Here is a 122,500-nt window from a genome sequence, read left to right on the forward strand (position 1 = left end):
TAGTTAGCTCTGTCCATAAGAACTTTACTTCTTGTTAGTTTTATTTTAAGTGCTTTTAATGTTGAACATAATGATCACAAAAGTAAGGTTTAGTTTACATTATAATGGGCTATGATCTCTCTCGCCTGCTGTGTGTGTGTGTGTGTGTGTGTGTGTGTGCGCGCACGCATATGTGTGTCTGGTCTTGTTATTGTGTGTGTGAGTGTGACCAACTGTCCCCAAAAATATATGAAAACATGAATATTTTAATATTAATGGGATAATCGACTGGGGTTCCCTTGAGGGAGGGAACTTACATATATGGTTGGGGTTTAGATTTAGGTGTGGGTACAGCATTACTATATCTATGGTCAATGAAAATACCTCACAAAGGTAGTAACAAGAGACGATGTACATGAGAGAGAGAAAGAAAGAGAGAGAGAGAGAGAAAGTGATGTGTGTGTGTGTGTGTGTGTGTGTGTGTGTGTGTGTGTGTGTGTGTGTGTATGCATGTGCACGCTGATACCATCATATGCTCATATGGCTGAGGTCAGGGATTTTTATATGTGTAGATTCTTCACAAGCGTAGAGTCGTCTGGCATTCCACACACGAAGCTCACAGCTTGTGCTGTCTGTCAGTTTGCTGATAAAACGTCGGTGCTGTTAGAGCCGTCATAGGAGGACACATCTGACCTTGCATCAGCTAGTGATTACAAAACAATCTTTGTGTCACTTTATAATAATAACTAGAACAATAAGCATCGTTACATATTCATAATAGAATGATAATAGAACTGGCTCTATACTGTATACTGTATGGTTTACCTGAACAATAAGAGTAATCAATGGCAGATGTCAAACTATATACTAAAAGCCATTCGAATTATTTTGTCCTATGCATTTACAAAATATTAGTGTCGTGTTTGAAAAAAAATACTATGAATTGAAAGGTATCCTCTGTTTAAATATTGTATTTCTATTTCTATTTTGCTTTGGACACTCAAAAAATACTGGCTTCAGTTCGTCATTCTAACGATTATATGTCAGGCAAGTTCATGCAGCAATTAGCGTTCCAAATGATGACTGGGGTTGATAGGAGGCCTATTTGTGAATGTGTGTTTAATCTGCTTGTTTCTCTTATCGGTGGGGAGTGGGGCTATTCACTCACCTCCTAACTTGCACCCACAGCCACCTCGTTAGGCACCTCTCTCTGTTATCCACATTTTAGAGTTGCGTGATCCGGCTGTCGTCATGCACGGTTGGAGAGTCACCCTCTATCCTGTTTGTCACTGGTTAGATTTGGACGGCGAGACCACCACTGGCGATATCTGATTTTACTGGGCCATCCCCAGTGCAGCAGCCACACTGGTAACAGTGTTGTGTGTGTTGTGTGTGTGTGGTGTGTGTGTGTGTGTGTGTGTGTGTGTGTGTGTGTGTGTGTGTGTGTGTGTGTGTGTGTGTGTGTGTGTGTGTGTGTGTGTGTGTGTGTGTGTGAGTGTGTGTGTGTGTGATGTGCTGTGAAGCTCTCAGGCCGCAGTGGCCGGAGTCTTTACACACATCTGTAAACAAGTCCAGCAGCCGGCCTGTGCGAGGAACTGAACACTGATACAGGACTGGAGAACAACTAACTGAACACTGATACAGGACTGGAGAACAACTAACTGAACACTGATACAGGACTGGAGAACAACTAACTGCACACTGATACAGGACTGGAGAACAGCTAACTGAACACTGATACAGGACTGGAGAACAACTAACTGCACACTGATACAGGACTGGAGAACAACTAACTGAACACTAATACAGGACTGGAGAACAACTAACTGAACACTGATACAGGACTGGAGAACAACTAACTGAACACTGATACAGGACTGGAGAACAGCTAACTGAACACTGATACAGGACTGGAGAACAACTAACTGCACACTGATACAGGACTGGAGAACAGCTAACTGAACACTGATACAGGACTGGAGAACAACTAACTGCACACTGATACAGGACTGGAGAACAGCTAACTGAACACTGATACAGGACTGGAGAACAACTAACTGCACACTGATACAGGACTGGAGAACAGCTAACTGAACACTGATACAGGACTGGAGAACAACTAACTGAACACTGATACAGGGCTGGAGAACAACTAATTGAACACTAATACAGGGCTGAAGAACAGCTAATTGAACACTGATACAGGACTGGAGAACAACTAACTGAACACTGATACAGGACTGGAGAACAGCTAACTGAACACTGATACAGGACTGGAGAACAACTAACTGAACACTGATACAGGACTGGGGAACAACTAATTGAACACTAATACAGGGCTGAAGAACAGCTAATTGAACACTGATACAGGACTGGAGAACAACTAACTGAACACTGATACAGGACTGGAGAACAACTAACTGCACACTGATACAGGGCTGGAGAACAACTAATTGAACACTAATACAGGACTGGAGAACAGCTAACTGAACACTGATACAGGACTGGAGAACAACTAACTGAACACTAATACAGGGCACAAGAACAGCTAACTGAACACTGATACAGGACTGGAGAACAGCTAACTGAACACTGATACAGGACTGGAGAACAACTAACTGCACACTGATACAGGACTGGAGAACAGCTAACTGAACACTAATACAGGGCACAAGAACAGCTAACTGAACACTGATACAGGACTGGAGAACAACTAACTGAACACTGATACAGGACTGGAGAACAGCTAACTGAACACTGATACAGGACTGGAGAACAACTAACTGCACACTGATACAGGACTGGAGAACAACTAACTGAACACTGATACAGGGCTGGAGAACAACTAACTGAACACTGATACAGGGCTGGAAAACAACTAACTGAACACTGATACAGGGCTGGAGAACAACTAACTGAACACTGATACAGGGCTGGAGAACAGCTAACTCAACACTGATACAGGGCTGGAGAACAACTAACTGCACACTGATACAGGACTGGAGAACAGCTAACTGAACACTGATACAGGACTGGAGAACAGCTAACTGAACACTGATACAGGGCTGGAGAACAACTAACTGCACACTGATACAGGACTGGAGAACAGCTAACTGAACACTGATACAGGGCTGGAGAACAACTAACTGCACACTGATACAGGACTGGATAACAGCTAACTGAACACTGATACAGGGCTGGAGAGTAGATAACTGATCAATGATGAAGGGCTGGAGAACAGATAACTGGAGAACAGATCACTGATTACTGCTGGTGTACAGCTAATGAACGACTGGTAAAGGGCAGAATAAATAAATGTTTAAGTTGGAGGCACATTACAGTGTGAGCTGCCTAATTGTTTGCAATGTTACAGAGAATATAGTCAAGCTGTACTACTGTATGTTATCATTATGAATGTTTATATATTACAATGATTGCAGAATAGATTGTAATAGCATTAAATTCTTTAGGATCTTTATTATTTTCCATATAATTATTTTGATGTAGAATATGTTGCCTTTTACTAGAATATTACAGAATGCTTTTTTGATGTTGATGGCAGAGTGTCAGACTTGAGAGGATTAATACAAGCTTCATAAATGAAATGAGACGATATCCTCAGACATTTAGAAAAATCTTTTCAGAGCCCTGAAACATGTTTTCAATAAGTATTAATATGACAGTTGATACTGTTGACTGCAGTGAACCTTTTGTGTTCATTACGTGACTATTTGTTACGTTTAGAGAGCTTACTTAGGATACATAACATGCCACTAATGTTTGTATTGCTTTTTAACTATTAGCCCGTTTCTAATTTTGTGATTTCTAACTATAACTACATTTTCAGAAAAAAATTTTTTTATACTATTTAAACTTATTAGTATAGAAAATATTTAAATTATTTCTGCAGAAGTAATAAAAGGCTCTTGTGATAACTACTGTTAAAGTACTGTTGTATCTGTTGTACTGTATTGTTCTTGAACTTCTCATTTTGGACTTTTCAGTATTATGTGTGTTCCAGTAGATCCTCAGTACAGTTTCAGTATTATACAGTGTGTTCCAGTAGATCAGTTTCAGTATTATCCTGTGTGTTCCAGGGGAGCCTCGGTATAGTTTCAGTATTATCAGTGTGTTCCTGTGGAGCCTCAGTATAGTTTCAGTATTATCTGTGTGTTCCTGTGGAGCCTCAGTATAGTTTCAGTATTTTCCTGTGTGTTCTTTGGAATTCCTCGTTAGGCCTTTATTTTATGTTGGTCATATTCTGCATTTCACCTCTGCTACTAGAACAGAGGTATGTGGGAACTTAACCCATGTGGACCAGCTGACCACAAATTACATGTGTTCATGCTTCCAGTATTCCATATTACCAGAGACAGGCTGTAGCATCGCACTGCTACAGTGAGAGCTGAGACAGGAAACATAACCCAGCGAGTTATACCACATCTGTTTAAAACAGAGAATCCATTAATTACTATTGTTTACTATTCCTCTGATGGACGTGCAAATTTTGTGATGTTGACTTGTGTATGTGTAGTAAAGAGCAAGTTAGCTCTGTGGAGATTAACTGCTGGGACAAAGCAGTCTAATTTTAACTTTAACCACACATACACAGAAACTATGAGGTACTAAACAGAGCTGAGGTGATGTGTAAATAAGGTGCACTTTTTCTTATAATTTTTTTATTGTTTAAAGACTCAAATCCCAAACTGTGATCCTGTATTATAGAAATGTGCACTAGGTATTATGTGATATTCTAATCTGCAAGTGTGCAAGAAGAAAATACAGATAAACAGTGATGAATCTGTTAGAACGAGAGTGGTGTCTGTCTCCAAATGACTACATAGGGATAACCAGATTCTCATCTCACAAGCATCTTGGACAGGAAATGTCTGTGGGTGTATCTATCGTGCATCTGCGTGTGTGTGGTAGGATGCAGCATGTGGCATCCAAGTAAGTAAGTGTGGTGTGGTGTGTGTGTGTGTGCTGTGTGAGTGCGTGCTGTGCGTGCTTGCGTGTGTGTGTGTGTGTGCGCGCCTCCACAGTTGTGCATAAGAGAAGCTTCTGTGTAGCTAAATGTGGACACCCAAAGAATCCTTCTCTTTTGAAGTCAGGTCAAATGTTGTTCAAAGTGCACATGTGCCGATGGATGTACCCTTGAGTGGTGTGTGTGTGTGTGTGTGTGTGTGTGTGTGTGTGTGTGTGTGTCTGTGTGTGTGTGTCTGTGTGTGTGTGTGTGTGTCTGTAGGGTGTGTGTGTCTGTCTCTGTGTGTGTGTGTGTGTGTGTGTGTGTGTGTGTGTGTGTGTGTGTGTGTCTGTAGGGTGTGTGTGTGTGTGAGTGTGTGTGTGTGTGTGTGTGTGTGTGTGTGTGTGTGTGTGTGTGTGTGTGTGTGATAAGGAGAGGGAGATAAGGAGAGAGAGGTGGAGCTAGGTGGTGTATGAGGGCCCTGAGGGTGAAGCCCAGGTGTGCTGAAGCCTTTGCTTTCATTAGGCATGTGATTATTATTCAGAGATAAATAGATACATATGGAAATGGTAGAACTCTGCTCCCTTTCTCTCTCTCTCTCTCTCTCTCTCTCTCTCTCTCTCTCTCTCTCTCTCACACACACACACACACACACACTCACACACACACACACACACACACACACACACACACACACACACACACACACACACACACACACACAGTCTCGGCTTTGTATCCCCTGATCTGTCTGAACATTCATGACTCCTCTTAATGACCATAATTGTGTCCCACTATCTCTTTCCCTCTCTTTCTCTCCAGCTCTGTCTGTCTTTCTCCCTCTCTCACATGAATACACACGCACACACACACACACACACACACACACACACACACACACACACACACACACACACACACACACATAGTAATGCGGCATCTTCTAAGCTTACAAAAATCCCATGTCAGCATCTTCCTTTAACCCTGCCATTCACACAAATTATTGGCTTGCAGGTCGTGGAGCAGTAGTTCAAACAATGTTTAGCAGTATGCAGACAGACACATGCACACATTTTCTCTCTCTCTCTCTCTCTCTCTCTCTCTCTCTCTCCCTCTCTCCCTCCCTCCCTCCCCTCACTGGCCTACTGTAGGATGCAGTGTGTTTGGGCTTTTGTAAGTAGGGCAGTATGAAGGAGAGACAGGGTTACGTAAAGAGTTGAAGAGGGACACAGGTTAATGTATAGACAGAAACTGAGAAAGGAAATATAAGAGAATGGAGTGAGAATTATATAAGGAGCTGAAGAAAATGGACCCACTGGGTTATATAAACTGAAAATGTCCTCGAAGCCGTCCAGTATCCACAGACACACGACACAGAATCAGTGAAACAGATTTTGTTTTGTACACAGTAAGGACATTCTCAAGTATTGAGCGTCACATCGACCGTGTTTGTCTTCTCCAACAGGTATTACTACAACAAGAGGATCCTGCATAAAACTAAAGGAAAACGCTTTACCTACAAGTTCAACTTCAACAAGCTGGTTCTCGTCAACTACCCCTTCATAGACATGGGGTCATCAGGTACAGGCCGTTCCGTTCTCCGCCACACACACTCACACACACACACACACACTGCCTGCACACTGTCTTTTAACCTCCCACACAAACATTACGGCACGCACGTGTGTGAGCCTACTCATTGTGTTCCTACTCCCACGCCGGTGACATGCGCACACACACACACAACCTACTGCTTTTCCATCTCTCTCTCTCTCTCTCTCTCTCTCTCTCTCTCTCTCTCTCTTTCTCTCTCTTTATCTCTCTCTCTCTTTTTCTCTTTCTATCGCTCTCTTTCTCTCTCTCTCTCTCTTTCTCTCTTTTTTCTCTTTCTATCGCTCTTTCTTTCTCTCTCTCTCTCTCTCTCTCTCTTTAAACATTCCTATCTTTCTCTCATCCTCCTTTCATCTCTCCCTCCCTCTCTCCCTCCCCAGGAGTGGGTGTACCCCAGAGCGCCCCCCCAGTACCCACGGGGGCCGTGACTCATTTCCGCTTCCCCCCCTCCACCCCGTCGGAGGTTCTGTCCCCCAGTGCGGAGGAGCTGCGCAGCCCGGGGGTGTTCGCCGGCGTGGGGCGCCGTCTGGCCCGCGGCTCCGTCTCCGACTGCAGCGACGGCACCTCCGTCAACTCCGAGGTGGACGAGGGGGGCGGTGGCGAGGAGCGAGCCCCGGAGAGGGGCTACCGCGCCGCCCCGCACCCCCGCCCGCCCCACGACGGCATGTTCCGCATGTACGCCGGGGGCGGAGCCCCGAGAGGCCACCGCCCACCGGACGCGGCGGCCCACCGGGTCCACCCGGAGCCGCTGTCGCCCTTCCCCGTGTCGCCCCTGCCCGGGGCGGGAGGCTCCGCCCTGCTGGCCCCGCCTCTCTCGCCGGCGCTGTCCATGACGCCGGGCTCCCACCTGCCCTACACGCCGTCGCCCAGCCTGTCGCCCATGCCGGGCTCCATCTTCTCCTTCAACCCCGAGGACATGCAGCGCTACCTGCAGGCCCACACGCAGAGCGTCTACAACTACCACCTCAGCCCGCGGGCCTTCTTCCACTACCCCAACATCGTGGTCCCGCAGCCCCACCGGCCCGACAAGGCCCTCCCCGGGGTCTCGGCCGCCGCCGAACGGCCCTCCGTGCTCGCCCACCAGGCCCCCGGCCACTCCCACCCTCACCCGGTCGCCGCCCACCCCCTCCCCCTGCCCGACGAGCCCCACCCCTCGCCCTTCAAGTTCAAGCTGCAGCCGCCACCCCCGGGCCGCCGGCAACAGCGGGAGGCGCAGGGGAGGCAGGGCTCGCTCTCCTCCGGCTCCTCGCTGTCGTTCGGCAGCGAGCTGACCTCGGGCGGAGGGGGCGCGGGCCTCCTCTCCACCTCCTCGTCCAGCGGCTCCGTCAGCAGCGTCGGCCTGCCCAAGATCAAGGTACTGACCGCAGCGACGCTCGTCCTTAACGAACGTCTTTATCCGTAAACGTTGACGCACGAACACGGTCTGCTCCGCTGTGTCTTTAACCTCCACCTTTACCGCGCAGGTGGAGCCCATCTCCGACATCGAATCGGAAGAGGAGGTGGAGGTCACCGACATCAGCGACGAGGACGCGGACGAGCGCGACGAAGAGACCGACCCCTTCGCCTCCCACCGCCTCTACCGCCACCACCACCACCTCCACCACCACCACCTCCACCACCACCCTCACATCTTCAGGCGGCAGTCCAACGGCACGGTGGCCCCCACCCTCCCCTACGACGATCTGGAGGAGGACGTCTTCAAAGCCCCCGCCCCGCCCTCGCTCTTCGGCCCGCCCGCGTCCTCGCCCCGCGCCAGCCCCGTGGTGAAGACCGAGCCCGGCACGCCCCCGGCTCTGGGCGGCCCGGTCCCCGGCCCGGCCTCCGCCGGGGCCCAGTGCATCCCCCTGAAGCTGCGCTTCAAGCGGCGCTGGGACCAGGAGCAGCACACGGAGGAGGAGGACAAGAAGGTGCGGGGGGGGGAGGAGAGGGAGGGGCAGCGGGCGGAGGGGGGCGGCACCCCCCCTCACGGCCAGCGCAAGATCAGCACCGAGCTGCACCGCGCCACCGCCCAGCTGTCCCTGGAGAACAAGGACTGCTGACGTCCACGGCCGGAGCTCCGCCCCCCCCCCCCCCCCCCCCCCCCCCCCCCCGGGAACGAGGGACGCCACGCCCACGAGACTCCAGACACTCGTGTAAGAGAAGGATGACACTGACGGAGGAACACACACCAGCTCTCGTGTCCGGCACGCACACCTATACAGCAGCCCGGAGCTGAAGACTGACTAGTGCCTCCACCCTCCTCCACCACCACCACCTCTGGACATGCTTCTACCAGCATACACGTTGCTACATCTAATGATGACCATAACTCGGGAAGGAACGACACACACACACACACACACACACACACACACACAAACACACAAACATTGACCCTCAGGAGTCTTTGACCTTTGTGAAAGGGATTTTTATTCAGTGAAGTGCCTGCAGGCGAATCCGTCCACCCCCCCAGAACCCCCCCAGCGCGGAGGCAGAGACGGAGCCGCTTGTGCACGTACGTCGTCAGACGGGCCAGCGCTCACACCAGAGACACCGCACTTCACACAGACTGGTGGAGATGCTCTATAAGCTGTGCTATAGATACACATAACCAGCCTGGCCAAATCCCTCAGGGATCCTACACACACACACACACACACACACACACACACACACACACACACACACACACGGATAATCCCCAGCTGTCACCTGTATGAAGCTTGACCTGGAAATAGAAGTGTTCAGAATGCTTCTTATGTTGATTTATAACCATGATCATTGTTCTGTGATCATTTTGGGAAAACAAGCCCAGATTGTTGCGTGTGTGTGTGTGTGTGTGTGTGTGTGTGTGTGTGTGTGTGTGTGTGTGTGTGTGTGTGTGTGTGTGTGTGTGTGTGTGTGTGTGTAAGTGATCCTTCTGTATGCAGGTTCTCAGGATTTCTCTTCTCTTTATCTAAACCAGTTCACCTCTCCCTCCCTCCTTCTCTTTTCCTCACACTTTCTAACTCTCTTTCTGTGCCTCTCTTCCCCCCCCCCCCCTCTATGGGACCACATCTGATACTGTTGTATTTAATCCTTGTATTGTCCTGAAAGAACTCAGGCCCACAGTTCAAGAGCCCCGCCCCCTCACCCCCTTCATGGGTAAGCGAAGGCGGAGCTTCACATCCGAACACGCCCTGTGTGGACGTCTCCACTCCGCTCGCCATGCAGCCCAATTGGGTCGTGACCTCTGCTCTCTGATTCCTCCTCCTGACCAGGGTGCCCCCCCCCCCCGACACACACACTTCAAGCTATTAACGGCATAAGGTGCTAGTGGTTTGGACCCAGCGCAGGGTGAGGCGTTACTGCCACGAGGCCTTGAAGCGTGTAGGTGTCGTTACTGCGGTGAGAAGCCATGTTTAAAAGGAACACAGTGTGCTTTCGCCCTGTTGGTGTAAACAGTTGCGCAGCAGTGACTAAACACCGGGCAGCGTGAGGCTAGACGTCCTTGCTCCGCCCATCCAAGCACACTAAATTGGAAGTCCACGCCCACCCCGCCATGCCCCGCCCCACGCCACGCCCGCCCCTCCCGGCTGCACTAGGGCCCAAGGCTTCATGTTGATGGGCAAACTTTCATCACCAGCATGGCAGATCTCGTAATCCTGGGAAGTGTAGATTCATACGTCCTACACACTAACTGTAATATAGCAGTATGAGGCCAGAATTGAACCAGTCACTGCCTCTCTGCATGTTGAGAGGAAAGGATGGAGATACACTCTAACTATCCTGTTATATTTACAGGACTGTGGTTGATGGCTATATATATATCGTAAGCTGCAATTGTGAATCTATAGCATTAAATAATATTATAATATGAAATAATGAATCTGTTTCGAAAGAGACTTTGATTTGAAAGGACCGGAGCCTTTTCTTGGCTCGTGTATTTGTGGTAGGAAGATGTTTTTTATATGTGTGTATGACAAAGAAACGGGGTCAAAGAGCGAAAGACAAAATCATACAGAACATTCTAGAAGGACGCAGAAGCAGATCTCTGAACCTCATCTGATGCAAGTTCTTTCAACCTCTATGCTCTTCTACATGTCAGCTGTGTGTGTCTGTGTGTGTGTGTGTGTTTGCCTGTTTGTTCCCCTACAAACAGCTTAAAATTCTGTGTTGTGGGCTTCACGAAGGAGAGAACACTCAAGCACAATGTTGGATTAGAGACTCGGTCAGGGGGCCAATCAGGTCTAGGGGAGAGGGTGGAGTTTGTACCCCACCTGCAGGAAGAGGAAGTCGAGCAATGTCACAGATCCTATTGGGCATATTGTTCACACTGTACAGTATTTAAATGTTAACGGAACTGGCAACCTCGATGGCGACACTTCTCACGCCCTCTGTCCTTCCCACCTTTCGTGTACTCGTGTATGTAACAGATAGTTGCCTTACTCCCTCTTCAACCAATCAGCTTCTCCATTGACATTTATCCCACCCAGGAGCCGCACCCACTTTTCTGACCAGCCGAATGATGATTCGCTAGCGCATCGGTTTCTCACTGGGACTGAGGGGTGGGGCTCTGCACAGGCTGATGGTTTTGAAGGAGTAAGACCTCACTGACAGGCTGTTGGGCCAGGGGGGTGGGGGCAGCACCTTCATGTCTCCATAACGTCATAACGTATGTTCCTTCTGATGTCAAAGTTGCTGGTTATCATAATTATCATTATTGACCTTTTTTTTAGTGGTGAAATTTTTTTCCTCATGTTGTAGTCATAAGTTCGTCACTGAAAAGATCCGTTCGAGAGTCTCCCTCCCATTATCCCGACCACGTGTTATAAATGTAACATTTAAAATGTTTTACCTTTGTAAGATAACTAAAAACTGTAATTATATTTCAGGCTGTTATCATGGAGACAGACGCTATTGGAGGTGGGGGGGGCAGGATGTGCATTCGATTTTAACTCCAGTCACTTCATGTTATTGTTATTTTGTAATGTTACTCTTCTTTTGAGCTCCTGCATTTCTTTTTCATTTGTGGGATTACTTAATTTGAAAATGAACTGTACTGCTTTACTGTGTACTAGTCTCTATCTGTACCTTTCTTCTCTCTTCATGTCTGTGGTTTCACAACTCATAATGACAGGTTGAGTTTTAATAACAATGTAACGTTTTATTATTCTTTCGTTCATTTTTTTGTGTTTTAAACGTAATCAGGGTTAATTAAACTGGTTAATACCACCTGAGCAACCTGTTTCTTGTGGCTTTTTGAAACATGTGTCTTGTGTTTTGTTGTTTGTTTGTTTGTTTGTGTGTGTGCGCACGAGTGCGTCTGCTTCCGTGGAGTTCACAGCACCGCCACATTACACACCGACGCCGCTTCCCTCGGCTCTCACGTTCAGCGCGAGGTTTTCCTTGAAATGTGTCGTGTCTGTGCTCAGCTGCTCGGGGCCGTCCACCACATCCGCCCCGTGGACCCACACTGCACCCTGCACGAGCGGGGCAGGGGCGGAGCAGCTGGCGGCCAGGTGCACGCTGCCTTCACACTTAAGTGCATACAGAAGGGCAGGAAGTGGAGGAGAAACAGGAAGTGGAATAGAGGCAGACAGACCGGATGAAAGGAAAAAGGACGATACGAGGACAATGAATTATAGAAAAGAAAAAGGAATTGACCGAAGGAATTTGACACCTTCCCGTCGTTAACTTCTTTATAATGACCTATTATCTCCCCCTGGTGTTTGTATAGAGGGACTGCAGGCAGGGAGTCAGTATATTCAGTAGGTCACTAACTAGAAAAACAATGTTTATTTTACCATTTTGAAATGTATTCATGGAACATTAATTTTTGTATTATAAATTAGTAGATTATTATTATCATTGCTATATTGATTGTGCACTCAGAGCACATGCAACCATAACACGTGTTTGTAAGTGGATGTATCAGCTTCCTAAGTGCAGACACACATGTAATGTAATGCAGTCAACAAAGTGGCATCACTTCAACTCAAGCTTCCCTGCACAACCTGCTCACACCGACATGTCAGGTGCCACAGAGCCAGATTAATCAGTATAACCATTCACACTGGATTAATCCTGATTAAACCGACTGCTCCGGTTCTGTTGTGCATGATCTCCGCCAGTTTTTTTCTCACCATTTTCCCTCTCCCTCCTTTCGCCTCATTACTTGTCTGTCATCTCTCCCCCCCCCCCCCCCCCCCCTTCATTTGTCAGTCCTGTCACTGTCTGTCTTTTTAGGAGGTGGTAAAGCTGGTCAGATGCCCCAGTGTTCCCTGCGGTGGGGGGACGGATCCGTGACAGGTCAGTGACATGACACTGCTTTGCTGAAAGAGAGGGGCTGTTGTCATAGTGAGGGTCAGGTCAAAGGGCGAGACCCCAGCAAGGAGGTGGTGCTAATGTGGTATTTCATTGAGGTGTCACAATAGGCTGAATCACTCTCTACTATTTCACGGTAGTGAGAACTTTCTGGAACCTCTCACTTTTCTCCTCATTTCTCTCCTTTGTTGTTGTTTGAAATAAGCAAAACCCTTTGGAACTTGAACGAGGAGATGAAGAACCGGCACTAAATGCAACAGTGATGACTCAAAACCTTTCAAAATGCTGCTGGTTATAAACTACCAAGGTGAACTTCAGGAAGAAATTTTCTCTCACAGGGCTTCACAGTTTCTAGAAAACAACGCATACATGCAGAACAAAGTCCTGTGACACTCTCTCCACTATCACTCCCAGTTGTATGGGACTTTTTGACCTTCACCTTCAGATTGGTTTTCTCAGCATGTGGATGCTAATTTAAGAAAGAAATTGCTTCATTTCACTATCACTAAATGAGAGTTCTTGCGTCGTTTATTAAAATATTGAACATCCCTTGTGTACAATGTCATATGCAACCACCAGGTGGCGCCTACGATCAACCCTGATGGTGCGTGACAGTCTACAACAGATTATGTAACGGTTACTATGTAACTTTGAGAAAGTGCTTCATATGTTTACGCGGTGCATGTGCGTCTGTGTAAGAATATGTATGTTACAGTAAGTGTATGTGGGTTATATGCTATGTGCCATGCATTCTCTAAACACTTTTTTGTCAAAAATATACTTTAAAGTATTACAAGTTCTCATAAGGTAATTTCAGATATTGCACTTTCTTGTCATATTGCAGAATATCATGGGACTTCTCTTATATGACGGTATTTTATCGCTCAATAGCCGGTAGCATTGTACTATTTGTCAAGCACGGGGTTAAACAAGTACGCCAAGCCACGCCCCTACCATCCAGCTGGTGGCAACATGCATGATGACTTCACCGCTGCGCATGGTCATTGGCTCTCGGACGTGGACCATCTCGCCAATCGTAGGTCGACAAGATGACGTCAACAAAAAGGCCAGTTAAGCTTGCATAGAAGAGGCGGGGCAAAGCAATGCCGACGTCAGAGACAACTGAAGTACGCGCTGTGATTGGCTGTTGGATTCGAGGCGAGGGTCTGTTGCTGAGAGAAAAGAGAGCAAAACTAGAAAAAAATGAGAGCAAGGAGGAGAAAGAAAGTCGACTGATTTCGGTGTCTCTACTCTCAGAACTATATTAGTTTTAGAAACACGGGCAGGCTACACGGTTTGGGACGGGTTATTTTTCCCTTTCACTGCATTCCCTTTCGCACTCTGCACTTACAAAACTCACTGGTATTAAATTGATTAGCAGAAAAGTATCGTGCTAATGTAGAACTGTACACTTTAAAGACGGGTCTTTATCCCAGTACAAGGGACCCAGAGTTTGGTACTGTCTGGGCATGGTGTGCTGCGCTGTCGGCTGGGGTAAACATGCCCCGTTATTAAGGAGAGGAGGCTCGTGTAGTCTCATTGGCTAACGCTACTTCAGCCCCTCCCAAGTACCCGCCTACACTCTGTTCCTATGGTTCCCAGAGCTCTAATTGGATACTGTAAACTTCTTGAGAGAAGGCCGGCTGAAATTTCTATTTGCTTATACTGTATGTCAATAATGTCTACTTTGACAACTTGGCCCGCCCTCTAGTTTGTCCGTCGATGCCTATAGGCTACTGTATCTGTCTGCGAGCTCTGATTGGTCAGGCGAGCCAGCTGTTAGTGGTTCATTCACCATTTTGTGACTGTAGTGGAAAAGGGACGCGGATAGTTTTTTAATCCCTATCTGAGTTCCTGTGGGGGAGAAAGAGATGTTTAAGGCTGAACCACAAAGTTAAATCCCCGATAGACAAGATCCATGGACGGCCGTTGGATGCTACAAATACCCGCACAAGACACCTCGGCTGCAGTTTGCACCGTAAATCTTTCGGTTGCCACCTATTTCTGTATTTGGGTGAGTTGTGATGACTAAAAAAGCAAACTAACTCTCGATATGTCGTTTATTACCGGTTATCGGTCCTACCGAGCGAGCGTGTGAACGAAAGGGGAAGGAAAACACCTCACCAAATATCATGGAAGGGAAAAAAGAGCAGAGGAGGGGGGTGGGGATGCAGTTTAAACTTTGTTAAATGTTTAACGCCGGTATTACACGCAAGTTTTGGGGTTATCGGTTTGATGGACGTTTCTCTCCTTCACTGTCATACGTCCTGTGCAACTTGTGACATGCGTGTAGATACTGCACGTTGGCTGCCCGAGCTGGGAGCACTACGCGGTTTTACCCTCGACTCGGGTCGCCTACACTATTACTATGCATAAACGCAATGGCGCCAACCGCTAATGAATGATGCCTAACGCACTTACTTTACTGTCACCGTCACACTTCTCACCTCATACTCCGCCACGGTGCCTGACATCATTTGCAACTTTACTACGTGCACGCCGTGTCGAGTACAAATCCGCCGGGAACTGTTTTTGTGCAAACTAAATCAAGTTTTTTTTTTTTAATCGATTGGAGTAGCTGGTTTCACATATTTAAAGATTTTCCTAATTCTCTCACAAGGTCTTTCCACCGGAGACGCGACGGTCTGTACGTTGAACGGTCATGGATGTCCCCAGACACACAGCACTGACATTGTGAGGCTCGAGTACTACGACGGTTTCGTGCGCGATCTGACGGTTCAGTTGTTGATATAAAATGTCTTGCTGTTAATGTAGGTGGAATAATCCCTTTTCTATCAGTAGAAACAGCTAAACAGCAGATGACCTCAAAGGTCTTCTTAAAGTAGCATTTTTCAAATACTTTTAATAGAAAAGTATTACTCAGTAATATTCATGCATCTTACTGGGGCTGTCAGTATGCATTTCATGCATTTCCCCTTAAATTTCTCCTTTATCATTAAAAAATATATATTTCCCAGGTTGTCATGTAAATATGCTCTCTGAAATTCATGCATTCTGCAGTTATTAGTGCCTCCGTGATGATGGCTTGCTCTGCTTGCATTAAGAGGCAATGAGAAGTGCTTTTTTCATCAGGTGCAGTTTTTCACTCCGTGCTGCTTCACTAATGGAAGGGGGCCCCTGTCCTTTTAGCCCTGTGAACCTTCCTGGGTGGGTGAGATTAAAGAACCAATACGTGTCCATCTCTCCGACGGCCGCTGTTGAGTCATGGTGGTCGGGAGAGGCGTCGTGGAACGTGCAGGTGGCACTGCTGCTCAGCTACGTCACACTCGGTCCACACAGCCTCGGCGTCTGTCCACACTCCTCCATGGGTGACGCTTGCTTCAAGGAGGAAACAAAATTGCAGCGCGCTAAAAGCGCTCAGGAGGCTCCCCGGGAGGCTGTGCGGCTTCAGAGAGGGGGCGCAGAGATGCGCCCACAACATCAGACGTTCGGCCCCTGCCCGTGGCATACGCTTCTCCGCTCTGCCTGAATGTTTTTGCACCCTTGGCTTTTTTTGTCGTTGTTGTTGTACATACGTGAAAGCATCGGTACCCCGGTGGCCCGTTTTTAGTCTACCATCGGGGGGGGGGGGGGAGCGATGGGCATTGTGCAGAGGAGTGGAAGGGCAGAGTGTTGGCGAGGGGGTTTTGGGCCTTGGTGCGACGCTCCGTCACCGCTGCTGGTGCAGACCAGTGTCCTGCTGACTGCCCAAACGTGGGCTCGGCGACTGCAGTGTGTCTCGCTGCCCAGCACCGCTGCACGTCCGCTACACACACTCAGCCCAGCATCGGTTCGGATGTTGTGTAACACAGGGTGGAGTGTCTGTGATTTTTTTATGATCAAATGTCCCCGTGTTTTTAAGGTGTGTGTGTGTGTGTGTGTGTGTGTGAGATGGTGCAGTCAGGCAGTGCCAGAGCACTCGTTCTACGGCTCAGTGCTCTGGCACTGTAGATGGTTGGCACGGTGGTATCACAGTTCTGTGAACATCTTCATATGTCGGTTTGGACCATCCAAGTGTTTGTGAAACGTTTTAGTAAGAACAATCTTTAAACGCAGTGTGTGTGTGTGTGTGTGTGTGTGTGTGTGTGAGAGAGAGAGAGAGAGAGTGTGGGAGAGAGAGAGAGAGTGGGAGGGATGCATTACTGCTGCATGATGCGCTATCACTATCCTTCTCTGAGAGAGTTATGAAAAGTTTAGTGATATTAGGCCTGTTTGTCCCAATAAAAAGCCTCTCATGTCCAATACCAGCACACTAACATGTACTAACATGTTTATTAAACAGCATTTATAACTTTTTACCATTCTCCTTAATACATATTATTCATTGACTACTGAGAATTATTCAATAACTACAAACTAATAGAGCAGGGACTTAGATTGAGGAATGAGTTTTGATCCACTGGCAAGTTATTGGAGTTTAAAAAACTTGTTTTACTAATCTTCATCCTGAATAAACAGTATGTTGTTTTTAGATGTTTGTTTATTTTTGTTGATTTATTTGTTTGTTTTTTGTGGGGGGGAGGGGGGGCTAGTGAGCTTGGTTACTGAGAAGAGCTAGTTAGCTCTGTCCATAAGAACTTTACTTCTTGTTAGTTTTATTTTAAGTGCTTTTAATGTTGAACATAATGATCACAAAAGTAAGGTTTAGTTTACATTATAATGGGCTATGATCTCTCTCGCCTGCTGTGTGTGTGTGTGTGTGTGTGTGTGTGTGCGCGCACGCATATGTGTGTCTGGTCTTGTTATTGTGTGTGTGAGTGTGACCAACTGTCCCCAAAAATATATGAAAACATGAATATTTTAATATTAATGGGATAATCGACTGGGGTTCCCTTGAGGGAGGGAACTTACATATATGGTTGGGGTTTAGATTTAGGTGTGGGTACAGCATTACTATATCTATGGTCAATGAAAATACCTCACAAAGGTAGTAACAAGAGACGATGTACATGAGAGAGAGAAAGAAAGAGAGAGAGAGAGAGAAAGTGATGTGTGTGTGTGTGTGTGTGTGTGTGTGTGTGTGTGTGTGTGTGTGTGTATGCATGTGCACGCTGATACCATCATATGCTCATATGGCTGAGGTCAGGGATTTTTATATGTGTAGATTCTTCACAAGCGTAGAGTCGTCTGGCATTCCACACACGAAGCTCACAGCTTGTGCTGTCTGTCAGTTTGCTGATAAAACGTCGGTGCTGTTAGAGCCGTCATAGGAGGACACATCTGACCTTGCATCAGCTAGTGATTACAAAACAATCTTTGTGTCACTTTATAATAATAACTAGAACAATAAGCATCGTTACATATTCATAATAGAATGATAATAGAACTGGCTCTATACTGTATACTGTATGGTTTACCTGAACAATAAGAGTAATCAATGGCAGATGTCAAACTATATACTAAAAGCCATTCGAATTATTTTGTCCTATGCATTTACAAAATATTAGTGTCGTGTTTGAAAAAAATACTATGAATTGAAAGGTATCCTCTGTTTAAATATTGTATTTCTATTTCTATTTTGCTTTGGACACTCAAAAAATACTGGCTTCAGTTCGTCATTCTAACGATTATATGTCAGGCAAGTTCATGCAGCAATTAGCGTTCCAAATGATGACTGGGGTTGATAGGAGGCCTATTTGTGAATGTGTGTTTAATCTGCTTGTTTCTCTTATCGGTGGGGAGTGGGGCTATTCACTCACCTCCTAACTTGCACCCACAGCCACCTCGTTAGGCACCTCTCTCTGTTATCCACATTTTAGAGTTGCGTGATCCGGCTGTCGTCATGCACGGTTGGAGAGTCACCCTCTATCCTGTTTGTCACTGGTTAGATTTGGACGGCGAGACCACCACTGGCGATATCTGATTTTACTGGGCCATCCCCAGTGCAGCAGCCACACTGGTAACAGTGTTGTGTGTGTTGTGTGTGTGTGGTGTGTGTGTGTGTGTGTGTGTGTGTGTGTGTGTGTGTGTGTGTGTGTGTGTGTGTGTGTGTGTGTGTGTGTGTGTGTGTGTGTGTGTGTGTGTGTGAGTGTGTGTGTGTGTGATGTGCTGTGAAGCTCTCAGGCCGCAGTGGCCGGAGTCTTTACACACATCTGTAAACAAGTCCAGCAGCCGGCCTGTGCGAGGAACTGAACACTGATACAGGACTGGAGAACAACTAACTGAACACTGATACAGGACTGGAGAACAACTAACTGAACACTGATACAGGACTGGAGAACAACTAACTGCACACTGATACAGGACTGGAGAACAGCTAACTGAACACTGATACAGGACTGGAGAACAACTAACTGCACACTGATACAGGACTGGAGAACAACTAACTGAACACTAATACAGGACTGGAGAACAACTAACTGAACACTGATACAGGACTGGAGAACAACTAACTGAACACTGATACAGGACTGGAGAACAGCTAACTGAACACTGATACAGGACTGGAGAACAACTAACTGCACACTGATACAGGACTGGAGAACAGCTAACTGAACACTGATACAGGACTGGAGAACAACTAACTGCACACTGATACAGGACTGGAGAACAGCTAACTGAACACTGATACAGGACTGGAGAACAACTAACTGCACACTGATACAGGACTGGAGAACAGCTAACTGAACACTGATACAGGACTGGAGAACAACTAACTGAACACTGATACAGGGCTGGAGAACAACTAATTGAACACTAATACAGGGCTGAAGAACAGCTAATTGAACACTGATACAGGACTGGAGAACAACTAACTGAACACTGATACAGGACTGGAGAACAGCTAACTGAACACTGATACAGGACTGGAGAACAACTAACTGAACACTGATACAGGACTGGGGAACAACTAATTGAACACTAATACAGGGCTGAAGAACAGCTAATTGAACACTGATACAGGACTGGAGAACAACTAACTGAACACTGATACAGGACTGGAGAACAACTAACTGCACACTGATACAGGGCTGGAGAACAACTAATTGAACACTAATACAGGACTGGAGAACAGCTAACTGAACACTGATACAGGACTGGAGAACAACTAACTGAACACTAATACAGGGCACAAGAACAGCTAACTGAACACTGATACAGGACTGGAGAACAGCTAACTGAACACTGATACAGGACTGGAGAACAACTAACTGCACACTGATACAGGACTGGAGAACAGCTAACTGAACACTAATACAGGGCACAAGAACAGCTAACTGAACACTGATACAGGACTGGAGAACAACTAACTGAACACTGATACAGGACTGGAGAACAGCTAACTGAACACTGATACAGGACTGGAGAACAACTAACTGCACACTGATACAGGACTGGAGAACAACTAACTGAACACTGATACAGGGCTGGAGAACAACTAACTGAACACTGATACAGGGCTGGAAAACAACTAACTGAACACTGATACAGGGCTGGAGAACAACTAACTGAACACTGATACAGGGCTGGAGAACAGCTAACTCAACACTGATACAGGGCTGGAGAACAACTAACTGCACACTGATACAGGACTGGAGAACAGCTAACTGAACACTGATACAGGACTGGAGAACAGCTAACTGAACACTGATACAGGGCTGGAGAACAACTAACTGCACACTGATACAGGACTGGAGAACAGCTAACTGAACACTGATACAGGGCTGGAGAACAACTAACTGCACACTGATACAGGACTGGATAACAGCTAACTGAACACTGATACAGGGCTGGAGAGTAGATAACTGATCAATGATGAAGGGCTGGAGAACAGATAACTGGAGAACAGATCACTGATTACTGCTGGTGTACAGCTAATGAACGACTGGTAAAGGGCAGAATAAATAAATGTTTAAGTTGGAGGCACATTACAGTGTGAGCTGCCTAATTGTTTGCAATGTTACAGAGAATATAGTCAAGCTGTACTACTGTATGTTATCATTATGAATGTTTATATATTACAATGATTGCAGAATAGATTGTAATAGCATTAAATTCTTTAGGATCTTTATTATTTTCCATATAATTATTTTGATGTAGAATATGTTGCCTTTTACTAGAATATTACAGAATGCTTTTTTGATGTTGATGGCAGAGTGTCAGACTTGAGAGGATTAATACAAGCTTCATAAATGAAATGAGACGATATCCTCAGACATTTAGAAAAATCTTTTCAGAGCCCTGAAACATGTTTTCAATAAGTATTAATATGACAGTTGATACTGTTGACTGCAGTGAACCTTTTGTGTTCATTACGTGACTATTTGTTACGTTTAGAGAGCTTACTTAGGATACATAACATGCCACTAATGTTTGTATTGCTTTTTAACTATTAGCCCGTTTCTAATTTTGTGATTTCTAACTATAACTACATTTTCAGAAAAAAATTTTTTTATACTATTTAAACTTATTAGTATAGAAAATATTTAAATTATTTCTGCAGAAGTAATAAAAGGCTCTTGTGATAACTACTGTTAAAGTACTGTTGTATCTGTTGTACTGTATTGTTCTTGAACTTCTCATTTTGGACTTTTCAGTATTATGTGTGTTCCAGTAGATCCTCAGTACAGTTTCAGTATTATACAGTGTGTTCCAGTAGATCAGTTTCAGTATTATCCTGTGTGTTCCAGGGGAGCCTCGGTATAGTTTCAGTATTATCAGTGTGTTCCTGTGGAGCCTCAGTATAGTTTCAGTATTATCTGTGTGTTCCTGTGGAGCCTCAGTATAGTTTCAGTATTTTCCTGTGTGTTCTTTGGAATTCCTCGTTAGGCCTTTATTTTATGTTGGTCATATTCTGCATTTCACCTCTGCTACTAGAACAGAGGTATGTGGGAACTTAACCCATGTGGACCAGCTGACCACAAATTACATGTGTTCATGCTTCCAGTATTCCATATTACCAGAGACAGGCTGTAGCATCGCACTGCTACAGTGAGAGCTGAGACAGGAAACATAACCCAGCGAGTTATACCACATCTGTTTAAAACAGAGAATCCATTAATTACTATTGTTTACTATTCCTCTGATGGACGTGCAAATTTTGTGATGTTGACTTGTGTATGTGTAGTAAAGAGCAAGTTAGCTCTGTGGAGATTAACTGCTGGGACAAAGCAGTCTAATTTTAACTTTAACCACACATACACAGAAACTATGAGGTACTAAACAGAGCTGAGGTGATGTGTAAATAAGGTGCACTTTTTCTTATAATTTTTTTATTGTTTAAAGACTCAAATCCCAAACTGTGATCCTGTATTATAGAAATGTGCACTAGGTATTATGTGATATTCTAATCTGCAAGTGTGCAAGAAGAAAATACAGATAAACAGTGATGAATCTGTTAGAACGAGAGTGGTGTCTGTCTCCAAATGACTACATAGGGATAACCAGATTCTCATCTCACAAGCATCTTGGACAGGAAATGTTGTGGGTGTATCTGTATGTGCATATGCGTGTGTTTCTGGGTTGGTATTCTAGTAAATGTGAGGACTTTCCAAGCTTCCCATTTTTCACAATTTTTGGGAGGCTGTTTGCCAGCTATGTTTTTGCCGATAAGGGTGTGTGTGTGTGTGTGTGTGTGTGTGTGTGTGTGTGTGTGTGTGTGTGTGTGTGAGAGCGAGAGAGAGTGAGAGAAACAGAGGAAGAATATAAGTGAGAATTTCCATTTGTGCAATACATGCAATGTTGAATTATGAACATACATGTTTTTGTCTGTCTGTAATTTATGACACAAAATTGACATTTGTATTCATAAAGTCAACTTGATAAAAGACTAGGAAAAACAGGAACTTTGAGTGTCATTTTTAATAAACCCCAGTTCAATGTACACTCCTACAAAGCAATTCGTTATTTAGGGTTGGAGAACAGCTAGTCACTAGTTAGTGATCTAAAAAGAATGATCAGATGTGTCTTCTGACCAATATTAACACCCACATGTATGGCTGAATGTGTATTCTCTGAAATCTTCATATTTTCATACTGATCTGGCTAGGAGTTGTGTATATTGTAATATAAATTATCTAAACTATATCTGCCCTTGAGCCTTGTTGTTGCATTCCTTTGTTTTCGCAGTTCATGACCTTCCTAACGAGGTGTTAACCTCAGAGAGGTCTTGCAGATTCTCTAGAGATTTGCAGTGTCAAAGAATGTTCTCAGATGGACCAGAATTCCCTGAAAAGTCCAGCAGGCCAATAAGCCAACAAAACAAAAGCTGAACATATAACAACATAATTGAATGTTAATTTACTTAATGGAATGTCATAACATTTACTATAGTGTATTGACTTGACTGCTTTAATGCCTTCAAATGTTCTGACATGCAATGAAAAGTGATGATACGTAATTAATAGGAAACATGTGAAATTGATAATGTTATTACTGGTCAGACAGAGTAACAGTAATCAGAGCTGATTTGAACCTCATTATTTGTCAATAATTGTGACAGTAAACAGTGATTTTTGTGTATGGATCATTTGGGTAAAGACAGGAATCCATTTGCATGTGGTGGTGTTGTACTCATTTGCATGTGGACTGTGGTCTGCATTATTTGTCAGTGTTATCATTAAAATAATGTGTCCCGTACCCCAAGGTCATAGCAGTCTTTTTGTGTTGTTTGTTGCATTTTATTTAAAAATAGGATGCTAATTGTTTGTTGATTGTTAGGGTATTTCAGCACAGTAACCTGCTAACTAAAGCCCTATCCGGACGGGATTAGTTTTTCAGGGGGACGTCTGTGAAAAATATTTCACCCTTGTACTCAGTGATAAAACTCTTGCATCCGGACAGCAATTGAAAAAACAGGAGGACCCGTGAGTTTTTGGCTTTCTCGGTCACATGACATCGCCTTGTCACGTGATAGCATGTTTAATAATGTCACACTGCCAACTCTGATGATTCCTTTTTAACTTTTAACTTTACTACTGTTCAGTTCAGCATTTAAGATCTCCGTTTAAGTTAAGCTATTTTGTTAAACCAATACAGAAAACACATTATAAAAAATCGCTAATTAATGTAAATAGCTAAATAAATCCGTTAAATAAAATAAAATAAATCCATTAAAAAATCCAGTAAATCCATTTTCGCTCGCCGCTGTCTTTACGTGGATCTCCGTGAAAACGCGCGCCCAACGTGTAACTACGGTGCGTGGCAGTGGACATATAGCTGTTTTATTAAACGCGAGGTGATGTCTGCATGTATAAACTCAGACATGTGCATCCGGACGGGACTAAAATTACCAGACGACCACGGAGTACAGCGAAAAACAGTAGGTAATTCCGCCTGTAATTTTCTCTGAGGACGTCTGAGAAAAACACGGACATGCTCGTTCCGGACGGGATTAAAATCACAGAGGACCCCCCGTAAAAGAGAAAATTACCCCAGGACCCCCTGAGAAACTAATCCCGTCCGGATAGGGCTTTTGATGACATTTTCCTAAGAGGTTGGGTATCCACTCCTAGTCAGATTGGTCACGCATACAAAACCATCTGGATGTAAAGCTTTATTGTTATAAAGTTATAAGTAACTTAAGTGAGTCTTTATTGTGTGAGTTCTATTGTAAGATCTTCTGACCTCTAAAGCAAGCTAAAAATAAATGAAAACACCTAGTTGATGTTTATAGTCTTTTTATCTTCTACCACTGTCTGTTAGTTCATGCACTGTAAACATTCTACAGCTAGTCGAATCTAGTTCCTTTAAGCTATCTCGGATTGAAGATCCACTGTCAACCTGCCTGTTTTAAAAATAAATGCTCAGATTTGTTTTCTTCTTCTTCTTACAGCAATTAGAAACATCAAGAAAACAACCCTGAATGAGCCAACCAAAGAACAAGAAGGATAGACGTGTGACGGACCCATAGCAGAAAGAAGAGAAATCAACAAACTGAAAAGGCAAATAACGTAAAACATGAGACCTCCCAAGAAACAGAGAGGACGCTCTTCTTTGTCCACTCGGGCAAAAAGTGGGAGAAAGCGAGGGGACAAACATAGCAAGCTGTCCCAGGTCACACCTGCTACTGTGTCATCCCGCAAACATTCTCCATCCAAGGTTGACAGCTCTGAAGGGGAAAACGCTAGTAGAAATACCACTCCAATTAGGGAGGGGCTAAAGGACCAGATGAAAGGACTGTCTGTGCAGGTAGACCATGCTGAGCAGGTTGTTGTCAGGGTCAATAAAATGGCTAGCCCTAAAAACACTAGCTCAATCATACACAACAATCCCATGCACAACATGTCGAACAGTACAGCTAGTACTCACACAGTCAATACAGCAAGCAACACAAACATGGCAGTCAACACCTCAAACAAAAGCAATTCAGTCAGCACCAACCACAGTCCCACCACACCCTCCAGTCGAAAAACAGCTACCTTCAAAGCCAGAGTACCCAAGAAAAAGTATATGTATGAACATGGAGTTGTCAGTACCTCTCCAATTAGTCTAACCCCTGTGCCTTTACCTGCACATATCAACCACCTCAGTACACTTTGTAACCCCATTTCTACCACCATCCACTCCATAGTCAGTAGGGCTACAATAAATAAAGAAGATAGTGTTATGTCTGCTAATATAAATAGTAAAGGATTAGCAGGCAGTGAGGAAAGCACAGAACCCTCAAAACTGAATTGCACATCTAAGAGAGATCTTGTCAAAGATGACGTGTCATCCGAAGGTGGCAAGGTGATAGCACAAGTGGTATCAGATGCACATGGATATGGCACCCCAAGTTCAGTTCGTTCATCATCCACAGACACAGCCAGTGAACTCTCTCCAGATGTGGAGGTGCTGGAGCCCTCTAATGTGCACCAAAATATAGGGTTTCCCTCAAGTATACCAAGGTGTGCACCAACAAAGACCTCTACCATGTCTCCACACCTCACTTCTGTCAACCATAAAATTAAGCAAGAAGGCTTTTCAGGAATAGCTGAAGCACTGGCTAAAGGACTTAAGAATCAGCGAGTGCTAGCTCGACATCGACGAACAAAAAACAGGGCAGAGGGAGAAGAGCCAGTCAAGGAGTGTATGTTCATCTGCGGTGTAGTGCGAGGAGCTACTAAAGAGCAGTTAAATGTGGGGCTGCAGATCAATGGGGAGGAGGCCCAGATTTTGTTCCCATTCCATACATTGGTAAGCCACCCACACCAAACCATTGACCTCATCTTAGACGCCCCTCCACCAGGAAATGATCCTGTGGATGTTGGGACGCGCGTTTGTGTGCCTTATGGAGAAGATAAGGGGAAGGTGTGGTACAGGGAAGGAGTAGTGTCTCAGGTAGAGGCCAATGATGCTGTTGCTTGCCCCTACAGAGTGCTATTGCAGGAAGAGCAGAATGACAAGGTGGCAGAATCCAACGGAGAAGAAGGGCAGCTGAGAACTGGCATTCAGGCTGTGTGGGTCTCTCGACAGAATTTGCGTCTTCTTGTCCCACCTTGGGAAGGGGACGTGCAAGAGGGGGAACGGGAAAGAGGGAGAGAAGAAAGAGAAAGGAGGGAAGACATAGAGGTGGAGAGAGAGATATGCCAGCTTAGTAGGGGAATGGCTTTTGGAAGTACAGGGCCGCCTCAGAAGAATACTGAGTTCTCAGTCCCTGATGTTGGAAGTCAGCAATACGAGAGCACACCATCCCCTTCACCTACGTCTTCACCTACACTTAGGACGGCAAACAGTGTACTGAGTATAGCAAGTGGAAGAGAGAGCCAGCGACCTGGGGAAACAAACAGAGAAAGAGAAAGACCAAGAGAAAGAGAGAGAGAGCGGAAGCAACTGCAGACTCCAGAGGTTGACTTGGAGGTTCTGCGGCTCAACCTGGCACCTCTCCGTGATGTTGAAGGGTCTTTAGTTTCAGGGGCAACCAAAGCAGTTGGAGCCAACCAGCACAGACAGATCCTGTCCAAGCCTCCTGCGTGCTCTGGCACCATCTCAATGGTGCGAGGTCTCTCTGGCACGTCCCTGGGTACCCACTTGACTGGTCCACCCTCAGGTAGCCCTCAGCCGCCTCCATCTCCAGCTTTTGTGTGCTCCGATGGAGTTGTCTTGCACCCTCACCCTTCGACTGTCCCTCCTTCACCCAGCTCAAGAGGTTCCCTTACCCCACTGGACAAGACACCTACTCCCTCACAGGCTTCTACTCCCATTCCTGGAAGTTCGTCTTCCTCTCCGGCTTCCTCCTCACGTTCACGGACTCCACTTTCTGCTGCTCAGCAGAAGTATAAAAAAGGTGATGTGGTCTGTACGCCCAATGGCATCCGGAAGAAATTCAATGGAAAGCAGTGGCGCCGCTTGTGTTCAAAGGATGGCTGCATGAAAGAGTCTCAGCGTAGAGGATACTGCTCCAGACACCTTTCCATGCGCACAAAAGAGTTGGAGGGAGCAGGTGGAGAGAGGGAGCACAGGACGGGAGGAGGGGGTAGTAGCTCGGGGACCGTAACCCCTTCGGATTTGCGAGGTCGAGCTAGCAGCGAGTTTGACTGGGAGGAGACATCACGGGACAGCAGCGAGACTAGCAGTCGAGGAACTGACTCACGACCACGTCTCGTTCTTCCTTCGTTGCTGCCGCAGGATTTTTCTCGCTTTGACTTTGACGAATGTGAGGCTGCTACCATGCTTGTGTCTTTGGGGAGCTCACGGTCAGGGACACCCTCATTTTCACCTATATCAAATCAGTCACCTTTCTCCCCTGCCCCCTCTCCATCCCCTTCTCCGCTCTTTGGTTTCCGTCCTGCCAATTTCAGTCCTATTACGACTCTGACAGTCCTGCCTCCTCGCCGCCATCGACACACTAGTGGCACCAGCACTGGCACCTCCAAACTTAGCACCTCAGTGGCAGAGAAAGAGCGGGAGAGACTAGTTCCAGGCATTGTTCCATCATTCCACACCAGTCTGACATTCACTGTACCTGTAAGCCCCAACAAACGTAAACCAGATGCCCCAGCAGTCCCACCTCCTGTGATACAGGACTGCACCAAACATGAACTGGAGCAGAACAGAGGAGAGCCTTCAACAGGCACTCCATGTCAAGCACTTTCTTCTCAGATGACAACATTCCCTCACTGCCAAAGGCCTCCTTCATCCACAGCTTCTTCCCCTCCTCCATCTCCTTTGTCCTTGGAGTCAGGTTTACAACGGGCAGTCTCTCAGCAATCACTGTGCGACTCTCCTTTGATTATTCGAAATCCCGAGGTTTCTCTAGCAAAATTTACAGAACGTCCACTGGCTAGAGTTATTCATGAGGAGGGAGCCATCTCCAAAGATGGCAGCCAATCTGGTGCTCTGACTGGTCCAGGATTACAGGTGCCTGTTCCAATTAATGCAGCTGCCTCCACCAATGGGGCTGTCTTACTGCACAGCCCTTCATCGACTCTTGTTCTGGTGTCTTCCATTTCTTCCCTTCCAAACCCTGACCCTGCAGGCCTCACCACCCAGTCCAGCCCTGCCTTGGCCTGTATATCAGTTCCCAGCTCTGCCCCTGCGTCTGCTTCCTTTGGTTCAGGTGGAGGCGGGAAGGATAAGGGAAGAATAACAACATTACAGCAACCAGTTCCATGTCACCCTGCCCCTACGGCATTGTTACCGCTTATACTTCCAGCAGAGAGCCTGCATCCCGTGCCATGCAAAGACATCATCATGGGACGACCCGGAACTGGTAAGAATTTTAAGTAGAAAGCTTTACAACTGTTCATGTCTCCATCCTTTCACTGTGTGGTCCAATGCGTTAGTATTTAGTGTTCAATGAAGATATTCTCAGTTATGCTTAAAATTAAATATGTAATTTGTGTAATCCTGGTTTAAATTTCTACACTTGAACATGTTTGGCACCACATTCATAGTGTCATCAGGTGCCCACACAGCAAGAATTTATATTTTTCGTATTAATAGGTAATTTTTAGAATTATTCATTTTTGATTTCCTGCACAGTTGTGAGTACAACATTTTTAAAAATATTTTTTAAATGTTTAAAGAGTGAGGTATTGGTTTCTGACAATATGTACATATTTACCTAGTAACTGTATACTGCTTGAGCTGTGTGGGTGTATGTAGTAAGACAAATATGGCAGAGTAAATGCACAGTACAAGTAGGTGTACATTATAAGGAGGTCTTAGTCCACCACCCTGAAATAAATACATTCAACACCTCAGCATTGACAGCATTGACAGTGCTGGATCACCCTAAATACAACAGAACTAATTATTGTTGTGTTCTTGTATGCAGTCACAGGATATTTTCTACAAGGGAATTTTTTAGAAATTCAGATACTGTGTGACACAATGAAATTGTGTTTTAATAGTGCACAAATTATTATACTAGTGATTGCATGCAGGATTTCAGTATATTTACTCTACATTTTATAAACATTGAAAGCTGAAATTAATATGGAAAGGAACAGTAATTAAATGTGGTTCATTTCACTACTGGCAATTACTTAATTTCACAACTGGAAGAAGCAAATTATGCCTGGTTGTATGGACATATTGGACCATTTATTAATCTAATCCATAGTACTTTTGCAATCTGAAATTTTTAAATGTTGCTTTCATAAAATTAACATCAACTGCCAAATACTTCATTACCTTATTATTCTCTTCTCCCCGCCCACACCATGTTGTGTGTGTGTGTGTGTGTGTGTGTGTGTGTGTGTGTGTGTGTGTGTGCGTGTGTGTGTGTGTGTGTGTGTGTGTGTGTGTGTGTGTGTGTGTGTGGCCCTAAAATGCCCATTTCACCATCGGGCACAAATATAACAGTCAGTATTCTGATTTTTATGATCATGGTGCTCTTTGACTAATGAGCCATAACTGCTCTTTGCCCCTTCTGGCCACTGGATTTGACCAGCGGATAGCTTATGGAGCAGCCTTGCAAATCTTTTAATTGTTTTAGGCATGGACTGAAAATTGTCTCTCCTGTTGACTGTAACCATAAAAATGAAACATCAAACTCAAAAAAACAAGTTAATGTTGCTGTAAATAGAAGGATATTTCAGAGAGCATTACAGTATTCTGACAGGTTTTCTGCTGATTCACTGACACCTTACAAATGTTAGACTATTAAAAGTGTACCTTTTCTTTCAGAAGCTAAATCACAATGTGATAATTAGTCAACATTTTCTAATAACAGGCTATGGTTTCTATTCTTTTTTTCATATATAACATTGTGCAAGTCTTTCTTGAGAATCAAACCATAAGAATACAATAAAATAAAAAAAAGAGTCAGATAAGAGTTGAGAGGTAATCTCATGCTACACTGTGGTATAAATTTAGGAAGGACATGACATAACATTTTTAGTTCACATTTATTTATGTAATATTATTAAGAATTTTTTAGTCAGAGTTGAATATTTTCCAAAAGCTGCACACATTTTCTTATCTTGTGTTTGCTGTCGACTGTCTTAGTTAGTTTAAAATCTAATTTCTGTGATTTCTGTTTTCTTAAAAAAGGTTTTTAAGATTGTTAAAAGAATGAACTATGAACTGGTTGTTCTGGTTGGTGTGTGTGTGTGTGTGTGTGTGTGTGTGTGTGTGTGTGTGTGTGTGTGTGTGTGTGTGTGTGTGTGTGTGTGTGTGTGTGTGTGTGTGTAAGAGAACGTGTGAAGTGTCTAGGAACATTTCAGTGCCGTTGCTTTTATGCTGTCCTGACATTGGTAGAGTAACTGGAGATGTGTAACTACTGATTGTACATGCTTAGTCATACAGCCATGATGCATTTGCATTCTGTTGCAGTCAGTGTGAGTTTAATTTCAGTACTTCAGTAATATGTGTGAATATGTGTGTGTGGAGCCTATGATTGGTCATTGTGTGTGTGTGTGTGTGTGTGTGTGTGTGTGTGTGTGTGTGTGTGTGTGTGTGTGTGTGTGTGTGTGAAACACAGTAAAAAATGTAGAAATGCATCTCTCATCCTCCAGCCCCCCAGTGTCTAACAAATGTGGAGGCAGGAACAACTGAGGTCAGAGAAGCAAATACAGTACATTGAGAACTAAATCTCATACAACATGAATGAATGAATACAGATACCTGTTGTTGTTATTGTTGATGATGTTTTTGCTATTGCTGCATTTGTTAATTAGTGTGTTTTACAGTTTTAGTTTAGTCTGTGTGTACCTACTTGCACCCATGAAAAATGTTGTGGATATTAGTGGATCCATGGCTGTGAGATACTGTGTGTATTGTGGATATTAGTACATCATGTGAGGCTGTGAGGTACTCTGTGAGGTACTCTGTGAGATGTTCTGTGAGGTAGCACTCTTTCTGTGAGATACTCTGTGAGGTTCTCTGTGAGATGGCACTATTTCTGTGTGAAACTTCTGTGATATACTCTGTGAGATGGCACTATCTCTGTCAGGTACTCTGTGAGGTGCTGTGTGAGATGGCACTATTTTTGTTAGGTACGCTGTGAGGTACTCTGTCAGGTGCTCTGTGAGATGGCACTATTTCTGTGAAATTCTCCATGAGGTACTCTGGGATGGCACTATTTCTGTAAGGTACTCTGTCAGGTGCTCTGTGAGATGGCACTATTTTTGTTAGGTACTCTGTGAGATGGCACTATTTCTATGAGGTATTCTGTGAGATGGCACCATTTCTGTGAGGTACTCTGTCAGATTACACTATTTTTTGAGGTACTCTGTGAGATGGCACTATTTTTGTGAGGTACACTGTCCTTTTGGGCTTTACCAGCCTGCTTACATCTGGCTGCTTGACTCAATACAATTTTGAAAATGCAAGAAGTTATTAGAAAAATGCTAAAATTTTATCCTGAATACATGATTGAATTTTGCATGACCATGCATGCCTTTTAAAAATTAGAATGTTTGTAAGACATAGAGAGAAAGAGTTAAGGCAAGAGAGTCTAAAATTCTTTGTCGAGAAAGGTGTGTGTGTGTGTGTGTATGTGTGTGTGTGTGTGTGTGTGTGTGTGTGTGTGTGTGTGTGTGTGTGTGTGTGTGTGTGCGTGCGTGTGTGCACGTGAAGTTCTCTATGAACACATGCATGTGTGTGTGTGAGTGTGTGTGCGTGTGTGTGCGTGCGTGCGTGTGTGCGCGTGCGTGTGTGTGTGTGTGTGTGTGTGTGTGTGTGTGTGTCACATGAGAGAAAAGTAAAGGGGATGTGAGAGGCTGTTTGGGCTGGAGAGAGTGAGACAGATCTCATTTGTGAGAAGCAGTTTGGACTGGAGAGAGTGAGACAGATCTCATTTGTGAGAGGCAGTTTGGGCTGGAGAGAGTGAGACAGATCTCATTTGTGAGAGGCAGTTTGGACTGGAGAGAGTGAGACATCTCATTTGTGAGAGGCAGTTTGGGCTGGAGAGAGTGAGACAGATCTCATTTGTGAGAGGCAGTTTGGGCTGGAGAGAGTGAGACAGATCTCATTTGTGAGAGGCAGTTTGAGCTAGAGAGAGTGAGACAGATCTCATTTGTGAGAGGCAGTTTGAGCTGGAGAGAGTGAGACAGATCTCATTTGTGAGAGGCAGTTTGAGCTGGAGAGTGAGACAGATGTCATTTGTGAGAGGCAGTTTGGGCTGGAGAGAGTGAGATAGATCTCATTTGTGAGAGGCAGTTTGAGCTGGAGAGAGTGAGACATCTCATTTGTGAGAGGCAGTTTGAGCTGGAGAGTGAGACAGATGTCATTTGTGAGAGGCAGTTTTAGCTGGAGAGAATGAGACAGATCTCATTTGTGAGAGGCAGTTTGGGCTGGAGAGAGTGAGACAGATCTCATTTGTGAGAGGCAGTTTGGGCTGGAGAGAGTGAGATAGATCTCATTTGTGAGAGGCAGTTTGAGCTGGAGAGAGTGAGACATCTCATTTGTGAGAGGCAGTTTGAGCTGGAGAGAGTGAGACAGATCTCATTTGTGAGAGGCAGTTTGGGCTGGAGAGAGTGAGATAGATCTCATTTGTGAGAGGCAGTTTGAGCTGGAGAGAGTGAGACAGATCTCATTTTCATTCCAGGGGTTTGTGCTGTACGTATGCAGCATGTTACAGACACTAAATGTTGGAAGTCTTCAGTTCATTTTCAAGTTCTCTGTGTTACCATGGCAGCAATGCAAAACATTGTAATGAACCCCTGCGGAAAAAGAATAAATATATGAGAACACAAACTATGATGCGATTGCACACACACACACACACACACACACACACACACACACACACACACACACACACACACACACACACACACACACACACACACATTTATGTTCACTAATCATTCAGAGACTCAAGAGTGAATCTACATGTTTTTGACACAGTAAGTTGCATTTATAATGTTGTGTATGGTGATTGCATGAATGTACCATGATTCAGGCGCATCACAGCCAGAATATCCAGGACGGGTCAGTCCTTCATGTACACATGAACCTGCCCCTAGGTTAGTGCACAGAACAGGCCACAACTGTCCTGTTGTTCACAGCGTGCTTATTATAGCATTCCACCCACCTACTACAAAACTGAATATGAAGCAGCTTTTTTGTGTCAGTCACATATGCATTAGTGTTGTATTGTCTTACATTAACATGCAGAGAGATTCATTTTAACTGTGATACATTTTCCACTATAGGAAAATGGAAGATTATGAATAATATCACTCATAAACCCTGAATAGATTTAAATATTTAAATTTTGTAAATGACGCACACATGAGCCTCATCATAAACAAAACCCTCACACATCTCTGTGTGTAACATATCCATTCAAATTTGTGTGAGTAATTTGCACGTTATCTTTAAAATCGACAGAATTAGCAGGGCACATATGTCAAATCTAATAAGTGTTCATCTGCGCAAGTGTGTTTGAGTTTTGTACAGTCATTAATTGATGAGAGGCATATTTCTTGGCCAGAGAGAACCGTGAGAACCACCTGTCCCCTTCGCTCAGCTTTTTTGTTCATCTCATCATTTTCACCCGCTCCTGTCTTCCCCTCTGCATCCCTTCATCTCTCTGTCATTTTACTCCTACTGTGTCTTTGGCGCCCACCTCCCACCCCCAAACTCCCCACCTTCCCCCCAAATCCCTCCTCCCACCCCCTGTGCTGCAGTGCAGAAGCCTCCAATTCTTCTGTACCATGTTCCCTGAGCATTCCTGGGAATTTCGCTGTTCCCTTTTACATAACGGTACAACAAGGCTTCCCAATAAGACAAACATCAGAGCGTAAACACAGGAGCGTTAGATACTCACCACGTACTGATGTCCCCTGCACACCTCAGTCACATAAGATCCTTAGTCAGCGGGAGTGCCCTAATGGGATTTATTTGGTCCTGTGCTCAAATATACACTTTAAAACTTGACCTCTAGCTTTAACCAAACAGGCATTTTTTCCTCTGGTTTTAAATTAAATATAGGATTTTGAGTTTTAGTTTTTTATTTTTAACTCCTTTGGTATTTATCTGATCTCCTCTATCCTTATCTGTCGTGCCCTTGTGCCTGAATCTCTGCATTTTTTTTTACATTCCAGTGCTGCCACCCAGTGGATAAAATTTGCTATTACACATTCAATCCCCCCACCCCTCCTCAAGTCTACAGCTCACCTTTTCGTGGTGTGTCCTCTCTGCATCAGCTTGCCCTACACACCCACCCCCTCCCCTGCCCAAAACTGGTTCTCACTGAGAATTGACACTGTAATCTGGGTCCTAGGAGCAGTCTTAACATTGCAGTTTTAAAATTGCATGCTTTACATACAGAAGGTGTTTGTGGAGTTGTGGGACCCATATACATGCTTCACTAAGGAATTTGTTATTTACTTGTCATGCACTTATTACGCTGTACAGCTCTTATAAGATTATGGTCTTTTTTCCCCAATAAACTTCACTTCAAAGTCACTTAGTGGAGGTCAAGTGACTTTATCAGTGCCTATAAAACTGTTGCCATAGAAACAGCAAATGAGTATCAGAGATTAAGGTTTAATTATAAAAGATTATTTATTAGATGAAACAGTGGCTTGAGAACGGAGAGAATTTAGTGAGCATTGCCCTTTTTTATATATCTCACATCTCACATGCCTGTGCTGTTTTTCAGCACACAGTAGGATAACAAGCTGTTATCAATACATAAAGAAGATGTAACACTTTTTGCACTTTGCTGTAATGTTATTTTCAAGGAACATTAAGCTTTCTGTCACACTTTTGTCTTTTTCTCCAGCACTGAAACGGTTAAGAACTTGTTTACTACAGTCACAGCCTGAGCAGGCGGTGCTACGCCTGACCTGATTGGCTGTAGCCCAGAGCTCCATGAGAGCTCACTGGCGTAGAGAAGGTTATCCCCTCCCACCACTGTGATAGCTTATTATTGACAATTGTTAAAAGGGAACACATAATTTTTGGTGTTGGTTTCAGTACAGATGGTGTATCCGTGTAGTCGTTTGCATTCTGTGAGGTCAATTAGTTTGTGTACTCTGAAGCCTTGATGGTAGACATCTTTCTTCTCTCTCTTCAATCCAGTGAGAAGGGTGCTGTTTTCACAACTTGTGTCCCCCCCCCACTCCTCTCCTCTTCACAGAATGACTCTTGTTCTATTTTTACTTCCCTGACTCGCGCTCTTTCCCCGTCACACACGTTTTTTCTCTTTCTCAGCCTTCGACTACCTCTGCTTTTGTGACCACAGCTCTGGGTTTTTGTTTCTAGGGTTTTGATACTAATTTTTGTACATTAAGCTTCACCTCAGTGTGAGGGTGAGGCAGAAAGTGTTATACTTGGGGTCAGAAAGCTGTGTGGAAAATGGCGTCATAATCCTGGCAATGTACACACACACACACAAAAACGTGCAAACATACACAAAGACACACACAAAAACACACACACTCCCACACTCCTCCCACAGTGTGACTGTGATGGTACAGAGTGATACTGGGCATGAAGCCAATGCCCCATTGCCCTCTCCAAATAACTTGGTTGTTCAACAATCCTATACGCAACACACACTATACTACACTACACACCCAGTACACTACACACACACATACATACACACACACACACCCAGTACATGCTTTTATCATGCATAGCACATTCTGGCTTTACTGATAACAGAGTTTTAGGCCAGTAACCTGAGCCAAGTGACATCATTATTAGCTTGGCCGGTGAATACAGACACTCTCCCGACATACAGATTTAGCATAGCTGCCTCACACAACAGTGTTACAGTAGCTTCCAATTACAGACATGCTGAAAATTCACTTCTATTATGGACAACCGAGCAGTTGTCTGGCTGGTGGAGCTATATCGATATGACTTATGTCATAACATTCTTTCAAAATCTGCCCGTCTTTCATTTCATTTCTCAGACAAGGGCTTGGCAACCCCTCAGACAGGGAGCATTTTGGCCACTGTGTTCTCGTTACCCTAAACGAGTGTCAGGTTTATGACAACACTGATCTGTTAATATTTGGATGTCATGCATAAGCAAACATTGTGAAGCTCCTGGATGTAGAAACAGTTTGAAAACAGGCACAATGAATCTGAAAATTTTAGATAGATAGATAGATAGATAGATAGATAGATAGATAGATAGATAGATAGATAGATAGATAGAATCCCCCTTTTAATGACAGTGATTCTCTGGATGTTATGGTGGCAGAAATACACAGAGGTTAGTTGGGGTAAAATAGTGATGTGTGTATAGTCTATAACAGGCTTTTAGAGTTTGCTGTTGGTTTTAGTAGTGAGTAGCAGTGCTGAAGATGGTCAAACATAGTAAAACGTCAGTCTGACTTCAAGCTTGAGCACATGTACAAACTGAGGAGCAGGAAAGGAAGCGGACCTGTAAAAAGCAGGTTCCTGTAAAACACTTCCACTTCTCTCGTTTCTTACGCAGACATTTGTGAGTCAGATATCGTGCAAGATCACGATACGCGTAGTTAGCCACTCCTTCAGTTAGCGGAGCCACGCTGTCTTGAAGATGTGGGCTGCTACATTTACATGAAGAACAGAGGTGTCCTTTGTGCCTTTGTCACATCTGCCAGATTTTTTTCTTTTCTTTCTTTTTAATATGCCGTTTCAAGAAAGAAAATTACAACACTTGCATACATCTGTTGCCCCGTTTGTTCTGAACTGGCCTCTAATGGTACTATCTCTCTGGTAGTTGTTATTTTAGTTAGGTAGGGTTAGGTAGTTAAAGCTAGTTTGACCAAGTTGTATGAACCGATCTGTTATTTCTTTTTGCGATCTCTTAAATCGATATTGCACTGACTGTTGAAAGTAACCAGTGGCAAAGCTATGAAGGCGGGATCATGTAAATTTGACCCTGTCAGGTTGTACCTTTGGGCCAATAGAATGGCGCGAGCTCCAACGTCGAAAAAGAATCAGCCAATGAAAAATTGTGCCCCAGATTTTTTTTTATTTTATTTTATTTTTTTACAACATAGAATATTCAAAAGCTCGTTTGACTGCTGGTCCAGGGACGTACTACAGGACAATCGAATTTGCATATGACTGACATTCCACCGCACCGTGTGACCAATCAGCTTCGGGGTCTGTCCTGTGGCAGGCTGCAGCGCTGACCAATCGTAGAGCGTTTGGAGACGTGTAGGCGGGTCACGGGCTGGGCGAGGTTGACACGCACTGTTGGAACGAAAGGGGGCAGTCTACTATACAACAAGAGGAAGAGGGAGGGAAAGAGAAAGAAAGAAAGGGTTCGCGAAGCGAGAGAGGAGAGAAATCGAGGGGAAGAGTCGAGGCTAAATGAATGATGTTATGATTCAACGAGTTTTCTACTACGAACACCTACCCAGTGTGCGCGGAGGAGCCCGGACGCCGCGGCGGGTAGCGGCGGAGCGGAGTGGCCCTGCTGCGGGAGGATCGCGCTGGACTTGAGCTGCTACTACACTTCACATCCGTCATTTCCACTCAGCATCGCTCCGGAGCATCTCTGCTCTGCTGCTCTTTTCTGGGTTTTTTTTTTTGCTTCGTCGCGTTGTCATCGGAGGTGTAGGGCAGGGGAGTTGATCTTAGTCGACGTTTATTAAAAGGTTGTTTAAAAAAAAGAAAAACACATGATATTCCTGACAAGCTGATAGGGAGAGTTTACTGGCGGCATTTCTGGTCGATTAGCCTTGTGGATGAGGTGAGGTTGACTCAGATCGGTGTGTGAAGGGGAGGGGGTGCCACAGGGAAGGTATTTAGAATGAGAAGTGGCGGAATTCGTTTGAATCCTGATCATATGTCAGCTTTCATTTTTTCTCCGTGTTAACGCTGTGCACATTTGAGCTCAGTCATCATCTGGAACTGCGGTGTGTCTAACAGGACAGACTGCCGGGAGCCACAAGCGAAAAGAGCAGCCGCCACGGGCAGGGCATGGGCTGTCTACTACTGAAGAACGGTCTGTTGTGTGGAGCAGATGCACAATATTAGTATTTGTTTTAACTAGCGAAAACTTAAAAAGGGTTGGTGTGATTTCCGTTAGAACATAGTAACAGTACACGTTATTGTTTTATCTGAGTATTATTGTGAGCCATTTTGAGAGCATCTCACAGGGCAAGTCTGTGAGACTTTGTGTACCATATATTACTCATAGTTGTTTTGTAGCTAATATAGGGGTCGTTGGGCTTCAAGAGCGCAACTGTGTGTTTATGATGATTATCGATGTTTCCCACATGTAACAGAGCCAGGTTTCTATTTTGGTCAACCTAAGACATTTTTTATATACTTACAGTCAAGTACAAATAACGTTTTTTACTTTCTTTGCATTTAAAATGTAAGGAGATGCATAGAGGGAACATTGCGGTGAAATGACGGCGGGCTGCGTGTCCCCGGTGGCGTTGGGCGGCGCGGGTAGCGGGCCAGGGGCGTTCCCGAGGGGCCGGCCTCGTCTGGGCCGCCGCTGCTGCTGCTGAAACCGCGGCTAGTCTCCCATGCAGTCTCAGTGAACGCAAGCGACACACATTTCTTGTGCTTTAAAGATTTACGACACTGTTCACAAGACTAAAATAAATCTATTTAACATTGGTCATATCAGTACTTTGGTGGCCACAAAGTCCCCGAGCCGTTGTTGGGTGTATAAAGTTTGCTGGCGGATGTAAGAAGTGGTGTTCGTGCGCTAGTTATCTGACTCCATGCCCGAGCTGTCCAGCTAGCTGGATTTGCCGCAGGCCATGTGAATATCCAATTGGGGGACGAATTTTTCTATTGACAATGTCAGCCTTATTTTTTTGAACCTTTGATATTTGATATATCGGGTTATTTGAAAAGTTCGTACGGTAGTTTGTTACAATCCAAAGAAGAAAAAAAAAACGCAGCGTGGTCGGATCAGACCCAGAACAGGCTGGCAGTGGTAGATGTGATTAGCATGCTAACATGCTATCGAGCTAGTTCAGCTACAACATAGCCTTGCTTTGACAATTGATTTAATAACAAAGATAAACGTTATCAAATTAAGTATCGCTTTACGGTGACTAATATTTTGTTATTGTTGTAAATAGTCTTTTTACGTATGTCACATGCGTCTGTTTTTACAGAAAACTAGTTTGGACATAGGCTCGAGGTTGGGTTCGGCTGCCGTACGCGAGGCCGTGGTCGCCCGAGCGGCCTACTTAACCTTAACGTCGCCGCGTCCATCAGCGAATGTAAACAAACAGACGAAGAGGAGGGGGGGCGTTAGGGGCACTCGGACCAAAAAAATAATGCAGATCTTCCAAATCTAAAGTCATCGCCGAGAATCAGTTTACAAAACAGTTTGATCGGCCTTCACGGTTGTTACGCTTAAAACGTTTCCTCACCCATGCCTTGTGATTTTAAAAGCGATGCGTGTTTTGTAAGGAGCCCAGCCAGCCCGGGTCTGTGCGGGTGTCAGTAGTTCGGTTAGGCGCGCCGATCGCTCGCTAGATGCACTCTTGTCTGAGCCATTAAAATATTGTGTTTAAAATGTAACTGCCCAAAGATTATTACTCATCGTTTTGTAAGAGGGACATGCTGCACCGCAGTTCCCAAACTAGCTCGCTAGGTCGGATGTTGCTGGTATAATCAATTATGGCCGCTTATTTTCGCTCACGGACTGACCATCACCTGCCAAGGACACCGATCACGAAGATGCTGCATTTTTACTAGAGAGGATTCGTATTGTTTTGTACCAAATGGACAATTAAAGTTCCACAATAACGGAAGTTTTCTTGCGTGTTAATGAAGTTTCTATAAAACCAAGAGATTAAAGATACTTTTTCCAGAATGTTTTCTTCGGAAAGCCCGCAATATCTCCGCCAAGGATTGAGCATGTTTGGTTAGTTACTCTCATTCTTTAGCAGTTTTTTTCTGTTAACCTTATCTGCCACAGCAACTTCTAACATAACACTTTAGTGATACAGTTGTATTAATTGCAAAATGGACGTGACTTACAGGTTTTCTTAAATGAATCAAATCTAAGCAGTCAGTGCCAATGCTGGCAAGAATATATTAATATTGTATATCCAGTCTCAACTATCCTCACTTTATTCCTATCAAAATGATATTTTTTATTTTGAGGAATTCCTTTTAATTAGTTGTGCATGATCATTACATATAACATCCCACCTCATTTGTATATTTTACACAAAATGGTTTGTCAACTGGTTCTGAATTTTATTTGATATCTTTATGTAGATCAAGCCACAGGCAGACATGTGTCTTATTGCAATGTGGTATAATAGATTATATTATAAGCTTATACTCTCACACAGAAGCAAAACATCTTTATACATATGCATGTCTACATTTTGAGAACATTCTGTAATGATTATTGACTTGAGCCTATCGTGATCATTATTAATCAGAACCTGGCTCCTCGACTTCCAGGTGTTAATGTTTTGAGTTGCTAGGTGTTCAGACGGAGTAGAATGACTCCTGTCTTTTTTCCTTTCTGTAGTGTGGACTAATGTGGAGCCTAGATCGGTTCCAGTGTTCCCTTGGCATTCATTGGTCCCTTTCCTGGCACCCACCCAATCAGATCCATCGGCTCAGCCTGGTGAGGGCCAGCAGCCTGTCAATCATTCTCAGGCTAGCACTCTAAAGAAAGGTAAATTGTCTTTTTAGTTGTGCTGTTTGAACATCACTGAAAACTGCTGTTTAGTACACCTTTTGGAATTTAAATAATGAAAATGAATATTATTGCATGGAATGTTGTCTTGTGGTTGGATTTGTCCTTTTTGGTTGTGTTATCTGGTTTTCTCAAATGATCATTGAGACACTATGTAACACTATCATCTGTAATGTACCCATTACCTAATGTGGCAGCTAACTCTTAGTGTTGCCACATCAAAAGGTTTCAGGTGAGACACTTTGATAAAAGTTTCTCAGGTTGGCAAGCACAATCCGCTTTTCCTTGCTTAGAGTCCCACAGCGGGTCAGTGCAGAAGGAGATCATTGAGGGAGCAGCAAACCTACCCTCACGTCCAGCCCCCTCAAGCGACGACCTTCCCCCAGAGAGAGAGAGGGATGTAGAGAGAGAGAGGCCGGACAGTGAAACGGAGAGTGACATAGATGATCCGTGAGTAGTCCAGCTGTGTGTGTGTGTGTGTGTGTGTGTGTGTGTGTGTGTGTGTGTGTGTTAGAAGCTGAAGAGAGTTGCTTTATAAATATGGGGCATTTAGCTGATAGCAAGTACTATTGTCAAATTTGGATAACTCAGTTAAACATTTTAGAATGACAAAATTCTGTTACTAGTAATTCACTTAGAATTACAAAAATTTTGAACAAATTAAATGATACATAGACATCATGACCAGCAGAACTGGGCTGTTCCTACTCCTTTCAAATATGAGGCAATATAAAGAAAGAAAAACAGGAAGTGAGTGTATGTATGGTGAGTTAGCTTCAGTCAGGACATGCCTTGGGTTAGGGTGAGAGGACATGTCAACTGCACTAAAGTTGTACGGGATGAATTCTGTCTGTGCTCGGTTATGTCCCAGTGCTTCTGGATATTCAGAAGAAAATAAAATTGGAAAATGGTCCACCAACCATATTCTCAAGCCCACCATGTTTGCTTAGTAGACCTGCTTATTTTTTCTTGTCCATAAGTGGGCAACTCCGTGTTCTGTGAGTATTTAACCTTACAGATTGGCATTACCAGATAATATTTGCTTGTTACACATTTGCATGTTTGTTTGCACCAAAGCCCACTTTCTGCTTGTTGACATAGGACGTGCTGAGCTATAGCTCGTAGCCTCTGGTTCAGCTAGGTCATTCAACATCACTTAGGGCTTCCTAAGTAGCAGGAAATGTTCAGCCCCGCACACACAACTATCGTAGATTAAAATCTATGACCTTACCTTAAAACCTACTTACTTAGCCAGTCTGTCCGTTTGAGTAAATGATGTACAGTGATGAACAGAACACAGACAAACGATTAAAAAAGGCTCCACAAACTCGTCAAGTTGCCAAAATATTTGAATATTTTAAACATTTTTTAAATGTGAATATTTAATATTAAAATGTGTTAAATATTAAACTGAATATTTTGTACATTTACATAATAAGACAAATTTGATCTTGAAAGCAAATGTTAATCATTCATTTTCAAAATTCTAGTCTTCTTTTGTGGAGTGCAGCTGTGGATTAAAACACTTCACAGACTCACCAGGCTGGGCGTCATGTGGTGTGCTAACAATGCACGAGGATTTTGTCATTTGTTATGTTTTTTTTTTTATCCAGTGTGTGCTGCTGATCTATTGTGGTAGGGTTGAGGTCAAAAAAAACTTTTACCAAGAAAACTTTTCCCAAGAGTGCAGTGTTCCTGGGTAGTCAGCCTGACACAATGGTAACGTAAAGAGAGAAAACGAATGAGCTCTATCTCTCTTCCGTCCACACACACGTGCGTGTTTTGGTGCGTGCATGTGTGACTGCGCGTCCATCGCATAATGAGTGACAGCAGAGGACTTGCAAGGCCTCTCACAATAACGAGCCGTCATCTGAATATGCTAAACGGAAAGACTTTCCCTCTCATTGATGAGCAGACGTATGCAAATATGCACCTGAAATAGCACATTAAGTTACTTCGTAATCACTCCCTTCAGGGATTTGGATCTTGCCTCTAAGCCCACATGTGCAGATAGTTCTTCCCTCTTGATGAGCCTCTTTGACCATTAATTATTCAGTTTATATCACCTACTGACATACAGCACACAGACAGATGTACAGACACTCACATTCATGCCCATCCTGTATGTGTAATGGCACGTGCATATAGTGAAGCATGTTACCCATGATTTATTACATTTATTCAAAACACGACCATCTACATCTTCCTGTAGAATTCAGGATCCAGTTCAAGATTTTAACTTTAACATACAGAGCACTACGCAACACAGCTCCTGTGTATGTCGCTGACCTGCTCCACCCCTACACTTCATCACGATTACTCAGGTCAAACAACCTGAGTTTACTGTCTGTGCCACGCTCATGTCTAAAGACTCGTGGAGACCGAGCATTTAAGGTGGTTGCTCCAAAACTGTGGAACACACTTTCTCCACATTTAAGATCAGCTGACACTGTAGATACTTTTAAAAAACAGCTAAAGACTTTCCTTTTTACGCAGGCGTTTAGTTAGTGGTGGAGGTTGCAGCCGTTGACCTTGTACACTGTATTTTATTTCTGTTCTATAGTGTGTGTTTTTGTGTCTTTGATTTATTTTATTTTATTTTCCGTTGTAAAGCACTTTGTGGCTTGTGCCTGTGAAAAGTGCTATATAAATGTATTTTACTTACTTACTTACATCTGAAGAAGTTTCTTCATCCACTTGAAAATACAGTTGAACTGCATTCATCCTCCAGTAATAGTTACAGCATAAGATCTCAAAAGGTCAGTTCTTGGGCAGAATGGAAATGAATGCTGGTGCTGTGGTAGTGTTTTTCGAGGCGTGCTAGTGCTGCTAGCCTGACAGACACTAGCCCTGAGGTAATCAGGGCGTCGCTGGCTCAGACGTAAACACACACACATGTTCTTCCCACACCTGTCCAGCCAACCACACACACTGGAACTTTTTTCAAATTATAGTCATTTTTAGGATTAGGGTTTAGTTAGAGTTAGTTAGACACTGTGAAGATTTGGATGTATTTAGAAGCCTAGAGTTTTATTCAAAGATTCATCCATAATTGAAGAAAACGAGTTTTTGCAGCTGAATTGTTGTTGCACCATCTGCAGTGTCTCCATGTAAATAAAAACTACAGAAATGGAGACTTTATAACCAAATAGAGTTGTGACCTCTCGTTGCTCGAAGCCCCGTGTTTGACACCGAGGCCAGACGATTGGAAATGTTGCATAGTATATCCTTTAAGCAAACATGGTTTGTATGTGCTTTTCTTTGTTCTTTTGTGCCTGAGGGACTCCCAGCATTCACGAAACACCTTTCATAGCGTCAGATTGAGTTGAGTCGCCCTCAGCTGAGTAACGTTTGAATCGAATCATCAGCATGCAAAGCGTCATTAAACCAACATTACACTAATCACTAACATCCCTGTTGTCGAGGTTCAGTATTACACTAATGACTAACATCACTGTTGTCGAGGTTCAGTATTACACTAATGACTAACATCCCTGTTGTCGAGGTTCAGTATTACACTAATCACTAACATCCCTGTTGTCGAGGTTCAGTATTACACTAATGACTAACATCCCTGTTGTCGAGGTTCAGTATTACACTAATCACTAACATCCCTGTTGTCGAGGTTCAGTATTACACTAATCACTAACACTCCTGTTGTTGAGGTTCAGTATTACACTAATGACTAACACTCCTGTTGTTGAGGTTTGACGTTACACTTGTGGTGTTGAGGTTTGAAGCTTTGACCTCCTCCCACAACAGCGGGTCATTCTCAGGGCCGGTGTGGAGGTCACCTGTAACTTAAGTGAGTGCGGCCAGCGCGTTCAGCTTCCATAACATGGCAATATTGCTGCCGTGTGCAAAGGACGCTGTAGAGGAAAAGCGGATCATATGGGCTTCATGTGTGCGCTGTGGCTCCAGAATACCAGATGTTCAGGGGAGCCTGTCCGATTACCCTGCGCTCAAGTGGACGTGATATAGACGTACTGTTGCACAGTAAGCCAGCCCGGCGGTCATTCAGAACTCTTGATTTGTGTGCATGTCCAGGTTTTTGCCCGGTGTCCTCCCTGACCCGCCAGTCTCTGCGTCTCCCGGGAAAAGGCGGTCCCAGTCCCTTAGTGCCCTGCCCAAAGACGACAAGAACAGCCCGGGCAAGGTAGGCCTGCAGGCTGCATGCAGGAACGCAGGCACGACGCATTCTTGCGCTCCGGACTCTTGCCTGTGGTCTCCGTGCTCATTTGCGCCCTCTGTGTCTTTTCTGCTCCTCCTTCCCTCCGCAGAGGGAAAAGGACCATATCCGCCGGCCCATGAACGCCTTCATGATCTTCAGCAAGCGTCACCGCGCCCTGGTGCACCAGCGCCACCCCAACCAGGACAACCGCACCGTCAGCAAGATCCTGGGCGAGTGGTGGTACGCGCTGGGGCCCAAGGAGAAGCAGAAGTACCACGACCTGGCCTTCCAGGTAACGCGGCGCCGACCACTTTAAAGGTACCACGGCCTTTAAAGCGCGCCGAGGTGTTTTCCGTCGGCCCTCCGTGACTCCGCCTCCCTCCCCCGCTCCCCCCGCCCCCCTCCCCCAGGTGAAGGAGGCCCACTTTAAAGCCCACCCGGACTGGAAATGGTGCAACAAGGACAGGAAGAAGTCGAGCAGCGAGGGCCGTGGTGCGGCCGGGGGCAAGGACATGAGGGAGAGGAGCATGTCGGAGACAACCGGTACATTTTCAGAGTGCAGGAGCAGCAGTGTGTGCGAGTCCCTAAGCCGCAGTGCTGATTATACTCTTATTATACTCTTCTTTTTGACGATAATCACACCTCTACACAAAAAAATAAAGCGGAAAAAAAACATTTGGGTTCAATTGGCACTTTTGGTGTTCCTGTTCTCATCACCCTTGCCCCTCTCCTGCAGAGCCTCCATCTGTGTCGTTGAATACGGAGCTCAAAGGGGCGGGGTCTGGGATGGTAGGCGTGTCAGAGCGGGCTGGAGGGGAGGGGCATGCCCGCCCCAGGGCCTTCTCCCAGAGTGCAGTGCACAGTTTGGAGAGGACTGAGAGAGGCAACCCTCAGGTGCTAGCGGAGCTCGCGCAGGTAAACCTAGCTAGCGCATGCACACGACCGCATACGGGTTGTCGGGCGTCTCGTGGACGTTGCTGACGGAGGCTTGCGTTCTCGCAGATATGCGGGGACGGGAGTCACATTGCGGGGCGAGGAGCTGCTCCTCAGGTGCAGAGGGGCGTGAGTGAAGACATGACCAGCGACGAGGAGCGCATGGTCATCTGTGAGGAGGAGGGGGACGACGATGTCATCGGTGAGTCGTCGTCGTTTCACTCGAACCCATCGCTACATGCACTAATGGAAATAAGCTTGTTGTCTCCTGCTTGTAGTCTTTAATTTGTTTGATGTATCTCTCGCGGAGGTTTCAAAGACTGTCAGCCCATCCATTGATCTATCTCTCCATCTATCCTTCCCTTTCTTTATGCATTTTCTCTAATAAGATCCTTTTTTTATGCGTGATTTATTTAGCCACTTCTTTATTTAGTGCCTGTTGTCACAAGAAAGTCTCAGTTTCTGTTCTGAATAGAAAAAGAAGTTTAATCCGTGTTTAATCTTAAAGGACAGAAAAAGAACTCATGATAAAGCGTTGTCTGAAAAAGAGAGCAGTTTATAAGATGAATGAGAGTGTGTTGTAATGAAGGTATGAAAAAGTGAACATTAGTTTTTGAGATCAGGATTTTTTTTAGCTAGGATTTTAGATTTAGCAGGACAAATTTCCAGAATGTTCCCCCCATAACACCCACTGTGCCTCCTGGCGTCTGGGTGTTCTTCACAGCCACCTCTCCAGTTCCTTTGAAATGTTTCTGCAGGATTGTTTCAGCTCTTGGTAATGGAGTCGGAGGACTCGCGTACGTCTTTGTTAATATAAGGGTGTTGGGAGACCCGAGCAGGTTTTCTCAGCGTTAATCATCAGAGTTTACTTCAAATATAATTCTGCTGTAAACAAGCTACCAATGAATGGTAAATGCTGGAAACATGAACCGTAAATATTAGACCCATACAGTTATTTATTTATTAATTGTGCTTCAGCAACAAGACCTTTTAAACGAGGCAATTAAGAGAGTGTGCTTAGAAGAGCAGAGTTGTCGGTTTGCTCAGACGGTTTGCCATCAGACCGGCCAAACTGCTTTTATGAAGCCACAATCGTGGCGATTCTGAAGCCGACGGTCATGTGACCTCCGATGCCCTATTAGGGCAACGTATAGGGTACGCTGGTCATTTTATTGGCTGTTGTACCTTGAAGGCTATGGGCAGTGCTGTAGCTCTGCGAATGGAGGGATGAAATCGAAAGGGTAGCGGTTGGGATGCACCTGCACGTGGGAGGCGCACCTGGAGCGAGGACGTGTCGGTCGAGCGCCCGGGCCTCCTGCCTTTTACTGAGCCTCATCTCCCCAGTCGATCAGTAACCCGAAGGCGTGTGTCTCCCGCCACAGAGGACCCTTACCCCGCCAGCGCCATCGACCTGAAGTGCAAGGAGAAGGTGACGGACAGCGACAGCGAAAACGGATCCGGGGAAGAAGGAGAACGCAAGGTAGCGTCTCTCACCTCTGCACCCCCCCCCCCCACCACCCCCCCTGCACTTGAAACACTGCCAGAGTTTGGAATTTCATAATACTGTATTTAAGAGGCTGAGCTTTCTTTGTGTCCTCATTATCGCTTCTCTTGCCCCCCCCCCCCCCCCCCCCCCCCCCACCCCCTCGCTTTCGGACAGAGAGTCTTTGCACCTGTGATCTGCTCCTCGTCAGCAGGCCCGGGACACGGGCGCAGTTTGTCTCTGTCCTCGTGCCCGTCCTCTAGACACTTCTCCGACACGCCTTCCAAGAGGAGGCGGGCGATGGAGGGAGGAGAGGGAGATCGGCGGGAGGCGGAGGGAGGGGAGCCTCACCTCCTGACTCCGTCTTCATCGGGTCAGGCCGTCTCGGTCAGTGTGGGGGGAGGCGTGTCTTCAGCGCTGGGCCTGGGGGCAGTGAGGGTGGCCTCAACCGTCGTCACTAACGTGGTGCGTCCCGTCGTCAGCACCCCGGTGCCAATTGCCAGCAAGTCACCTCATGACAGGAAACCCGTCATTCCTCAGGCGCAGCTGCTTATTGGACCCGGAGCCACGGGAGGCGGGGCATCGGCAGGAGGGGGTGGGTACTATTCCTCGTCTTCGCCCACTCCTGTAACTACAGGTGGAGGTCAAGTGACCAATCTAGTTTTGGGAGGCACATTCCAGGCCCCGCCCACTGTACAGCTCATCACACCCCCTCCTGAAGGTCCAGCTTCCCCGACCACAGCCCCTCAGAGTAACGGCCCCATGACTCTGCCTCTCCCACACATCCTGCCCACTGCCTCGCTAGCACCCCCTACAGGCCAAAAACCCATCACTCAAGTTCAGTACATCCTTCCTACTCTCTCAGCCAACAACCCTAAGAGCCCCTCCCCTCAGCAGCCCAGCCAGCCAACCAGTATCTTCACCCTGCCCACAGCTCCTCCCACACTTACCGCACTGGCTAATGGGAAGCAGTCAGGATACCCATCCAGCCCTGCAGTGAGTGTCGTCAGCCCAGGACCTAGAGGTGAGGAAAAACGTTAGTTGATGTTACTAAAAGAAAACGTTAAAGATTGTTGAGAGTGATAGTTGAGAATGATAAAATGACTTCTTAAGAAAATTTTACATTTGAGATATTAGTAACATAACCTAACATTACCTCTGTCTGTTATGTAAAATACTGACACTTCTCTGTAGCCTCTTCTGGAGATCGGTAGGTAAGGTGCAGCATTGAAGCTCCTGTTATTTATATCTGTGTGTGTGTGTGTGTGTGTGTGTGTGTGTGTGTGTGTGTGTGTGTGTTTCTCTCTCTCTCTCTCTCCTTCTCTCGCTCTCTCTACAGTGCAAACACAGTCCCCAGTCTTACAGGGCAAGATGCTGGTTCCCATGGCAACTGTGAGGACTGCTCCCGCCCAATCTCAGCCGTTTCCCCTGGTGGCCCCTCCTCTTCCTGTCCAGAATGGAGCTCAGACAGGAAACAAGGTGAGAAACGCGCTCAAACGCCTCAACATTTAACTCACTGGACCCGTCATGTTTGTGTTTATTTTGGTTGAATACGAGAAATGACTAAATCTTTTATGTAAACAAGTGTATTCAGATTTGAGTGGTATGTAGACCGCAAAACATGCAAGATATTTCTCAGAACACACTTGAAAATTCACAACAAACACATGTCTTTCAGCATTTTAATGATCAGTGTGTTCATTCTTGAATGGAAGAGTACAGTATAAAGATTTGCACACCAAGTCCAAACTAAAGAACACATAAAGAACGCATGATAACAACACTTCTCATGTGTGCACCTTTAGCATTCAAACTATAAACCATTCTTGTGTATAGAAGCTTGTTTTTGGGTTGTCTGCCATTCAAATATTTTCCTCCTCTCTCCACTGTCCTCTCCTCCTCTCTCTCCTCCTCTTCTCCTCTCTCTCCTCCTCTTCTCCTCTCTCTCCTCTCTCTCTTCTCCTACTCCTCCTCCTCCTCTCCTCTCTCTTCCTCTTCTCCTCCTCTCTTCTCCTCCTCTTCTCCTACTCCTCCTCCTCTCTCTTCTCCTACTCCTCCTCTCCTCTCTCTCTTCCTCTTCTCCTCCTCTCTCCATCTCTCTCTCTCTCTCTCTCTCTTCCTCTCTCCTCCTCCTCCTCTCCTCTAGATTATTCAGATCGCTCCGATGCCCGTTGTCCAGTCCCAGCTTCCTTCAGCCGGGAGTCCATTCTCTGTAACCATGGGAACGGCCACAGTGGTTGCCCCAGGCTCTACCCCCTCACAAGCTGTGCTGCTGCCGCCCCCACCTACGAGGTACACACACACACACACACACACACACACACACACACACACACACACACACACACACACACACACACACACACACACACACACACACACACACACACACACCTACTCCAGCTCTGTACTCTCCCTCTCACCACTCCTACACTTGCCCAGTGTTGCAGTACTACACACTGGCCCTGACTGTGGACTCTCCAACACTTCAATGCCCATCTCTCCCTCCCTCCATCCCTCTCTCTCTCCCTCTCTCTCTCTCCCTCTCTCCCTCTCTCCCTCTCCCTCCCTCTCTCTCCCTCAATCTCTCCCTCAATCTCTCCCTCCATCTCTCTCCCCCTCTCTCTCTCCCTCCCCCTCTCTCTCTCCCTCCCTCTCTCTCTCTCCCTCAATCTCTCCCTCCATCTCTCTCCCCCCCCTCTCTCTCTCCCTCCCCCTCTCCCTCCCCCTCTCCCTCCCCCTCTCCCTCCCCCTCTCCCTCCCCCTCTCTCTCTCCCTCCCTCTCTCCCTCCCCCTCTCTCTCCCCCTCTCCCTCCCCCTCTCTCTCTCCCTCCCCCTCTCTCTCTCCCTCCCCCTCTCTCTCCCCCTTTCTCTCTCTCTCCCCCTCTCTCTCCCTCCCTTTCTCTCTCTCGCTCCCTCTCTCTCTCTCGCTCTCTCTCTCCCTCCCTCCCTCCCTCTCCCTCCATCCCTCCCTCTCTCTCTCTCTCTCTCTCTCTCAGGATCACTTATGTTCAGTCCACTCCAGGAGGCCCCTCCCCTATCCCACTAGTATCCTCAACAACAGGCCCCGCCTCTCAGACGGCCCCTCCCACACCCGGTTCAGCGTACGTGCCATCCTCTCTGGCGACCTTCACGGCAATCGCACACCCAGGCCAGACTCTGGTGCAGCCGCTCATAGCAGGTCAGTGTACGCGTCCCGCCAGGGTCGCGCACTCTCACCCCACGGTGACCTTTCGGAACTAAGCACTGGGTTGAGGCGGGGGTCAAAGGGCGCGGCGTGGGGCTCTCGGTGCCCCGGGATGCTTTTTTTTGCCGCCAACCGCATGTTTTTGTTCCCTGCTCCAGCGGGTCAGCCTCCTCTTCTCGCACCCGCCCAGCCCGCCAACCAACACCCGGCCATCGCCGCCATCTACCCCCCCGCCGCAGTCACGCCGGCCGTGTCCGCGCCCACCGTGCCGGCCGGCGTGGTCTACACCGTCTCCAGCGGCTCCCCCCACCTCCTCCCCAAGCACGCCTTGACGACCTCGCTGACCCCGGTGACCTCAGACCGGCAGGGCCACGCCCCTGTGCTCCCCGAGCGGCAGGCGCATGCGGAGAGAACGGCGGAGGGCCACGCGTACACGCAGCCGCCGGACAAACCGCCCCCGCCTCAGGCCGCTGGGAAAGGCAGCAGCTGCTCGACGGCGCCCCCGTCAGGCTCGTCCTTGCCTGCTCAGCCTGGCAGTCCGGCCCAGCCCTCGCATACAGGTACCGTCTCTATAACGTTTTGAACATTTTATACAGAACTTTACTTGGAAAAAGAAACACTGTATTAACGCTCATCTCGTTGACCCCACATCTGTGCTCCAGCAGGGGTCGCACCCAGTCTTCCCAAACCCCCCACCGCCCCCGCCAGGCCCCCTCAGAAGGTGAAGGCCATGGTGGCCAACATCCCCGTGGGCTGCTATGATGGCGGGGGCCGTGGGAAGGAGAGGGAGAGGGAGAAGGAGCGAGAGAAGGAGAGAGAGAGGGAGAAGGAGCGCGAGAAGGAGAGAGAGAGGGAGCGTGCGGAGAAAGAGCGGGAGAGCAGCAGCTCCTTCTCTTTTGAGGTGGACCAACTGGGCGAGACGGCCTCCCCCACCGCCGGCCCTCCAGACGACTGCTCCTCGGAGGCCGACGCCCACAGCACAGGAGAGGCTGGTGTCGCGAGTGGGCGGGGCAAGGACTTAAACACTAAAGAGGTAAGAGCCAATGGACGTAATAGCAGCAATTATTAATTATGTATCTTAATAACAGGTGTCGGTCCAAGTAGGACAGTGTGGTATCAAACATGTGTAGCCATCTGCAGAGGGGATGCCTGCCAGGTCAAGAACAGTGTGATATGGGCTGAACTATATATTATAGATTTTACTGATTAATATGCTAGTTGGATATCACGCCCCTTGATGTGACACAGTGGCCTGTATTATTTGGACCAGAATGACTTATGCTTAGTAGATTAAGTGAATTCCATAATTCACTGAAACATCCACAAAACATCAACGCCCACTATGACAATAGCAGGTAGTGACACTTCAGTCGTGTGTCTGCAGTCTTCAAACTGGTCCTTGTACCACTGGGAACAGTGAGATACTGTAATTAAATTACTATGAGGACTTGACGAAGAAACTCATGATAAACTCTCCCTCTCCAATTTGATGGACACCTTTAGAGTTGAGCATGGTGTAGCAGATCAAGCATGAGCAAGGCTGCCGTTACTCTGGCCTGTGGGGCAGGCTGCCGTTACTCTGGCCTGTGGGGCAGGCTGCCGTTACTCTGGCCTGTGGGGCCGTTACTCTGGCCTGTGGGGCAGGCTGCCGTTACTCTGGCCTGTGGGGCAGGCCGGTTTGGTTAAATGTTTGAAATAAACTCTCCTGCTGAGGCCTCATTTCATGCAGAATCAGTTTATTTGGTGGGAATAACAGGAAAATGGCCAGCCTCTGTTTTATTTTAATCATCACTCCCCCCCCACGGTCCTTCCCACGCAAGTGTCAAGCGCATGCAGTAAAGATCCCAAAATGTGACTCACAGTTTCTTATGCTAGCGCTGCCGTCCTCTCCCTGTCAGCTGTTACGTCTTTGAGAGTTGAGGAGAAATCGAGGTTTGTTTTTATGTGGAGCACCAAGAGCGGGACTCGACGTTACGCAGTCCGAACTGGTCTCGTTGATTTCTCTGTGCTTCTTATGCCAGGCCGAATGGAAAGACTCCGCCTCCTCTTCTCCGTTACACCCATCGGCCCCGGAACTTGCCCCACCCCTTCTGCAATCGGACAAAGACGCTGCTCCACCCAAAAAGGTCAAGGCCCGCCCCCCGCCTCTCAAGCGCCCGTTCGACTCGGTCGACAAGTAAGTCCCCTCCTTCCCAGAACGTCGGCGCCACGTTGTTCTTCTATCTCTGGCCGTGCTTAATCGAACCGTCGCCACGCTCACGCCACAGTCTTGACTTCTGATTGGCTACGAGCGCAGGGTGCTGTCGGAGGTGTACTTCGAGGAGCGATTCGCAGAGCTGCCGGAGTTCCGTCCTGAGGAGGTCCTTCCCTCTCCGACCCTGCAGAGCCTGGCCACGTCGCCACGCGCCATCCTGGGCAGCTACCGCAGGAAGAGGAAGAACTCCACTGGTGAGAGAGGCAAGAGCAGGCCGGGGAGCCGCTGCTGGGTTTGCAGCCGATCTGCACGACGCTGACCGCGTAGTGCTGGGAGGGCCGTTGGTTGGTTGCGAGTGGGTGTAGCATTTGAGGGAATCGGGGAGTGGAGGTTCAGTCAGCTGTAGAGTCGAGAGCCGAGTGTCTGACGTTGGCGTCGCCCTGCAGATCTGGACTCCTCCACGGAGGACCCCATCTCTCCGAAGAGGAAGAGTCGCCACAGGTCCAGCTGCAGTTCGGAGCCCAACACGCCCAAAAGTGCAGCCAAGTGTGAGGGTGACATCTTCACCTTCGACAGGCCAGGTAACCCGAAGAGGCTTCAGAAAGCAGCACCTACGAGTTTCAGCTTTCCTGATGTCCCATTACTTGTTCACATCTCTCACACAGCCTGTCTGTCTCTGTGTGTTTGTCTCTCTCTCTTTTTCTCTCTCTTTCTGGTGCCAGGTACAGATGGTGAGGACATACTTGGTGAGCTGGAGTTTGATAAGGTGCCATATTCCTCTCTGAGAAGAACTCTCGATCAGAGGAGAGCCCTTGTCATGCAGCTATTTCAGGACCATGGCTTCTTCCCCTCGGGTAACTTAACACACATACACATACACACACGTATTACACTTACTGGGCTTCCTGGAAGGTCTTCCCATAATGACCGTGATGTATCTGTGGGGGTCCACAGCTCAGGCCACAGCTGCGTTCCAGGCGCGGTATGCGGACATCTTCCCCACCAAGGTGTGTCTGCAGTTGAAGATCCGCGAGGTCCGCCAGAAGATCATGCAGACGGCCGCACCTTCCGAAAGTGCTGGAACCTCGGACTCCCCTTTACCCGGACCTTCGGGGCCCATGGCCAATGAAGGAGGAGGCGGGTCCGATTTTGTGGAGAAGGAGGCGGAGCGAGAGGAGGAGCAGGCCTGCTCCGAGGAGCCCAGGAACGCAGGCGATTCGCTGGACTCCACCAGATGAGTGTGACGGACAAGCTGAAAGGATCGACTGATGACCAGATCATTCCCCCAGCATCTAGATCAGACCTGAGCGACTCTTCTCCGAGAGAGAGAGTTTGAATGTGGAATAGATGTTAAGAGGGGGAGATGCCCCAAGAATTTTAAAACTGAATTCCACAGTATTTTGTGTTTAAAAAAAAAAAAAAAAAAAAGACATTTTAATTACAAAAGTACTGACAAAAGGTCACATTTACACATCCACACACACACACACACACACACACACACCACTGTTCATTGTCTTAAATGTCCACACTTGAACTTAAAGCATTATTTTAATGATAACGCTTCCTTTGGGCTCTGAGAACTGAGGAGTATGGAATTGTCCTGTGTGACGGTAAAGGTCAACTCTGCTGCCATACGATGGCGGGACTTATGAGGGCATTCAATTCCTTTGTGGGATTTTTTTTCTTCTTTATAACATGACGTATATCGAAGTATCTGTTGGGCACAGGTGGTTTCTCATAGGCCTTTGGTTTACTGCCAGTCATTGCGAGGCCGGCCTCCATTGGCTGGGGTTAAGAAATGATGAAGACTTAATGGACTCTTATATATTTTGATATTTGCTTCCCCTTCCCCTTTACATGGTGTTTGTTTTTGAAGACTTTTTAATGGAGAGCATTTATTTTGGCACTGAAGAGCCTCAACGAGGGACTAGCTTAGCACGGCCATTAACAAGCTCCTTCCTATGATTGGCTGTATTAGATGCCAGTCATGGCTGGAATCATTCCTAAGATGCAGATTGGCCAGCCATGAAGGAAGATGTTATTAGCAGGTAAGTGAGCAGGCACATTTTGGCCATAGATTGGACAAGGATTTTTTTTCTTCCCCTATATATTGACATATTTAATTTTTTTCTTTTCTTGTCATTTTTACTCAAGTAAATGTGAGATTGTGAACCAAGAGGTAGAGAGTATGTTGGAATATATTCTTAAGAATTTATTATGACATTTAATAACTTTTTTTCAAAAAGAGAAACGACTTGATTTGTAAATCAACTCGTAAACCTACACGTCATTATGTTATTGAATTTCGCATTACTGTTCTTATATTGTTCTTGTGACTCTAATGGGTGTAACCTACATACTGTACTTTGACTTGCTTTCGAGGACGGAGAAGGATAAAACCTCCACTCAGCTCTTCCTCCAGCAGGCACTTTGCTTCCATTTTCTACCCTGACCTTTTGAACCCCAGAGTAGGGTCACTTTTTTTTTTACGTTGAAACATACCCACTCATGCATTGTTGTAGTTTTAACTTCTCCATTAGCATTCCTCCCTAATCCTTCATTCCACTCCTCCTCCTTCTGATGCTTTATTGGTCTTTCTACACGTCAATCACTTTAGGTTGAGCGAAGAGAGAACAGGAGGAGGCGGGCGTGGCGTGATTTTTAGTGCAGAGCTTGTTGGTGTTGTACATAGTTCCAGTGGAGTCTCACGACCCCACATTGTATTAAGGAGCAAAACACATTATTAAAAGTTGAACAATGCCATTAAAGAAACAGAAATTGTAAAACAAAGGAAAAAAAATAAATGAATATGGATATTAACTTTTCTTCTTTTGCTAATTATGTGAAAGGATTTATACAAATAAGCTCTACATTTGTATCATTTTTCTCAGTATTCAAATAAATGTTCACATAAACAGCGGCACCCTTCTTTGCATGTAAACCAGAGGGACTGGTGGTATATGGTAAAACTGGCGTTTTTCCTCATTAAGGACAGTGAAACCCCCTAGCCTGATTAACGATGTGCCAAGCTAATGACTAAGGGGGACTGTTCTGTACGTGACAGAACTGTATATGAGCAAGTGATAAGATGGAGTTGGGTTTTTTTTTTTATTTTTGTAGCTACACTTGATATTAACAAGCCCGAGAAACACCAGTAAAAATACTCTGAGGCAAACAGTTAATTTTTATTTACATCTTTGACATGAGACATCGCATAGTAAAGTTTTTTTTTATTAATATTTACTTATTTTTATTAAAAAAAGAAACGCTTATAATGACATTCAACACTGCTACAAACCAGACGTGTCTGTAAAATGAGGTCACGCAGCACCAGAGCCCCTGGGCCAGCTTCACGGTGAATGAAGGCATCCCTGTGCCCGAGCGCTAACGTCGGTTCAGGCCGCCACGCTCCGCCTTCTGAGCAGCGCTTCAGGCCCGTGTCTGCAAAGAAAGAGTTCCTGTCACGCCAACCCCTTCTGAGGAACAAATTGTCCCGAAATAGAGCGCAGTGTCCTGAAAATGGAACGTCTCTTTCTCTCTCCGGGTTCATCATGCAATCACACCCTGCCTTTTGCTGCTGCAATGGAGCTCTCTTTCAGAACACTTTAACTCCAGATCCGGGCTCCTGCTGGTCTTCGCCATCTTCAGTCTCTTGCGGGGGGGGGTCAGGTTCGCCGTGGCGAGCTGCTTCCAATCACGGATGCGGAGGGACGTTCCCTACGACATTAGTGCCCAAGTTTGATGTGGGAGATCTACTGTCCAATTAGTTTAGTTCCAACTAGCACAGCAGTCTCACGCTGAATGACTGAACTGGATCATGCGAGATAGCTCAGGGACGCTAATACGCTGCCGGGCGGTAGATCACCAGGACAACCGTCCAGCCTCAAGTACCCGGACAGCCACTCACGTTCTGGCTTACAGCAGCTGGAGGCCATCTAGAGTAATGGCCTCCATGTTGACGCCACCCTCCAGCGCTGTGTGGTACAGTTCTATAGCTTCAGCCAAATCTCCACTCGTCTCTATGATGGCAATCGTCTCCCCGAACTCGTTGCACATGATGGTGGGAGTGCCTTGAGTCTGAAGTTTAAAAACAACGGACAGTAGAGATCAGAGAACATTTAAAAAGTTACAACTTAATACTCTGTTAAGGGGTTAAAACCCTAACAGCTACATACCTGCTCCAGACTGGACGTCTGGATTTGAATAAGTTGGGGTTGCCCAAGCTGGACACCCTGCTGACAAAGAGCAGGTACCGCAGTTGCGAGGTTCACCTCTGAAGCGTTCACCACAGCGACCGTTGCCACGTTGGTATGCACAGTGTCCTCCACGGCGACGTCTTCGCTCCGTACGGCGCGCTCCGTTTGCGGCCGGGCGCGCGCGTGGGTCTTGCGGTGGTTCCTCAGGTTCGACACGGTCTTGAAGGCCTTGCCGCACTCGGCGCACGCGTGCGGCCTCTCGCCGGTGTGCGTGCGGCGGTGCTCGGCCAGGTGCATGCTCTGCACGAAGCCCTTGCTGCAGAACTCGCAGCGGAACGGCCGCTCGCCCGAGTGCGTGCGCAGGTGCTCGCGCAGGTGCGTGTTCTGTCGGAAGCGCTTGCCGCACACGGCGCAGGGGTACGGCCGCTCGCCCGTGTGCACCCGCTGGTGCAGCGTCACGCTCGAAGCCGACACGAACAGCTTCCCGCACACCGGGCAGGGGTGCGACCTCCCGGGGGCGGAGCCACGAGGACGGCCCGGTCCGAGCCCGTGGCTGAGCTGATGCAGCCGCAGGTTGGCGGCCGAGTTCAGGCGCTTCCCGCAGACCGTGCAGTCCAGGTTCGGCTTGGGCGGAAGGGCCACCTGCTGCCCGCCGCCTTCGCTTATCGCCTGCTGACTTTTGACCCCTGAATCTTGATCGCCGTCGGCGTAGGTCTGCATCAGGGCGGCGTGCCGCTCCAGGCAGTGCAGGTCCCTGTGCCGCTTACGGAGGAACCCTTCTGGGCAGTGCGGGCACGGGTACGGCGCCGGCGACCCGGGGTGGTGGAGGAACCGGTGTGCCACGAGCTTGGCCGGCCGGACGAAGGTGGCGGGGCAGTCCGGGCAGGCGGAGGGCGTGGGGTCGCTGTGGAGCAGGCGGTGCTGACGCAGGTTGGAGGACTGGCTGAAGGCCCTGTGGCACACGTCGCAGCGGTACGGCCTCACGCCCGTGTGCGTGAGTCCGTGGCGCGTGAGGTTGGCGAGCGACGAGAAGGTCTTGCCGCACACGCTGCACTGGAAGGGCCGCTCGCCCGTGTGCGTGCGCAGGTGGTTACGCAGGTGGATCTGCTTCTTGAACGGCTTCCCACAGACGGAGCACTTGAAGCGGCGCTCGTTGGAGTGGGCCGTCCGCCGGTGGCCCAGTAGGCGGATCTGCGAGGAGAACACTTTGGTGCAGGTCGAGCACGGGAACGTCCGATCGCCCTCGCCATCACAACCGCGCAGCTTCCTGTCCCCCTTGTCGCAGGACTCCGAGTCGGCCCAGTTTTGAGGATTTCGCTTGCCCGGAATCGCCTCGGGATCCCGTACCTCCTCCGCGGCGGGATCCTCAGAACCGATCCCGTTTTCAAAGGCTAAGGCAGCGGTCTCAAGGACGGCGTCGCTGGAACCCAGTTCAGCACTTACAGGAACCGAGAGGGCTGCCTGTTTGTCTTTTCTCCACACAGCTTCTCGTTCTCTTGCCCTCTGCATGATGGACAGAGATAAGCGCTGTGTCAGAGGAACCTGCACAGGAAAGACACACAAGTGCTTCAATTCACACACAAAACGATAGTTTTTTTTTTTTTTTGACAAACATTAAATACCCACTAATCCATACAGAACGGCACATTTTTTTTCAGCTACACTGAGCGTTACCGTGGAGGCAGGGTTGACCGGCTCACGGTTTGTGTGAGTGCGGCGGTGGTACAGGAACTTGGTCATGTTGGTGAAGGTTTTGGCACAGAACGGGCACCTGTGAAGAGGCTCAGACGTGTGGGACTTCCTGTCAGGGGAAACGGAAGAGACGGTTATGGCGCGGCGCTGCCCAAACGTGCCTGACGGTGAGCGTCTGCGCTCTACGTGCGAGGTGAACGGCCCTCCTTAACCTACCTGTGGATGATGAGGGTCATTTCCGTGGTGAAGCTGTGTCCGCAGTCCACGCACAGGAAGCGGGCCTCCCCCGAGTGCGTGCGCATGTGTGTGTGCAACGAGCCCGCCTTCTTGAACACCTTGTCGCACTCCGGGCACTCGTGCGTGCCCTGCTCGTGCACCCGCAGGTGCGCCGCCAGCCGATTGGCCGTGGTGAAAGTTCTCTTGCACTCCTCGCACTGCAGGCTGGCGGCCGAGTTCACCCCCACGCCGGCCGAGCGGGCGGTGTAGGGGCGCCTGCCGCCCGTACCCTTCCCCTGCCCCGCCTTGCTCCCCTCCTCCCTCGCGTCATCCCTCCTTCCTTCCTCCTCTCTTCCTCCAACGCCGTCTTCGTACCCCAGCATGATCCCAGCTCCCCCGCTCTCCTTGTCCTGCGCCAGGAAGTGCTCCCCCTGGTGGTGAAGGAAGTCCTCCGGCGTGCTGAACAGCAGGTTGCATTCTGAGCACTCGTACGGGTGAATGATTAAGACCTCTTCCTCCTCGTGCTTCGTCGATTCCGCCTGCTCGATGGAGGGGAGGATGTTGACTGCGGTCATGCCGTTCTCTAATCTGATTGGTTCCGAGGGCAGGAGAGGAGGAAGGAGCTTGGCCTTGCGGAGGGTTGTGGAGGCGGAGCCATCGGCAATGGCTTGAGCGGAGCAGAACTGGAGGCGGAGCATCGCGGAGGCGGAACCAGGCACTGATTGGCTGGCTGACAGGAGGGCTGCTCTGGGCTGAGCTGCAGGCTTGGATGGAGAGTGCTGCTCTCGAAGAGCCTGGTGAATGAAGAAAGAAAACAAAAAATAAGATCGCCCTCAACCACATCAACCAGTAAACAACCAGTCCACACAACAAAATGATCAGCACGCACCTGGGCTAAGGTCAGGATCTGTCCCGCCCTCTGTTCGTCTAGCACCAGGTTCTGAACGCTGACCACAGGAGTGACGGTGCCATCGGGTTGCAGCACATAATCCTGACAACAAGACAAACCAGAATCTCTCATTGTGCAGCGAGGACACCTGCTACATCCATGCAAATAAAATCAAATACCTGGACGTCTTTAGACTAGATTATCAAATTTAATCTTTTGTCCTATACAACACGGAGCCAACATGCACTCCATTTTAAGAGCACAAACGAGCACATTTCTGTAACATCTGAGGCGCTCTTGTGACGGTCCTAGTGTTCCCGGTTGTAAAGCGAGACTCGGGAGGCGGGCGTGCGTCACTCACCGCGTCGGCCATGCTGCTGTGGGTGCCGATCTGGTCGTGCGTCTGTCTGTGTGCCATCCACAGCTCGGGTGTGTCAAACAGAGCCAGGCACTCCAGACACTGGTAGTGGATCGGCACGGCCGCCACGGTGCCGCCCGGTTCCACCACCTCGCACACGTCTACCGAGGAAGCAGAATCAGGGTCACCGTGAGCCTGAGTGCACCGACAACACTGACCGCCATGGCCAACCACACACAGCACAGAGAACAGTCCCCGCACGCTTACTGAATGTACATACCCTGAGGATTCATGTACAAGGGGAGGACACGTTGTACATGCACGTTTCTACCTGTAAAATCAATTCAGAATTGACCTAGTTGTGGTTGTGCATACATGACGGGTCAATACCGCAGGTGGTGAAGCGACATGTCCGTGAAAACAGGGCCGTGGTTACCAGTTTACAGGCTGGCTATTCAACACCAGGTCATTCACAGCCTGGGAGCTCCCCGAGTCAGCTTCTTTGAAAATCCCAGTTACAACACATTTCCATATGCAAGTGGTTCACATCTCTTTTAACCTTTAGCAACTATTTAAAAACAGAGATGGAGACTACATAGAAATCCATTTGGATGTGTAATCCTCTACATAAACCTGTTAGTGCTCCCTCTCCTGTTTTATAAGAGATCAGATAATCAGACAATGTGAGCAAATTTTTGATAGTTCTGAAATACTTCACCTAAAATACATGATTACATACATTTTCCATAACCTGCAATTGCCCCTCCTCCAATTCCCGGTTTGTGAACCACCACCTTAAACAACACTGTGAACTACGTGTAGCTTACAAATGCTACAGAGCTAAAGCTTATTTTCCTCATAAGTAGTTTACAGGGTTCAGTTGTTCAAACGAAACACCATGGTATTTTTAGACTAGGTTACCATTATATGAACATTTCGATCCCTAACACCACTATTCAGCTGAACTTCAGCACTGGGAGAGAAACTGCTCCCATTGCATATCGGTTTTGGCTTTGAGTGCCTGGAAGCGTTTTTCTGAAGAGAGTGTGTGAAGCAAGTGTGTTCAGTGTGGAGGTGCTGCAGACCTACTGCTGACCTGATTCGCTGATCTAGACTGGAGGAAAATAAATAAAGCTGTATGTGACTGCAGATGACACAACTGCAAGTGGATAGTTCTAGAGAGACACCTCTGAACGTGTCTACTGAACGCCACCACACAGACCACTTTAAAACCACGTGGAGAACATGTCTAAGTCACTTCAGTAAAGTTTATGTATTACTTCTCTCCAAATCAGCCCACATTTCCAATTCAGTTCAACAATGTATAATAATGAACCTCCATCAGCCAAAATATGCTACGCAAGGCATTTATGAGGATTTCCACGTTCTCTATCCCACATATTTTTCTCACTCTCTTTCTCTCACCCACACACCATGTTCTGCATCCAGCCCGGTCTCCCTCATGTGCAGCTCCTGGTGAAGCAGCAGTTCCTCAGAGTTCCTGAGGAGGGAGCCACATTCTAGACACCGGTACTGGCTCTCCCCAGACTCCTCATGGCTGGAAAGGGCCTCCACGTCTTCCCCCTCCGTGCCGGTGTGTATCTGCTGGTGTATCAGCACCTCCTCCAGAGTGCTGAAGAGCTGTTGGCACTCACTGCACATATACTGGTGCTCCACATACTCCCCCTGCTGGTCACTCATCATCACTGCAGTCCGGGGAAATCGAGATGCGTTTTTTTTGTGTCAATGTCCTTTTGTCTACACTTCTGTTGACGAACAGACGCGGTGTGTTTACTTTAGCATGGGATTGTAATCCTGGGACAGGTTTTAGTAAGAGAAACTTCTAGTTTAAGTGCTTCATTTCTGGAATTCGACACGTGTGATCTTGTCAGACTCTTCATGATTACTGAGCAACCTGAAACGAGCAAACACACATGACCAGTATTATACAGAGGGGCAATAATTGTGCATAATTATATGTCTTTTAAAAAAAAGATAATATCCGTTTCTGTTTTTTTTCGTAGGCATTTAAATCACCTTTTCAAATCCACGTGCATTATTGAATGACTGATCCTGTCAATCTGCCGTGGACTTGTTTAGAGAGGATTCATAACAGTCCTCTGTGTCAGTACAGTCGTTAAAACACAGATTTACTGTTTGTACAATAGCGTCGTAGCACAATTCTCAAGTTGTGTAGCTTCCTAGCTGTGCAAGTGTGCGTTTCACATACACCTAAAATAAAGGTTTTAATAAACATTTGGTTTCTTGAGCCCACGGCTGCGACAGAAAGCGCGTGTCTGCCCGTGATAACGTGAGTCTGAGTAACGTGTTCACTATACTCGTAAAGTACGCGGGGTCTGAGTGTATCTTCACAAATGCGCGTCCGCCCGGTTTTTCCCGGACTTATTCTGCTATATTCGCGCCTCTGCCTCGTGGCGAGCGGTTGGCGGCGCTCTCCGTATTTGCCACAGCTTACGGGAGCGCACCGCCGTGTCCTGGCTCCGCTAAGCCGGAGTATGGCGGTCGTCAGGCGGCGCTCTTCACTTTTCTCCCCAGGTCTACCGTGAGCGGGCGAGGCCTTCTTTCCCCTCCGCTCTCCACATCTTACCTCTCCGCCGTCCGACAATCCCTCGTGTTGCGCTCTCGGTCCTCCACGGGAACGTTAGATACTCCGCGACGCATTTTCTATCGAAGCAGGAGAACAAAACACATATTTTGCGACCTGTTGTACAAATGAGGCGGATATATAAACGCTGAGGCTAGTGGATTGTACGGTTTCTCTAGCTGCCGTGTCTTCGCAGTGTGCATAATGTCCCGCCCCTCCATTCACGTAAGGGTTTTCAGAGGCTGTGATTGGACACAGATGGTGTCAGTCGAAAAACTTGTTTTTGTTAAATAAAGCTCTCGGATTTGGGCATTACTGAGCACAGCTATTAAATGTTATATATTTTTACGCGTATATTTTTTTCTGGAAAGCAAGAGCTTAGTTTCAAGTATTGAAAATTTATTTATTTTTAAAGAAGCTTAAACTTGAAGACATTAATACAGGCAAAACAAATAAAACCGAATCGCCTTAAAATACACAATCTCTAAAAATCAGTCTTAATTACTTGTTCGAATGTAATGTTTATATGTGAAAAACAATATTCATATTTGCTTTCTTTATCGAAGGCTTAGAAAATTTCCCGCTCATAGCCAAAGAACGAAAATGATTTGATGAACGTTGCCAGACACAAGAGAATGCAATGCAATGTTGTATTAATAAAATATGTAAAAGTGTTGCCTATGCAAGACATTATTTTGTCAGAGCTCCACCAATTTAGACCGATTTATTCACAGAAAACAGTGTTTTAATGATTCGTCTTTTCGTGTGCTCAGTATCTTAAGATTGTAGTACTGACTCTCGCTGGGCCACATCTAAACTTCATTACCCACAATGCAATCAGCACGTTGCCATACGTCAGGTCCAACTGCACAACCAGTCTGGGGAAGAAAGAGAAGACGTAGCTACAACCCCACCGATATACCATTCAAGCGGTCTTTATTTTTATAACGGTTATCGTCTTTTAAATTAACGCACCCATTCAACGGCTGGCCCTAGTTTGTCGGCACACGTTCCCCCTGCCCCTGCATACTCTCAGATCAGAAAATGAGCGGCAGCGGGCGGCCCAGGACTAGCTCGTTTGCCGAGCCACCGGGAGCTCCGGGAGCCGCTGCGGCCGCCGCCGGATCGGCAGTCGCGGGCGGGAGTGCTTCAGGAAAGGCCGGGGCTCCTCAGGCCTCCGGCGGCAGCTCGTCTGCCTTTGGGAACTTGAAGCTGAGCAGTAAGTGATTTATTACACCGGTCCCAGTACGCTCAGTCCCCGCGGAGCGGAGAAACCCGCGTGTGGTGTTTACTTCTAAATTGTGCATCGGTCGATTGATTATTTGCGCGATTTTGGCAAAGTTTGCGTTAACCTACTTTAGGTTGCTAGTTGGTTAGCTAGCGCGCTAGGCTAATGATGGGCAGGTTCGCTAGCTAGCCTTGTTTTCGTTAACCGGGGACCGAGGGCTCCGGGTGTCTCGGCGAACCCGTCGCACTGTGAGTTCTGTGGGGTTAAAACGACTAGAAACAACCAAACCGCCCCTGTCCTCGGTCGCGGAGATGATGATCGGCGCTCCGGTGGCTTCGCTGGGTTCCAGCTGGCCCACCAGAACAAAGCTCGGCTGGCTAGTCGCTTAGCTTAGCTGGTGTGGCCGCCTGCAAACGGCGTCCAGGAGCAACATCCTCATTTTCTCGGCACTTCAGAGTTTATTTGTCTAAACCCCATTTAACACGTATTCGTGTTTGGCCGTTATACTCGCGTATGGTGGTAGGACGCGAGTGTTGTCGGGGCTCTCGTCCTGACAGGGTCTCCTGTTTCATTAGCGAGTTGAAACAAGTAGCTATGGCGGAAACAATATAAATCTGTGTAAAAAGCTTACTTGAAGATTTTGTTTGTTTGTTTTCTGGTGGTTTCTGCTGTACTGTAAAGCAGTAAATGATTCTTTGCTGTGCCACAAATTGACAGATTTTTCCTGTCCTGTTCCTGTTCTGTAAACGAGCAGAATAGTTCTTCACACCCTTCTGGTAATGGGGCTATACTGTCCTGGTAATGGGACGATACTGTTCTGGTAATAGGACTGTACTGTCCTGGTAATGGGACTATACTGTTCTGGTAATGGGACTGTACTGTCCTGGTAATGGGACTGTACTGTCCTGGTAATAGGACTGTACTGTCCTGGTAATAGGACTGTACTGTCCTGGTAATGGGACTATACTGTTCTGGTAATAGGACTGTACTGTCCAGGTAATGGGACTATACTGTTCTGGTAATAGGACTGTGCTGTCCTGGTAATGGGACTGTACTGTCCCAGTAATGGGACTGTACTGTCCTGGTAATGGGACTGTACTGTCCCGGTAATGGGACTGTACTGTCCCGGTAATGGGACTGTACTGTCCCGGTAATGGGACTATACTGTACTATCCTGGTAATGGGACTGTACTGTCCCGGTAATGGGACTATACTGTACTGTCCTGGTAATGGGACTGTACTGTCCTGTTCCCTGTGACATCTGTGCGTACATGTAAACACCCTTATGGACCAAGCTGGTGTCACTTTGGCCATGACTCGAAACCGAGACTAGGAAACCTCAGTAGCTACAATGGCCAGTGTTCAGGTTGGTTATTTCCAGTGCAGTGTGTGGCAATCCAGCAAATTTATTTATTTATTTTTTGCAGCTGAATTTGACAATATTCGGATTCTGATCGTGTAATATTCGCACTTTAAATACAGACGCCGAGTCTCCTCCTTTATGCAGGTCGTCAAAAACAAAAATCAGTCTCCAGTCCCAGATGGCAGAGATGTGCGCTGATTTTGATCAGTCTCCTGCACTATAATTACAGAACTCAGCTCTTGGCATCTTCAGGTTCATCTGTCACACTCCAGCTCTGTGGATATAAAACTGTGGCTACCATTTCTGTGATGAATCTGCAGATTTTTGATGCCAGTGTGGGGACCCACCACAAAATGCAAATGCAGGGCTGTGGTGCATAAAGTTGAATACTAAAAATACTGTTCTTATATGCTCATTAATTTGGAACCAAATGTTTGACGTGTGATTCAAGACCAGGCGGTTCGGGGACATCATGTTTAATTCAAAACTCCCCCTGTGAATATTATAAATGGATTTAATGGTTCTGGTTTCTGCAAAAATCACGTTTTAATGTGGTGTCCAAATTTCGGTCCAGATTTGTGCCACCTGTCTCGTTCCTCTCGTAGGTGTAAATAAGTGAGAATATTGCTTTGGCATTTGTCTGAGTTTTATGCATTCCCAGAGGTTCCACCCGCTAGAGGTTCCACAGGTACACCCAACAGAAGCCTTCACTCCCGGCTGAGCCGTGTGGCGGGGTGTCCCCGAGGGTGTGATTGGCTGTATTCGTGCTGGGAGGGAGGGATGCCAAGGGTTCTTTTCCCCTGTTGTTATGCAACACGCTGGCGTCCAAGGCAACATCACGACAGAATGGAGCGCTTGCTGTACCGCTCGGGCCTGCCGAGGTGCACGAGGATGGTGTGGCCGCTCGGCACGACGTACGGCTGCTTAATCCCGCAAAACAACGTGCTTGGTGCTTTATACGGGGAAGTAGCACCTTCGCTCACTATTGTCTAAGGGAAATAATGGAGTCTTTAAATACATGTTCACTTTTATATATGTGTTTGTCAGAGGATGGTGAATGTCATAGCGGTCTGTGCTCAGTATGTTCCAGGAAATTGGTGTTGGCTGAACTCTATGAATCACCGTGTTCGTTCGAGTCTGTGAGCGAGAGAGAGGAAGGCCCATCGCCTCCAGGGCTTTCCTGCCCATAGGCATTCATTGTATTCATAACGAATATCAAATTTAGAAGTGCAGATCTGAGATCAGGTTGCTCCCTGTTTGTACTGCTCAGGGGAGCAGAGAAACTGACCCAGAAACCAGCCTGCTGGTCTCAGGTGCTGTGTGGTGGCCCAGACTCTCCCCGTCTCTGTTCAAATACACCAAAAGTGTGTGTTCTCGCAGATTCAGCGATAAGTCGTGGTCCTGGCTCCATGCTGCTGGGAAGAGGCAGATATCTACACGCAGGTGTTGGGTTACCAGCACTCGCTGGAGCGCATTAGGGGTTGTTCACGTCAACACCGAGAGATGCCCGGTGCTTTGAGACTTTAGGTGGGTCCTCAGAGCAGCTGTGCCGCCATGGTGGTTTGACTTCCGCGTCCTGCAGATGTGACCGTTCAACTGTTCGATGGCAAGTCAGCTTTAGTCAGGCGTGGACCACTCTACCAAAACAGCAAATGTATGGATTTTGCAGCTGTGCAAATGTACTGATTTCGCAACAATGCAAGTGTGTTTTTGCTTCCTCATTTACCAGCTTTGCTGCATATTGCTGTTTCTCCAGGTTTTCTTAGAAGATAGTTTCAACATGACGGTCCAGGGCAGTGCAAACCTAATTAGAGCACACCTGAAACCACAGCGCTGCAATCTATATCTTTCAAAAATATTCTGTTGTAAGTTCTCTTTTTGTAGTCTGTCACACAAGCAACTCAAAAAGTGTGATCGTTGAATAGCAACTGTTAAGCATTTAGTCACGAACAATACTCGACCTTCTGATAACTCTGTGACGGGTTCATCATTTATTTTTCAGTGGTGTAAATTTTGCTCACAAAGGTTCGTGACTCACTGCGCCGGCTCCCAGAACTCTCCCTGGTGTCCACGTCACAGAGGAACGCTCGCTAAAACTTTCCCACGGAGGCGTCCTGGGCTTGAACCCTCTCTGTCTCTGTACGTCCTCAGGGGACAGCGGGAAAGTGACCACGGTAGTGGCCACGCCCGGCCAGGGTCCTGACCGCCCGCAGGAGGTGTCCTACACGGACATTAAGGTGATCGGTAACGGTTCCTTTGGAGTGGTGTATCAGGCCCGGCTCATCGACAGCCAGGAGATGGTGGCGATCAAGAAAGTGCTACAGGACAAAAGGTTCAAGGTACAAGAGATGATGGCAGAACCTGAAGAAACTTCTGTTAAGATCCTGGACCAGTCCCCTACTCTTAAGTTTAGCTTAAACTTAAGGTTTAGATTAGTTCAAACTAAAGTTTAGCTTTTTGTATTAAGTAGGCATAACCAGATACCATAAGATAGAGCTGATACTAGGTTGTATTTTTACACCCCATCAAACCAGAGTTCCAAGTTGTATGTCCTGTCATAACAATTAGTCGTTAAAAGAATCACTTTCTTTTAGCCAGGGAAAGGAAAGGTTAGATGCATAAACAATGTTGGCATTGAATAACGGTGTTGAGTTTCATATTAAATAGTGTAGTTTGAGGTTTGCTCCTGGTGTATGTCCCATGTGTGGGGGTAGGGGGGTGGTTGTTCTTCAGTGCGTGATCATGGGGGAACCAGGCTGTGGAAGTGTGTGAACGGATCTCTCACTCTTCTTGTTCCTGCAGAACCGAGAGCTGCAGATCATGCGTAAGCTGGACCACTGCAACATCGTCAGGCTGCGATACTTCTTCTACTCCAGCGGAGAGAAGGTAGAGGAAACCCTCCCCGAGTGGGGGGGTACAGAGAGTGTCCTCTCAGAATGTGCTCAGATAAACATGTCGTTCTCTTCCTCACTGTTGCCCGTACACACACACACACACACACACACACACACACACACACAGACTCAGTTTTGGAGGGCATTTGATCTTCTCCATTGCTACACATTGAGACCGCGGTCTAGACTACATTGGACTGTGCTTCCAATGTTCACATGCCCTCTGGGTCATATTAACACTTTAGATTTGTCCCAGCACCCAGCAGGCATGGCCCTTGAGGAGCTAGTGGGAGTGCTTCTGTAGGCCAGAACACTTCTGTGATATCAGAACACACCTGCTGTGTTATTGCACCCTTGTGTTGTGGTGAAGGAGACCCAGATCTGGGAGAGCCCTTCAACACACCAGACTCTATGCAGCCTTGATTTTAACTATCCATATGAGCTGTTAACCTTTAGCATTCTCTCTCTCTCTCTCTCTCTCTCTCTCTCTCTCTCTCTCTCTTTCTCTCTCTCCCTCTCTCTCTCTCTCTCTCTCCCTCTCTCTCTCTCTCCCTCTCTCTCCCTCTCCCTCTCTCAGAAAGATGAAGTGTATCTGAATCTCGTTCTGGATTATGTACCAGAGACTGTGTACAGGGTGGCACGCCACTTCAACAAGGCCAAGACCACCATTCCTATCATCTACGTCAAAGTGAGTGACCCTGCAGCAGTGGGCCGAATGTGTTTACCTTGGCTGAGCCAAAATGCTCACGGGAATCTCTCTCTCCCTCCCTCTCTCTCTCCCTTCCTCAGGTGTATATGTATCAGTTATTCCGCAGTCTGGCCTATATTCATTCCCAAGGCGTCTGCCACAGAGACATCAAACCACAGAACCTCCTGGTGGACCCAGACACAGCCGTCCTCAAGCTGTGTGATTTCGGCAGGTGTGTTTGTGTTTACCTAAACACTACCCTCGCTAGACTCACTGGCGGAAAGGTTGCAGGGAGCATTGGTGTGAAGACTTGCTTCTGGTGTTTTTATATTTGTCTTTGTTTGTTTGTTTGTTTTGGCTGAGTGACCACTTATTCTCTCTTTTGTCTTCTCACAGTGCAAAGCAGCTAGTTCGTGGCGAGCCAAATGTTTCATACATCTGCTCGCGGTATTACCGTGCCCCCGAACTCATCTTTGGAGCCACAGACTACACCTCCAACATCGATATCTGGTCAGCCGGCTGCGTATTGGCTGAGCTGTTGCTGGGGCAACCCATTTTCCCCGGCGACAGCGGGGTGGACCAGCTAGTTGAAATAATAAAGGTGAGACCCGCATGCGTGCATCACACGCGGAGGGACAAACGGAATGCGCTCGGTCGTGCCGCCTGACGTTTCCGGGGGGCGTGTTCGTCCCGCTTTTGTGTCCCGCGCCGGGGTGTTCTCTCGTCCTGACCCAGTTCTTCCCTTTCCTGCAGGTTTTGGGGACGCCTACGAGAGAACAGATCCGGGAGATGAATCCCAACTACACAGAGTTCAAGTTCCCACAGATCAAGGCGCATCCTTGGACGAAGGTGTGTGCCTTACCGGGCAGCCCAGAGTAATCGAGCTCAGAGAGGGGCACGATGGGTCCTGCGCTGGCCTAACGCTGCTCGCGGTTACCCTGCAGCAGCGGCGGGTCCTGGCGTGTTTTTGTGGGTGGTCGATTGCAACAAGAGTTTCTGGTGCTTTCCCGGCTTTTATGGGATAACATTAATAGCAATAACCTTGGCAACCGTGTTCGCCCAGACGCCCAGGCTCCCGTCCAACACCAGCGCCGTTTGCCTCCACTTTGCATCTCCTTAACTAGCAGGGGGTTCAGTTGACCCAACTCGAAGCTCTAGCCCACCCCCAAAACCGTCAGACGGCGCCGGCGCCTCTGCAGTCGGCGAACGCCGGTGATCTTGTGCGAGTCAAGCGCCCTTGTGTGTGTTTTTGGCAATTAGGTGTTCAAGCCGCGGACGCCCCCGGAGGCCATCTCGCTGTGCTCTCGCCTGCTGGAGTACACGCCCGTCACACGGCTCTCGCCGCTCCAGGCCTGTGCCCACGCCTTCTTCGACGAGCTACGTCAGCCCGCCGCCCGCTTGCCCAGCGGTCGCGAGCTGCCCCAGCTGTTCAACTTCAGCCCCGTGGGTCAGTGTGGCGGGGGGGGGGGGGGGGGGGGGGGTTATGTTAGTGGGGGTGGGGCTTTGTGTTGAGGTTGTTGTGGGCGTGGCGCTGTGGGGCGTTTAACGGCTCTTCTCTCCCCTCAGAGCTGTCCATCCAGCCGCAGCTGAACTCTGTCCTCATTCCTCCGCACGCACGCTCACAGACCACGTCTGTCTCGCACGGTATGGAAGGCTGTCTTGCCCCGTGTGTGTGCTGTGTGTGTTTTTTGCTTGAGTGTGTGTATACATACATACGTGGCATGTATTTATTGTTTATGACTGCATGAATTAGGTCGCGTGCGTGCGTGCGTGCGTGTAACAAATGTTCTCGCTGTCCACAGACGGCAGCGTGTCGGACAGCTCGGCCCAGTCCAGCTCGGCGCCGGGGGCCCTAAGCAACAGCACCTGAGCGTTGTCCTCCTGGGTTACTGCAACGACCCCACCCTTCCTCCTCCTCCTCCTCCTCTTCGTCCTCCTGCTGTCTCAGTCCTGCCTTGTCAGAGCTCCAGCACCAGTCTGGCCTCTTCACACTCACAAACCCGCCCACAAACCCGCCCAGACTCTGGACACATCGGTCACGTGCAGCCACCTGTCAAGTGGGTTTCAACAGGACCCAGTTTTTATCTGTTTTGTTTTCAATTTTTTTGTTTCGTCTGTGTGGTTTAAAGGCAAAGAATGGTTCTCTGAGGCATTGCTGACCCCTAGTGGCAGGAGGAGTAAAGCACAGTTATCACCCTCATTGTATGTTTAGAGGTCCACCCATTTTATTACATTTTAGACAAGATTGCAAGTCTTGCATCCACAAATTGCAAGGGTAGTCTTTTATTTTACTTTGCTCTTAAAATGTAATGAATTTTAAAGCTTTTTTTTTTTCTTAAACGAGACCATGTTTTTGAAGGCAGTGTGGAATCAAAATGTTTTTATGAAGCAGCGAGTATGTGAGAGGTTTGTGTCCGTGTGCCCAGAATCATCCACTGTTTTTGCACTTTTGTCAGGAACACGTAGAAAGAGTGTGAGGGTGCCGTTAGGCTCTCGAAACGAACACGCGCTCAACGCCCCCCCCCTCCCTTTCTCTCTCTGCCAATACTGAGAAAGGATTCCCCTTAAACCAGGGATCACACCGGTCTCAGAAGACAGGTCTGGGATCAGCTGTCGTCTCCAGGCCACTGAACTGCACCGATATGGACGGTGAGCGCTGATCTAGCATGGCTGTCGGGACGCCTGATGGATGGGGTCTCAAAGCTTACTTCAGTTTGAGTTCACTCAGAAAAGGGTCTGTGTCCTTGTCTTCTCCTGTACACCCACACACACTCTTGCTTTTCTGTACATGTCAGGGTGAGGGTCTGGTCTTCACATGTATGGAAGTGCTCACAGCTCCAATCCATGGGAGTCTGTCATGCTATGATAGGGTGCGTGTGTGTGTGTGTGTGTTTCAGTAGACTTAGACAATATGTAATGTTTAAATGGCTGCTGATCTGTGATTAATCTGATCTTGAATCATTGTAAGTATCATAGTTCCAAACACATGCATACACACACACACAACACACGCACACATCCACGCACAGATGTCCTTCCTCACCGGACTAATTTGCAAACCCTCTACAAGTGGAAGTCGCCCATGTATCTGGAGCCTTTTGTCCTTCCTGCTTTCCGTCCTTCCCTCTCAACCAATCCCCTCTTTCCCCTTCTCAGCCCCAATATGTAAATACCATGTACCTTTTACTTTTTGTTATTTTTTGTTATCGTTATTCTGTTGTTCTTGTAACTTTTCTTTCTAGTGGAGTAGCACTGCATCAGGTAGTGGCCAGTCTCTCTCTCTCTCTCTCTCTCTCTCTCTCTCTCTCTCTCTCTCTCTCTCTCTCTCTCTCTTTCTCTTTTGCTCTACCTCTCCTTTCCTTCTTTTTCCTCTCCCCATTTCTCTCTGCTGTACATAACATTTCAGCCGCCCTCTCTTTGGATAGAGGGGAGAAAACTGAACAAAACACTTTCTCTCTCCCTCTCTTCTCTCTCCGTCCCTTCCTGTTCACACCCTCTTGTCATAAATGTTATTTTGATTGTTTTATTTATTGTATTGATTACTTTTTTATCAGATAGGGAAGAGACTTGTGTGAGAGTTGCTATTAGAATATCATTCGTATTACAAACCTGATGATATAGTGGAATGTGCTGGACAATATGAATCTGTTTTCCAGAACATTCCATAAGCGTTTTCATTTGGAATATTCTCCAAGGTGCAGGTATACATGTACGTGAGCACACATGCACACGTACACACACACAGACTCGGGAACTGTTAAGCCCATCTAGGATTGAGTGAATGGGTAAGGGGGAGAGAGGGAGAGAGAAACTGTTTTTGTTTGTTGGTATAAATAATTAAACTCATTAATAAAGTGATAAAGTGTGGCTGCTTCTGGGCAATTTTTGTGCAGCGTAATCTGTGTAATTCGCCGACAGTCAGTCACCGAATCTTTTTAAGCACTTTAATTAAACCATACTCAATTATTTTAGTGTCTCTTTATATATGATATCCAGCTTTGTAAACCAAGCTGGAAAAAATCCCTTTCTAGTTTAAAATTAAAAGTTTAAAGAAAACATAGTGTGCAGTGTAAACACACCCTGGTAGTAGAGCCAAACCAACTGGGAAGGGCCTGCAAAATAGATTAACAAACAGGCTGAGGTGTGTTGAAAGCCTAAATGTATAAGTGAATTGTAAATATATAAGTGAATGGGTACGTGTTTGGAGCCTCTGGTCAGGAGTCTGCTGATGTCCCACGGTTCACAGTGATCTTCAATTAGTTACACTGGTTTTTCTTTATTTTATTTTTTATATATATTTTTTATTGAGAAACAATATCAAATACAAAACACAGGAAACACTGTCACGTACAAAGATGTGTGTAAAGATAAGTACAATTATTTAGTTATACTGTTGGAGTAAAACACATTTGCTTATTGGCAGGTCATAAGTAAGGGGTACAAAAAATCTCTGTGAGCAGGTCTATTATGTGTAAAGCTCAATTCGCAGGGTTTTGAAATTTGCAGTTTTCTTATGCAGTACAGCATGAGCCAGGAGATAATACAGCCATGTCTGTATTTTTACATAATATGGCTACAGGTAATGTGTATACAAATGTATTTCTTTGACATTTAAAGAGTCTCTGGATTTAAGCAGGTTGAGATCTTTTCCACAGAATTATGAAGGTCCTTGGGTGCAGTCTGCTGTCAGGTGAAATACAGGGTTTCCACAATTACTGCACTCTCACTTAATCTGTGCTGGATGAATTTCAAGGTTTTAAAATGACACTAACAGTATGACATTATTACCCCAGAACAGTTTGCATCCATCCACTACAGAATATTCAGAATATTATTTAGGTATTATGGGTATCCTGTAGGCTGCTAACAATCTGTGTAACTAAATAATAAGCCCCCAATTATTAAATAACCCCTTGGTCACCAGCAGAAAGCCACCTACCAAAAACAATATAACTAACAAATAGATGTGATGTGAGAAATTGTGCCTGCAGATCTTTGATCGTGTTATAAGATTATGGTTATGAAAACTGGACAATTTTAATTTTAGGAAGGAAGTTTATCAATTTCAAAATTACACAATGCAAACATAAGACTTCCTTTAAAAAAAAAAAGATATGACAAAGTATACAATTACACAGTGAATTTGGTTTTTAATAATTGAGCCAGGTTATCTTGAAAGTGCTGGTGAGAGTAGGGGCAGTGAGTTTTGTTTTTCCAGATAAGAGCTATTAACTGTCTTACAAATTCGGTTGGACAAATAAAGACTTGGGCGCATATTTAAGCCTTGACAATTCTTATGTCTTACAATTTTTGCGGTTTAAAGACAAATCCCTTCTTTTCGAAGGTAACTACAAAGCACTTCTCAATTCTTACAGACGACACCCAAACGCTGCTTGTTTGACAGATACACGCACTGACCTTGCAGCTACCAGAGAGCAATCAGTAGTGACCCTGACGCACGGCGTAAGTTAACTTCTGCAGCTAAGCGGAATTCTATTGGTGGAAAGGAGAGGCACTGTAGACCAATCACGTCGATTTTTGTTGAAACGTTAGAAATAACATTTCTGGTACCAACAAGCAGGAGTGCATTCGGTGAGTTTTGAGCTTTAATAAATAATCTACGCTTCGAGGTAATGTAATTGTATTTCCGTTTTAATTTCGGCGTCTCGGAGTTTCAACTGGGGGAGACGTTCGCCGTTCACTATGTCGAGGGAGCCGTTATCACCACCGAAGAAGCGCGCGCCGCCCTTCTTCGGCGGTTTCTCGACGCTCGTGCAGCTGTTGTCAAGTGTTTTAGAGCGACTCGACGCACAGCGGCTGCGCCTCGCAAGGATAATAATCACCAAAAAAACTGTCGGAATCCAAATTTAAATAATTTATACGGCTACACACCACCCCAGTTTGAGAAAAGAGTCACACTCTAAATGCTAGCTAGTTAGCAGTCTGCGTTAGCACTTTTGCTACTGCTGACACCGACGTTAGCTTGTTGGCTAACGCCGTTAGCACGGTGCAGCAGTGTCCGCCACAGGCGCTGACAGGACTGACCGAGCTGTGGGGTTTAGTTCTGCTTCCCCAGACTGTGCCACGGCCGGTGTCCATTACTTTAAGTGTGGTATGGCCTGTCGTTACAAAAACACCGGGACTGAAAAAGGTGTAGCTGTAGACCCTGTGGAGAAACTTGGTTAAACAGTCCGAACAGAGAAGAGCATAATGCGGTTTTGAGCAATTAAATCCCAAAACGTACAGGAGCAGGACTTGTAACACCCGTGTCAACTTGTAACACCCGTGTCAACTTGTAACACCCGTGTCAACTTGTAACACCCGTGTCAACTTGTAACACCCGTGTAAACAAGTGCAACCCCTTATGTTATAGAGCCTTGGGCCACAACGGTGTTGAGTTGTGAGTTTTTACTAGGGGTTATCACAACGTCTGCGGCATGAGGAAAACGTGAGATGTAGGACCACCTGAATACAGGCTGTCTCAATACTGTAGGCTCGCCTCAGATTGGAAAAAAATTGTAGTATTTAGATCTCCCCTGACTGTAGGTCTCCTTTGAAAATCAGTAGAGATCCGTATTTTGTCTTTCATGTTGAGATTTAGACATGATGAAGGGGAGAGGTACTTTTGGTCCTGGTACCTCAATGCAGGTTTTTGATTTAAAGTAATTTTAAAGATAGAAAGTAACTTAAAGACCTCAAGCTCACAAAATGTAAATCCCAAGGTAAATAGTTCCGTTCATACTTTAAGAAGATGAACATATTGTACAGTCATGGTCTGGTGGTAGGGAACTGGTCTTGTGACCGGAGGGTCGTGGGTTCGATTCCCTGAGCCTGAGGCCATGACTGAGGTGCCCTTGAGCAAGGCACCTAACCCCAACTGCTCCCCGGGTGCTGGGCTAGGGCTGCCTACCACTCTGGGCATGTATGCATCACAGCCCCCTAGTAATCACCTAGTGTGTGTTCTAATTGCACAGATGGGTAAATGCGGTGAAAAATCACAATTGACAATAAATATGGCACATTTTCATATTTCACATATTGGCTGGTGCAAATCTTGGCTATATCTCACTATACTGAAGAGGGCGCTGTTGCGTAGTTGAGAACAAGGTTTTAGGCTGCCTGAAGGAAATCGATTTTTTTTTTCGCTAATGATTTACTTCGTTTGTGCACTTACAGAACCATCAACTTTGTGTTTAATTAGTAGTTTTGCTGAGAAAGTCGCCAACGAAAGTCATTCAGTTAATCAGTATGTCACATACATGAAGCAGTTTGTTTTGTTCTTAGATGGGTTTGCAGAGTAATAAAGTAAACTTTGAAATTTATAATGTATGTTTGTATATAAATGCCTTATTCAAAACTATTAAAGAATTATAATGTGTCCAAAACGCATTTCTCTTGAAACTAGGTTTACAACTGTGCTTCAATTTTTATCACCTCCAGTTCTTTAACGGCAGTATTAAAACACTTACAGAATGAGTACACCTGAGGCTAGCGTTATAGTACATAGTGTGTGTATATTATATATTACATACAAACACAATCACCGATTGCAGAGTATGTACATGTTTGTATAGAAAAAATATATCTGATCAGAAGACGACGTGTCTTCTCCTAGCTGACCGATATATTGAGATACTTTATTTTATCCTGTGTCATCTCCAGCGCTCCAGCGCTCGTGCAGATGATGGAGAGCTCCTCGGTGTACATGTGTTTTCCCTGTTACCGCGAGTTCCCCACCCTGGAGGAAGTGCTCACCCATCAGCTGTCGTGCACGGCTGAGAGCAGCCCGGCCCTCACCACCACCACCACTCCTGTGGAGGCTGCGGCGCTAGCTGCCGGTCTCCCGCAGGTACGACCAGCCTTCTCTCTCTCTCTCTCTCTCTCACACACACACACACACACACACACACACAGACACCATAAATCACAATGACAAATTGGGTTTTTTTGTCTTTGCTTTTTATTCAAATACAATTCTATTGGGTAGTCTGTATAATATTGCATTAGACATTAGATTGCTTAATACCAGTCACAAAAGAGTTCCATAAAAGCATATCCAAATAACGATTAGGTGCGTAATCCCCTAAATTGCTACTTTTGTCTGGGGGTGTCCAGCGATTCCCAGGAAAGTTATGGCTGGTCGTTAGTCTGATCCTCGTCTTTTCCCGATGTCTGACTGTACTCGTTTGAACTCTGCTGCTGCAGTGCTGCAGTGCTTTGTAGCTTCAGGCAACATTTTTCCCCCCAGAGGTAATTGCATCCGATACCAGTGAAAGCCTCTGTTTAATTGAATCAGATTTTCTCTCCAAATAGTACTTGAACGCATAGCAGTAATTATCTGAATTAGGCTCGATATTGGAAGTGTGGCTTGTAAGCTGGAAGATTTCTGAGTTGTAAATTGAAATATAAAATAGCAATTCAGGGCTTTGTATACTTCAAATTTTCCTCTTCAAATTAGTAGAAAAATTACACCCTTGAAAATCCCCCTTTGTATCCTTACATGGACAAACATCTCAGAAAATTGTTTTCCCTAAATGAGTGACAATTAGTATCTGATCAGAGCAATTATTTGTTGGTCGTGTTTTTGTTTCTATTCAGCCATTTAAAAACTAGAGCACCCACCCCATCTGCTGTATGAATGGCACCATGGTGGTGTACAGCACCAGTGTGTAGCTGTGACTGTACTGCTTGGTCAGGTGACCACTTCCTCAGTGGTGATGGCAAAATAATACCCAGTCTGGGATATTCTAAGACTGTGAGAGATTGCCTAGCTGAAATGAAACAACATCATTTAAGGCATGATGCTAATTTAGAGTGATTTATCATTAAATTGGGATTAGCAATTTTACACATTTCAACAGTGGTCAGGGCAACATAAGTTGACCAGTAATGTATGCAATTACTGACACATCATGCGTGGCAACAGATACATTGTATCTCAGTCTTTAGTCACCATCTGTGTCATTTACAACATGCACAGCAGATGTGGCTGGTGCATATGTCGATATATTTTAAAAGTTTGAGCTTATTACTTCAAGGATAATCAGAAGCTTGTTTGGGAACTCGCATTCATCAGGTCGTAGGATGAAAAAGAAGCTTTTTTAAAAAACTTGTGGGCACAACACACGAACAGTGTTCGTCTTTATCAGAAACTGAGGCTGTCGCTGGCTTTTTCACTGGATTACCACAACACGCCCTGTCCACCCCCCCCCTCTACACGCCCTGTCCACCCCCGTCTGGCCCTTCTTAAAGACAGGGAGCAGCCAGCTGCGGTGAGTGTGTGGTGGCGGAGGCCGTGATCGAGCGCCCTTTGGGCGGGCGGCGACAATGCGCCACACACACCGGGAGCCTTTTCAGGCTGCTGTATTTGAGCGCTGCGGTGGCAGTGAGGAGAACGACGGTGTTTGAGGTTGGCCTTTAAACTGTGTCGGAATTAAAGTGAGCAGCACCTAGGCGCTCTCAGCGTGAAGAAATCCCTTCCGACAGGCACAAAGGAGTGATTTTCACCCTGGAGTGCACTAGGCGGGGCTTCGGTGCTCTTTACAGGGATAAGCCATAATGTTTTTTTTTTAGCATCACAATGTAATACAAAATGATATTATTTATTGGGAATGGTGTAGGGGGGTTGAAAAACAACTTGGGGGTTTTGAGAAGCCGTATTACTTTTCTGTTCTTAAATGTTCTTGAGTGTTCCGGTGACCATGGTTGTCTTGTAGGAAAGGGTTTTGGGAATTCGTAAAGTGTACACATCTAATGGTCCCCTGTGTCCTTTCGTTCTCTGTTCTGCAGTTGACGGCTCAGTCACTGTCTGCCGCTCAGGTGCAATGCCAGGTGGAGGCGGACCTGGCTCAGGTGGGGGCGGGCCTTATCCAGATGGAGGCGGGTCTTTCTCCCACACAGGACCAGAGGAAGGTCTTGCCCTCCTCCGACACCCCGCGTGTCCTCTACCAGTGCGCCGACTGCGAACTCCTCTTTGACGCGCTCTCCCTGTGGCAGCAGCACCGTAAGATGGGCTGCTGCCAGGAACCCGACCCGGGGGTGGAGCAAGAGGTGGTGCAGGAGATGGAGCAAGGGGCGGAGCACATGGAGACAGTCGCTGCACTGACGCTGCAGGCCCCCGCAGCCGAGGTGGAGCAAGGGGAGTGGGGCGAGTCAGAAGTGGGCGTGGACGCCTCCGTGGAGGCGCACGCACCGCTGATGGAGAAAGATCCAGAAGGCGTCATCACGGCCGACCCTTTGCTGCCGAGTTCGGCGGCTGACGGCGAGCTCGAGCGCGATCCCTCGGACGAGCAGAGCCCCCCGGTGAAGAGGCGCGGGCAGAAGAAGGCGAAGCTTCTCTCCAGCCTCCTGTGCATAGAGTGCGGCCAGTGCTTCTGCCTGGTGGCCGAGCTGATGGCGCACCGCAAGACGGCGCACGGCCTGCGGGACGCCATCCACCGCTGCGGCGTGTGCGGCGAGGGCTTCATCAACACCACCCTCTTCCTCTACCACCGCAAGCAGCACCGCGCCCAGGTGGAGGCCGGGCAGCGCGAGACGGCCTCGCCCGTGACCCAGCTCTCCACCGCCCTGCTGGAGGCCCCCGGGGAGGGCCTGCTGCTGCTCGCCACCGCCGGCGAAGGCCAGAGCCTGATGGAGCTCGCCGGCCTGGAGGCGCTGCCCGAGGTGGTGCCCGTCGCTCAGGTTGAGGTGGAGCTGGACGAGGCCCAGCAGGACGGGCAGGAAGTCGAGGAGGGCGTCGAGGTGGAGGTGGAGGGGGTGGAGAGCATGGAAGTGGAGAAGACCGAAGAGGTGGAGGCTCAGTGCGAGGAACGGACGGACGCCGAGGCGGAGCAGGAAGCGGGCGAAGACGAGCGGCTCGATGGTGGCGAGGAGGTGGGGCTGGAGCAGGTGGTGGCGCAGGTGGAGGCCCAAGTAGATGCCCTGGTGGAGGCGGAGGCGTCCGACACGGGCTCCTCCTCAAGCCCCAGTTTCCTTTGCAGTCAGTGCGGTTCCTCCTTCACAGCCGAGCTCGAGCTGGCACGGCACCGCACTACCGAGCACGGCCTGGCGGGGGCGCTGCACACATGCGAGGAGTGCGGGCAGGAGTTTATGAGCACTACTCAGTACCTGTACCACCGCAGACAGCACCGCGGTAACTCTTCCGCAGGGCTGCAGTCTTTCCCCTCAGCCAGGCTGAACTCCGCGCTCACCTCTCCGGCCAAACAGAGAGACATCATACTGCTAAGGCGAGCAGGTCAGTGCCTGTTTAATCCACACTCTCGGCACGCTTAAACCACCATGTCCGCTTTTTAAGAATTATGTTAGAATGTGAACCGTTGAAAATGGTTATTGGATTTTGAGAAATGGACAGAGATCATTGAATAAGATGTTATCTGGGAAAATGTAGCTCTGGTACACTGCACCCCCTTCAAAATGTAGATACATTACACTTCAGTATTTTACACTTCAGTATTTTACACTTCAGTTCAGTTATTTTCAAGTTGGACACCAGAGCTTTTAAAATGGCTGCTTATACCCTGTGTAAATCAAAGAAATAGGTTTGCTTCTTGATTTAGACTATAAATTGCTTGAAATTGCTAAAAGATTTCTATGAAGCGTATGTATACTGACTACAAACAAACCATGTTACATGAAAGCCTTGTCTGAGTCCACAAGTCTCTGAGTCTTCAACCTTCCACCTCAGAACCCGCGCGGGTGGTGACGTCGGCCGAGCCCTCGGCTCCGCCCCCTGACCCCGCGATGGAGGCCCCGGCCAAGCTGAGCCGTGACTGGTCACGCACTCCGCTCCCCCACGAGTGCCCGCACTGCGGGCGGGGCTTCACGCGTCGCGGTCTCCTGCGCGAGCACGTCTTCCAGCACACGGGCGAGAAGCTCTTCAGCTGCCACGTGTGCCACAAGAGCTTCCCGTCCCCCGCCAGCCTTCTGCGTCACGGCCTGACGCACGGCGGGGCGCGGGCCTTCTCCTGCCCCGTCTGCGCCCGCGCCTTCTACCAGGCCACCTCGCTCAAGCGCCACATGCTCACGCACGACGAGGGCACGTCGGAGAGGCGGGGCGGTGGGCGGGGCAAGGGGCGGGGCCACTCGCTGGGGGACGGCCGCTTGCACGTTTGCCCCGACTGCCCGGCCAGCTTCAAGCTGGACTCCCAGCTGCAGACCCACAGGTGCGTACACGGGGGGGGGGGGACAGGTACCTAAAACACGCCAAAGATCTTAGTTTACTAAAGATCTAAGACTAAAAACTAAGGTATGCTAACTATGTACAATTCTCCGCAATATTACATTGTCAGATGCTCCATCACACGCTTTACTTTGATTATCCAGTAAAGGAGTTTATAGTGAGCAACACTTCAGTCAGAGACTTTGACTTATGTGGACTAATGTTGTAACGCCCCTGTCTGTAGTCCAAATATTATAATAATAATAATAATAACATTTTATTTAGTAAGCGCCTTTCAATACACCCAAGGACACTGCACAATAAAAGCGAACAATAGAAGGAAAATATAAGAATGCTAAAATACTATTTTAACGTTAAAATACAATACAAAAATACAACAAAAAAAAAAACAATAAGGGCTCAGCCATAAGCCAACTGAAAAAGATGGGTTTTTAGATGTGCCTTGAATGTAGTGATAGATGGGCAAGCACGTAACTCAAGCGGCAGACTGTTCCATAACTTCGACCCAGCCACACTAAAGGCCCTATCACCAATAGTGCGCAACTTACTGGTAGGAACTTTGAGCAAGTGCAACTCTGACGAGCGCAAAGTGCGTACTGGAGAGTATGTTTGAAGGAGACTACTGAGGTAGGATGGTGCACAGCCATGCAGAGATTTAAACACCAGCACAATGACCTTGTACTGAATACGATACTGGACAGGGAGCCAGTGAAGATGTTCCAGAATGGGCGTAATGTGCTCCCAGGATCTGGTATGAGTCAAAACCCTCGCAGCTGAGTGGCACCTACTCTGACCAATCAATGAAGAATGACCAAACGAGAGCCTACTGACCAAACCGCTTCCTGTCCGCCCTCGTTACCAGGCATGATTTCATCAAACCGCACCACCAGGCTGTCGATCAGGCCTCGGGAGCCTTGGGCAGGCTGTGGTCGGTTATCCTGTGGTCTGGACGGGGGAGGCACCCGATGTGCTGGACGTGTGATCATGGTGTTTTTTCCGTCACGCGTGTTAAAAGCCCTCAGAGCACATTACTATACGCAGCACGAGCGAACGCTCAGATGTGCAGGATGTTCCCATGTGCAGTGAAGCATGATGGGGCCCAAACAAAGCAGAGAGGACGTTGGTCCTAATCGCATACGTAACGTATAAAAACAACAGCAGAGGTTTTTCATATCTGTATGAGACGATATCAGACGTCCAACAAATTGTGAATACTATTCTGTTCCCTGTGGGAAATGTCTGAAGTTTTAGTTGTGGTTAAAAAAAGAAACATGTCTGCCTGTCTGGAATATTGAGTCATCACCGTAAGGGTGAGATCCTGGGTGTCGGTGCTAACGGGAGGCCTGGGCTGACGCTACTACCCCTCTACCACTGTTATTTATCTCTAATAGTTCTTTGCTCCCTGTTCCACTTTTTAATGCGTGCTCCTTTTAAGAGAGATGACCGGGCTGCACCACACCTGGCCGTTCTGGTGGGGAGGGATCCGCTCTTTATAGAGACGGTTCACTTTCACTACAGATCAGAACCAAAATAAAGCGATTCGGTCATAAAACGCCACAGTAGAAGGTGGTCCCGCCCGTTATCACTGAGCAGCCCACGCTGTGTGACGTTCGCTTTGTTGGGTTTGGGGGTATTGATTGTGTTGAAAAACCCTCCAATGGCGGGAGGGCTCCCAGACTTGTTCAGACATGAAACTGCTGCTACAGTTATCGTCCGATTGACTTTATAGGGGCTGAGAACATCAAAAACATATTGTTTGTATTCTCAACTGCACTGTTGGAGAACTTGCAATTGAATTTTATGTAACACAATTTGTTTGTTAACATCCAAACAAGTCCTCCATTTTTATTGGGTTTGAAACTAAAATATTAGCAAACTGATACATTGGAACCCTTCTTAAAATCTGTTGTAATGCATTTAGAAAATTGAATTAATTGGTCGTGTTTGTGTAAGTAGAGTATTTTCTATTTCTGTACGTGTTTAAAGGTTGGTTAGACTGCATGTACACGGGGAATGGGTAAATAACGGTGATGAGTAAATAACGGTGATGTGGTAATGGTATGTGACAGAAAGCAACAGCACAATAATTTGCTTAATATTGTAACCGATTTAAATGATGGCAGTGTTCAATAATACGGTGCATCGACCCTCGTGCGTCTCACTATCATGGACGCTTGTGTTGCGTTTGCCTTCCAGGCTTCTGCACACCAGTCATCCGTTCCCGTGCAGCACGTGTGGCCAGGCATTCAAGCGGCGCAAAGAGCTCGACCTGCACTCCCTCATCCACCAAGGTCAGAGGTCAACCCGCGAGACACGCCTCTCAATGGGGCTTGGCTTTGCTCGCGAAGCCGCACGCGCGTGGACGCGCCCGTACACAAACGCACGCGTGAACACACACTGGGCGCAATAAATGTGTTCCAAGGGAAGAAACGCGTATGATCCTGTTTGGCTGGAGTCTCGGCCATATGTGTGCACGCTTGGTTGTTATGTGCGAGTCGCGTGTCTCTCACACACACACACACACACACACACACACACACACACACACACACACGCACGTGCACTTACTTGCATCTGCAGAATCATTAGATGAATGTGCTCTCATTGATCTTTTGCTCAGGCAGGAATAAACAGATGAGGTTAAAGGTCACATTGATTAGGTGCACGTATTGATAAGCCCAGCTGCTGATGAGTCACTTTAGAGTCTGTCTAATACCAGCCGCTCCTGTGTGTGTGAGGGGGGGGGGGGGGGGGGGGGGGGGGGGGGGGGTTTGTCTGGGTGTGTGTTTGGAAGAGGACGTGAGAAGATGGTGTTAATTGGTGTAAGGGGAGGTGAGAGGCAGCAGTCGGGTGGTGTAATGTGAGCCGGGCGGCCGGTTGGAGCTGTACGCGCCTGCAGGGCTGCAGCTGCAGCAGGGCCTGACCTGAGCGTGGCGTTCACCTCGCCTCACCTCTCCAGATAAGGCAGGGCGTTAGCGCCACCAGTCTACCCCTCCCCCCCCGGATCAGAGTGTCCCTCCCTCATCTCTTCCCATTTCCTAGATGAGAAGTGTTTTTGTGTTTGGTGTGTGTGGGTTTGTCCTCTTGATGAGGTGTGTAGGTGTGTTAACCCTCATGCCCTCCTCAAATTTTGCACCCTCTGGACACCTTCGTGGCAAAAATGTACACGCACCAAAAAACTGCTCTTAAATCATAATACATCAATATTTTATCTTGCTTTTTTTTTCATAAATCACTTAATCAATTTCAGACCTACTCAAAACTACCAAACATGAAATTATTTTCAGGATTTTAACCCTTTAAATGACAGTTAAATTATTTGAAGTATTGCAATTTTTTTGGAAAAAAAACACAAAAAATTGATTATTTTCCATAAAACAAACAGTAGACAGATGGGGCATTGGTGGTAATTAGAGTCTTAGATATGGCAAAGATTAGTAACAAAATTGTTTTGATTGCATTATTATTTTTTATGTAGTGCCAGATTTCATATTTTGCACCCTTTGGACACCTTTGTGGCAAAAATGTACATGCACAAAATCAGCAATAAAATCCTCATATGTCAACATTTTTTTTTTGCTTTTTTTTCATAAATCACTTAATCTACTTCAGCCCTGATCAAAATGATCAAATATTCAATCATTTCCAGAATTTTAACCTTTTAAATGACAGTTTAATTACATGAATGATTAATTATTTGTTTAAAAAACCCACAAAAATTGAATTATTTTCCATATAATAAATACTAGATGGATGGGACATTGGTGGAAATTAGAGTCTTGGATATATCAAAGATTAGCAAAAAAATAGATTTTATTGCATTATCAATTTTTATGTAGTGCCACATATTCCCTCTGAACACCTTCGTGGTCAAAAATGCCCCATTGACTTCCATTGAAACCACGTTTTTTGATCTCACTGCAGTTACAGTATAAAACCATGCATTTTGAAATGTCAGTATTTCATTTTGAAGAAAAGTAGTGAAATTTGACATTTTTACTATATTCCATTGGATTCAGCCATTTTTCCATTTTAGGCTGATGAATGAAATTCTTGTAATTTTGCCAGTTATATTATGGAGTCATGTGACTAACAGGGAAACCCCAAGTGTGTGTGTGTGTGTGTGTTCAGTTTAGAAAGAAAGAAGGAATTGAAGAAAGAAAGAACACTTTTGTTGTAATTGTTATTGCTGTCACAAATGTACAATGGAATTAGAACTCTGAATTTCACTATAACCTCTAACCATAACACAACAATACACACATATGGAACAAGAGGCAGCCATGTAAGGTGCCTGGAGAGCCTTTGCTCAAGGGCCCATAGTGGTCCTAATGAGGGTGGGGTACAGATGGGGGCTGACTTCTCTAACCTCTGGACCAACTTTGAGTTTAGCTACTAAAAGTTTAGTTTAGTTAATTTCAAGCAGACCAGCAGGCACTGCAGCATGTGACCTGGTGCTCTCTACAAATACACATGTTACACTTGGTGCAGGTGGTAGAGGACCTCTTCTTTAGGCCTGTGCACAACCAGCACACACCTCTCTTTCTGGTGGCAGTAGTGCCAATGGCTATATCAGTTGTTTCTGTATGAGAAGCAACAGGGGCCTGCAAATCCATCACCATGGCAGCAGCAGCTGCTGTACGTGGAGGGTGCCGTCTCCGCGCAATCTCTGAGGACACCATGGATTTCCCCAGCTCCTCTAAGAACAGCCTCCGTCTGTATGTTCTTTTCTGGTTTCACGAGGGATCCACAGAAGTGAACAGCACAAAAGCATTGAAGGCAGAGATATCGATGCAATTAAAGAAGAGGACAAGAGGTCACCGGGCGGTCCGCCTCCTACAGCTGTAGGAGGTGGACCGCCCGGTGGCCTCTTGTCCTCTTCTTTATATATACTGATATATAACTGATAATTGGCACTACTGCCACCAGAAAGAGAGGTGTGTGCTGGTTGTGCACAGGCCTAAAGAAGAGGTCCTCTACCACCTGCACCAAGTGTAACATGTGTATTTGTAGAGAGCACCAGGTCACATGCTGCAGTGCCTGCTGGTCTGCTTGAAATTAACTAAACTAAACTTTTAGTAGCTAAACTCAAAGTTGGTCCAGATGTTAGAGAAGTCAGCCCCCATCTGTACCCCACCCTCATTAGGACCACTATGGGCCCTTGAGCAAAGGCTCTCCAGGCACCTTACATGGCTGCCTCTTGTTCCATATGTGTGTATTGTTGTGTTATGGTTAGGGGTTATAGTGAAATTCAGAGTTCTAATTCCATTGTACATTTGTGACAGCAATAACAATTACAACAAAAGTGTTCTTTCTTTCTTCAATTCCTTCTTTCTTTCTAAACTGAACACGCACACACACACACACGCACACACACACCTGGGGGATGGTCTGGCTGCCGGTGGATGTGCTGATACCGGGGTTCACCTGGGGAGTAACACTGCAGTCGGAGCCTACAATACCAGCATCACTGCTCCAACACGGAATGAAAGCCTGGCATTCATCAACAGACATTTACAGTGACAATATCAAAACCCAGAACTTTCAATTCTACCTTTTACCTAGTCTGATTGTGTGAATTATGTGTGACTTGTGTATTTGTGTGTTAACGGGCCGCCCAATGGAGGATGGGTTCCCTTTTGAGTCTTGGTTCTCCCGAGGTTTCTTCCTATTCCCCACCATCATAGGGAGTTTTTCCTCGCCACTGTCGCCTTTGGCTTGCTCATTAGGGTTCTGGACCCATAGTATTGTTAACCTTGTAAATCCTGTAAAGCTGCTTTGCGACAACTTGAGTTGTTAAAAGCGCTATACAAATAAACTTTGACTTGACTTGACACACACACACACACACACACACACACACACTTGGGGTTTCCCTGTTAGTCACATGACTCCATAATATAACTGGCAAAATTACAAGAATTTCATTCATCAGCCTAAAATGGAAAAATGGCTGAATCCAATGGAATATAGTAAAAATGTCAAATTTCACTACTTTTCTTCAAAATGAAATACTGACATTTCAAAATGCATGGTTTTATACTATAACTGCAGTGAGATCAAAAAACGTGGTTTCAATGGAAGTCAATGGGGCATTTTTGACCACGAAGGTGTTCAGAGGGAATATGTGGCACTACATAAAAATTGATAATGCAATAAAATCTATTTTTTTGCTAATCTTTGATATATCCAAGACTCTAATTTCCACCAATGTCCCATCCATCTAGTATTTATTATATGGAAAATAATTCAATTTTTGTGGGTTTTTTAAACAAATAATTAATCATTCATGTAATTAAACTGTCATTTAAAAGGTTAAAATTCTGGAAATGATTGAATATTTGATCATTTTGATCAGGGCTGAAGTAGATTAAGTGATTTATGAAAAAAAAGCAAAAAAAAAATGTTGACATATGAGGATTTTATTGCTGATTTTGTGCATGTACATTTTTGCCACAAAGGTGTCCAAAGGGTGCAAAATATGAAATCTGGCACTACATAAAAAATAATAATGCAATCAAAACAATTTTGTTACTAATCTTTGCCATATCTAAGACTCTAATTACCACCAATGCCCCATCTGTCTACTGTTTGTTTTATGGAAAATAATCAATTTTTTGTGTTTTTTTCCAAAAAAATTGCAATACTTCAAATAATTTAACTGTCATTTAAAGGGTTAAAATCCTGAAAATAATTTCATGTTTGGTAGTTTTGAGTAGGTCTGAAATTGATTAAGTGATTTATGAAAAAAAAAGCAAGATAAAATATTGATGTATTATGATTTAAGAGCAGTTTTTTGGTGCGTGTACATTTTTGCCACGAAGGTGTCCAGAGGGTGCAAAATGCATCGAGCAAGTATGGATGACGTGTAAGAGTAAAAAATATTAGATTTCAAAAATTTTATAAAAAAGTAGATTTTCTGCAAAAATTCATACCACTTGCTGCAACATAGTCAAAATGATAATTAAATGAAAAAAAAAATTTGAAAAAAATGTACAAAAATGCCCGAGGAGGGCATGAGGGTTAATGGTTGTAGTGCTGTAGCGCACTCGCGCCGTCCCTAAATAAGTGATCTGTGATGTGCACGTGTGCATATCTGTCGTATTTGTGCACGTCTGTGTGCCTGTGCTCTCATGGGACATGTAGATGTTTAGAACGTGTGTGTGTGTGTGTGTGTGTTTTAACACCCTACCTCCTCCCCTCCTCCCCCCGCAGACAAGGAGCCCAAGTCGTGCCCCCAGTGCGGCTCCCAGTTCCTGAACCAGGCCGTGCTGGACCTCCACCTGCAGCGCTGCACGGGCGAACCTCCGCCCCAACGCCGCCGCTACAAGGGCCACGGGCGGGGCCGCGTGGGCGGGCAGCTGGAGTGCGACATGTGCGGCCACCGCTGCGTGACCCAGGACGGCCTGGACCTGCACCGCCTCTCGCACACGGGCCAGACGCCCCTGCGCTGCCCGCTCACGCCCTGCAGGAGGCGCTTCGCCTCCAGCTCGGCGCTGGCCGAGCACGTCCTGTCGCACTGCCGCGGCGCCCTGGGCAAGCGCAGCGCCCCCCGCCGCTACGCCTGCGAGTACTGCGCCAAGGAGTTCGCCTACGCCTCCACCTTCGCCGTGCACATGCGCACGCACACCGACGAGCGGCCTTTTGAGGTGAGCCTAAGCCCCGCCCCGTTTCTGTGGACTCTCCTGGTGTCTTGTGTCATGTGTACAATTAAAAGCTGCGAGATCGCAAGAACCCCAGAGCGCACGTCGGATATTAAAACATTTATGTAGTTTCATTTACAATCTTGTTTGTAGTTTCCACTGTCCTTTTAAGAGGAAAATCTCATGTATTTTAATGATTGGGCTTATTCATGTGCAAATTTCATACAGCTGTAAAATGCAGTAGATCAAGAAATGAACATCTGCCTAATACAGTAAAAGATTTATTGCACTACAACAGTGTTAGTTACAAAGTCTGCCTTTAATTGATTTACCAAAACTATTTAAAAAGTCGTTTTCCAGCAACGAGAATCCGGCACCAATTCCGGTTTGCGCTACTGAGAACCTCGTTGCTATTCAGATAACTAGCCTGAGTTTGCACCGGTTTTTATTGGAAACCAAGTAACCAGGTGATTCCCTGCGAGCGTTTCTGGGCTCTTTGGACAGAGATGATGAAGGGTCACAGCTTCCAGCATCGCGGCAGCACCGCAGTCATCCTCCTGGCCCGTAACTCGGCACACAATCAGGCACAACATAACGCGTTGGCAAACGTCCCCGTTCAGCGCCGCTGCGCTACAACTCCCCCCGTGTTGTCGTGCGTCGAAGATCCCACGATTCCTCGGTTCCAGCTGGGAACCCAATTTAGCATTCCAGAATCTCTTTATTTAGGTGGAAACTCATCAAACCGTTCAAAATTAGGTTTATTAAACTGGAGCGGTTCCAGTTTCTCATTGGTGGAGAAGGGCTAACTGTTGCCCGGCTGTTGGTGCCACCTACCTCTGGCTTTGCAGGTCTTTGCGTCTTGTGTGTTGTGAATAAGGCGTAATTTACATTGTGCAGAAAATGCATTTTGGGTAGGCTTCACGAAAGTCTGAGGGTTATGTGATTACATGAGGCAACTTTCTGCAATCTTACCCCAAATGAGCTACCATTCACTCTGCTGCACTGTCTGACATTACAAGTCTTTCTGTGTATGTCGAGAGGATTATTATATCAGATCAAGCAAATGATTCATATTAAATTGATACAGTTCTTTAGTTTGCTGCCTAATTTCCGCAAGAGTCCATTAGTCTAACTCGATTCTTCTTCCCGTGGTCATTAATTGACATCAAATTTGTTCTCATAAAATGTCTAAAAGCACAAGCCTTTGATTTCCAGCGAAGCGGTAGCGATTCACATTAGGATATCAATCACAGCACGGAGGACACATTATTTTTGTGAGTGGCACTGTGCTGCCATTGAACATCTGATGTTATCCAACAAATATAATTTCTTGAAATACCTTCCATTGGATGTTTATCGGGTCAGTTTCCTTTCCGCTGCCCTCCGACTGCTCCGCTCTGTCTGTCGGACTGGGTCGCTCTGTCTGTCGGACTGGGTCGCTCTGGCAGAGGGCGACACTCGCTCTCTGGCACTAGTTCAGGGCGTCATCTGTCTCACCTCCCAGACATGGAGTCACCACCTCCTACCTGTGGAGTGGCAGCATGGTGCAAAAATCACCGTTGTTTTTTTTTTTTTTCTTTTCTTGGAACATTTACTGAGCTACGTCTGGGACAGTCGCAGCTTTGAGGCTCTTTGCAATGTAGTTAATTTGGCCCTCACTGGGGCCAAAAAATGAACTCATTTTGCAAATAATATGACTCAATTCTGACATCGACATTTTTCAAAGGCAGTACAGCACTAAGTACTAAGTGCCAACTGCTAAGTCTACTCAGATGCAAAATCCTTGTTTGTTCTCTTTCTCTCCTGCCCTCTCTTTCTTTCCCCTCCCTCTCTCCTTTTTCTTTCTTTTTGCACCCCGTTTTGTCCCTTTGCTTGTCACGCTTAATACATTTCCACTCAAAGCAGTGCATTGTGAAAGCATCCGTCTACATCATATTTGTTATATTCCATTAGTAAAGACCATTTGAGATTTTTAAAAGAAACATCAATGAGACGTGACAAATTGTGAATGTACTTAGTCTACAGTAAAGTCTCTCTCGCTCTCTCTCTCTCTCTCTCTCTCTCTCTCTCTCTCTCTCTCTCTCTCTCTCTCTCTCTCTCTCTCTCTCTCTCTCTCTCTCTCTCTCTCTCTCCCTCCCTCCCTCCCTCCCTCCTTTGTTCTATAGTGCACACAGTGCGGGAAGCGTTTCCGCCAGCTCCCGCACCTGCAGGATCACGAGCGCATCCACAGCGGCGAGCGCCCCTTCGCCTGCTGGGTGTGTGGCAAGAGCTTCAGCGTGGCGGCCCGTCTGACGGAGCACGCGCGCGTCCACAGCGGCGAGCGCCCCTACGCCTGCCCCCCGCTGCCCCACCGCCTTCCGCTCCCGCCCCAACCTGGACAAGCACATGCGCCAGCACGCCGGCGAGCCCGTCGCCATGCCGCCCGTCGCCGACGACGACAGCGCCGCCGTGCAGACCATCCTGCTGGTGCAGGAGGCGGCCTCGCCGTCGTTGGGCTCCGCCCACGCGATGCCTCTGCTCCACGACGGCACGGTGGTTACCGAGCAGCACGCCCCCTCCGTGGTCTTCCTCCATCCCGGGGTCGGCATGCCAACTGTAGCCATGCCAGCTATATCGCTGGTTGAGGGTCAGGAGGTCCCGCACACCATTGAGTTCATCATAGAGGAGACTGTGTAGAGAGGGAGGGAGGGAGGGAGGGAGAGGGGGATGGGAAGTGGCAAATGGAGATGGGAGAAAGAGACAGTGAGAGATGGAGCAATTTGCAAAAAAAGGGGTGAGGATGGCCTCGGAGATAGCTTAAGGTTAGCAAGCCAAGATAAAGAAGAGACAGAGGGAGACAATGAGCTGAACTCAAAGCCTTACAGGAGCGTGTGTGAGTCTAAGTGTAAAAAGTAGTGAGATAAAGTGTGATGGGTGGTGCTTAATTTAAGACGCGGTGCAGACCTAGTTACTTTTTTGGTCTTTACTGGCAATAGTGGACAAGGACACATCAACTACTTTGAAATAAAAAGGAGATAAAATCAGAAATATAGTGGTGTTTAAGAGCAGTGTATATACTTTTGGCATTTCTGTTCTCACTTCAGATTTCGTTTCTTTTTGGCATGTGTGGCTCATAACATTTGTAGTGTGTTTTTAATAAAAATGACTTTCGCAGTTTGTCTTTTTGCTTTCTTAAACACACCCATTAACACTCTCGTGTGATCAGATACTGTTCATGTGTCCTTTACTGGCGTCCTTAACATGAAATGTTCTTTTTTTTATTGAACGTCAATTTGCTTTCAGGGTACTTTCTACAAAACCAACATTAAAGATAGACACAAAGTCCTTTTAGACAACAAAGTCCTTTTAGACAACATTTTTAAGCATTTCATTCATTCATTACCTCAGGAGGTGGGGGAAAGCAATCTCGTATAACTTTTGTAAATATCAGAAATGGACCAAACGATGCTGTAAGCTACATTTAAATCGATGTTCCGTCCCGAGGCGCGAAACGCCTGCACCCTGACGTCACCGGGGTGTTTATCCTCAAAGGTGGTACTTTAATATCAGAACTTCTATTAATACATGACCATGAGATGACCATGAAGCGGTGCTGAGGTAGCTGCAAACCTGCTGACCCAACACTACGCTCGCGCACTACTGCACGCGTCCAGGTGTGTGGCTGCGCGTGGGGGGTGTGTGTGATGGATGCGTTATTTTAATGGCTGCGTGCCACTAAGTTCTCATGCCTCACGCTACCACTTGTCTCGTGTTTTGTAAGCGTATATTCAATTAGATGGCAGTTAAGCGAACACTTCACTGAGGGATTCAGCGTCAGAATCGGGTCCAGAGTGCCGCTGTGATGATTGTGCGCGCGCGCACGAGCCCAAGAGACGGCTGTTTGACCATTAGAACAACACCGCATCAAGTTGCTCTGGCTGTACAAATGTTTAACTTTTTATGGCACTGAGTCAGTCAGCTTTTCTGTCTCTGTCTTTCTCTTTATCTCTTTTTCTTTATTTTGCCTCTCTCTCTCTCTCTCTGCAGTATGTTTCTCCCTTTGCTGAGGTGGCTGTACCTGCTATGACTTTGACAAAGTGTTACCCCTTGTGTACTGGCCGCCTGTATATGTGTGTATATGCTACATCCTCACGGCAGTACGCGTGAGCGCCGCGGCTCACATGTCGCACGCGTGTATTCCGTATCTCGGTACGAATGTTTCCTACTGTAAACGCTGACTACAGTGTGGGCTTGTTTGCTGGTGTAATGAATGAGATGAGAGTCATTCACGTTTCACCCCTGAGCAGTGATGGAATGCGCGAGGCGCGCGTGTCTGCGGGAGTGTGCGCGTGAGTCCCGTTGACGTGTTTGCCACGCTTGCCTGGCCTGGCTCGCCATTTCCCTCGCTCGCTCCCTGGCATTCGCGCACCCCTCATCCTCTCCTGGTTTGTTCACCTTGGTTCTTCCCCTGTGCATTTCCTCTCCTCTTTTCCTTGTCCCCCCTCCCTCTCTCTCTTCCTCCCTCCCTCTCTCCACCCCCCCCCCCCCCTCTCATTGATAGTAGAGGCGATGTGACCGGAATACTGAGTAGCTAATCATTATTCCACTAGTGAGCCACAGTGCACAAACTGAATGGCAATTTTGCTGTCCTCTCTCTCTCTCTCTCTCTCTCTCTCTCTCTCTCTCTCTCTCTCTCACCTCCCCTCCCACTTCTGCTCTCTATCCCCATCCCTCTCTCTCTTCTTCTCTTCCTTTCTCCTGCCCCCTCTCCCTCCTCCCTTTCTTCCCCTCCTCCTTTTCCTCTGTCCCTCTCCCTCCCTCGCCTCCATCCACAGTTCCCTCCACTCATCCCCTCCTCTCTCCCATGGCATCACTCCATCTCTCGCTTTCCTCTCAGGTTTCCGTGTTGTCTTGGCAAAGGTTAACATTAAAACCTCAAAGACAGCGGGATTACGGGAACATACAGACACCGCCACGGTTATTAGACCTGTGCGTAGAAAGTAGGCCTTTCAAACACTCGTGTCCTCACACTGGGCTTTTATGTCTGAGCGTGTTCGAGTGTTACTGTGTCAGTCTGAGGATCGTGTGTGTGTGTGTGTGTGTGTGTGTGTGTGTGTGTGTGTGTGTGTGTGTGTGTGTGTGTGTGTGTGTGTGGGGTGTAAAAGGGAATTCTGTGTTGATGCAGCTTCAGTGCCAAGCTGAGGTAGAGAAACAACTGTTGGCTGAATACTGAAACACTGAGGGGAGAGATGAGAGGAAAGCATGATGAGAGAGAGAGAGAGAGAGAGAGAGAGAGAGAGAGAGAGAGAGGCACTGAGGACAACTACCGCATGACAACAGGTGTAAATAACGACAGTAATTAAAAAGACACGTGTTCAAGGGTACGTGTGCACATTTATTGCCTATTTCAAGGTTATTACAATAGTGCTGTGAAAACATAACAGGGAGAACACGAAGAAAAACAGCAAAGTAATAGAGTAACGTGCCTGAATGAAATAAATATGAGAAACCGGAATTTAGATGCATACGCTATTTTTGTTTATAAACATTTGAATTGTTTTGCACATGATTTCACGAGGTTCACTAGGTTCCTGTTGCATTGCCCGTCGTTCGTTAGGACTAAGTAATCTACTGAAGGTGATCTGTCCAGCACCAGACAGGACAAACGGACGTCTGCTCTACTGTGTCACTGCGTAAACGACATGGTCTGCTGTTACTGCAACCCACTGGAGCCGTGTGTGTGTGTTTGTGTGTGTGTGTGTTTGTGCGCAGAGCATCGGCGTGTGAGGCTGGTGCCGTAATGGTGTTTGTCAGCCTGGACACATAGCCGTGTCCGTGCATGTCACGCTAGTTTCCACATGCAAGACTGAGCATACGTGTTAATAGGTGCACGTGTGATACTGCGCTCTGACCATGTCCCCCCCCCCCCCTCCCCCATTTCACTTATTATTTGAATGCTTTTCTCCACGGTGGAGAATGGGAGGGGCGGGGGGGGGGGGGGGTGCTGCTCGCCTTTGAGGAATCGGCGAGAGAAGGGGAGAGAGATGGAGAGAGGAGGGAGAAAAAGACGAGTGTTTTTCTGTAGGAGGGAGCGGAGCGAGCAGGAACGTGAGCTGATTGGACTAGAGCAAGAGCAGAGGAGGTATGGGGGATACAATGAGCTGAGAGAGAGAGAGAGAAGGAGGGAGGGAGGGAGAGGGTGGTTGAGAGAGAGAGAGAGAGAGAGAGAGAGAGAGAGTGAGGGAGGGGGTCGAAGTCAGAGAGTGAATGCAGCTTGTGGTGCCCTGCTGTGGAATTACAGCAGAGAACATTACAGGGGAACTGAGAGAAAACACTTGACCAGCAGGAAGGGTGAGAACGCAGGAGAACGTGTCCATGTGGAGCTCCACCAGCCTTCCAGCCGCCGGAGACGCCGTGCCGAACCTGGAGGAGCGCAGAGACAGGAGACGCAGGTGTTTCTCCGCTGTCCCCCGCCACACGCTTAGCTGCCGACTGGCCCGTGACACCTTACCGGGGTCGTTGTCTCACAGTAAGTGTGCGTAGATGTGTGTGTGTGAGTGCGCGTGTGTCCGCATCTGTGTGTGTGTGTGTCGTATTGCATCATGAGCATGGGCGATTCACGCTCACTGTGTTCATCATGTAGACTCGATGAGACCCGGAGGAGGGGACAGCACTTGACTTCTCTTGTCTTGCCTTTGAATTACCAGGGCAGAGTGTGCCATACCATTCATTCTCTCTCTCCCTCTTTCTGTGTGTGTGTGTGTGTGTGTGTGTGTGTGTGTGTGTGTGTGTGTGTGTGTGTGTGTGTCAGTGATTGGTATTCTGGAAACGGTGTGCCGTGCTCCAAAAGGCTCTGTTCTGAAGGACCACAGAGCAGGGTCTGTGTTAACCTGTGGAGGGAGGACCAGTCTCACACAGCTTACAGCTTAGAGTTTTCCATAGCCTCTCTCTCTCTCTCTCTCTCTCTCTCTCTCTCTCTCTCTCTCTCTCTCTCTCTCTCTCTCTCTCCCTCTCCCCCTCTCTCTCTCTCTCTCTCTCTCTCTCTCTCTCTTTCCTTCTTCTTCTTCTTCTTCTTGTTTTTTCAGCAGCTCTCATCAACACCTTCTGAGCATTTGGTCTGCCACATCGGATGCTCGGCTTAACCCCAGCGTCCCTCTGTCTGCTGTCTTCCTTTCTTTTCTACCCTGCCTGCTCTTCTCCCTCCCTCCATCTCGCCCTCCATCCCTCCCTCCATCCCTCCATCCCCCACTCTGAGTCAGTGAGTGCTGTCCTCTGCTGATGGATTTGAGAGAGAGATCTGGCTGGCTTGCATTCATACGTGCCTGAGGTCCTCATCTTCTCAGACATCCTTCTCTCTCGCTCTTTCACTGCTTATGCTTATGCATACGCAGGGGTCATTCCTGTTGCTTAGCTGAAGGTGTGTGTGTGTGTGTGTGTGTGTGTGTGCAGTTAACAGCTACATTTTGCTTAGGAATCACAGCTTTAGTCATTCTGACATTTGTTGCTTGTGTGTGTGTGTGTGTGTGTGTGTGTGTGTGTGTGTGTGTGTGTGTGTGTGTGTGTGTGTGTGTGTGTGTGTGTGTGTGTGTGTGTGAAAATAACACAGCAACACTTGTTGTTTCCCTCAGAGGCATCTTTCTCATGTCTGATCAATGTGAACCCTGCCCTCTTGCCACAGTGCCTTCACACCCTCCTTAGACACACACGAGATAAACATGAGATTTCGCCTGTTTGCCCTTACACACTGTGCTAATAAGCTAAGGCCTCCCGCGGGCATACAGCTGGGCATTGATCTAACACCATACTCAGGAGAGCTGCTAAAGGATATAGTTTAAGCTGTCCACATCTCTTCATTTTCCCTCTGACTCTCTCTCTTGATTTTCTCTGTCTCTCTTCCTTTGCTTTTCTGTCTCTTTCTTTGCTTTTCTCTCTTTCTTTTTTCTCTTTCTTTTTTTCCCTCTCTCTCATTCTGTCACTCTCTCTCGCTTTCTCGACTAGAACAACTGCCATGTCCTACTCATTCTGTCTCACACGCAAACAGCTTGTATATCTTGAGGGAGCAATGAAGAAGTGAGAAATAGGAGGAGTGCAAAAAAGCGAGGGAAGAGTTAAGGAAGAGAGAGAGATGATCAAGGGATTAGGGATGGATGCGGCAAAAGTTCAGGGCGAAGCGGTGGACATTGCGTTGTATCCCCCGAAGCACCTGTGTGTCGGGGCTGCAGGACCGACACAAACTCCAGCCTTCAGACTCCTCTCCCCTCCAACTGGACCTCGGATCGGACCTCCATCCTCCCCCACTCCGGTCGTGCCGGGCACCCACCGCGTCCCCCTTGTCCACCCTTAACTCCCCGTGAAAGGTCTCGGGGGCTGACCTAATGCAGTGATAATGGTGGGCGTGTGTGGACAAGGCCGAGCCCCAGCGGCTGCCCCAGCGTGATGGCGGTGGGGAGCTGAGAGGAGTGTCGTCTGTGCAGGAGTCGTTCACCGCCGCTCTGTCAGCGCAGATGCCCGAGTGCACGAGGGCTGATGAAACAGTGACGTACTTCCTGTTTTTTTAACAAGACAAATCTGAGGCCACGACTCCTGCACTGTTCCTTCAGCTGTCCCACGATTAGTCACCGAGAATGAGAATACATAAAAGTTTCTTCATAAAAATAGAACTCTACTCTTTCTTTTTAATGACTTGTTTTATTAATAACTAGTAATGGCCATAAATGTTTAATGAGGTATTTTTGTTTTTCATCAGACTGATTAATTAGGGAATTAAATGCCTGTAGGGGTCCTCTGAACTTTCTGCTGTTTCTCCTCAGGTTTTAAGGTCAGGAAACCACCCTCAGCCAGGGAGGGCAGATCCTCTTCTGGAACAACACCGACCCAGACCTCCGCTCACGCCAGCTAAAGGGGATTGTGGTTACTATTGGCATGGAAACGTGATAGTGAAGGCAGGAGCGACTCTCCCTTACACGTCTGAGGAGTGTGTGAGAACGAGGGATGTGTTGAGGTAAACGTTCTCGGATGCCTACGACACTGCAAAGACCTCAATGAGCTGAAAAGTGGCTCTCCAGCGGGTTTTTCTGGAACGTTCCCTGGGTCGGGCTCTGTCATTGTTTACTCGGATACTCGGCTCTGGCTGTTTTTTTCTTTCTTTTTTTAAGCTGGGACAGCATCTTCCAGGACGTGCCTGTGTGTTTCATTTAAGCAGGCAAATGCGTTCACCTGCAACTGTGGAGGAACACGGATGTTCTTCAGGCCTCCAGGGAGAGGACAGTAACACACAACGGCTCAGGGACAGAGAGTGGTGTGGCTAGGTCACAGCGGCAGGGCAGACACGCAGCGCCGTGGACCTGCCGAGTGTGTGTGGGTCCGGGAGGAACAGACATTTGGAAGTGTGTGTGAAGCGATGGTGGAAGGAGGCTAATAAGAAGCGAAACGTTCAAGCGAGCCTTTACGTCGTCAAGTGTGCGTGTGCGTGTGTGTGTGCGTGCGTGATCGAGCGCATGTGAGGCCTCGCGGACGCACCCGGGGCTTGTGGGTCGGCCCTCGTAGCCTGTTCCCGGGAGCGAGCCGATGTTTTCAGGAAGAAGGAGATAACATCTGCAGGGGAGAAGAGCGGAGGCGGAGAAGAAGAGAAACATCTTCGTCTTCCTCTTCGTCGTTTGTTTCCAGCCTGTTGTACCTTCTACTTCTCACGTCACCAGAGTGCGTTCAGTCCGAGAGGAGAGCGAGAGAGAGCGAGAGAGAGCGAGGAGGAGAGAGACGGAGGAGCGGAGAGAAGATGACCAGCCTCCTGTTCCCAGTTCTGGGTCCATTGTTGATATTGGTGGCGCTAGGCCAGGCTGCACTGAGCTGAGCTGTTTGGGGAAGAGTGTTTCTACACGACCCCCCCTCCCTGTTTCTACTGGATCATTACAGCACCACTGCAGCCCTTCCCCGGTGTTATTCCTTTAACGCCGCCCAGTCCCCTCGTCCCCGAGCCCATCCGTCCCTCCAGGGCTGCGATCTTCCTCTCTCCCTGGCCACAGTGACGTGTTCCAGAGGAGGTCTGATTTCGCCGTTAAACACAGCTAACCCATGGCGGCCCGCTCTTGACCACGCATGCTTCACACTGTGAGTACGCCGATTTGGGCTCCCGCCGTGCGCGCGAGTGTGTGTGTGTGTGTGTGCACGCATGTGTGTTTTTGGGTGTGTGCACGTGTGCATGTGCACGTGTGTCAGTCCAGCCATCTTTGCTGTGTTTTGTGTTTGTGGCCAATGATCAAATCTTTGCCTATCAGTGTTGGAACCAGTGAAGTCTTAGACAAGGTTTCGTTGGTGCCGTCATGTTTCCTCAAGTGTGTGCACATCTGTGTGTGTGTGTGTGTGTGTGTGTGGGGGTGTGTGTGTGTATGTGGGGGTGTGTGTGTGTGGGTGTGTGTGTGTGTGTGTGTGTGTGTGTGTGTGTGTGTGTGTGTGTGTGTGTGTGTGTGTGGGTGTGTGTGTGTGGGTGTGTGTGTGTGTGTGTGTGTCTTCATGTTCATTTGCCTCACTGCTTCCTTCAATTTCCTGTTCTGAACTACCACTTACGCAAGTTGCTGCAGAAAAATATATACAAACACACTCGTCTCTCTCTCTTTCTCTCTCTGTCTCTCTCTTTCTCTCTCTTTCTCTCTCTTTTTCTCTCTCTCTCATCGCTCTCTCTCTCTCTATATATATATAATGTAGAGAGAGAGAGAGAGAGGGAGAGACAAACACACACACACACACACACACACACACACACACACACACAAAATTATATAATTCTTCTCTCTATCCCCCTAAGAGTGTGCACATTATAGTCATTTGGGACACTCTTACTCCCTCCATTATCTGACAATCAGTGTGGTTGTGCCTTTAACCACTCCAGTGAGCTGTGAAGAACGCCACCTCCAAACACACACACGTACGTTCCTTGGCCCCTGGCCCCTGGCAGGTGCGATGAGCATGCGGTTGGGACGCCTCCACCCCAGCCCAGGTCCTTCCAGCCGGGCACGCTGAGGTACGCCCTGCCTGAGTGACACCGGCCAGTGGCCTCTGCCCTGAGCAACGCCCATTAGCACGGTTTCTCCAGACATAACTTCCATACGGCACAAGCGCAGATATAAGGAAGCTCAGAGTCTGTCACTCTGAGGCGGGAGTTCAGAGATGTGCTCTAGAAAGGGAAGCCTCGTATGCTTTATTTTACTTCTTTTTTTTGTCAGTTTAATTTTTTTTTCTTCTTCGGTCCATTCATATTTGCTATAATGAGAATTAGACTGTTGACTCTACAGATGTGTGACGTGTACTGGGGCTCGAGGTCTTAATGCCATGGCAGTGGTGTGTGTGTGTGTGTGTGTTGTTGACATGGCCAGTTTTAGCCCTCCTAAGACAGAGCTGCTGGTGTGAGCAGGATCATTAGCAACAGCCGCTGTTGCATTTACACACCTCTCTGATGTTAGCCTGCTCTGTTGCCATGGTGCCAGGCCACTGTTGTTTACCGACTGGCTGTGGTAACCGGGAGGAGCTCAGGTGTCGGAAATCATAAAGTGATTTTATGACAGACCGCATATACATTTTTGCAAATGCTGAAGCAGAGAAAGTGTGTAAACCAACTGAACGAGCGGCGTAATGGTGCAGGTTACAGGTGCCACGCTTCCTAGCTGTGGCCGTTCGGAGAGACGTGTGTATTTGCTGCCTCTAAAGGATCAGGCTTGACAAGAACGCCGGTGTAGCGCTGCGCTGATCTGACACCTGTGGTGATGGCCTCCGTGGGCGGGGCCAGGATGTGCGCTAGCCAATGGAGATGAAAGGGGGAGAGAGTCTCCTCTAAAGCCCACGCCACATAGCTGCCAACCCAGAGTCTGGCCGCAGTGAAGACTGGATCAGCCCAGGCAGCTTTACTGCAGTATGCTCCCTGAGCCAGTGCTAATGCTCCTCTCCTCCACTCCACTGCCCCCCCACCTCACCCCTGCCCTCCTCACCTGCCCCCCCTCCCTCCCTTCCCTTTCATCCTCTCTTTCCCTTCCCTCTCTGCTCTTCCTTTTTTCTCCCCTCGTCACCTTCCTGACTCTCCTCAGCGCTCTTCGCACGCCCCCGGCTGGCTCGGACAGAAGCACGGGGAACCGTGTGGCAACTCAAGCCCCTCCGTCCTCGCACGCTGGTGAAGCCTCTCTCGTTCCATTCATTACGGAAGTTAATGGTACAGCGTAAACTTTAGTGGAAGGCTATCAATGCCCCGGTGCGTCGCGGGTACTCGAGGTTTTATAGAACACCAGCTGTGCTACTGTTGACCTCCAGGCATCTGGAGTTCTGTAAGGGTGTCTAGATTGAGTCGAATTTCAGGGTGTAGCGTAGTGGAGTGGAGTCTAATTACTGCCCCCATTACATGGGCACTGGGAAGCTATACATTGGAGCCTGTTTGAGCCATTGCCAAGGTTTGACATTTGCATTTAGACTTCTCTGAAAATGATTTAATTTGGAAATATTTCCTCCCTCAGGATTGTTGAAGTGCACACAGCAATTATGTCGTGTTGTTTTCCACAGAAAAAAAGTACAAAAAAAAAAACTCTAAGCCTAACAAGTCACAAAATACCACTTTTCTTTCCTGCCCTTTTTAAGTAAAACGGTGATGGGCCTGCCACTTGTAATCATATAACTCTGGGTTGTGGAAGGAACTTGTGTCTTGTCTACAGAACAGACACTGTATCTGAGGACCAGGGTGGCACAGACTACTGTATCTGACAGACACTGTATCTGAGGACCAGGGTAGCACAGACTACTGTATCTGACAGACACTGTATCTGAGGACCAGGGTGGCACAGGCTACTGTATCTGACAGACACTGTATCTGAGGACCAGGGTGGCACAGACTACTGTATCTGACAGACACTGTATCTGAGGACCAGGGTGGCACAGACTACTGTATCTGACAGACACTGTATCTGAGGACCAGGGTGGCACAGACTACTGTATCTGATAGACACTGTATCTGAGGACCAGGGTGGCACAGACTACTGTATCTGATAGACACTGTATCCGAGGACCAGGGTGGCACAGACTACTGTATCTGACAGACACTGTATCTGAGGACCAGGGTGGCACAGACTACTGTATCTGACAGACACTGTATCTGAGGACCAGGGTGGCACAGACTACTGTATCTGACAGACACTGTATCTGAGGACCAGGGTGGCACAGACTACTGTATCTGATAGACACTGTATCTGAGGACCAGGGTGGCACAGACTACTGTATCTGATAGACACTGTATCCGAGGACCAGGGTGGCACAGACTACTGTATCTGACAGACACTGTATCTGAGGACCAGGGTGGCACAGACTACTGTATCTGATAGACACTGTATCCGAGGACCAGGGTGGCACAGACTACTGTATCTGACAGACACTGTATCTGTGGACCAGGGTAGCACAGACGACTGTATCTGACAGACACTGTATCTGAAGACCAGGGTAGCACAGACTACTGTATCTGACAGACACTGTATCCGAGGACCAGGGTGGCACAGACTACTGTATCTGACAGACACTGTATCTGAAGACCAGGGTGGCACAGACTACTGTATCTGACAGACACTGTATCTTTCACACTGAAGCTTGCTCTCTGAAGCCCTCACTAAAGGGTCCAATGTGTGCTGCGGTGATGACATAACCATCATATAACACACACACACACACACACACACACACACACACACACACACACACACACACACACACACACACACACACACACACACACACACACACACACACACCCAGACTTTATCTGTTCGACCTGCTCATTGATGCGAATATGTAATCACACGATTAAAGTGACTTTGAATGGTCTTGAACGGTTTTAAATGGCATGGTTGTAGGCGCTAGATGAGCTGATGTACTGGGATGTTCATACACAGCCATCTCCAGGGTTTCCAGGGTGTAGTCTGAAAAAGAGAAATACAGTGAGCAGCAAAAAATGCCTTGTTGATGCCAGAGGTCAGAGAACAACTGGTTTGAGCTGACAGAAAGATAACTAACTCAAATAACCACTAGTTACATCTGAGGTGTGCAGAAAAACGTCTCTGAATGCACAACACACAGAACCTTGAAGTAGATGGACTCCAGTAACAGACGACCACACTCCAATCTACGAACAGATAACTAATAACATAATATCTAATAACGGATAACTCCAATTCGCAGGGCCTCAATAAAATTGGACAATGGAAAAATGTGTGGTGTGATGAAGCTTGATGTTTGCTACAGCGTTCGGATTGTAGGGATTCTGCAGAAACATCATGACAGCATTTATGGTGCCTTGTGTCGATGCGTCTGGCCGCTGGTGGTGGTGTGGGGGATATTTCCTTGGCTCAGTTTGAACCCCTTAATATAAAACATGTCACAGTTGTAATATGTAGCAATACATTCACAATATAGTATTTTGTACATATTAATCAGCCTTGTCATAACATCTTCAGCATTGTAGACTTTCTGGGATCTGAGAACAATACTGAGAAAGATTTATATGCATGGGGTTTACTGTTTTACTGACAATTTTGCTGACGGCAATCCCTATTTAAAGAAAGATGAGAGATGACTCAGAAGGACACTGCTATCAGAACAGCACGGCTCAGTAAAACTGTGTCACTTAGAGTTCAAGAAACTGTTTGCTGCTCAGGGTTGTGTTATGTAATTTCATTCAAAATTTTGTGTCATTTCCTGTGAACTGGTGAAAGTAGATCCTACTGAGTCATAGGTGAGATGTCCTGGCAGGGCGGTGTGCTTGCGTGTACGTGTGCGTGCGTGTCTGCGATGTAGAAAGTCACGTGACCCATCGTCTCATCCTCACCTCGTCAGCCTACACACGCGGTCTGCTGCAGTCCTGTGCTATTTCAGTGGCCCACTTTCAACATCTCATGTAACATTTGTAACCGACATTCAGCGCATCAATCACCGGTCACGCTGCATCGCGGTGAAAGCCTCAGGTGTCATTCTCGCTCGGCCTCTCAAACGTCGTCGTGTGAAAAAGCCTCTCCGTGTGAGCTTATACAGGTCACGGCGTTGTGTTAAAATCAGCTCCTCAGGCTGGACAGACAGATACAGCGACACTGACTCGCTGTGCTGGAGCAGCAGTAGGCCTTGTTGAGTTAGGAGCAGAACGAGGGAGGCAGCCTCGCCTCGATCTGGACCAGCAAGGGCCACACATGCACGTTCGCCCTTGGCCAAACAGCCAAGCCAAGTCACGCGGATGGCAGCTTGCATCACAGGCCTTTCCACTCACTTATTCAGAGTCATCTGGATATTCGGTGTCGCGTGATCCTGTCTCTGCATGGCCCCAAAACCAAGAGGAAGTATTTGAGTTACTTTACACTGAGGTTCTACTAAGTGTCTTAGCTGTTCCCAGGATGCACTTTTACTGAATGGAAATCCCTGAGGATGTTGCTGATGTCATTCGTCCAGTTTGGGGCTCACAGCCCCTCCTGCTTTGACCCGCTCCTCTGTTGACTTCACTGTCCACATCTTTTCTACTTCTTCTCACAGTCCTTGGTATTTCTTTAGGTTTTTGTGTTCCTTGTTGCCGATGTTCATAAGAATTGGGATTGGTATGTCCATCACTACGGTCCTCTTCTGCTGTTTGTCCAGTTAGCCATTTCCGTGACCATGCGGAAGCTAGGCATTGTCATAATATTAGAACACATGGTCAGTGGAAAGCTGTTGTTTAGCTGTTATATCAGAGCAGACTGAATTCTCAGCCAGTCAGCATCAGCCTTTCACTGGCTGAGGGCGACAATCACACCTGTGCCGATCCGCATGATTCTTGTCAGCACAGCTCTGTCTCAGGAGTCCCACGTGTCATTTTGAGAGAATATTTGCCAGTCATTCACCTTTTAATTTTGGCCACTTTCTCCCTCTCATCCTATCAGAACAGGCCCGGTCGGGCAGCGTTACAATTAGGATCAATCTCCCGATAAAGGTGAGGGACCCGCTCTGGCTCAGGCTGCCGCTAGCCAAGGGCTCCCATTTCAGCCCGGGCTTGGGAGAGGTCCATCTCTATTAGTGCGGCTGCAAAATCAATGCAGGTCCTCGTCTACAGCAGAGTGCGGAGCGTAGGGGCTGGGGCTCTCTCTCTCCTGCACTACTGCAGTAGTGTGTTTCTCTGACAGCAGAAGTGTGCTGATTGACCTGGAACGTGGCTCTGACTTGGCACAAGGGCCCGAGAGCGACGTGTGTTGTTCGGAGAAGTAACAAACTAAATGTGAGAGAGGGTGGGGTAACACTTTACAGTTATATATTTCACCTATAGCATTATTTACTGTATAGCAACCAAGAAAAAAATATATATACAGAAAAATCAGTGCTCACAGTATCAAAGTACAAAGTATCAAACTGTAGTTTCACTATAACCGTGGTTATTGAACGTAGAATGTTACCTTAGGTGGGCTCTGAGAAGGAGGAGCAGAGTTGGAGAGCAAAGTTGGGCAGCTCATGGATGACAGCTACCAGGTCTGGGTGTGAAAAGTGCTTTTCTCAGTCAGGCAGAGAGTGCATGTTCAGCACCAGTGCACCCAAATCTCCAGCAGCCACCCTGGGCCACTCACTTGCACTGACTCCCCACACTGTGAGATTCCTGGAGGCTGTCCATATCGATAGCTCTTGCAGAAACACAGGTGATGTTTGCTTTCGAGAAAAGCGCCAGGAGAGGTTGAGGCGGCGGGGGAACACTGAAGGAAACACTGGGAGGACACATCCCGGTCACGGTGTGCTGGAACACGCCACGTTAATGTCACTCCTCAGCAGGCTTGAACATCTTTGCTGTGCAAGATGCTACTTCAGGTCCTCCGTAGTCAAATGTCAAGGGCTCTACCAACATTTTTAGAGCTTTAATGGAGTCTCTAGCCTCTCTGGAAGGGTAGGACACACTAGCTTTTTTTTACATTTGATTTTGCTATTAGGTTCAGCTCAAAATAATTCGGTGAACCCAAATTCACCTTGTGGTCACTGGAGTTTGTATATTCCTGTTTATCCATTTCACTACCTTTTGTTTCTGTCTGTTTCTCGCTTAGTTGCGTGGAGGAAAGTAGTATTTCCCTTAAAAGCTTTTATCCATTAACCCCGAGCTCGGTGCGTGGCATGTTTATTGTGTTTGTAAACTTTTTGTGCGTCTTGTGTCCTTCAAACGGCTACTGTCAGAAGTGTTTATGTCTCGCGTAACACCATGTGTCGACAGCTTTGCCCCCAGATTAACAAGAGGCTGACCGCCACCATGGAGCTGTGCCCGGTGCGAGGTCATTAGCTGCCGATCGACATTCCCTGTCACGCTCGGCTGGGGCAGCTGTCACGGCACGTTAATGGCTGCGTAGTTCGCCGCTCAGAGCTAATCGTCGGCAAGCGTCTGAGGTGGCGGTGTCTTGCCTCGCGAGTCCACTCTTTAATTAGCCCCTCCCTATCAGCGTGGCCCGCAGATGGATCATTTACAAGTTAGGGCCATCCATCAAACGGAGGGCCTTCTGGTTCCCAGAGGGCTGCGTTAGAAACGCAGAGCACCCACACGGCCACCACGGCTCCCCTCCCCCGACGCCGGGCATGTCTTGGCCAGTCCAGGTCCTTTTCTCTCCTCACCAGTCTCACCAGGCTAATTCCTCCGTGCCACAACTACAGTACTGGTTGCTAAGCAGTGAAGTCACCAAGCATCAGATCAAATTGCGTTTGCCTGAGGCAGTATAGCATCACTGCTTGAGGCGTCTGAGTTTGTGCTGAACGTTTCTGGGGATGCGACCGACTCTGGGATCGGAGAGGGTCGGGGACGTTCTAGGACACAGGCATACAGGCGTCTTAGTTGGGGTCCTTGGGGACCTGCAACCAGACCAGGCTTTCAGTGTGCTCCAGCTCCCTGTATACCTCAGGCAGGGCTGCAGTTTTCTTCATTACCTGTGCAAGGGGCACTGGGAACTGTAACAGGACATAAATCTGGTCTGGATAGGGGACCCTGAGGATTGGATGGAGAGATTGAGAACCCTGTTCTGGGAGATTACCAGTGAGGGAAAACATGGTTCACTGGCTTTTGTTGAGTAGAAATAAACTGCAAAAAAAGTTTTTTTTACCCCCCTTTTTTTCTTTCTTTTACCAGGCTGAGTAGTTTTGACACTTGACATTTCATAGCCACATTGAGATGGTTGATATTGCATGGCAGTCTTTTTGAAATAGCCTGCATGATTTACAGAATGATTGAAACTGTGCAATTGGGTCATGTTTAAAGGCTCGTATTTGGACCCTTTGGGAGCCTGAAATAATGACACACATGCACAAAAAGGATAACTCTAAAACAGTGACAGAAAGGAATGACTGTAATTGGCCCAGAGCCCATGTGTACTCAATAAACCTGTTGCAGTTCCAATTATTTCTGCATAAGAACCAAACCTCTCAACTCAACAGTCCCAAAGAGATTGGACAGAAACAAGGGGAAAACAGACTGACACGTTGTCAACACAGCCTGCATGATGAATAAGTTTGTTCTGTTTTTTATCATAGTTGTCAACATCAGAAGCCAGTTTATTCTGTTAGTTGTACATCACTGTGATCTACAGGCCAGTTTCTGAGGTGAACAAATTTGCAGTAACATGTGTGAGTAACATAAACTGGGCAATTTTCCCTGACATTTTATAGAAATGAGCCAAATCCGAACATATTCCTCAAAGATGTGGGTCATTGTAGAAACATTTTTAAACGTGACATTTTAGGTCCTTCCTTTTGAGGTACACGGCACCTTGATCAAACTGGGCCAAAGGTCAAAAGTTCCCTCCTTTCTTACCATGCAGCCTAGAACAGCTCTAATGGGAGTGTTATAATGATAATGCTATCAAAAATTGACGTGCAGCGCATACGCACACAACGTAACTAAGTAAGTCTGTTCCATTCCATCGGCATTTAACGACGACGTTTGCAACCGCTCTCTTTCTCTTGGGATTTTCCTAATGACAATGTCTCATGTCAGTTAATACAACTGGGACACGTCGTCTCCAATGTTTGGCTAATTCTCCATGATTGATTCCTATTCCCGAGGTGACAGAGTCCATGATGGCGATGGTGGAGAGTGCTCTCGGGCTAGGCTTTTCTCCTGTTTTATGGTGACTCTCGTAATGGTCAGCATCAACGCTCGTCCTGGACTAACCCTGATCTACACATTACAGTGTTTCATTGCTGTGCGAACCAAAGCACTTTAGAAGCGTACATGATAATTCTGTGTTTAGGTGTTGTTTATATTATCTATATAGTTAATAAGGTACAGTATCATAACAGTAGTGCAAACGTTTTTTTAAATGTGCAATAATCATATAGATGACGGGTACAGGTTTTATTGTTAATGTAACGTTCGAGTACTAGGTTCACAATACCTTTTTTTGTTGGAGCATTGGATTCATGCTTGTGATTTTTTGAATACTGTCACTTTAAAACAATTCAGCATTGCGCTACTATGGGAATCAAGTCTGGCTTTAATGAGTAAATGAGGAGGTTATGCAGCAGCAGTTTACCATGTTGCATGTTGTGTCAGGAACAGCTCAGCATTACATCTCCTCTTATGAGTTTTTCTTTTGACATATAAGATACATAGCTAGTAGGGGTGTGGAGATTCATCAATTCACATCGGTACACATGTCTGCGATGCGACTGCATCGGTAGATTCAACGTGCATCGAGTTTAATTTGCGGGCGAATTCACGATGCATCGCCTTCAGTGAGGCGGTCACGCAATCTGCAAACAATGCCGTGGGGCTAAATACGTTAGTAGCACAACGAACCTGGCGACACGCATGAAAAGACGGCACGGTGTGGACATCTCTGCGGCCGCTACCCCCTCGTAACCCCCCCGCTCAACAACTTACGTTCGTGAGTGTGTCGCATCGCATCGCATTTGTATCGCATCGCATCGCATCGACAAGGGGTTTCAGAGTATTGCAGTTATATCGCATCGTTGGCAGTGTATCGAGATGTGTATCGAATCTAGCTTAGTGGTGACGATATACATCCCTAATAGCTAGGTACTGCATGTTCATGGGTTAAGGAATTGTGCCATCCAGGGGCGAGGCTAGGGTATTTTTAGTGGTGCTAGAGCACCACCGTGAAGTTGCTCAACACCCCCTGGCTCAACACATTTTTTAAATATTATATTATGCAAAAACCTTGCTCTGCACCTGCGCAATACTTTGGTATTGTGCCTCTGTGAGCACTGGGGGCTGGGCACCCCTAAAGACCAGATCCTAAAATCGCCCCTGGTGCCATCTTCCTCAGAAACATCTGTTTGTCTCCACCACTGCTGTAACGCATAATTTCAAACCAATGAAAGGTCACATTATTATGGTCTGGTCAGGAACCTCATTTAGTTAAGGCAGCGGCTCTGTGGAATCTTGAGCTTTGATGTAGCGTCTCCATCCGAATGTGTCTGACTAAGATCATAGAGGGCAGGATGAGGGCCAGTGGGAACAAAGTGCTCTGGAGCTCCGCCCACTGCTTCTTCTCAGGAGCCCCCAGGGTCCTGGGCAGCGATGTGTCCCAACTTGTCTTGGCAGAAGGTCTTCCAGCTCTGCTAAAGCAAGCAGTGGTCTTAACCCTGCTCAAAACAAGCCGACACACCTCAGTTGTGTTTCTACCTCGACTCAAATGTAGTTTTCTGAACTTGGTATAGGTCTGTAATAGAGGTCTTTGTCTCAGTCTTCTCAGGGGACCCAATTCTGCTCAGGGATTTCTCTGTTTCTCTGTGTATCTCCATCATCTAAATCCAGATGACTGTCTGCGCATCCTTTGCTTTAAGCAGTCAGCTCTCTCTCCCTAGCCTATAGCCTATTATCTCTTGATCACCCTTGTCTCTGTGTCTCTCTCTCACCTTTGTCTCTCCCTCTTTCAGTAGTTTCTCACCCTTGTCTGTCTTTCTTGTTAGTCTCTCTCTCTCTCTCTCTCTCTCTCTCTCACTAGTCTCTTTCATGATTGTCTCTCCCTTTCTTGCTAGCCTATCTCACCCATATCTCTGTCTCTCTCTCTCTCTCTCTCTCTCTCTCGCGCTAATCTCTCTTTCTCAAGCTGCTCTCTACTGTCATCTTCCTGATCTTACCTGCCATCTCTCATTCTTTGTTTTTCTGCCACGCGCCCACCCACCCCCACAAACAGCTGTCTCTATTGTAATAATATCAAGGTCATGAGAGTATATTTCGACTATCAAAGAAAGCATAAAAACACGGAATCTCTAATAACTCTACAAGCGTAATGCCAACTCGGGTGCTTTTTCCTCAATTGCTTCCATATTTAATTGGTTTCTTCATCATTTTCTGCCTCTCTCCTTCTCTTCTCTATCTTTTCACTTTCTGCTTTCTATGCAGCATTTTTCAAATCCCACGTCCCTGTGAGAGCTTCCTGGAGCGTGACGCCGTAGATTACCACGCCTGGCGCCTGCCTGCTGCACGTGCACGCAGGACCAGGACTCAGATCATTAACCCCACTGCAGTTACACCACCGTTCCTCCGTCAGGCCTCTTCTGCACCTTCCCTCTTTCTCCTCCACCTGTCCGTCAGTGCACCCCCCCCCCCCCCCCCCCCCCCCCGGGTCCACAGGCTTAACTATTGCCCTTCAGACTGGGCTCATTCTTAACATGGAGAGATGGTACGTGATAAAGCGGGTGTGTAGCAGGAGGAGCTTGGAGAACATTGGTGGCACCTACGCCCACCTGGCTGTCCTGTCAGGCACGTTTGTCCTCTGCCTCTGTTGAGCGGGGTGGGGGGGGGGGGGGGTGATAAAGTGAGCTGGTGCAGAAGGAGATGCAGTGAGGCTGGGCATGGGGTAAAAAAATATATTAAATGAGAAAAGAAAAAGGGGCACATGAGAAAAAGGGTAATAGAAGGCAAAGGTGGCATAGGCTGAGGGTGACACAGGGTGAGTTGATTATTGAGAGCTGGATTAGAAAGCATGGCTGTGTGTGTGTGTGTGTATTGGTATGAATGTAATTTGCTTTCACAGGTTGTTAAAGAAACTGTGCATTTCTGTGTGTGTGTATATGTGCATGTGTGTGTATGTGAGGGTGTGTGTGTATGTGCATGTGTGTGCTATTGCTGCGTGTTTGTATGCAAGTAATTAGTATTAGCAAGCTGTAAGAGAAACTGTGTGTGTGTGGGTGTGTATATAGTGTATGAATGTTAGTGTGTATATGAATGTGTGTGTTCACGCGTGCATGTGCACAGCTCATTTTCTGTCCTCTCTAATAGTGAGCTGCACTGACCCCTGCAGCTGCAGTGTTACAGGAATTTGCAGCCTTTAATCGGGTCCCCCCGCCCCTTTATTAAAGTTAGAAGTGCCGGCCCCCGAGAGCCTCCGACATGTCCAATTTCAGAGCCCCCGCCCCCCTCCCGCTCACCGCCACCGATCTCTTTTCTCTCTTTAAAATGAACTCACTGCCTTTGTTCCCCCCCTCTGTTTCTCTCCACGGTGATGAGTTTCCGCGGTTACGTGTGGCTGTTACCGGTGGTAATGGCAGTGTGAGGTGGTTCGGCATGTCGCGTTGTAAGGCAGATACCGGACAGGATCTCAGTCATTGTTATTTTGTGCTGAGCACACGTGCTGTTGTTGCTAATTAAAGACTGGTAGCAATTAAATATTTAGGTTGTGGGATAATTAATGGTGGCTGTAGACAGCTGTACTGGAGGCCCTTCCCAGTCTCTCTCTCTCTCTCACACACACACACACACACACACACACACACACACACACACACACACACACACACACACACACACTGTTATATCTAATGGGGGTAAGAAAGCACACTGGAACACACAAACCATCACATGGACAGCTATGACATCTGTATCTACGTACCCAACTCTTTGAATCAAGCTTTTCCTGCTTCACATTTGATCAAAAATCTTGCAACACAACACCCCAATTTCTCTGAGTGCAGGATCAGCGTGCACCCTGCTGATAGGAAAGCAGACAACAAAACTCTGTGGAAGAAGATGTAGTAATGTGTTGTGTTGTAGTGTTGTGGAAGGGGCAGCAGAGACGGTGTGGGAGGAGTTGCAGTGGTAGAGTAATTACAGAATGAGATCTGTTTCTGTCCAGACTGACTCCCTTTTGAAATGAACCTTCACATCAGTACCGGCTTCCAGTAATGGACTGCATGTGAGAAGCACACATAGCATATAAATGTGTGTGTGCATGCGTGCTTGTGTGACTGTCTCCGTTTTTCAGTCATGGGGAAAATTCTGGCCAGTTTTGAAATGAGGATTTCAAAGTCTTAGACCAATGTCCACGACCAAAGCCCTTACTCTCCCTGGACACAGATGTATTCATTTCAACAAAACATAAATATACACAGTCTCTCTCTCGCTATTTCACACACACACACACACACACACACACACACACACACACACACACACACACACACACACACACACACACACCTTGTACCAATGCAAACCCTCATAAATTTTTATATACTGCGCAAACAGACCCTGACTCACAGACATGCCTGCTTCTGACTCACACACGATTTCATAAATGTCTTCAGAAGTGTGTTCGCATTTGTGATTTCATAAGTGTATTTGCATTGATTGCAAATGTTGGCAACACTAAATGCATTTTCTACACAATTTCTGTCTCATTAAAGAGCAGACAAACACATTTAACATTTTATGAGCCACAAGTGCCAGAGTGTAGTGATGGGAAACATATGAACATAAAATATGAAAATGGGAAATGTTGAAATTGGGAAAGCAGAACAGTTCTGTAAAAATGATATTTGTAAAATATGTAAAAATGATTTACATATATTTAATTGGCTGGTTCATATATATTCTGCAGATACCCTGTTCATTATATGAGCTACCACCTATATTAAAGAGCTATTATAGTTCTAGTGTCAAATGCCTATGTAGATTATATTCGACATAATTATTTTTATATAGAAAAAATGATTGCATATGGCATGTGGCTTATTGCATCGTATAGGTTTTTACAGACCTTTTGCATATCGATCTCTCACTTAAGATCCAGAGAAACAACTGCTTCACATCCCTTTCTGCACCTTGAGATGAATCAAACTGCTATTACAAGCGTGCCGAGTGAATCGTGCCCAGAAACCTTGGATGTCTTAAAAAAGATACTAATAAGGAATGAGCATATGATCTAGACTAGGTGTTAAACACCTAGAACGTCTTTAACATTCACACGTCGCCATGTCTAGACCAGCTGTTACTCACCTACACTTCAGTAATTGTCTCTCAGAAATGAGCTTTAACTACTTAGCACCTCCTAATATAACAAGGGATGGATGCAGTAACAACTGCAAACTGTGAATGGCCTATTTAAGTAACTAATATGGGTTCCTTGGTTCCTCGTCCAGATCAGGCTAGAACTGCTTCGTGTGGCTGATCCGGTACTGTGGTACTGTTTCTAATCCTACAGCGGTCTGCCCTATTATCAGAACATATAAATGGGCCCGATCAGACCAACAGCATTTTAGAACCTTGGAACCTGCCTCGTGACATTCATTCTGTAGCTTTCTTTAAACTTTGGTTCTTTGGTTCATCAGTGACATCTCCCTCTCCACAGTGCATCGTGGTAATCCGACGTTATATTTCAAAAATTAATTTACCAACCATGTCAAACCGGCACTCAGTCTGGGCACGTCTATTGGACTTTGACTTCTGAAACATGTTTTAGCTGAAATTGCAACATGTACAATAACGCCGCAGTGCTTGGGATCATGCTTGGGTTACTTTACTAAATGTAGTTTTGCTGTTGTAAATTTGCATGACTTTAGTATTTATAAGGCCAAGTCGGGTACATCACCTTGGGGGTGTGTGTGTGTGTACTCTGCTATATTAACTTTGATTCCAGGTGTTACAATAACTAGCACCTCAAACACAGTAACTCTAATGTAATGTTTAGCATTGCTACACCCCTAAAACTGGCCCATCTCCTCTTTTTAAAACACCGAGAAGAGAGGGGAAAGACAGGATACGCTCATCTGCACACCCTCTCATGCTCGCTTTTCCAAGCACGCTGTCAAAGGTTCTGAGAAGGTGTCAATACCGCTGGCTCCAAACGGGCTTTGTAAGGCTTGCCTTTCCTTCCCACCACACTCCGTTGAACACCACCTTCACACGGGGTCTCCATCAGGTCGCTGCCTACAGCAACTTCCTGCACGCTCCCGTGGTGTTGACCGCACCCGTTTCCGCCTGTCTCATCCTTGTCTTGTTTGCCATTCGCTAGACATTGTACTGTTTCTTGAATTCATCCCAGTCAGCAGTCAGCGGAGGACCTTAAAATGGTTTGAAATGATCAGTGAAGACTTGAAGGGAAATAGTCAGAAATAGTCTGCCAATGTGTGTGTGTGGGGGGGGAGTGTGAACGTGTGTTACGGTGCTTCGCTCGAGATTCGTGGGACGTCCATACAGTTTGCCAACAGTGTTGAGTTTTCCACAGCAGGCGTTAGTAGCACAGCCTCAAACATGCTATCTGCGGGGACGTCACATTATTCATGGTTTAGTACGCTTCAACAAGTGTGCTAGGCGAAGGGATTAGCATGCTAATTTCACATTTCTACGGTCGCACTGCGTGCACTTCTCGTGCACAGCTAGTGGGCAACATTAGAGGTCGACCTTTATATAATCGAGACTATACCTCGTTTCAGTGGAGCCAGTTAACACTCAGAATACAGAAAAATCTGGCTCATTCTCCTCATTAAGCATATTAACCAGTTACAGTTAACAGTTTACAGTTTCAGTCACAGCACCACCATATTAGTGGCAGTTGAGTGCTCCTTTGTGCAGATGGTGTGACTGCGACTGCCTCCAGCGTTACTTCTTACTTACTTACTTGTATTATAATGCACTACATGTTGTCATTTTGCATCTCTGGAATTATGTTACATATTGAGAAATTTATTCACCACCCAATTTTTTGACCTGTGCAGATTTTACATATGAACAGAAGTAATTTGGATCCACTCAGAGTTGAACATACAGATTTTAAAGAGACTTCTCATGTGGGTTCATGGAGGTTCTGCGTACTGCTGGGTTTGAACCAGAAATGGAAATACTCTTTTTTTTGTAACCTTGGTTTTATAATATCAAAATAATTAATTTAATATTTAACACTTTTCATTACAAAACATCTGTGCTGTGTAAGACGGCCTAATTCAATTAACCACAGTCCTAGCTAGCCTGCTTCTCAAGAAAGGTTTTGAGGCGTCTTGTTAAAGCTGGTGTCATGTTTCCAAGGTGATCCTGGGAGTAAATCCAGGCGTGAGATGCGTGAGAGTCAAGCGGCTGTAGACCACTCTGGGGAGATGAGGCGGGTCGTGCTGTTCTCTTAGCCGCTGGAGTGTGGGATGAATGCAGAGGAAGTCGGGAAAGTCACGAGGTCTTTTGGTCAAAAAGAGCAGGAAATAGTGGCTCAAATTTGCACTCTGCCGGCTGATGCGACTGCCTTTTTTCCGCTGATGACAACCATATGGGCAGAAATCACAGAGACACCACGCCTGCTGAATGCAGCTCTTAGAAAGCGGGTGAATGCTGTTCTTGGTCCCTGGCTACATTTTTCTGTTTGTCAGATGCAGCTCCATACGTTGGCAAAATACTCTGTGATGCCTTCACATGAACATACTAGTAAGAGGAGCATGGATGAACATGGATTAGTTCTGTCTTTTCTCTGCTACCTCTGAAGTGCGTGGGTTGGTGGGCGGGTGGGTGGTTTTGTGTGGAGGGGTTCACATTTAAGCTTTTATGCTGTGTCCATTGACCCAGCTACTAAAGCCAGTCAAATGTTTTTCACTGCTGTAATGTTGGTATACTCTGCGTTAATCTGCTGGAGTGGCCAGACTGCAGGAGGCTGAAGGGGAAGGTGAGAGAAGGCATGTGGGCGTGTCCGTGAGCATAGAGCCAATGAAATATGGCGGGAATGTGGTGAGAAAGGCTTAGTGAGACAGGCACGGTGATATAAGCAACACGCGCTAACGTTGAGATTTACACAGAGAAGCTGTGTTTCTGAATTTTAGTGTGTCGTATTGTCTGGGGAATTTATACCTTTGATATGTAAATAAGCACACGGTTTTTCTTTCGTAAAAGTCCCACCTCATGTTATACAGATTAAAAAGAAAACTTAAAGGCTTTTTCTGTTCATGCATCGCATACATATTGGAGTATTATAAATATTTGAAATCCTGTTGATTCTGTAGACATGAACATTTTAATAATAGTTAAATTGGATTACTGTAGTTACTGAGTTTGAGATCTGTGGAACTATTTGTATTGTGTTTTATTTATGTCCTGCTTAAAAGCTGCCTTTCATCTGAGTGAGTCCATCTGTTTTGTTTGGCAGTGAGGTTGGCTGTCCTGTAAGGGAAGGGAACCACACAGAATAGAAGTGGTAGTACACATGAAGTTTGGGTGAGGTGTTCATTTTCACTCTGTTCTGACCTTAAAGTGGCATTGCCGTTCTTTCTCTCTCTCTCTCTCTCTCTCTCTCTCTCTCTCTCTCTCTCTCTCTCTCTCTCTCTCTCCCTCTCTCTGTATCTCTCACTCTCTGTCTCTCTCTCACTCTCTGTCTCTCTCCCCCCCTCTCTCTCTGTATCTCTCTTTCTCTGTCTCTTTCTTGCTCTCTCTGTCTCTCTATATCTCTTGCTCTCTCTCTCTCTCTCTTTATATCTCGCTCTCTCTCTCTCTCTCTCACTGTATCTTTTTTTGCTCTCTCTCTCTCTAAAATGCAGCACCTATAATATTAACTAAGAAAGGAGCCGTGGGAAGGTACTCATTTTACATCAGCACCCTCACACTGGTGCATAGGGTAACTGCTAAAGCTCAAACCTCATCTGCTTGGCTGTGAGCTCCATGGGGCCCAGCACTCCGCTCCATCTGGAACATTTGCAGCTTGTGACAGTGACGTCTACCACAGGGCCCAGTTGTCAGGCCTCTCAGAATCAGTGTGTTAATTCCCATTAATTATCTGAAGTGCTTGCTTTCCCAGAGTTGATGATAAGAAAGTGAGGGAGTCTTTTGTTATCAGGTTCTCAATTTGGAATTCACTCCCTATACATATTTCTGAGGGATGCTTTTTACATCTTCACTGAACACACTTCTCTGTTTCATCGAGAATTTGAGGTCTTTGTTAAAAATCCGTTGTTTTGTTCTTTTTCTATTGTCTTGATCCATTTAGAAATGCTTTTTAATTCCACTGATTTGAGGCTGTCGTTCAGGTTTCCTGGTTAAACCATTATTCTTTTAATCAGCTGCTCTGCCTTTATACTTGCTCTGAGTGTTTTGCTGATTATGTTTATTTTGCTTGCAGAGCACTGATGGCTGCATTTCAAACACATGATATATATGAATACACGCACACACACACACACACACACACACACACACACACACACACACACACACACACACACACACACACACACACACACATATATATATATAAAGAGTAAAGATATAGGATTTATATTTAGATATAGGTATTATATATTTATAAACTATATTTAAAATATATTTAATAATATAACTATATTTATATAATATATTTATGAACAAAGAAATTTAAGTAACTATTTATATATACATGAATACACTATGTGAATTATTATGCTTGAATTGTTTTTACTGTATTATCTGTTGCAGATAGACTATCCATTTACTGATAGTAAATTGTGATTAACTTATTACTTATATAAATTTTAATGCATCTTACTTTCAACCTGTTGTAGTGTTTGAAGGAAGTATTTTTATTCAGTTGAATATTAATTACATCCATGAATTATATGTGTTATACTGAATTTAAATAAATGAGTATTGAGTAAATAAAAAGTAGGTTTAATAATAACAAATAACTGCAAATTAGCAAAATGTTTATATAAGGTGTTATGTAAGGGAACCACTCTATCACTCTCATTTTCTGTCTGCCTACCACACATGCACACACACACACACACACACACACACACACACACACACACACACACACACACACACACACACACACACACACACACACACAAAGAGATATACCGGTAATCTTTTTTCTATGAATTGTGGTTTGTCCAGAGCCTGCTGTGCTGTTGGGCTGTTGGGAGAGGTATCCTATGGCCTGAGTTGTGCAGGGAGGCAGATATTTCTGTTGTCGCCGCTCCCTCATCACACAAGGCCACAGTCTGATCCCTGCCCTGCTCTCCCTTTCACTCGTTTTCATCCATTAGTGAAAGTAGGACAGCATGATTTTTTGCCCCTCCCTCTGGATTCTGAGCTGATTGGCCGTTTGCACCCCGCTATGTGTCTAAAGCACACAGACCAGAACCTTTAGCTCTCCATACCCCCCCCCACCCACTCAGTCACCCCGGGCCTTTCTAGTGTAGCCTGACTCCTGACCCAACGTCCACATAAATCTAGGGTTAGGCTCAGCACATGGTGCTGCTGCGAGTAAGCCCTGTTTAGCCTCTCGCTCCACTCTGAATTCAATCTCCCTAACGCTGCGAACCTGGTACTGATGTTAACACCTGATTGGTGGTCCCTACATTCATTTACCGGAGCGAATCCGGGACTCTTGTCACCCTCCCTGTCCCCTCCTATGTCCCAGCTGCCTCAGGGTGACAGAGTGTCTTCGTGTTAATGAAGGAGAGGGGAAGGTTTGCCTGTTTTTTTTTTCCTGCGGTAACAAATGATTTGATTTGTGGAGTCAAAGACCTGTGGCAAGCTTGCAGCTTCTTGGTGCAGTACTGCAAAAAGAAAAAGAGGAGTTTTTTTTTTTTTTTAAGCGAGGATGTGGCAGAACCCGGAACTCCAGCGGCACTTGGGGACGAGTTGTTTTTTCCATGCTCGTTATTCCCCAAAGTCACACCGTTAGCCTGCGTATCAGAGGCGGGAGAGGCTCTCCTGCTGGAGGAACTGTCTAAGGGGTGACCATTTAAGAGAACCATCTTAGCAGCGGGCTTGTGTTTTTGTTGTGTTTGTGACCAATTCAGGTGATCTGGCCATATTATGAGATCATCTGCAGGGTTTTCATATCTTTAATCATAGACATATTGCCTAAAATGCTTAGAGTACAGTAGCTATTTGATAATTAAAATGTGTTAACACAATAGATTAAAAAAGGACCCAGAATAGACCGCAGTAGCTGTTGGTTTGTTGGTTGCTGTATTGCTCTCTGTTGAGTATGGAGTTACGTTTATAGTTAAACAATTGTACATTAACGCTTTATTCTGGTTTTCATCTCCCAGTAGAGAAAAGTAACGGAGAAGAGTTGGCGCTTCACTGTGACCCTGCTGTGCTTTTCCCACAATGCTCTGCTTCACCACTAGCTTCGCTTCCAGCTCTGTGATTCAAAAAAGAGGAAAAACACACTTTTTATGTGTGTGCTCTCTGCATGCGCATGCCTACACACACACGCGCGCACGTGCCTAGCTATGTGTGCTTGAAATTCTTTCAGCTATGTATAGATTTAGGCCTGTGTTTCCCAGAGAGATTCAGATTCAAAGTTCTATGCGGCAGGTGGAGGTGGTGGATTCTCTCCTCTTTTTTGATGGGGTTCGGGTCAATGGATTTTTCTCCCCTTTCCTGGTTCAGTCTGTTTCTGCGCGTGCGTCTCTGGTTTGTTTATCAGCCAGGTCTCGATGAAACGCAGGTCCCTGTAACACCCTGGAGGGGTGTTAACCCGTGATCTCCTGTTCTTTTATTTCTAAATACAGACGAGTGGTTGGTGCTGAAATCGTGTGTGTTTGTGTTAAAGCTCGTGGCCTGGTGCTGGTTTAGAATAGAGCTTTCACATGAACATTTAGACTGCATCATCTGGCAAATCAGTGAATGCCACCCGTGTGTGTGTGTGTGTGTGTGTGTGTGTGTGTGTGTGTGTGTGTGTGTGTGTGTGTGTGTGTGTGTGTGTGTGTGTGTGTGTGTGTGTGTGTGTGTGTGTGTGTGTGTGTGTGCATGCACAAATGTGTGTGTTCACATGCAGACTTTTATAAAGCTGGTAGGTTGGTTACCATGGCTTTATGAGTTAAGTAATCAAACACACACTGTGATCTCTCTGTTTTATTCCATAACCCTACAGTTATATATAGACTTCTCCATCTACTCCCACTCTCCCTCCTCCCTCTCTCTCTCCTCCCCTCTCTCTCACTCACTCTTCCTTCTCTTTCTCTCTCTCTCCCTCCCTCCAAGCTCTATCCACATCTCTCTCCCACTTTCGTCTGCCTGCTGTCATTCTCTCTCCTGTCACTCCTTCATTCACTTGCTTTATATTCTGGTTTTCATGGCTGTCACTTGGAGTCTCAGTTTTCCACTGACACTCTGGTTCTTCAGAGCTTTGAGAGCTTTTCTTGTTTTCTGATCTATCTATCTATCTATCTATCTATCTATCTATCTATCTATCTATCTATCTATCTATCTATCTATCTATCTATCTATCTATCTATCTATCTATCTATCTATCTATCTATCTATCTATCTATCTATCTATCTATCTATCTATCTATCTATCTATCGTAATAAACTATCTAACTCAAAGGTCCTACTGGTATTTAGTAAAATACTGAAACCCTATACATTTATGTAGAAGATATTTGCCTCTTCTGTTAAGGCTATGTTGGTCATCAGCATCACATGAGTTGGAGCTTAACAAATCATAACCCATGTAGCACACACACACACACACACATAGAGAAGTAAATCTGTTATGCATGCACAGCCTTCAGTTCTGGTTCACTGAGCTATGAAACGAGACTATGGTAATCTCGTATTAAATGTTTGCGCTTCCATAAACACTCACTCATTTTGCATCTTTGCTTATTCCTCTTAGCGTATGCCCTATTACCATAATGACAACCCAGTAGTGGTCTGATAAACATTTTTACCATGAGTATCTCAAACATTAGAGTCTTAACCTGCCTTAATGTGATTGGTGTGGGGGTGGGCGGTGTTCTGCAGGTTTAAGTTAGCTTAATTAGCCCTTAGTGACATAGCTAACAGTTTTTCTCATTGAATAATGCCCTGTTGTGCTAGATAACAGGGAGGTCTTTTGTGGTTCTCATTGAGACTGACTCTTGAATTCTGAAATGGTTTTTGATCCACAAGTGTGTGGGGTTTGTGTGTGTTTGTGTGTGTATGCCTGAGAGAGTGAGAAAGAGAGAAGGAGACAGCAAATACTGAGCTAACCGATGGATTCCCTTAACCCATTGTAACAGAGCATAGCAGAATTTCTGGCCTAAGGATTTTTCCAGTTTTATTCTTGTGCAGATTCATTTGGCATTGCCACAGTAAACCGTGTGTGTGGCTGTGTGGTAATTTATGCTAGCCGCCCTCCTACTCTTCATCAGAGGTTAGTGACCGCTGACTAGCGGACCACTGCTGGCCAGATATTGTTGTGTGGCCGATCGGTCTCCTTCCTGGCAGTATTATTGACACATGTAAATCCTTCAGCAATGCTGATGAGACTTTCCCGCTCATGCTAGTGTGACCTCTGCTGTCACGTGGCTGCTGTGCTGAGAGTATTGTGCTGAGAGTATTGTGCTGAGAGTATTGTGCTGAGAGTAATGTGCTGAGAGTACTGTGCCACCTGCTGAATGTTGTGTTCTGGTCCTGTGGTCCAGTCTGGGGATGGACTCATCCACGCGGTCGCGTATGGCACACAGTGTATAGTAGATAGATGGGCTCTTAACTGATCAAGGCATGTCCACCCAGAAACTGTCTTTAAAGTATATTTTGCTCCTCTGCTTATTTAACCCTTATATGTTGAATTTGTAGAATGAGTGTGACGTCAAAGATTCATTTTTGTTGGTCCACCAGTGAAATTTGTAAAAGGAGTCACAAATTCTTAGCAGCAATGGGAGTGGGAAGTTCGAGTCAATTTACCCAACTGATTACTTCGAATTGTCTGTGTCAATAAATCAGATGTTCGATTCAGGAGCTTATTTGTGAAAGGGAACTGTGGTCCAATTAGAACAATCCAACTGAACTCAAACTGGCACTGTAGTCCATTTAGAAGAATTCAACTGAAATCAAACAGGCATCGTGATCCAATTAGAACAATTCAACTGAATTCAAACTGGCGCCACGGTCCATATAGAACAATTAATCTGAACTCAACCAGCACTATATTGCAAAAATAAAACTGCAAATAACTGATTTATTCATTCATGTTGTGTGTTTGTTTGTTTATATATGCCTATTGATATCAGGTACCAAGAAATACCAAAAGCCAATTATTATTATTTTTTTTGGAGCAATTTTTTTAATTAATTTTACTTCATCTTACTATGCTATGGAAAATCCATAACCACAGAAATACTTAACTTATACATGACTCATTAAAATGCTGAAGATTTTAGACTGTTATGGAGGATTCTGGTCATGTGAGAGGTGTTTTTATGGCTTACTCATCCTTCACTCTTGTTGATGTATTTTATGTACAAATACAACCATCTACTCAATTATGGCTATAAATGCACCCAAGAAATAAAATTTTCCTTCCATTATCTGGAAGAGGTAAATTGGTGTATTTGTACATCCTGTATGAGTAAAAAAGGTATTTGCAAAATAGAGATTTGTGTAAAAGCCACAACAAAAGCACATTTAAGGAGAAGAAGCAGAAGACACTTAGACTGGCACGATGCTCGCCACTGCCGTAATGGCAGATACCAGTCGTCTTTTTCTCCTTTTGTCTTTCTCTACCTCATTCCTCTCTGTCCCCCACCTTCCTCATCCCTCTCTCCCTCACTCTGTGTACCCATAACCACTCTGCTGTCTCTGTCACTACAGGACCAAAAGCAGAG

General features: G+C 46.7%; 6 protein-coding genes across 17 annotated transcripts in view; 5 read left to right on the forward strand and 1 right to left on the reverse strand.

The window, feature by feature from the left end:
• Positions 1–6,410: 6,410 nt before the first annotated feature.
• Positions 6,411–8,616, forward strand: erfl3 (Ets2 repressor factor like 3). Its single transcript, XM_076991139.1, has 3 exons — positions 6,411–6,523; positions 6,934–7,907; positions 8,017–8,616. Exons 1-3 carry the CDS (start codon positions 6,511–6,513, stop codon positions 8,590–8,592), a joined length of 1,563 nt encoding a protein of 520 aa, XP_076847254.1. The 5' UTR covers positions 6,411–6,510; the 3' UTR covers positions 8,593–8,616.
• A 6,028-nt stretch (positions 8,617–14,644) lies between these two features.
• On the forward strand, positions 14,645–54,213 carry cicb (capicua transcriptional repressor b). Of its 5 annotated transcripts, XM_076991124.1 has the most exons (22): positions 14,645–14,852; positions 24,612–28,469; positions 40,629–40,778; positions 41,093–41,249; positions 44,847–44,955; positions 45,080–45,262; positions 45,381–45,513; positions 45,707–45,885; positions 45,973–46,105; positions 47,286–47,383; positions 47,564–47,981; positions 48,321–48,410; positions 48,726–48,865; positions 49,533–49,678; positions 50,386–50,567; positions 50,732–51,133; positions 51,236–51,606; positions 52,595–52,749; positions 52,870–53,030; positions 53,214–53,348; positions 53,490–53,621; positions 53,722–54,213. In XM_076991124.1, exons 2-22 carry the CDS (start codon positions 24,737–24,739, stop codon positions 54,003–54,005), a joined length of 7,491 nt encoding a protein of 2,496 aa, XP_076847239.1. In that variant the 5' UTR covers positions 14,645–14,852; positions 24,612–24,736; the 3' UTR covers positions 54,006–54,213. The 5 variants fall into 5 exon arrangements, with proteins under 5 accessions (XP_076847239.1, XP_076847236.1, XP_076847238.1 ...); XM_076991121.1 differs by having other exon boundaries at positions 47,564–48,410; XM_076991123.1 differs by having other exon boundaries at positions 47,564–48,410; positions 52,870–53,021.
• Positions 54,214–55,936: 1,723 nt separating this feature from the next.
• On the reverse strand, positions 55,937–62,939 carry znf526 (zinc finger protein 526). Of its 4 annotated transcripts, none has more exons than XR_013125312.1 (9): positions 62,730–62,939; positions 61,555–62,036; positions 60,125–60,282; positions 59,764–59,865; positions 58,875–59,668; positions 58,641–58,767; positions 56,946–58,508; positions 56,339–56,847; positions 55,937–56,211 (listed from the first exon to the last, which is right to left on the reverse strand). XR_013125312.1 is itself a non-coding variant. In XM_076991127.1 (9 exons), exons 2-8 carry the CDS (start codon positions 61,823–61,825, stop codon positions 56,686–56,688), a joined length of 3,177 nt encoding a protein of 1,058 aa, XP_076847242.1. In that variant the 5' UTR covers positions 61,826–62,036; positions 62,730–62,939; the 3' UTR covers positions 55,937–56,211; positions 56,678–56,685. The 4 variants fall into 4 exon arrangements, 3 of the variants coding, with proteins under 3 accessions (XP_076847242.1, XP_076847243.1, XP_076847241.1); XM_076991127.1 differs by having other exon boundaries at positions 56,678–56,847; XM_076991128.1 differs by having other exon boundaries at positions 55,937–56,847; positions 56,946–58,469.
• Positions 62,940–63,362: 423 nt separating this feature from the next.
• Positions 63,363–72,766, forward strand: gsk3ab (glycogen synthase kinase 3 alpha b). The gene is made up of 10 exons (XM_076991129.1): positions 63,363–63,945; positions 67,469–67,656; positions 68,120–68,203; positions 68,789–68,899; positions 69,001–69,131; positions 69,296–69,500; positions 69,653–69,748; positions 70,160–70,346; positions 70,466–70,543; positions 70,702–72,766. The coding sequence occupies exons 1-10, from the start codon at positions 63,771–63,773 to the stop codon at positions 70,767–70,769; spliced, it is 1,323 nt and encodes a 440-aa protein (XP_076847244.1). The 5' UTR covers positions 63,363–63,770; the 3' UTR covers positions 70,770–72,766.
• Positions 72,767–74,509: 1,743 nt separating this feature from the next.
• On the forward strand, positions 74,510–91,413 carry znf574 (zinc finger protein 574). The gene is given in 8 exon segments (XM_076991168.1): positions 74,510–76,145; positions 76,562–76,748; positions 78,689–80,132; positions 80,583–81,060; positions 83,274–83,368; positions 88,293–88,726; positions 90,886–91,056; positions 91,058–91,413. Coding segments are annotated over 8 exon segments (3,246 nt in total). The 5' UTR covers positions 74,510–76,047; the 3' UTR covers positions 91,397–91,413.
• A 7,230-nt stretch (positions 91,414–98,643) lies between these two features.
• The window catches only part of grik5 (glutamate receptor, ionotropic, kainate 5), a 53,077-nt gene continuing 29,220 nt past the window's right edge, over positions 98,644–122,500 (forward strand). For all 5 annotated transcript variants that reach the window (XM_076991153.1, XM_076991155.1, XM_076991154.1 and 2 more), the window contains exon 1: positions 98,644–98,806. The gene's annotated coding sequence lies outside the window, so the exon portion shown is untranslated. The remainder of the gene's footprint in view (positions 98,807–122,500) is intronic.

The sequence above is a fragment of the Brachyhypopomus gauderio genome, unplaced genomic scaffold (genome assembly GCF_052324685.1).
Source record: "Brachyhypopomus gauderio isolate BG-103 unplaced genomic scaffold, BGAUD_0.2 sc81, whole genome shotgun sequence".
NCBI classification, from domain to species: Eukaryota; Metazoa; Chordata; class Actinopteri; order Gymnotiformes; family Hypopomidae; genus Brachyhypopomus; species Brachyhypopomus gauderio.

Excerpts from the sequence above, each read along its gene's own strand:
- cicb (XM_076991121.1), top strand. The coding sequence starts at position 24,737 with ATGAGACCTCCCAAGAAACAGAGAGGACGCTCTTCTTTGTCCACTCGG. Across the intron at positions 40,779-41,092 it reads GGCTAGCACTCTAAAGAAAG|AGTCCCACAGCGGGTCAGTG; the intron begins GTAAATTGTCTT and ends TTCCTTGCTTAG. Across the intron at positions 45,514-45,706 it reads GAGCATGTCGGAGACAACCG|AGCCTCCATCTGTGTCGTTG; the intron begins GTACATTTTCAG and ends CCTCTCCTGCAG.
- erfl3 (XM_076991139.1), top strand. Across the intron at positions 7,908-8,016 it reads TCGGCCTGCCCAAGATCAAG|GTGGAGCCCATCTCCGACAT; the intron begins GTACTGACCGCA and ends TTTACCGCGCAG.
- gsk3ab (XM_076991129.1), top strand. The coding sequence starts at position 63,771 with ATGAGCGGCAGCGGGCGGCCCAGGACTAGCTCGTTTGCCGAGCCACCG. Across the intron at positions 69,132-69,295 it reads AAGCTGTGTGATTTCGGCAG|TGCAAAGCAGCTAGTTCGTG; the intron begins GTGTGTTTGTGT and ends GTCTTCTCACAG. Across the intron at positions 69,749-70,159 it reads AGGCGCATCCTTGGACGAAG|GTGTTCAAGCCGCGGACGCC; the intron begins GTGTGTGCCTTA and ends TTTGGCAATTAG.
- znf526 (XM_076991127.1), bottom strand. The coding sequence starts at position 61,825 with ATGATGAGTGACCAGCAGGGGGAGTATGTGGAGCACCAGTATATGTGC. Across the intron at positions 58,768-58,874 it reads ATGACCCTCATCATCCACAG|GAAGTCCCACACGTCTGAGC; the intron begins GTAGGTTAAGGA and ends TTCCCCTGACAG. Across the intron at positions 58,509-58,640 it reads CGGTCAACCCTGCCTCCACG|GTTCCTCTGACACAGCGCTT; the intron begins GTAACGCTCAGT and ends TTTCCTGTGCAG.